This window comes from Apteryx mantelli, chromosome 6 (genome assembly GCF_036417845.1).
Source record: "Apteryx mantelli isolate bAptMan1 chromosome 6, bAptMan1.hap1, whole genome shotgun sequence".
Lineage (NCBI taxonomy): Eukaryota > Metazoa > Chordata > Aves > Apterygiformes > Apterygidae > Apteryx > Apteryx mantelli.
In genome coordinates, this window is record NC_089983.1 from 29,999,133 (window position 1) to 30,119,789 (window position 120,657).

Below are 120,657 nucleotides of genomic sequence, written 5' to 3' on the forward strand. Positions count from 1 at the left end.
GCTGGAATGCAAACACAGAAAAAGCAACCATTCAACAGGATGCGATGTAAGCTGATTGCCTGCTCTATAGAAAAAAAAATTACAGATTTGGTTTCATTTAAACCAAAGCAAGAGTTGTATAATAATTCCTTATTTTATCAAAATACTACAATACAAAATACTGGAAAATATTAGATTTTCATCCACATCTGGTATACCAACAGAAAGAAACAGCTCAGCTTTCTAACTGATTTAATGGTGCATCATAAAATTGATTTAACAAGGTAAACACCCTTCAATTCTGTATTCTACTCCACACCTATATTGCACAATATTATGCAAAACAAGCACTGCATCATACAGTATAATTTCATATATATAAATCTGCATTGAGAGAGCATCCAGGTTACATACCTAAATCAGGAAATCCCACTAATAGGGTGAGATATATATATATATATATGAGAACAAATTCAAAAAGCAGGACCTTGTAAACAGATCTTTACAACAGTGAAAAACATTGGAAGAGACTCCTGTGTTCTATTTACCACTTTTAATAACTTTCACCACAGGCAATCATGGGCATACCTATTTGAAATTATACAGTCTATTAGATTTCTACAGCATCTTTCATCCCAAAATATTTATATTCTGCATTTCTGGACTGCAGCAACCTCTTGAACAGGAGACAGCAACCACCAGCACCATCCTACTGGGTGGGTGAGGCACGGAGATTTTCCCAAAAATGTCTAGGACAACTACTGACTGTTGTAAAAAATGCCATGGGATATTTCTGCATTTTCAGAACAGGCAGGACTTTGTTTTTAGTAATTTAACTTGTATGAAAGACCTATGCTTAGTAAGCTGCCTGGAACTCTCTTTTTCCTACCTAAAATGGATGTTTTCTTTCAAATAGCAATTGGAAATAACAGTTCTCGCTACTTGAAGGTTATGCTAACAATAATCAGAACTGGGTATTAATCTGCAAACACTTATACTGAAATATTCAATGGTACCTAGTACGGTCACTGAGTACAGTAGGTGGAGACTTGTCACATGGGTTAATGCTTCTAGCTAAATGATTGTTTTACCTCTAACCATAAGGAAGGGATGACATTATTGCAACTGTGCAATTAATAACCTGCCACTTTGTTGACTAGTACAATGTCGTCTTCTGAGATCAGCTTGAAAAAGCAAGGGGACTTTTCTTTAAATGGTTTCCTTTACAGCATTCAATTTGAGAGACATGAATAGTGTAATAATAACCCACTTATTTGGTATTCCCTGTAGCAGCCTTCTGTTTATTGTGTATAAGAGTTACATTTGCTTTATATGAACAACATTTTGAGTTCAAGACAAGGCTGTGAACTTTACAAAACTAGGAAAAACAAAAAAGAGAGATTAACTCTGTCAGCATTTTTAAAACATGAACACAGAACTGATTTTCTGTTGTTAAAAAACAAAGTGTCATAGGCATCCAGATTTTTCTTGCAAAAACTGAGAACCCTAAGTAAAATGGTATCTCAAATATCTCAGAAAACCAACTATGTTAAAGTCTAGTCATCATAAAACTGTCACTGAAGAACATGGCCTGCAGGCACTCAAGTTTAGAGCCTGCAGTTTTTCTACTGATAAACATTTCAGAAGTGCTTAGCCGACAACCGAAGTTTAAGTAAGAGAAGTGGTAGTGCAACAAGACAAGCACAATCTCTTCCCTCTGAAGTGAGGCTGACATTATTCAGTGAACAGCTTTTTTTCACTGATTCCCCAGTCTCTATTGGAAATTGCCACCACGGACAATCTTTTTTAGGTTATTTCCCTTAATTGTTGTACTGAGGCCTTATGATGATAGTCCCTTTTCTCCTTGCCATTGCTGAGTCTCTATTATTAGCCCATGTGAGCTATTCAATAGATTACAATCTTAATTTAGTATTAGTACTTACCCAAAGCATTAAACTACAGCATACAGTAGTTTTCAAATGAGATTTTAAAGAGAAAGATACATCAGTTTTGTATCTCTTGGTGGCCTAGCAAATTTTATTAGACAGGATGACAACACCGCACTTCAACTTCTGTTATTCTACCTAACAGCTACATTAATGCAGTACATTTCACTGTGCTACAGTACAACCTGCTCTGATGTTCTTCACTTTCAATTCAGCTGAAACAGTGCTATTGGGTTGAATCATCTCGCACCTTCACAAAATGGGAGTTGCACTACTGTTTAAAAGTCAGGGTCACTTTTTTTGCCCAAGAAGTAGCTGGTTAGAAACACCAGCGTCTTTTTTACTTAAATTATGGCTACCCTCTGAGTGCAGAAAGTTACCCTGCAGGGACAGCCAACGTATAAAGGAATTATTTGGCAGCAAATCAGTGCGAGAAGCTTCTCGGCTGTCGCTGTAGCCCAGAAAGTGGCCAGGCAATTTGAGGAGCACCAGAAAAGCAGCAGCAGACTGTCAAAGACAAGAAGGGCCAGAGAGACTTGCAAAGATCTTCGTGGGGAGTTCTTGAGATTCCTCTTATTTATCGGTTCGTTGAATACCATTTCTTTGAAAACTGCACCGCAGAAAACCTATCTGACTCATCAGTGATTTTTTTGGTATAAGAAACCTTAGCAGATTAGTAGGGTGTGCCTGATAACGGCATGTGGTAATTCCGGGTGTGAACGGTCCCCGCAGTCTGTCAAAACAGGCAGCTTCAGGCCCTGTTTAATCTTTTCTGAAGAAGCAGAAAACAAAAGCAGAAAACTCTTTACCGAAGAAGCGCAGGGGAAAGGAAAAAGCCGGACGCCGCTGCGCTGCAGGACCAGGGCGCCGAGGGGCCTCGGCCGCCGCCGCCCCGGGCGGCCCCGGCGGGCAGCGCCCTCGCCGCCGCCGCCGCCCTCGCCACCTGCGGCGACGGCGGCCCGCGCCCTGGCGGCTGGAATGGGGAAGGGCCGAGCCGGGGGCGGCCGCCGGGAGGCGTCGCTGGCGGAGAGGAAAATTCCAGCCGGGAAAGGCGGCCCTGCCCCCGCGGGCGGCCGGGGCCGAGCGGAGTCCCCGCACCGGCCGGGGCCGGGCGGCAGGGAGGAGCCGGGACGGGAACAGGGAGCCTCTGTTTCTCTGCGGGTGCCGGAGCGAGGAAGGTTCCGCGTTTCAAGTTTCTCGCCCGAAGTTTCTGTGCGTGTGTGTGTGTTTTCTTTCCCTCCCCCAAGGTGTGGTCCAGCGAGCGGCCGCCCCGGCGCGCGGAGCCCAGCGGAGCCGTGTGCGTGGCCGCCGCCCGGGAGGGGAGGGCGCCCACGGCCGCGCTGTGAGCGGCGGGGAATGTCTCGGCTCGGTGGCACGGCGGCGCCGGGGGCGGCAGAGCGGCGGCCCCTTCCTCGGCCCTCCCCGCGCAGGTGAGGCGGAGAGCCCAGGCGCTGCGCCGGCGGCGCCCCAGCGGCCGCCCCCACCCCCGCTCTCTAGCCGGCGCCGAGCCAGCCGCGGGCATGGACGGCCAAGCTGGGCAGGCAGCGGCTGCCCCGCCGCACGCAGGGTAAGCACAACTCATCGCACGTGTGGGAGGCCTCGGCGCTGCCCCGCTGCGGAGCCGTTGCCTCGCCGGGCGCGCTGCGCGCGGGGCTGCGGGAGGCGAAGCCTGGGCGAGGGGCCGCGGCCCCAGCGGCGGGGCCCAGCCGAGCTTCTCCCAGCGGCGGGAGCGGGGCGGGTGGCGCGGCCGCGCGCAGCCCCCGCGACCGTTAACGGCCGCCGGCGCTGTGGGGGCGGGCGGGGGGGGGCAGGGCAGGGCGCCGTCTTGTGCTCTCCCATGGCCTCTCGGACGGTTTGCTTCGGTTTCCCTGACTGGAAGCGGGTTCCCCCGGGGGGGAAGGGCTCTGGGGTGAGTCAGGCTGGTGCTCGGGCAGCCAGATTTTCCCTCTGCAGCGCCTGGGCGAGCAGCAGCGTGCGTGTGCCGGGCAAGGGGCGGCCAGGGGTAGAGGCAGCCTCAGCCCTCGCGCCTCGCCGGGCGCAGTCCCGCAGGGACGAGCTGTAACCTGCGTGTGCGCCGTCCGTGCCCGCTTGGTGCCTTCGCCAGCCTGCGAGTTTCTCAGGACGTCGGGGGGAGGCTTCTGGTTAAACACTTGCCAAGTAGTATTTCCTTATAGCGATTGACTCCTTCATGAAATCTCTTAAACACGAAACTTACCGATTTTATCGACCTTAAATATATATATGGCCTTAAAATTCTCCCTGTAGAAACGGTCGTGGCGGTGTTGGAGAACAGGGCGCTTCTCAGTGCTTTGGTAACCGCCCAGATTGAAATGCAAAACATAGACAAGCAGCATCTGTTGGGAGAAGAAAAACGGTTGGTTGGTTGGTTGGTTGGTTTTTAAATGTGAGTCTTGTCTGATGAGTGATAAATTACTCATAGTTAGTCAGAAAAGAATACATTTATATGTAACTTTACAGAATGTGATTGTAAATCTAAGTAAAGCTATCCCTGTTACAGAGAACTAGGAGAGAGGTGGAATTGCCTATATCTGGAGGAGGAGGAGGAGGACCTTACCTTGACTTAAATAGTCAGATATGTCTGAAGAAAACTAATGCACCAAATCGCTTCAGTAGGAACTTTAGGGGTTAAAAATTCTGACAAGATTGACAGAGTTATCATCTTCAAATAGAAGGGACAAAGTAAATGGCGAGTGTGTACTTTAACACCAAAGCTTGCAAAAATGTAGTTCTTTGGATTTCTGACCAAATGAAGACAAGGTGAGCATCTGGAGTTGAGAGGGATTGGTTTTAACGTTTGCTGGAGATAATCAGATCAGTTTGAAACCATGGATGCAGCAAATATAGAAGATGCATTGAGAAGGGCTATTTATTCAGTTATGGCCTTGTGGCAGTTCCACACTTACGGTCATTAAGCAGTGAGGTTTGTATCATTAATCAGTTTAGAAGGTATAATTGCAGAATAGATGATTATTACATTTCTAAGACTTTTTAGATGTGTGAGTCAACTTGCTCAGTTGAAAGGATTGAGCATATGATAATAGAATATACATAAACTTGGAAATTACTAAAGCATTATATCTTGAAGGTCCTCGCTTTTACTTTGGGGGCAGGAACATAAAAACAAACAAAAAGGCATAATTAGAATTTCAGTTGTTCTGAAAGCTTCTCTAGGCCTGAAGCCTGCCGTAATGCAGTTGGTTATACTGAATTTTGGCTGCTGCTTTCCAAACAGCAGGAAACATAGTCTGTTTACTTAATGTGACTTCAAGCATCTGTCAGTATTCACGTATCATTTTTGAAAAACATGTATCTAACAGCAGTACTTATTTTCTTCAATCTTGCAGGTATGTTTTCAAACATTTTATCAGCAGTTCCCGTATAACTTGATACATAGAAAATTAACTTATCGTTCCTTTCTTGTTATAACAGAGTTCTTTATTGGAAAATTTTAATTGTTTCCTGAGGATGGTCCCTTGTTAGCTCATCCAAGCACTGAGTTTGAGACAAAAATCTGGGTATACCAGCAAAAAGGGCAACTCCCTCCTAGTTTATTAAAAAGGATCCACAGATAAGTGTTTTGAATAGTAAGCAGTAGTACTCCAGTTCTCTTCACTGAATGAGATTACAGGAAAAATTGTGCAATCTTGGGGCAAAAATGCTTCTGAAATAGTAATTTTCTTTAAATAAATCATCAAATGGTATTACACTGCATTATAGCTCTTCCTAACCCATCTAGCCAGGTGGAGCATGTTGTTAATCCACAGTTGAAAACTGCTTACCAGTAAATGTGTTCTTAAATCACTATTTGAAGTTATGGGGTGTAATTGCTGATAGCTCTTTCAGCTTTGAAAATGAATTCATGCTAAATGCCAGGAAGGGTAGATGTGTTAAAGGTGCTCTGTGAGTTTTCAAGTGTTAATGTTTGTTTAGCCTGGGAGCTTCTATATAATTTAATTGTTGGTAATATATTTGCATGATTTTTCTGTATGGAATTTTGTCAACTGTTATATTGGAACAACCTATGGGAAAGTACACTGTAATTTTTTCCCAAAGGACAACTTTGCATGCAGGATTGTGCTTTTCTACTGAAAAATTGTTTATTAAAAGCAGTTGTGGATAAAAATGTTCTTTTGTTTTTTTGGGGGGAAAAATGCTGTTATTCTCAAAGTGCGATTGAGGTAAATCAGTAAAGATTTAAAAAACAGCTGGTATTGGAAATTTTTGGAAGATGGTGAATAGGAGCTGTGCCCAGTCACTGGCTGGACATGCCACATAGTTTCTTCTGCTACCAGAAGAAACTTGGCTGGATCTGCTTTTAAAGCATTTTATAGCATATCTACCTTGCTTGAGTTGCAGCACTGATGAGAGTGAGCTGCTGCCAGGACAGTTGACACAGTCTGTTACTGTTCATCGCAGAGCTGAACTGGCTTTACAAATGTGATGGGCCTGCATGATAGGATGACAACAAAGTATATGTTTTAATTCCTTAAAAGAAAGAAAAAAAAATCATGTGACTGTGGCTGATATCCAGCCTCTTGACCACAGTTCTGCTGCCTTTGCTGGACAGCAATCCCATACTCCTGGAGTAAATGAACTTTTCCATGAACAAGTAAATTTCATTAGCTGACATAGGTTTTTACCATGAACAGCTGTATTGCAAGTAGAGTTGCTGCTAAATTGTTGGAGCAGATCTGGGTTTTGCTAAACTGAAGATTGTTTTAATTTGAAATATTAGAATGCTCATTGAGGTGTGCCTTTTAATTCAGTTCTAATCAGTTTCTGATAAACTTACATGATTTCATTTGTTTCCTTAAATTGTATTTAAAACTATATGTTGACTTTCAAAATAACAACTTCTGACCTGCCTTACCTTAGCAAAAAACTTTTTTTTTAATCATTTTCTTTTTGTATGTCTAATGAAAACATGCTTAGGAGATATGGCTACTGTTGAGGGGCTGAAGATGCCCAGGCAGTTGTTTCGGTGAGGTGAGGGGACAGAGGCTAAACTAAGCTTTGGTTAGGTTACTGCCAGAAACGCTCAAATGTGCATTCATGCTCCCATACCCTGTTTTTTTGGCCTAGTGAAAGTACTTAAACTGCTTTATAATAAGAGGAAGAGAGAAGTCTTTTCACATGGTTAGGGGTCTCTTTGAGGAAGCGAGAGATGTGAGTGCTTTCAAAAAGAACAAGGCATTTAGTTTTTCTCTGGTGTGGCTGAGCCCGCCTGTTCTAACCGTTGAGTTCTTTTATGGAATAATTTCAATCAGATTACGGATCTCTGGAGACATCGGCTGTGGTTCAGTGTTGCAAAGTGTCTGGCATCAGTGCTAGCTTAAAATACTACTTTAAGCTCTCTTTCGGGTTGTGAGTTGAGCCAGTTCACAACATAGCCAGAGGGTTGTTCAGGTATAAATGAAGGTCCCCCCTAGTGTGGGGTGGGGCAGAGAGTGTAGCAATAACTTTAAACCAAGCGTTCTCCTGCCAAGCCACAGTGATAGACAGAGGAGTTCCAAGTTTGCTCATTCTGGTGAAGTTTAGGTCGGACTGAAAGCACATTTTCGTCTTACAATGAATTAGCTGTATACTACATTAGAGAGATGCAGATATGAAATAGTGGTAGGTTAAGATTCTTTTACTGTGGAACCTTTCATGGAACTGGACTGGACAAAGGGAGATTCAATATTAGAGATTTATTACAATTAAAGTTCAGTGAGGTTTTTCAAAATTTTTTTTTTTGTAAGATTCCCTCCCCCAATTAAATTTTACATTCACCAGTGCCCCCAGATCTAAAGCAGTGAGGTCATTTGTGATGCACTGATAAAGTTCTGTGACTCTGACTTCTATATTGTGCAAGTCTGTTCATGTGGGAAGGTCCTGTTTCCCTGCTGTAGGGCGTGCTGCTAATGGGCTTACTAATTTTTGCAGTACTATTGAAAATTCTAGGAGTCACAGGTAGCAAAACAAAATGTTTCCTGAGATAGTATATAATGTCATTTGGTAACTTTTTCCTTAAATCTATTATTCATATTCAGATTCTCAAAAAAGCACAGATTTTAGTCTTTTTGCAAGTTTATGGATAAATGCAAGATGTTTGTGCTTGTGATACTAAATGATAGCGCTAGCTAGAATCAGAAATTAGGGTGGCATGGGTCTAACAAGCAGTCCAATCTTAACCATGCTTTATCTCCTAGACTGAGAAGTTCAAGATAAATGTTTCATTTATTTTTCTTGCCCTGGAGGCCCTAATGGAGAACAACTAATTGAGAAGTTAGAAAATGGAAAAAACTTGGAGAATTTGCTACAGTAGAGTTTGCTGCATTTTTGCAACAGAGTTAACTGTTTTGTGGGTGGATCCTATCAGAAGCCACTTGACTGTTCATCATTTCAGGGTGTACTTTATAAATTGAATTCTGAACATATACCTAATACTTTCTGAGTTGATTATGTGGTTCTTCGTAGTGGATCTGCCTTAACTAAGGCAACATCGAATAGTTGCATGACCTAGCAGTGCCATGAACTTAATGTTGTTGTGTTTAAAGGCTGGTTTGATCACTCAAAGTTTGTCAAGTCTGAAGTCATAGCTGGGTGCTTATCGAGTATTCAGTGGTAATGTTCACCGTTGAGAGTGTGTTGCTGTGGGAATGAGATCAAGGAGACATTAGGGGGTTAAGGAATGTGGATACTAGGGTGAAAAAATGTGTGGGAGGATAATACGTAAATAGGGAAACTAGCAGAGTTATTTCAAAACCTTGTCCAAGTCTGATGGTATCCTGTCAAAAGGAATAGTGAGAGCTAGTAGTTAGTGAGGTATCAAAATATGAATGGGAAAAAGTGCTTCAAATTGGAAGGTGGGTTTCAGTGTTGTCCTCCCCTGTTGTTGTTGTTGTTACTGTCTTGTATGAGGAATAACTGTGTTATCCCCCAAACCTGTTTTTTTTTTTTGACTTGTTTTTGTAAACCTGAAGATCACTGTTTATATTCAGCAATTGCATCTGCGTTGGGGGGAAGAAGAAAAAAGCTCCTTGTAGAGAACCAAAGCTTAGCTTCCAGAAGAAACTGAAGATCTTTACAGGATTCCTGTCATCTGACAGATAAATTAATTCACCAGGAATATTTTGAAGTTACAAAAAATGGTTTCAGTTGTAACCTAGCAATATCTAAAAAGACCTCCCTTCATAAAGTTCAGTATTGCTTCTGGCTTTCTTGACTGTAGTTTGGGAGAAAGTTTTCAAATATCCATTCTTGCTGTTGTTTCTAGCTGCAACTGTTATAATTTTATGTGTACTAGAGAGCAGCTGATCCCAAATTATCTAGACAGACACTGGAGTTGTAACAATTTTTTTTTTCTAAAAATCAACAAATAAATATGATGAGGTGTTATGTTAATGGAGGGGTTACAAGGAATGCTAGGGGTTCTCTTTTATGCCTGCTCGCAAGATAAAGCAGATCTGATTATGCACTTTCTTTCCCTTTTCACCTGGCTCTCACTGTCTTCCCCAATGAATGACCTGCTACTCTGACTTAAGTTCACATTGCTGCCTGCTGTTTAAGAAAGAGTTACTCTTTATTGTATGTATTTGCTGTCACTATATACACTGCTCTAAAACTCAGTGAGTTGATGTCAAAGCATTAGAGGATGACGAGAAGCCAAGATGTTGGCTCCGAGACTCCTGTAGAGTTCTGTGGCCATGCCCAGCATTAGTACAATGAAGAGGAAACTCCAGCTGTGCAGCATGCAACAATAGAGAGTTCAAGGGGAAAAAACCCTACTGTTTTGAGCTGTAATAACCAATTAAAAATTTGAGATTTCACCTGAATCCTCTCTTGTGGTGAGGTCCCACAAATGCAACTCTCTGTATGAAACCAAAGTTATGCATTTACCAACTGGAGTTCCAGAGATGCTTTGTGACTTAAAATCTGCAATGAACTAATGGATAGAAGTGCTTCTTTTTATAGTTAGAAAACAGTTTTTCTGCATGGGAAGTGGAATACCATGGGAATCATTACAGAATCGAGAGTTCCTGGATTTGTTTTTTATTTGGTAGGAAATTATCCAGTTCAAAATGGGCAGGTACATTTGTAAGTATCTTTTGGTGGTTGTAAACAGTCAAAGAGCTGTATGTGATTGAGGATGGTTCCCTAATCTATCTAAGAAATGTCTCCCTTGGGAGCCAGCGTGTATGTTGACTGTTCTGCAAGATTGGGATTGTCAGGATTGCTATTTCCAGTTAAAGAAAATAGAGCACATGAATATTTTTAGCTGGACATAAGTTTTCTACTGTGCAAAAGCATTCATATTACTGGGAACTTCAGTTTAACAAATGTTTTCATTGAAGAAATACCTTTGTCTTTCACAACTGTACTTAAAAAATCTTTTCTGCACGTTTCTTTGAATTTTTTTTTTGTCTTGTTCACTTCTGTTCTGGAAATACAACTATTTGGTTTCAAAAACATAACTCAAGCTTATTTAAAAAGAAAGAAAAACCTGAAAACTCCTCAGAACAGTGTAGACAATGATTACTCTGTGCTAAATAATACATGTTGTGATCTTGAATTTTCTCAAATACCAATGATCATACAGTTTCTATTCTCTGCTCTGCATTTCTCCTAAAAAGTGATATAATCTTAATCCCCCTCCCCCCAAAAAAGTGTCTCAAAATAACATCATTAGAAACTTGAGTATTTTTCTCTAAAATGAAGTCCCTTTTGAATTTTATGTTTCTGAGTGGGACTTCTTCATTTTGGTTTTAAAAATCTTGTTCTTTCATGGGCCTTGGTTTCATGTTGGGAATAAATTTTCCTCTTTTGCATTGTACCTGGCCTTAATATCAGGCCTTCAGATGTGTTTTTTTCCAAAGACTAAGGGTTTGTATATTGGTTTATAGCAACTAACTTCTAAATGTTTTGCTATGAGAAGGCGTAAGCATCTTTTTCAGTTTTGTCCCTTATAGTACAAACAGCGCTTAGACAAAGTTCTCAAAGATAGGATTTGTGTAGCAGTGGATGTTTTACTCCCCTGCCCTCCCACCCCTACACTTTGAACCAAAAATTGCATAGGCAGTTTGACAAATTCCTTAGAAGTTGAGATTCAGTACAAAACTCTTTATGTGGTGTGAACCACTTAACTGCAAATTGTTTTGTGTCCTGCTATGCAGTTAAATATCTGTGCTTTTAAGTATAACTGCATTGGATTCTTTCTAATTTTGTGGTATATTTTGTCTAAACCTCTTGAAGCATGGCAAAACGCTTTTCTTCACAAGCCTTAGATGATGTGCTCCTTCCAAAGTCGTTTGACCCGTTTTCGGATGTTATGCAGTCTCTTGGGATAATACAGGTTCTGTATCATTTAGCGTCAAAGTCCTTTTACCAAAAGAGTATGCTGTGTTGGACACTGAAAAAGAAATAAGATAAACTGCTGAGATAGTGCTTATCTGGAGGGACCAGAACTTGAAGCACGAGTGTTCTCTAGACCTGTTTATTTCACGGTGTATCTGCTCAGGCAGTTGGTGAAGGAGGGGGCTCTGAAACAACTGAACGGAAGGTTGTGAAAGGAAAACAGAGGGGCTGTGTGATTCTGTTCTAGAGTCACCAGTGGCCATTGCAAGGTTGTCTTGAATTAAAAAAGCAAAAAACCAATACACCTGGTAGGGTGGCTGTTTTGCTTCTTTGTGTAAAACAAACTGTCAATTTTGTTTTTAATGTTGCACCTGCACTTGCCTGGGAGCTTTGCTGAGTGAAGTGAGTTAAATGAGAATGATCCAGGACATGGGACCATCAGTAGGGTAGCAATGGAAAACTTGTGTTACTGCTGCCCAGACAATCTTAAAAAAGATTCAGGTAAGATTGGTGACTGCGAAAGGTGGTGAATTGATGTCATTCTGGAGGTCACGCTTTATGTACAAGTACCAAGATAATTAGAAGGTTAATAGGGAGGAAGACAGTGCAGCAATTTTGTTCTTTCTCGTTGGTATTGCTCTTGACCTTTTTAAGACCTAGTAAAGTCCTTGTTTACTGTCAGACTGGGCCGACAAAACAATTGGACGTAATAGTGCTGGTAGAAGGTCATCTACTGAGATGTCTATGTTTAACTCTTCTCGTGATGATAATGTTGAAAGCATTTTTTGCTTGGGAGGAGCAATGACTTTTGTCTCTGGATCTAGTAAAAAAAACAACAGAGGAGACAAAATGTCTGTTAGGAGCAAAGTTAAGAAAACAAGTGTTTAAAACTCATCATTCTGGGAGGTAACCCCTCTGGGCAAAAGTGAAGTAAATCTCTGGTCCTTCAGTTTGGAAGAAAAATAAGAAATTAGTAAATGACTACTATGTATCAGGCAGGTTTCCAGAAGTGGCATATTTTCTGATCTTTGTGTAAATTCAGAAGTTCAAGCTGTGACAGAAGTATGCGCTTTGACAACTCTCTTAATTCATAAACTTGATTCCTGATGAAAGGTCAAAAATCAAATACAGCTGTGTTGAATGTTGTCCCTAGGTTCCCGTTCTCTCATTATTTAATGCTTGCTGCTTTCTCGATCTACTCTGTGAAGTCTCCAGGCATAAACTTTCCTTCTGGTCTCTGACTCATGGTCTCTCACTTCCCTTCCTCTGCAATTTGGATCCTCTCCTTCCACCCACACTAAGTAGCCTCACTGATTCCATCCTTGGTGCCCTCTCTGAGCTATTTTTACCTCATTCAGTTTTTAAAGTGCTCGCTACTTGGAGAAAGTCCTGTTATGCTGAATCTTAAGCTTCAAATCTGCTACCTCTTTTCTAAAAGCCTTTTATTGTTGATCATGCTGAGGAACTTTGAAGATGAGTAACACCTCATTCCTAAGGCAACTTAACAATTGTGGTTTTAAACATTAGGAAGCTAAAGTGGCCTTGCCCATCTGCTTTTTCTTGGTGGCAGATGTCCCTGAAGACTGCTACATTTTTTTTTTTTTCCCCTCTTGGAGGGGGGGAAGAGGGAGGATATTCTTTCTCCTGATTACTTTATGCTGTTTTGCAATTTATGACCCTATCCTTAAACATTTTCATTGAGTCCTTCTGCATTTAACTTTCTGGATTCTGTTTGTGTGTATGTGTGCATATACATAGATACACACATACATACATATATATATATATATATAGTATGTATGTTCTCTCTCTCTCTCTCTCTCTCTAATATATAAAATATTCTGAGATTTAGAAAGAACCTGACCCATCAACCTGGTCCTTCCATCTCTCTCTCTCTCTCTCTCTTTTTTTTTTTCCCTGTGTCTCATCCTGCCTGTGTCTGATTTCTCATCCCTTGACTTCATCCTGAAACCATAGATTCTCCTCCTTTATTTTCCAAATATAGCTTAATGTTTAAACACTGTGTATCACATTTTACCTAGATTAATGCACCTTATTTGATTTTACTTACATGACCACAGAGACTATTTTCTCTACAGTGTTTTTAGGAGAGAAGGGCTTGCCAGGGTCTCCCATATGACGCTTCAAGATAGCCAATGAACCCTCTTTAGAGTTGCTGTTCTCGTCCACTCACTTACCTGTGGTTGAGTAATGCCTCAGACCTTGCAGAATTTGGAGCTGATATCTTAAGGTAGCAGTGACAGCTAGAGGCATGAAGCAGGATTTATTTTAGATTTTTTTCCCCACTCAAGCAGGTCAGAGTTTACTTAGGATTTTGCTGGACCAGTAGCAATATTTCTTTCAATATTATATGTTGTTCTTCCTCAGAATTAGATATACCCCATGTGATGTCTCCATGACAGGTTATCAGGACACTTGTTTTTGAAGGGGCCTGATGGAACTGCGTCTGATGTCTTTCTTCCTTCAGCTCCTTTATGCTTCTCTCTCTCTATTTTTTTTCTGCCCCCAAGTGATGTAAAGGGATTTTGAAATTTAAATAATTGAACAGATAATTGCAAAAAAACTTAATCCATTGTTTCCAGAGTTTGTTTTGGTTGTTTGGCTGCAGCGTAGGCTACCCTTTTTTTTTTCCCCCCTGTAGATATAGTTGAGAGAGTCTTGTATTTAAAAACTCACCCTGTAGTGCTCATTGACTTCTATAGAAGGGCAAAGTGAGAATCTAGAAGATATGGAAAACCACAGCATGTTATAAGCACCTCTTCAGAGCTGATTATCAATAATGAGTGGGATAGGAGAGAATCTGAAGCTGCTTATTTTGGAAAAGCAATAAGAATCTGACATCATTGTCTGAACTGTTGGAATCTCTGTCTTGTTTCTAAGCATCTTTCTGTGACTGTTCTCGTATTTCCACTCCCCAAACATTCCTACAAACTTTCCAGCCTTCCTCCCAAAGTACACTGCTGTGATGCCTCTATCCATAAATTGCAAATGAATACAGGGAAAGGAGGGAAATGTAATGACTTCTAAATGTTAAATGAAACCTTCAAAATATAAAATAATTTATTTTAGAAAAAGGATTTTGACTGTTTCTAAAACTATCATGGTACGGCATAAATCAATCAGGGCTTACTGATTTTTTTGTGATGTTGTTCTTTAAGGTATTGCTTATAGGTGTGTTCTTGTGGGGTTTTCTTTGATTTCTTTTTTTCCTGCTTTTACTCACCCAAAAAATATTTCCTGGATTCTGTAGCTCCAAAATGTAAAGCCTGCCAGCCATACGGGTTTACGGGAATTTTTTTTTTTTTTTTTTTAAGACTGCTTGCCAAGACTCAATCCAGGATAAATTTTTATGGTAGAATTGAGAATATTTGGAAATAATGACACATGATGTAAATGCTGAAACTTCATCCTATACCAACCAGTATTTTATACATACATTGGCTGTAGATGGAGATTGAAAAATTACTTGGCACCCTGACCGAATGGTCTGATGGAAAGATCCTTGTGTTGTCAGACTCAAAGCTCCTTCCCTCTTTGGAAGAAACAGATGCCCTACTGCTATTTTTTTGATTTTTTTTTTTTTTTTTTAATGATCTCCAAGAGGTAATCAAGCATCTCTTTATGTCTCAGTTTTATTTGAGAGAATTAAATTATGAGTATAATTCTGGCACCAGTGAAGTAACTATAAACCATTTCTACGATTTCTGAATAAATATAGGAAAACATTAGGGCAACCACCCCCCTATTTCCTTTAACCAGGAAAAATGCTACACTTGTTTATTTAGAGTTTGGATGTAAGTGATTAATTTAACATATTTAGGGCTAAATCTTGACATTCCAGTTGAGAGGTCCCTTTGAGGCAATGTACATTCTTTTTGTTCTTTGTATAAAGCAACTGTGTAATGCATTAGGCCATATGAAAAATACCACCATTTTTTGTCTTGTAAATCTATTATATTTAAGTAGTTATTATTTGAGAAATCTTATCAACTTAGCTTTGTGAAGACTTCTGTAATCAGGTGGGAAGTGGTTATTTGTAGTTAAAAACTAAATGCAGATCTCTAAAAATCTTGTTTAAGCAGAAGAAATCATAATCATTTTATAGTCTTATTTACTTGCATTAGGCATAATCAGGAGCTAAAGTTAGAAAATCTTCTAGAAGAAATAGAAAATTGTTCTATTTTATGTTTACAGATGCTTAATATAAAAGGTAATGATTAATGATTTTAATGTTATTTCATCTGAGTGGTGTGCTTTTTATTACTAGGTGTCTTTTCAGATTTTAATCATTATTGTTCTCTTTGTGTCACCTGCCCTCCTTGTGGGTAGGGGTGGATGATCATGTTGTTGCAATCTTAGAATTCCTTTAGTAGCACCTCCTTTGGGCATAAAATTCCTTCTACTGCTCTGATACTGCCTTTGGCAGAAGACTTACGTGCATTGTGAGGATTGGTAATAGGTTAACTTATCCTTCAAGTTGGATGTGCTTGATATTTTAAGCTTCAGGTGGGGGACATTAAAATGCTTTGCTGCAGCTCCAATTTCATGAGTTCAGACCTGGTTCTGGACTTAAACTGACAAGAACCTTCAGCCTGTCTCTAAGTGGCTCCTGATCATCTACAGTGAGAGGCTGGCAGCAATGTAAATTCAGTTCTACCGTTCCCTTGCACACTATTAACAACTAATGTGCTTTATCCGTGTACCCATGCTAGCCTAATGGACCTTTAAAGCTCAAGGGTACCATGGATGTTTCATGCTACTGCTGCTTTCAGTAAGGTTCTGCATGCTGTCTCCACTGGAAAGGAACTTCTGGATGTTCCTTCACATTTCCTTCCATTTGTTGTAGGAGGTCTGTAGATCTGTCCATTCTCTGACAAGCTGATGCTGCCTCTTCCTGTTTGTGGTGCAGGGATCTGTAGTAGAAAATGCAGTGCCCAGTAAACTTTTTACTTTATAAACAAATGTTTTTGTTGTAGCAACTTGGAAGAACTTTAACTTGAAATAGAGATACCCTTGAAAAAATTACCCTGATTAACTGAGAGGTGTACAGTTCAGCTGCCAACAACATACTCTGTCAGAATGGAGAAATGGTTGAGTGTGTAAAGAATTCTTCAGTTGCATGTAAACAAAGGCTCCAAGATTAGAAGTGATCATTTTTATGAATTTTTAGCATTTGTTTAAAATAATTTAAAAATTGGCAACTGGAGATCTCTACAGTTTTTGGCCTTTTCCACATCCTGTCACATCGAGTTTCACATCTCAGTTATACACTAGGAGAATAAGTATTTCCTTTAGTCATTTTGTGGTATCATGTAAGTAAGTGCTCAGTGTGGTAGGGAGATCTCCAGTCTATCTCTGAAAGAGTAGGTGATACTTTAATAAAGGTAGGAAGGGATAGCTGAAACATGCCATAGCGTTTGCTGAAATTGTAATGATTCAGTCCTTGAGCTCAGCCCTTTTAAAAACTCTTGGCTGCTGACTGTAAAGTGAGATCAGTCAGATGATGTGAATTGCATCCTTAATCAACATACCTGTCCCAGTAAGAGTCTTTATTGTGTTTAACTATGGCTTTGATTGGCTGCCAGGGAAGTACCTGGGACAACAGACCCTGTGCCCTGCCGGAACGCCCGGAAAAAGCGGCGGGTGATTGTTGTGGGGTACTCCCTGCTGCAGGGGATGGAGGCATCTATCTGCTGACCTGACCTCTTGTCTAGAGAGGTTTGTGGCCTGCCGGGGGCTCGTGTGAGAGATGCCATGCAAAGACTGCCTAGGCTCGTCCATTCTTCGGACTATTACCCACTGCTGCTCTTCCATGTGGGCGCCAATGACACCAAGGGCAAACTGGAGACCATCAAGCAGGATTTCAGAGCTCTGGGGATGGTGGTCAAGGGTCTGGGAGCCCAGGTCATCTTCTCCTCAATCCTGCCAGTGAGGGGGATGGATGAGAGGAGGAGGAGACGGACTTTCCAGGTTAACGACTGGCTGTGCCGCTGGTGTTGGCAACAGGGTTTTGGTTTCTACGACCATGGGACCCTGTTTGAAGATCAACAACTGATGGCAAGAGATGGGATCCACCTCACGAGGCGGGGCACGCGGGTCTTTGCCAACAGGTTGGCCAACCTGGTAAGGAGGGCTTTAAACTAGGAAAGATGGGGGGGAGGGGAGAGTTATAGTGACAGGGTAGTTGGCAAAAGACTGCTCAAGTCAGGATGCCTCCAGCAGGTGAATGCAGCCAGGGAAGTGCGCATGGGATGTGGCTATGGAGGATCCTCTTTTACCCCTCCTGGGAAACCTGCATGCTCGATCACCTCTCTGAAATGCCTGTACACCAATGCACGCAGCTTGGGGAACAAACAGGAAGAACTAGAGATATGTGTGCGGTCGCAGGGCCATGATCTCATTGCCATTACAGAGACATGGTGGGATAGCTCGCATGACTGGAGTGCTGTCATGGATGGCTACGTGCTTTTTAGGAAAGACAGGCCAGGAAAGCGAGGTGCTGGAGTTGCTCTTTATGTGAGAGAGCAACTGGAATGTATTGAGCTGTGCCTAGGGGTGGATGAAGAGCGAGTCGAGAGCTTATGGGTAAGGATGAAAGGGCAGGCTAGCATGGGTGACACTGTTGTGGGTGTTTACTACAGGCCACCTGATCAGGAAGAGGAAGTCGATGAGGCCTTCTACAGACAGCTGGAAGTAGCCTCATGATCCCAGGCCCTGGTTCTCATGGGGGACTTCAGCCACCCCGATATCTGCTGGAAAGACAACACAGCTAGGCACAAACAGTCCTGGAGGTTCCTGCAGAGCATTGGTGACAACTTCTTGACCCAGGTGGTGGAGGAGCCAACAAGGAGAGGTGTGCTGCTGGACCTCGTACTAACAAACAAGGAAGGACTGGTGGAAGATGTGAAGGTTGGGGGCTGCCTTGGCTGCAGTGACCATGAGATGGTGGAGTTCAGGATCCTGCGAGGAGGCAGCAGGGCGCCAAGTAGGATCGCAGCCCTGGACTTCAGGAGAGCAAACTTTGGCCTCTTCAAGGACCTACTTGGAGGAATCCCATGGGTGAGGGCCCTAGAAGGAAGGGGTGTTCAAGAGAGCTGGTTAACATTCAAACATCACTTCCTCCAGGCTCAAGAGCGGTGCATCCCTATGAGTAGGAAGTCAAGCAAAGGAGGCAGGAGACCTGCATGGATGAGCAAGGAGCTCCTGGCAAAACTCAACCAGAAGAAGGAAGTCTACAGAAAGTGGAAAGGGAGACAGGCCACTTGGGAGGAATATAGGAACGTTGTCAGAGTATGCAGGGATGCGACGAGGAAGGCTAAGGCCCGTTTGGAATTAAATCTGGCGAGAGATGTCAAGGACAGCAAGAAGGGCTTCTTCAAATACATCAGTAGCAAGAGGAAGACTAGGGAAAATGTGGGCCCTTTGCTGAACGGGGTGGGTGCCCTGGTGACGAAGGATGCAGAGAAGGCAGAGTTACTGAATGCCTTCTTTGCTTCAGTCTTTACTGCTCAGGCCAGCCCTCAGGAACCCCAGATCCTGGAGGCAAGAGAGAAAGTCTGGAGGAAGGAAGGCTTTCCCTTGGTGGAGGAGGAGTGGGTTAGAGATCATTTAAGCAAACTTGACACCCACAAATCCATGGGCCCTGATGGGATGCACCCATGAGTGCTGAGGGAGCTGGCGGACGTTATTGCTAAGCCACTCTCCATCATCTTTGAAAGGTCATGGAGGACAGGAGAGGTGCCTGAGGACTGGAAGAAAGCCAATGTCACTGCAGTCTTCAAAAAGGGCAAGAAGGAGGACCCAGGGAACTACAGGCCAGTCAGCCTCACCTGCATCCCTGGAAAGGTGATGGAGCAGCTCATCCTGAAGGCCATCTCCAAGCATGTGGAGGACAAGAAGGTGATCAGGAGTAGTCAGCATGGCTTCACCAAGGGGAAATCATGCCTAACCAATCTGATAGCCTTCTATGATGGAATGACTGGCTGGGTAGATGAGGGGAGAGCAGTGGATGTTGTCTACCTAGACTTCAGCAAGGCTTTCGACACTGTCTCCCATAGCATCCTCATAGACAAGCTCAGGAAGTGTGGTTTAGATGAGTGGACAGTGAGGTGGCTTGAGAACTGGCTGAATGGCAGAGCTCAGAGAGTTGTGATCAGTGGCACAGAGTCTAGTTGGAGGCCTGTAGCTAGCGGTGTCCCCCAGGGGTCAGTACTGGGTCCAGTCTTGTTCAACTTCTTCATCAATGACCTGGATGAAGGGACAGAGTGCACCCTCAGCAAGTTTGCTGATGATACAAAACTGGGAGGAGTGGCTGATACGCCAGAGGGCTGTGCTGCCATTCAGAGAGACTTGGACAGGCTGGAGAGGTGGGCAGAGAGGAACCTCATGAAATTCAACAAAGGCAAGTGCAGGGTCCTGCACCTAGGGAGGAATAACCCTATGCACCAGTACAGGCTGGGGGTTGACCTGCTGGAAAGCAGCTCTGCAGAGAAGGACGTGGGAGTGCTGGTGGACACCAAGTTAAGCATGAGGCAGCATTGTGCCCTTGTGGCCAAGAAGGCCAATGGTATCCTGGGGTGCATCAGGAAGAGTGTTGCCAGCAGGTCGAGGGAGGTGATTCTCCCCCTCTACTCAGCCCTGGTGAGGCCACATCTGGAGTACTGCGTCCAGTTCTGGGCTCCCCAGGACAAGAGGGATGTGGCACTACTGGAGCAAGTGCAGCGAAGGGCTACAAAGATGATTAGGGGACTGGAGCATCTCTCTTATGAGGAAAGACTGAGGGAGCTGGGCCTGTTTAGCTTGGAGAAGAGAAGGCTGAGAGGAGATCTTATCAACGTGTACAAGTATCTGAAGGGAGGGTGTTGAGAGGATGGAGCCAGACTCCTTTCAGTGGTGCCGAGCGACAGGACGCGAGGCAACGGGCACAAACTGAAACACAGACATTTCCATCTGAACATGAGGAGAAACTTCTTCACTGTGAGGGTGACAGAGCACTGGAACAGGTTGCCCAGAGAGGTTGTGGAGTCTCCTTCTCTGGAGATATTCAAAACGCGCCTGGATGCAATCCTGTGCAATGTGCTCTAGGTGACCCTGCTTGAGCAGGGGGGTTGGACTAGATGATCTCCAGAGGTCCCTTCCAACCTCAGTGATTCTGTGTGATTCTGTGTGAAATATTTTCAGTTAAATATTTAAATAACAGTGAGAAAGAAGTGGTTTTGTGACTCTCTATGAGGAAGACTGATTCAGGTCTGGCACTGAGTATGGAGGCTCACTCTTCTCCAGTTCTCCATGTTTTTTGATAACAGTTGAATGATCAATGACGATTTCATACCTGGCTGTGTCTCTTGTGTACGGTCGAGGTGGAAAGACGCTTCAGTGTCTGTTTCTGAACTGAGTAGGTTTGGTTCTGCTGTTGAGCTGTTGGAATAAGTTTGTTGCAGTTTCTTCTTGTCCTCTTCATCAGCTGGAAGTCAGTGTTAAGCTGTTTTTGATTATGGAAGTCTTTGATCTAACTCTTTTTCTCTCTTTAAGGTTAGGCAAAGTTTCTGTTGCTTTATGACCTCTTCACTTGCCTGTCCTCACTTTAGGACGTTCCTTTAATTTTGGAATGTATTTGAAACGTCAGCTTTGAATTTCTGGCCCCAAAGAGAGGCTTTCTTTACTAGCAGCAGTATGGTAGTGACATTATATCCATGTAATAAATATTCCAAAAATTCTGAGCATTGTTGTTTTAGGTGTGTCAAAAGAATAGTCAGATGGCCATTAGCCATAAGTAGAATCTTCTGTCTGATATGAAACGAGTTTTTGTTTCCACAGGCTCCTTAGGGCAATATTTTAAACCCAACCCTTCATTGTTGGGAGAGAGAGAGAGGAATAGCCTGGCAGTTATCAGCGGCTGCTGGTTTTTCGGGTACTGGCACTTAGAGTTTTACTGGGTACAGTAAAACTCTAACTTCTCAATTTCATGGAGTTTTCAGTTGAATTTTGGCTATAGCTCTTGTTTGTGTCTCTTTCTGATCCTGTCATCTGTGGAGATAGCTGTCCATGATCATCTTTTTCAGATTTATGTTTGCAGGTTTTTTACATGTTAACTGTAGTCTTATAACAACATCTATGCTGTTTTTGACCAGATTCTGTGAAGCACTGATCAACTCCAGTTGAGTTTGGGGGAATCTGGGGACAGATCTTGGAGATTTTAGCATATGAACCAATTGTAACTTGTCCCTGACCTAGCTCCTACCACTAAGTATGAGAGTAGAAGCTCTGGTGTATGTGATGTTCTGATCTACAACTGTCACTGAGGCTTCTACTGTTGCAGCTGGATTAGTGGTAGTTCTGCCTATCCATTCCTTCCACCCCCAGGCCTTTTTTGGCTAGTGTAGACAAATTCAGGGTTCTCTAGCACTCTTTGAATCAGGGTCATTAATTTCTAATAAAGAAGTTTGTCCTATATTGGTAATGTCTTTGTGTTTCCACTGACATTTTGCTGACATACTATTCGCCACTTGCTTGAAGGCAAATCAGTAAAAGATGTATACATCTTGTAGATTTAACTAGTAATACATTCCTCATTTTACTAGTTTTTTGTGAATTAGTGGGTTCAACAAGTAAAACTTTCTTCTGAAAAGATTCTGAACAAGTGCAGTGGTTAACAGTTTAAAAAAACAGCCTGTTTTGATACTTCTGTTTCTAAAATGTGACAGCGTGTGAATGGAATGTTCATAAATTACTGCACGGTTACAGAATATGAGTGTATAAATCATATATGAACTGCTATTTGGCTAGTTACTTTCATGGGTAAGAATGTGGAAAATTGTGGATTTTTGACAGAATTCCGATGGCTGTGATAACATAGGATACAGAATTATTACGTATTTAAAATAATCCAAGAGGTGTCTAATCACAAAATTGTTTTATATTCTTTTAGACATGCTACTGAGATTCTCTGTCATATTCAATTTAAACTTAGGGAAAACTTGCAGAGACTGTTCCAGATCTCAGGAATTTGTGTGTGTGTTTTAAGGGACTCATGAGATCATACTTACTGAGTGATCTAAGCTGTATCTCATGCCTTTCATCTGAAAGCTGTGAAGTTGAAAAATTCTTTTTCTCTGAATTTCTTCAGTGTTTTTAAGTGACTTCCTAGGGGGAAAAGTGGTTTGTTGTTTTTTTTAATAAACTTAACTCGCATTGTTTCAAAGCACTTAGTATACATCCAAATACTTGGATAAATACCACATTAGAATTTCAGGAGCAAAAAATCAGAAAGATAAAATGCTTGCTAAATTGGAGGGTGCTGTTTCTCATAATGAGAAGGGAGTTAGTTATAGGAACTCTGATAAATAAAGTCTGCAGACAAACTACACAGCTGTACTTAAGATGAAAACAGGATGTTGGTTGAATTGCTGCAGAACTACTGTATAAATCAAAGGATATGCTGTTATTGCTGTGTAAGGAAACTGTTACTACTCCCTTAGAGTAGATCTGTATATAAAAGAATGCTAATTGCCATGCTTATCAAGGACTGGCAGTTCTCCTTTTCCAGTTGTGACCCAGTGAATCCACCTCTAGTCTATGACTTAAAACAAAAAGTTGCAGGTTATTTTAATCCCCTATTCAATAGGACAAATACAAAGTTGCTATTTTTATCTCATTATGGTTCCTTAGACTATACAAGTAAAGAAAACCCCTTTCCTATATTTAATCGAAGGATGATTTACTAATTGGGAACGTGGATTGTTTTCCCAGTGCCTGTTAAACCGTGCCACCCTGAGTTGTGTACACTCAGTCATGTAATCTGGAAATGACTAGGTGGCTTTTCTCTCTTGCTGATGTTTGACCTTTCCATTCCTTAAGAGTCCAGTTTCAACAAGTTTATTCCCTTTAAGTTTTTGTTTGATAGGCTAAGCTGGTTTTTGTTTATTCTTGTCAGATTTTTTTTAAGTGTTCTTCTGCACCTATTCCACGGAATGCACTGTTCTCTATTCTGCAACACTAACTAGAATGGTGTAGCCCTTCATTTTATTTTTGAAATTAATAAATTTTATGCTTCTAAGCATTATATCCAAGTACACAGTCTCTCTTTAGGAAGGAGTTATGCCAAAGTTACTCTTCTGCTTTTGTTTTCTGTCAATTTATTTTTCTGTTCATGTACACTGTAGGATAGGTTAATTTGATATTAAAAAAAAGCGTAAGTGAATTTCTCTTAGGCAGAAGTAGCTGAATCTGGAACAACAATAGGTATATGGATAAGGTTAAATTGATATTCCTATAACATTACATGCATTCTTATAGAATGTTTTTTGATGCAAGTCATCAAAAACAGAACTCTTGGAAGAACGATTTTAGCATAGCAGTTTACAGTGGTTAGCAGAGAGTTGTTAACCTAGTAACTAAATTGTCTGAAGATGACCAGTATTTGGCCTGCTCAAATGCAGAGTTATTCTCCCTGCACTAAGTTTCCTGACCATGCATCAGGCTGAAAGCAAGTAGTGCTGCTGATGCCTACCTGGTAGAGGAACAGAGTCTGATAAGAAAGTGCTCAGAAGGGAATTGTGGAGTCAGTTACAAAGAACTGTAAGGGAAAGCACATAAGCTTCACTCTTGAAAGCATCTTCGCTCTTGAATGCTTTACTGCATAAACTTAATGTTCTTTTAATAGTGATTTTAATTTATAATGAATTATAAATTAATCATGTGAATTTATAATTTTCATGAAGTTTGGTGTTCAGAATAACCTTTCTATTACTTACCAAAGAATATCCGTATTTCCCAGAAGTTCTGTGGGAGAAGGATGATGCAGAAACTATTTAGGCTTATGTAACAAGCCTTCCTAATACCTAAGGAAAAATTTATGTATAATACAATGTTCTGAAAGACACTGTAGTCTTGTCATTCAGACGGTAGCGCATTTGAAATAATATCTTCTTTAAAGAGCTAAATAGTGCTTTATTATGGGCCATTATTCTTCTAAAACTTCACAGTTGAGAGAATTGGTTGCACTGAGCTTGTTAATGGTTTCTCTCAATGTATGAACTAAGAATTTTGATGGAAGTATTGCAGTGTTACAGTGGTGCCGAGCGACAGGACGCAAGGCAACGGGCACAAACTGAAACACAGACACTTCCATCTGAACATGAGGAAAAACTTCTTCACTGTGAGGGTGACAGAGCACTGGAACACGTTGCCCCGAGAGGTTGTGGAGTCTCCTTCTCTGGAGATATTCAAAACGCGCCTGGATGCAATCCTGTGCAATGTGCTCTAGGTGACCCTGCTTGAGCAGGGGGGTTGGACTAGATGATCTCCAGAGGTCCCTTCCAACCTCAGCGATTCTGTGATTCTGTAAAAAAGGGAAACATTGTTCTGTCGACTTAAAGCAGAATCTGAATGCGGTCAACCAAGCCGGTGTATTAGGTTAAATAAGCTAAGTTTCTGGTTCTTGAATTACTCTCTAAATCACACTTGCATTACCACAGTATTTGTGCGCACTATAAAACTGTTAAGTCAAAAGTACTAGAGGTGAGACATGCTCAGGGAATATCTCTTGAAGTGCTTTCCATTATTGTAAATATATGCTGATAAAATAATTTTGGATTTAAAACTGGGAAGTAATTATATGCCAGTATCAAGTAAAGTATGTATTTCTGAAAAAGTAAGGCCTCACCAATCTGTTTCTGCTTTTTCAGAGGGGTAGGTTAGGAAGAGGAATTCCTAAAATCTTGAATTTGTTTCATGTCTGCTCTAAACAGCTGTAGGAATTAATTAGGAGTCATTTTGTTGAATCACACTTTAAGGTTGTATAGTACAGATCAAGTTATATTGGATGTATTTGGGAGGATACCATGTTTTATGGAGAGATGAGTCTTTTTTGCAAAATTGTTTGTGCCTAGTTTATGGAGGAAGACTCTTTTCTGGGGTCCGAAACTAATTTATTTTAAAACATCTTTCTTTCTGTCTGAAACCAGATGTCTTAGTGTCTGTAGCATGAGTTCACCAAATAAAGGTAGGGAACAGGAAGACCAGTGATTTTGAAAAATGCATGTAACTAAAATAGTTGTGCCCTAGTGTCACTAAAGATGCAATTTAAATTCTAGCTGTTAAAATAAATATGCAGTATTTTAACAGGCTAGAGGCCTGGTTATGGAGAGTCGTGCTGTGGATTTCCCCTGATGTGACCTTTTAACTGATGGATTTGAAAACACTAAGCATTATTCGAATTGGTCCAATACTCAGAAGGCCTCTTAATTATACTGCCAGTATTATTTTTCTTAAACTTTCCAATAAATGGAAATGTGTTCTGGTACTTATCTTAGTTATGCACTCTCTCAGATCTCACTCTCTGTGTAGGTTGTATTGTACCTTAAATTGATCTTTTTTTTTTTCCCCAAGCAATACCACACCTTTTCATCCACAAAGCAAATACATGTTGCTTTTGATTAGTAATTTAAATCTTGGTAAATATACAAATTCCTCAGCAGGGAACTGCTTTTGAAGAGTTACTTGTGCTTCAGTGAAAAATCTTTTGAACGGATTGTTTTAGGGCATGTGATTTTCTGCTTCTGTACTACATTATCTGCACTGATTTACTACTTTCCTCCAGGAAACACATTTGCATTAAAGATCCGGTCTTCTGTTTGTTTAGTTCCTCCTGCTTATTGCTTACATGAGGTCCTCTTTGACCTCATAATTAACAGTATAATAACTGAGCTTCTGGGAATTATATCAAGCAGGAATTAAGTACTAGGAGCTGATGAATTCTTTCACTAATCAAGCTTCCGTTTTCACATGCAAAGATCCTCAGTAATAGTAGTAAAAATAAAAAGAAAACATAATAAGCCTGTTTTTCATAGGTTCTCTGGTGCTTCATGGAAGGCTTTAAACTGCCCTGGTGAGTGATACCACTGGCTCCTATTGTTGATTGCTGGCCTCGACATCAGAAAAAGTTTAAACTGATTTCATGGAAAGTACTGTAACCTGGGCTGAGCCATTTTTATTTATTTGATCGGTTTTGACTGCCTTTTAGGTGGAATGTTTACATTGTACCATGGTGGTTCATAGTGTGATATACACCAACTTCTGTTTTAAACTGGACTGTTGGTGTAAGGATTCTTGCTGCAATTAGTGCAGTACTGAAATAGTAGTAAGTGCAAAAGATAGTAAAAGCTTAAAAGCAAGATGAATTTCACAAAACAAGTGTATTTGACCATGCTTGCCTGAGTAGAGAATGGCACCAAGTATGATAAATTCTGGGTAGCTGTTTTAGGAATTTTGAAACTTGTTTGCTTTTGAGCAGAAAGCAGACTTCTGGTTCTTAGTTTGCACTTAGCTGTACAGTTGCAAGCATTTTAGGCAAAAGCTTTTAAGTATGAAAGGTAAGATTCTAAACTCTAAGGAACATGCACCTTAGGCAATAAACAAAGGACCAGAATTCATAAAACTTGCCCACCCCATCATAAGTTGGCAATGCTACCTTTTTGAAGAGGATGAAAATAAAAAGAGAGGTTTTATTATCAACTCATGCACTGTGCCATAAGAATATAATCATCAATTCCCCACCGCCACCGGCTTACGACCCTTGCATGTTTGCATTGTTTGTACAAAGCAGCTAGATGACAAGCCTATTCCGACTGGCTTATGTTTGCTATAAAGCAGGCATGTGCACTGCTAATTGAAAAACCTTTTCAGGAATCTGCAAATCAGAAAGTGTTGAAACCGCTGATCTAAATTAGGCTTGCTCAGGCTTCAAGAATTTAGCTGTTATTCTATAGCTATCTATCTTAACAGTGTCTCTGCTTTTCTTATTGGGATCCAAAAAAGAACCAGCACTTCCCGGTGCAAAATACCAGTTCTTTTCTCCTTTAAGTATCTCAAAAAAATTAATGAGAGGATAGCTCATTTGTGGATTGCAGAAGGCATGTGTTAGAGTCCATTTCTGTGGATGTCTGTGAAAGCAGGGTCATAGAGTAATAGGAGGATTTGGGTTGAAGGGTGCCTTGGGAGGTCACCTAGTGTTAACTGTGGTTCAAAGAGCTAATGTCACAGAATAATATGTTCATGGCCTTAGTCAAGTTTTGAAAGTCTACAAGAATAGGAATTCCACAGACACTATGGACAACGTCTTCGGCGCTGAAGATTGGACAGACTTGCAAAAGTCCCTTTTACTCTAGAGTTTGCTAAACTTAGTAAACTGTGCTTGAACATCTCATTGTGTCTCTGTGATTATGAATCACGCTTGATCTTGCACTCATATATTGATGCTAAAGTGCGTTTGTGGTGCCACAGCCTGTTTTGTTTTGTAAAAGATGTGGAAAAAAGCATATTGTGAAGTGTCCAGTGAGAGGTCTTGTTCACTGGTAGGTTAAAAGAGTGTTTGCATTATAGTTCCTCGACGCATAAGTCACTCTTCACTCTTCTAAATAAAACTGTAGTGGGAGTTCTCTTAATTTTGCCTGAATTTGTTTTTCACATTTCTGTCCTGACTGCATATTCATAACCTTATTTTATTTTGTTTATACTTGCTAGTTTTGACCATGGCAGCCAGTATCTTATTGTCACAACAACATATTTTCTGCAAAGAATGTTTTGATCAATGTCATTTAAATTCTAGCATTAAATGAGTCCAAATTTTTTGTGTTCTTTGATTGTTGGTTTTTGCAAACTGTCTAGTTTCAGGGAGTGCCCTGGCTTTAAATAATAGTCTACGATTTTTGCAGTGCAAATTCACACTGCAGAAACATGAAGTAGTAGAAATATAATGGATGCCAGAGAGAGATGTGAGAGGAGATGCGCCTTATATATGATTAATCTTAAACATTTTATTTTAATCTTACACTGTAGAAGAGGCACAGCCAATAAGTAATCTCTTGATCACATACAGCAAATCCAGTGAAATAACAGCAGTAATGCTGAAATCTGTTAGTCTCTTTATATTGTATTATTATTTGTTGGAAATAAAAAAGGCTGAAGAGAGCTAAAACTGGCACCTCAAAGAATTGAAAGGGCTAACTGTAATGTGGTCTGCTTAATGTCACTTTAAATATTTAGGCTTGGTAATGTAGTCTGATATGAACATAACATTGTCATGTTTGAAGGCAGAGGATGCCAAGAAGGAAAAAGGATGATTTACATCCCTTGAGCTTCCATAAGTAGAAGTTTGGGATTGGAATTTGGCTATAAAAATATTCAGATTTTTCGGGAAGAACTACCTGATGAGACAGGCTGGTTTACCAAGGCCTGTGACTTAAAGCTTCTACAACTGAGCTTGTACGTACTTTTTCCAGAATGTAGGGAAGGATCTGATTTGTCTTGGCAAACAGCCAGCCTGTTTCAGTTTCTACTATCCTGAGTTACAGGTTTGACTCGCATGTTAGAAGAACTTTAGGCTAGTATCATAAACAAGTTCCACCGTACATCCTGAGGCTGGGCTCTCCTGCTGTGGCCTCCGATGAATCTCAAATTCTTCTGGTTAGAGGACCGGATGTAACAATAGCAAGCCTTAGCACCGATGTATATATGGAATTGTGTTTCACTGTGCTGATAAAAATAATTCATCCTTATGTGTTTGTGGCATATAAGTAAGAATAAGTTTTGCAGATCAGGGGTTCTAATTCTAAATACTACAGAAATCAGTGTTTACTTATTTGACTCGTTCTGTTGATAATACACCTATGGGTACACATATGCATGTACTCACTGACAGTGTTTGAGTTCAGGCATTTTCCTGTGTTTTCTAGGGCTTAATCATGAAAATTCTATATATTTTCAGATAACAATATACTATATGTTGTCACTGTTGGCAGGTGCCAACAGTAGAAATAATCCACAAGACATTAAATCTAAGTACTTATTTTCCTTAACATGGCTTCTAAAGAAAGCGAAGCATGTTTAATTCCAAATACACAAACCAGGATGCTCAATATCCATGTTCTTCTTTAGGGATCTGTGGTGACAGCTGTCACTGACCGTAGTGTGAAGCTTCACATAAGTGCAAGAAGAGCAGAAAGATTTTTTTCTCCACAGTTCCAGTATGCATTCCTGTGCACTTCCTGCCCCTGCACATAAGGAGTGTGGAAGGGTGGGACTTCTAGTCAGTGTTATACAACAGGTTGTTGGAGTTTTGCCCGCTACAAGCATGTGGGGACAATTTCCTTTCTTCTTTCTGTTATTTAAAAAGTAAAAAGAGTATGGACTGGAGGGGACAGCCTGGAGAGGAAGAGGAGGTTTTCCCCTCCAATAAGAAGGTAAAGATGTTTTTTCCTTCAGCAGCCACTTAGCCACATCACTTAGCATTGAATGTGATGAAGATATGCAGCTGTGTAATTTATTGGACTTAAAGAAGAATGGTAAAAAGACTGAGAAATTATGGCTAGGCCTAGCTGTCAAATTTACAGTGTCTTACGATTTTGTCAGAAGCAGAGACCATCTCATGTTGTTATGATCCTTTGTTTTTGAAAGCCACCTGGTGTCCTCATTAACCACCTTTGACCCCAGAAAGCCAATGGTACAGACTCCTGTATCCTTCTTAAAACTTATGGTCTAAAACATGTTTGACAATGTGCATGATGTTACTGTGACATATATCCCCGTTTGACCCTGTTCTGCATCAGCAAACATGCAGATAACAGGATTAGGAGGTTAAAAACAATGGTGAGCTTGAGAAACTGTGACTACACACACGGAGACAGTTCACCTGTATAAAGTGTTTTATAAGTAGCCGTTATTTAGCCATGTTAGTTTGCATTTTGTGTTTAAAAAACAGATATGGCCAGGTTGGTGGTGCATAATGAGTAATTATGAGACACAATCTTGCAGTTCGTACCATGATTAGTAGTGGGACCAATGTGTTTGTACAGCCAATGCCTGGTCCTTAGATGTAGAAGACAGTGAAGTGTTGGTGGACTTTACACAGAAAAAGGAGGATGGAGACATCTAGAATCACACAGTTGATTTCTCCTGTTTTTACTGACCATAATCCGTAATTTGATGGATGAATTTTGGTATTTCTTGGCACTCTGACCCAGTTTGTTTGGTCCTTTGTACATATCTGAAGTGATAAATAAAGCTTTAACCTGGTTTTCTGATCTCTATCTGTATGTCTGAGTCAATACCAGACCAACTTTGCCTAACAAAATTAATCAGCAGCTGTCCCAGCACTTTCTATGCAAAACCACTTATGTATTGTGGTATTTGTCATTACATGATTGCATCTGTTTTTTTCATGCACCTTCACTATCCAATTCTACTGAAATTGTTAAAGAAGTCTTCATGTAGGCTAGATTTTAAAACTGACAAGAGTAGAAATCCAGAAATAGAAATATCTTCTTGATCCGTTAGATAATCTAGGTAGATGTTATGCATCTCTCGAGTAGATGATGGAATAAATTTTTCTCCTATAAAAATGCAGAAAGTTATCCTGAGTTTTGGCCATATGTCAGTAAGAGACAGGGACAAGATTGTTATAGTATGATGGGGTTTCTGCAGTACAATTTTTGAACTCATTCTTCTGAGAATGAGCTGATGATAGTAGTCATTTAACAAAATTTTTCAAAGTTTGTATTTTAGTACAATTTCTACTTTCAAGATACTCGGTGCTGTTCAGTGAAATAGTAGCTTTGCATATGCTTTCAACATACCATACTTAGCAATACAGATATTTTTGTCTTGTCTGGATTTTTTGATCTTGCACAAATTGGTTGTTCTTTTAAAGGAAATATTTCTGATCTAAAAACAAATGGGACAGTCGCACAGCTGTGTAGCCAAATGACCCAGAGAAAACAAGTTCCCATGATCTATGTGTATATGCAAGTGATGGGGACCATAACTTGTTCTTTGTCCAATATTTCGTTGTGTGTAGCCTCAAGGGAACATGCTGCTTTTACTGTTAACTCTCCATGGGAATGTAAGAATGTGTCTCACAGTGCCAGATAGGAATAATTGTATATGGGGGTTTTGTTTCTCTTTTATAAAATTTGTTTTCTTACATCTCTATTCCTGTGGGTTGTATAGACATTTGTGCTTAATGTTGATTGCACATTTGAGGAAGAGCCTACAATTCTGTGTGATACTGCATTTTTTTCTTAAGAGTTAAACATGAACATTTTGTGTGGCAGCAACCAAAGCTATGCAGCCATTTGATTTCTGTTCTTTACATTGTTCAACAAACACTTGTTTTACAATATTTGAAAAGGTAGGTTACTTCTTATTTATCTGTATAAATAAATACGTGTGAAGTTCCCTAATGCTAGGCATCTGAGACGTAAAAACATAGATCTTGGTCTGTTGTGGCTGAGACGGGGATAGGAATGGCAGTATCCTGTTTTTGGAATTTGATTTTTGTGACTTAAAATGTTGGTATTTTATTTTTATTTTTTTCTTACAGGGAGGGGAAGAGTTAGTTTTATTGTGACTTCTCACTTAGAATTGCAGTTTTGTAATGACGTATAGTGGATGAAGGGCTGTTCCGGGTTCTAGTGGCTGACATGGAAACTTCATGCATCGTCTGCTTCTGAAACGGATTAGCACTTTGGAGCACATAGGGCTCCTAGTAACATCCTGAGGCATTATTCCAAACCCATGCAAAATACATACAAATTAACTATGAATGCTTCCCTTTCTTAAATAAGAAAATATAAAAAGCAAAAGAAAACAGAACACAAACCATAGGTATGCTAGATACTCCCTCCCTATGTCTTGTTATACAGAGCTTTCTCAGAGGCCATACTTTAAAGGGTGAGCCTGTGCCTTGATAAGCAAAGTACCTATTTCCCAAATTCGTACAGTTTCCTTTTAGCTTACTATCAGTAATCATATAGGTGGCAATAGAAGTGGACAGAAAGCCTATTTAAAGGATTGTTAGATTGCATCTAATATATCTAGTATTTAATGGCTTATTTTATTTGAAACTAATGGAGCTCACTTTCATTAGTTGCACCAGCATATGACCTTGCTGTGTTATTTGTTAACCATATTGTAACTCACATAATTGAGATACTGGAAAGTTATTGTATGAATCACAGAATCGCTGAGGTTGGAAGGGACCTCTGGAGATCATCTAGTCCAACCCCCCTGCTCAAGCAGGGTCACCTAGAGCACATTGCACAGGATTGCATCCAGGCGCGTTTTGAATATCTCCAGAGAAGGAGACTCCACAACCTCTCTGGGCAACCTGTTCCAGTGCTCTGTCACCCTCACAGTGAAGAAGTTTCTCCTCATGTTCAGATGGAAGTGTCTGTGTTTCAGTTTGTGCCCGTTGCCTCGCATCCTGTCACTGGGCACCACTGAAAGGAGTCTGGCTCCATCCTCTCAACACCCTCCCTTCAGATACTTGTGCACATTGATAAGATCCCCTCTCAGCCTTCTCTTCTCCAAGCTAAACAGGCCCAGCTCCCTCAGTCTTTCCTCATAAGAGAGATGCTCCAGTCCCCTAATCATCTTTGTAGCCCTTCGCTGCACTTGCTCCAGTAGTGCCACATCCTTCTTGTCCTGGGGAGCCCAGAACTGGACGCAGTACTCCAGATGTGGCCTCACCAGGGCTGAGTAGAGGGGGAGAATCACCTCCCTCGACCTGCTGGCAACACTCTTCCTGATGCACCCCAGGATACCATTGGCCTTCTTGGCCACAAGGGCACATTGCTGCCTCATGCTTAACTTGGTGTCCACCAGCACTCCCACGTCCTTCTCTGCAGAGCTGCTTTCCAGCAGGTCAACCCCCAGCCTGTACTGGTGCATGGGGTTATTCCTCCCTAGGTGCAGGACCCTGCACTTGCCTTTGTTGAATTTCATGAGGTTCCTCTCTGCCCACCTCTCCAGCCTGTCCAAGTCTCTCTGAATGGCAGCACAGCCCTCTGGCGTATCAGCCACTCCTCCCAGTTTTGTATCGTCAGCAAACTTGCTGAGGGTGCACTCTGTGCCTTCATCCAGGTCATTGATGAAGAAGTTGAACAAGACTGGATCCAGTACTGACCCCTGGGGGACACCGCTAGCTACAGGCCTCCAACTAGACTCTGTGCCACTGATCACAACTCTCTGAGCTCTGCCATTCAGCCAGTTCTCAAGCCACCTCACTGTCCACTCATCTAACCCACACTTCCTGAGCTTGTCTATGAGGATGTTATGGGAGACAGTGTATGAAGTGTTATGAGTATAGTTACTCAGTGTCTACAGGCATACACTTCAGCAGAAGCACACGCAGAGAAAGCAGAGAAAATTACAGATAAATATTTTCAATGATAAGTGTTTTTCTTTGTGTTTTTATGTCTTACATACTTTTTATATTGCTAATCTTTTCAATTAACACACTGCAGTTGTGTTTGAAGTAATTGGAAGAAGGAGCCCAAATGATTAAAGTCTGAAAACTGTATAACAATCCACTCTTACTGGAGCAAAGAACTGTAACCTTCCTTCTTACAATTTTAAGGATTCAAATTCTTTTATTAAAATAATTCTAATGTATTTTCTGTTCTTGAGGAGGTCATCCAATCCAAGACCTTCTATTCGTGTTGTCTAGTCATCAGACGTGTCCCTATGGGAGGACAGTTGGTCAATAGAGAAGAAATTCTAACTACTTTTTTAAAAGCTACTTTTCATACTGAGTTTTCCCTATTCCCCAAAATCAATTTGGTGATAAAATGTCCTTAGGTATCCTCCTGTATTCTCATCAATGGCTGTCAGAAGGGATACTCTATGATGTAATTCAGAAGACAACCTAGTATAGATTATTAAAATATGAATAATACTATGACCCCCAAAAGCTAACCACTTATTTTTACATGAAATAGAAATGTTTTGATTTTAAGAAATACTGATTCCTGGTACTGAGCAACAAAATCGATGTATTCTATGCTGGTCACTAACCTGTTAATTTAATGTTTGTCAGGCACATGTCTTGAAACTGTTTATTAAAATATAGATTGCTTTAATATGAGAGTCAATAAGTAGATAATACTCTTAAATCAAACTTGTATAGCCCTGGAAATCAATGCTATTATATAATCACTGGCCTTATCCAAATGTATTATTTTGGTTTCGATTCAGGGTCTGCTGAAGTCCATAGGAGCCTTCCACTGGTTTCTGAGAGTTCTGAGTCAGATCTAATGTGCCAACACGTTTCTTTGCCAATATATGATATTAATGTCATGCTACCTAATAGCCAAGTAGTCTCTGTGCACAAACAGTTTAAGAAATATGAGCAGACATCTTAAAGCAGAAAGAATGTATTACGGTTACTTGGCAGTTGGAACAATTGCCAATTCACTCTTGAATTTCTGTCTGAGGGAATAAAATTTTCTATTTTTTAGAAATCTTGCCCTCTGGGATAAGAAAAATGTCAAATAGTAGATGAATTTGTGACCTAGTTCATAAAATGATGCAACAGAGCTAAAACACAACTTTTTATTTGTTGTTTATTTCTGGAAATAGTGGCAAGGAAAACTATGAGCTGAGCATATTTTCAAACCGAAAACTTAATGACCTCAGGTAACTAAAATATTCATGCGTGTTAATATGTTATCAGTTCATATAGAATCTACTGAAATATCAGGTTTATACCTTGAAGGAACCTTTTGTTTTATAAAGTGGAAAGTAACTGTTGCAATGCTGGATGAATTTCAGATCTCTTGAAAATGAGTTTCTTCACTAAATGCACAGGAATAGCTTTTCTTGCAACTGTTTTGGCTTTTCACTCATGCCAGAGATTTGAAAATGAGAGGGGGAAAAAGCTGCCTTGGCTGGAATCCCTTCTCCATACAATGCACTATAAATAGATTTGTAAGTCTAGCTTCAAAATACTGCTAGCCTAGGATGGCCTTTGATTGGATGAAATGCTATAGGCTTCTTTTCTATATGGAAAGAGTTCTGAGAGGATGTAGTAATGTTGAATGTAAGATTAAAACTGGTTTTCCATAGACTGAATGTTCACTTTCTTGGAAGCTAAAACTGTCCTGCCTAATGTTTCAGAGAGAGCTATTGAGAAATTTTGCCACTTCAGTATTGGTAAAAAGACATGGTATGAAGAAAACACTAACCTTTGTATGAAAATGCACTTGCTTCATGAAGATTTTTCCTAAATTAATTCAAACTGAACTGGCAAAAATAAAGTACGTATCAATTGTTAGAGTATCTGTGTAAGAGCATTATTTCTGCTTTATGCTCTAAGTACCATCTAATGAATTTATAAAATACCCTGACATTTTTGCGGTAGAGTACCTCTTTTAAGATGTGATTTGTATTTAGGACTGTTTGTTGCTGGCCAGAACAATGTGTGAAGAAAAACTAGTGAGCCAGTCTCCTGTTTTATCCGGACGGGATTAGATATGCTCTGTTTTGCTTGGAAAAGGATAAGAAACCAAGCAGTTTCAAAACATAGCCTGCCTGCAGTGCCACCCTATGGCTTCTTTTTTCATTGCTTCTCTTAAACTATCCGGTTTTTCCCTATCTTCTCTCTCCCTTCACTTCCCCCTTGCCTCCTATAGGGAAGCTTATATGTAAACACCTAAAATGCCTGTATTCCTGGCTGCAGACCTGATTTAAGCAGGATAATATTGCACATTTATTTGCCTAACTTCTGTAAAGCAGTATTTTTTGTACCTTCTAAAACCTACTTAAAGGAAGAACCAGAAAGAGGATTTTTGAGTAATACTGATTCATTAATCCACCTTGTCAGATCACCAAAATAATTACTGCTGGTTTAGTTATTGCAGAGGAAGGATCACATTGGAGCAGGAAAGCAAAAATGTGTCAATTCACAGAAATAAATTGAAAGATCATGATAATTGGTCTGATCTGTTCCAGCATGGTGTCAGTGCATGTGATGTGTTTCCAGGTAGTCAGCTCTTTAGGAAGATGTATTCTTTCTGAAGTTAGATTGCGTTGGTAGGTACTGGATTCCTTTTGTATGTAGTTGGTGTCATTTTGCATTAAAGTCAACAAAAACACAGATCTGTCTTGATTTGAAGGGTGTCAGAGGACTTGAGTTTGTTCTGAAAAGCAGTATTATGTTTTGAGGGGTATGTTGTGCTCTACCTTGCAGCATTTGAAAGGGTCACTCAAATCTGAGTAGGATAAGTACCTGCAGGTTTAAGAATATGGTTTTAACATATAGTAAGAAATACAAGATTGTGGATATTTCACAATGTGCAAGCATGTAAGAGGGAACTTTTCAGCACTTTATCTCTCTGAGATGTCTTGCCAAAATCTCTGATTGAAAGGCAGTGTTTTTCCCTATCTGTATTTTCATTCAGCCGTTCTGCTACGTGACAGACTATTTGGTCTCTTTTCTCTAGGTGGCAGTACTAGCAGCATCTTTGAATGAATTTGCTTTAGCAGAGATCTCTAGTCTTAATACCACTTCCCCCCCACCTCTTGCCTGTGTAATGAAAGCTGACACGCAACCTTAGTCAAAGGAGAGTTGTTTCTCTAAACTTTTGAGTTTTAAACTATTGCCGTTAATGTTATAGGAATTATTATTGTAATGCTTTGAACATGCTTTTAGTATTTTTCTGCTACAGAAGTAGTTATTTATTTTGATTCAATAAGCTGTCATAATGTATATTAGAATAGCTCTTGAAGCTTTTATTTTTCTTCCCTTTAATTCTTTGGAACTTTCTCTGCTTATATTGCCTAGTTGTTGGCCTGATCTCATTGCCTAGGTCTCCTCACTTGCTGCCTACTCTGGAACTTCTCCTGCTTTGTGAACAGCAGGATGTGACCTCAGGTGTGAGGCTGATGAGCCACTAAGGGTACAAATCGAGTCTGGGCTAGCAAAGCTTTCATATGTGTCATTCAAACACCTCTGGGCTTTCGTGTCTTCATTTAGGGCTTTATTTTTTTCTTTAACAGAAAAATGAAATACGAGAGCATGGTAAGTTTCAAGCTGTACTTTTAATGTATATGTGCTTTCTCTGATAAGCATGTACTTATGTTCAAATTTATGTCCTAATTACAGAAGTTATACTTAGCTTTTTCTAGAAAGATAACTTTACTTCTTCTGAATTCTTTTTTCTTGCTTCTAAACTGTAGGTAGAGGAGCTTGAATGTGGAGTCTGAGTTCTTGTACAATCTTAGTCAGCTGTAGAAATCTCTGATATTAGAATCCTTATGTGTATGTTGTATTGTTTGTTATGTGAAGTTGAAGAGTCTTAAATAATAATTAAAAATTCAGTTTTCTTCTGTTGTTGGCAGAAAGATTTCCTTTGTTGACAGAAAGCTGGTGTATTTCTGATTGTCTAATATAAATGCAGTGTGGTGCTAAGAAAAATGATGAATTTCTTGCTACTTTATGTTAATTCAGCAATATAAAAGGCTTAAAAAGAAACACTTAGAAGGCTATTATTTATTTTCCTAAATCTGTTTTGAGTAGTTTAATATTTGCATTTAAAAACTTCTCTTGGGAAGCCTGGATTTCCAGGTTTAATAACCAAAGTTACAAGAAATGAACGTGAAGGAAAGTAACTTAGAAGTTTTTTGACTAGTCATTTGTGTTTATTTAGGAAGTTTGTTTATTCTTTCTACCACACATCAGGCTTCTGCGGTAGCAGGGAGGTGTGAACTAGAGAATCTGTGATTTAAGTCACTATTATGGAATCTCTTCAAGCTGTTACAATATGAGAAGCAACTGCATTGTAATTTAGATCTTGCTTTTATTCAGTGGATGTTATTCACATGAATCAAATGTACATAATTCTGATTATTCTTAAAACATAAAATACAGTATTGGAACGTACACATGCTTGTACGTTCTTGTGTATCACAGGTGTTAGCTTGAATCCCCTGTATAAGAAGTTTTGGCTAGCAAAATATCTCACTTCATTCTCTAGATTAGAAAAAAATTGGAGTTTTATTTTAAGAAATAAGGCCCCTTTGAAACTTGTATAAAACGTGACTCAAGCTGTGGGAAGACTTGAGCATTGTGAATAAAAGTTTAATAGTGTCAGTGACAGCACTTTCTTTATTAGCAGAGAAAATCTGTGCTAACTGTTGTGAAAGTGGCATTCATGACTGCTGTATGTCGTTTGATATCTTTTTAACAGGTACTTTTATTTATATCTTTCTTTTAAAATAAAACTAAAAGTCATGTGAGCTCATCTGTAAAACTTTGTCTTTAGGAGCCTTTGGGATAGGATGCTTTTTGATATCAGAAACTGGTTGTGAGAGGAAAAATATTTTAAAAAGGTAAAATAAAATATTTTTAAATAATGATCCTTCGGTTCTGACCTATTCTGTGTCTAACTCAGACTGTTGGATGTTTGATAGAAAAAATTTCCAGAAATACAGTGCTCTAGCCACCTACCTTAACTGTTTGCTCTTCTGTGTAAGGCTTGCAAAGTTTACAAGGCTAAAGTAAAACACTGAATCATAAAATCTTGATGTCTTATGTGCCCAGGATTATAAGTAGATAATATCAGATAAACAGACTAAATATTCTGTGGCTGGTATATCAGTCAATTATAATGTAATGGTTTCTGATAGCATATCAAGACAGGACACCTAGGAACAAATTGTGAACTTACTGTAGCGTAAAAGGCCTCTTACTGGGTGAGGAAATATGTTCTTGCTTCTTGTTCTTTTTTCTGTTTTTCTTTTGATCCAGTACAACTCAGCTTCATCAAGCTGTCTTTTCTTCTCTCCTTTCACTTTAATTTATTTTGTTCTTTATAAGCTTTTTCATTGATAGTATTTCAGTATTTGTACTCCACACAAACAGAAGCGTTTGAATACATATCACCTATATATTTTTTTAATGTTGTCTGAGTAGGTAGAATATTGAGCTGACATTTTGCTCTGTGAAGAGCTTGTAAGAACTTCATGTATTTTCACATATAAAAATTTATGTTAAGCACCTGCTTCTTACTATTGCACAGACAAGACAGGCTGTGAAAGTGGTATAGCTGTTTGAGCTGTACACCCATGCACAGTGTGGTGTACCCAGTTTCTAGAATATCTGGTTTATCTAGTAGCAGTCTCAAGAAGCCTATGAGCTGCTGTTGAGGTAGTTCAAGGAAGGTTTCCACATTCAAGTGGGTGTTCCAACAAAATATTAGAACTGTGGAAGATATGTAACATGAGGTAACTTTGTTTTTGTCAGTGACTCTTCAGCTTGTAAAAATGTATTTTTTCACATGATCACTTTTGGAAGGTTTCTAGAACAATATTGTGTGTTTTGTAAAATTAAAAAAAACACCAAAAGTTCGTAATACTATGACACATGTAACAGAGCTTGAGCATGACTGGAGCACTTGCACTTCTTTTAAATATTTCTCTAGAACTTTTTTTTGTTTGAAACAAAACCAATTTTTTTTTTGTCAAACCATAATTGTACAAATAGCACTTTAAAATGCTGACCTCTTAAGTTTGATGTTCTTGGAGATATTTTAGACTGTTGAGTAGAATGAAGTTAGTATTTTGGAAACCTTATTTTCCTTTTTTGTTCAACTTTTCTTATGAGTTTGAGTTTTCTGCTTTTAAATGGCAGAAAGAATCCCCAGACTTGACTAACAGCCCCTGGCGGGAGTTGGCGTGTTAGTTGTCCACAATACTGATTCAAGGATAGCTGCTTATTTGAGTGAAGGAGCTTGTGTGTGCATACTAAGTAAGAACAACACTGTGTTTTACTTCCTCATTCCTGTCTTTGGGGTAGCAGTGAACCTGAAGCACGTTCCTCCCCAGATACTGCTTTTGGAGCCTCGGGCTTTTGCTCTCCAGTCGGCGCTTTATCCCTTTGGAATGAAAGCCCTTCTGAAAATCAGCCTGAGTTCCTCCAAAACAAATCCTTAGCTGAATGACTTGACATCATCGTTCAAAAGGGAAGGGCCTTCCATTGTATATTTTAGTATTGATCCCAGTTCAGTTAACTGGAATTTTTCCATCATCTAGTATTTACTTCACTTGGAGGAATCAGAGAAGTGCAGAAACTGAACAGATGAAGAGAACACAGGAGGCACAGTTCTGAAGACACTACTTTTTTTTTTAAGTAAGCTAGTGCTAGATGAAATAAATGCAAGCAGTTCTTGTTTCACAAAATGTTTAGTATTGAAACATTGCAGTTATTTTTAGCTTTTTTTTTTTTTTTTTTGAGGGTGTGTTATTCAACTTGACCCAAGGTTTTTAAAAAACACCATTCTACCACATGGGAACTTTCCGAACAAGAAACTTGTTAGATTTCTTATTAAAGCAACACCTAAATTCCTTATAGCAACAGTGCCATAAAAAGATTGGGCCAAGTACAGAGTGTTCTGTCAAGAACTGGATCTCATTTATAAAGGCTTGTATGCAGAACTGTATCTGAAAGTTTCTGAATTAAAGCATGGGATTTTCTAAAAGTAAAACCACTCTGGAAGCTTTAGTTTGCCTGTCATTTTTTGATTAATTTAGACGCTTGGGTCTCTGACAATGATTTAAGGAAACAAAGTTCCTCTGTTTGGAGTGGTACTGCTCAGATTTCCTAGCACATAATAGAAAACACTGTGTTTTTTCATTTATTTGTTTTTGGATACATTTGACTGTTGAATCACATCGTGACACTTAGTGCTCCCAAAAGTCTTTGCTGTGCGTGGCTCCAGCTTCTGCTAGTTGAGGAGAGTAATACTGTTTAAAGTCTTTTCAATGTTGTCTAAAGAAGTCGTGGAGAAATGGGAGGACTCCAGTACCTGACAGAATAGCTGGTCTTTTACTGAGCTTTAAATATTAAAGTGTTTTTTAGAAAATGCAAATTTGCTTTCCCAGCAGTTCTCTGTCATACATGAGTATGGAGGCTTAAAAAGATAGTTTTTGCATTACAACTTTTAAACAGTCTGATATTGGCTTTTTTCAACTATGTAATTTCAGAGACAAGTAATGTTTTTTTTTACATTACCTTCCTTTCTAGCACTACTACGGACACTGCTTGGTAGTAGCTGTGCTTTTTTGAATCTATGTATCTTTGTTATGGGTCTTAGTTTGTCTTGGAAATGTAAGGTGTTCCAGGGAAGAATAGATACAACTTAATGTGGCACACTTGTTTCCTTTGCTCTTTGTGTAGTAGCTCAGGATGTTACTGTTTGTACAAGAGCATGCTGCATTTTTTCAGCATAGATTTTTGGATGATTGTTTTTTGTTTTAACTTAACATTCAATAATATTTTGGGACCTAGTTCTGCCAAGCTACCAGTTTGCTTGTGCCATAGCACCAGACTAGGTGGTCTCAGTTATCTGTTGGTATGTCTGTACCACCCAGTGAAGGAATGATTGCAGTGTGCATATGGCTCTTCACCGTAGCTTTAATCTTGTGGCATAGGTAACATAGTACTGAAGGCACAGTGGCATGAGCTAGTAATAAGCATATGGAGTACTAAACCCCAGAGGGCTTCTAGCTGTTAATACCAACATCCTTCATTACTGTTTCTAACCATATTGTTTAAACTGCAGCTACCATTATGCCTGTTTGTGTTAAAATGACAGCTTCATTTATGGAAATATCTCAAATACAAGATTTGTGGCATGTTTTTTTCTTTTTCCCCCCTCTCTTTCTAGATCCTAGATCTAATGAAATATTGGTGTGCTACTAAGCATATGTCATATTCTGAGCTTTTGTGGACGATTATAAACTGGGAATAAAAAGAAAAGTGAGGAATTATTTAAGCATTAATTAGTGGTCTTAGGGTAACATTATAACAACAGACCAATAATCGTTGATCCTAGGTATTCTGTATAGAGTGTTTTTTGAATAATTCTTTAAGTGTAAATTGGTATCTCTAAAACAAGTCTTGCTAACGCTTCCCAGAGGCAGCTGAATTAGGCCTGTTCATGGCTTTCCTGCCTACACACTCTACTCAATAAAATAATACAGCTGTTTTGCAAACAGAGAGGGTTATAAAGGTGGCTCTACTGTGACATTAAATCTGTCTTGAGAGCTTTCCCAGAAATCTGAATATAGTAATTATATGATTAAACAATAAGGAAATTTTTGGGTTGTGCACTTCCTCCGGCTATTAACCTAACCACTAATTAACCAACAGGAAATTCCAGACCTGAAAGTTTCATTATTGCTGTACTAAACTGTGAAAATATAAGTGTTTTAATGAGGATTTCATTATAGCCATCTGTAGCTTGTTTTTAAATTGTGTCAAAGCAGGAAAAACATAATATACCATCTGTTACCTAACCATATTATACTGCATAAGTTTAGCTGAATTAAAAAATACTAGGAAAAACAATCCCCCAGTTTGCAACCCTAGTTATCTATTATTTCTTGTATTTTATTTGTGGCAACCAGTAGTGTCATGGCAGTACTACGATCTTAGCAATGTGTCGTTTACCCCATAAATGATGTATTTTTTACTTTACAATTTGTATTATATAACCTCAATATTTAGAGAGGAAGAGTAGTTGACATTTTGGAATGGGTGATTTCTGGGCAGTTAACAACTCCTCAGCTTCAGTGCCTTATACTCCTAAATGTCTCTCTGTCACCAAAGCTCAGATATTGAGGATTGTCTTGCAATTTACTCTTTTTTGTTTTTAAGTAAATACAAATTTCTGGATAGCATATATTAGTATTTTTTCTTTTTTTGAAAAATTAAGATGAATTGAAGCATTCCTGTAACTCTCATCAGACCCTACAGGTTTTTTAAATAACGGCTGTTCCTTTTACCCTAGTCCTTGTATGCTCTTTTATATGGGTTCTTCTCTCAGTATTTTTCTGTGTTCCTTTATAGAGCTTAATCCATACAAACTTTCCACAAGTCCCTTGATTTGTGGTCCTCTTTGACCTGAAAGAGGAAGGAAGTTGTAATGTATTACCATGCATCTACCAAGAAATACTACAGAATCTCAATTATTAGGTGTTCGTAGGTGTAAGGCAGGTGCAACTGGAGGTGAGAAGGTGGTGGTGGTCCTATGGAAAAAGTAACAAAAAATTACTCTTGGGAAGAGAGCTGGCAAGAAGACAATATCAAAACAACTGTGGGATAGTGGGGCTGATTCTTAGCAGCTGAGGTGAAATAAGACTCAGGTATAAAATGCTGCCAATGTTTGCATGCTACCTTTTGTGCTGGGTACAGAGGAGTGATCTGTGTTGTGAAAATGAGGATAAAAGGTTATGATAGAGAGGGAGAGATAGAAGAGTCATGCAGCAGTTTAAGGGAAGACACAGTGGACAGCATTATAAAATGCGAGTTTGTCCTTTAGTCCTTGAAAGAAGTTTTCTGAGCAGTCACTCCTTCTGTCCTGAATCTTCACAGTGCCTAACACAGCTTTGGTGAAGGTAGCTCTTAAGTGCTACCTTATTATTAAGGATAAACTATAAATATGGTGGCTAAATATAACAAAATCTTTCTCTGTAGACTGTGATGGAATGAGCACAGCTGGACTAAAATGAGGAACTCTTCAGTATAGTATATCTACAATGTAAATGCTTTATGTTATTTTTATATTTTTATAGCATTAAATAAGTGCTGTGCTGACTAAATGAATGAGAGAAAGCCAGCTGACACAGTCTGTTTTGGATTTTCAAAGGGCTTCTGCCAGTCCCTGACTTAAAGCCTTTTAAGAAAACTAAGTAACCGTGGGTAGGCCTTACGGGCTAAATAAATTTCTCAGATCTCTGTTCCTATTTTTGAGCAATGGTCAACTATCAAGGGGAAGGGAGGCCACCTTGGGGTTCCACAGGGATCTGTGCTGGGACTCTCTTAGTTCAACCTAATAATCGAGAAAAGAGGGTGAACAGTGAGGTGGCAGTTTGGTGACAATACTGAGTTATTTATGGTAATTAGAGGAGGCTTGACGGTGAAGACTTGCCGAAGGATTTTACAAAAGTAAGTGACTGGTTAATAAAATGAGATGAAATTCACTTCAGATAAATTTAATAGGAATCAGTTTTCTATTTCCTAGGAAAGGAATAGAGATGAAAAGAGAAAACATGATTATGCCACTGTGTAAATCTATAATGTCAGTACTGTGCGCAGTTCTGGTCCTTGTCATCTCCAAAAGGATATAGTAGAACTGGAGAAGGTTCAGGGAGGATCAGTAGAGGTGGTCAGAGTCTGATACATCTTTCATAAAAGGGACAACTATGTAAGCTAGCATTCTTCTAGCCTGCATGTATGATACAATGGTTTTAAGCAGTCTTGAGCAGTGTGAAGGAACGGAAACGTAGCAGTCTGTCAGTCCTTTCCAATAAAGAGCTAGAGAACGTCTAATAAACTGTAGCAAGCTCAGAACAAGAGGAAGTGTGTTTTCAACTAGTGCTGTGAAACTGAACGTTAGATGATGTGGATGCTAAAAGTTTGAGGGTTCAAGGGGAGACAGGCCGTACAATGGATTTCTTTTTTCAAAAAGTTTTATTAAAGACCCAAAAAACAGTCTGGCTCAGAAAGTCCCCACTCAGCAAATGCTGGATCCTGGAAAGTATTGGAGAAAGTACCAAATGTGTGTCCTGATTCCTTCCCTAGGCATCCATTTTTAGCTGTTCTTTGATAATACTGGGTTAGATTGACCTTTGGACTCTGCTCATGTGTTCTTAAATACGCCACAGTTCTGCAATTTGTTGCCTTCTAACTATTCCAAGTAACTGAAAGGAGAACATGCAACAGAATTGTCTAATAAATTGATGCTGTGTAAAATCCTTAAACCAAATGTTACGTAATGGAAAAATAATTAAGCACCCATTAATGTTGAGTGATTGTACAATTTATAATCAACTTTCCTTGTTGATGTGTGACTTGCCTAAGAAAAACAAGTTATTGGTCTGCTTCCAAGCCATTTGGAAGCCTCTGTCTATTCCCTCTTTTCCATTTTTTTTTGATGGAACAAAAGTGTTTGCCTTTCCCTGGAGACTTGACTATGTTGATCCATCACAGACAAGATGTCATTTCAATAGGTACAAAACAACTGAAGAAATAAATTATTTAATAAAGCAGGAATTTAATCTGGAAGAATGCCTATTCTTACCCTAAGTAATCCAGGTTTCCTGCTATTCTTGCTCTTTTCAGACTTCAGTTTCTCATGGATATTATTAAAAAAAAAAATCATAACTATTTCAGGGTTAGATGAAATATCATATATTTTAAACAAAGATTCTTCTGGTTGTAACAATAGAGACCATGGTTCAAAGAGCTTCCAACTGCACAGATACATCCCTATTGGGGTTTGGGTGGGGAGGGGAAAAAGGAAGATAAAATAATTCTGATGAACTTTTCCATATGCAGATAATTACAGCAGTTGAGTTCTGACAGCCTATTAGGCTTCTGGGGGAGTTTATTCATTTGTCTTTTCTCCCAATACAGAAATACTTAATAGTCAACTTTTGCTCATCATAGTGGAGTGAATCTGAAGGTATTAGAGATATAAAAATGAATATTGGGAAGCTTTTGTTTACTGTTCTCATTAGGATATGCAAGTCTTCATATCCTTTTGGTCTCAGAAACAGTTCTGCAGATTAAAAAGCATGAAATGTCTGTACTAGAAATGTGATGTGTACAAATGTGACCTCTTCAGAAAATGTTTTGTATTTAGTAATGTAGTGCAATTGTATTTAGCAAAACTAGATTATTTCATTTAAAGGAAACATACACGAGAAATAAAATAGACGACACATTTGTGAATCTTTCATGTGCATTCCCCCTTGCTGCTGCTGGTACTAGTCAGTTGATGTTCCCTTTTTAGGGAAAGATTGCTCATACAGAGGTGCCAAGATGAGTAGTTTGAGTAGAATGTTTTATGGAAAGGAGAAGCATTTCAAAGTTCTAATCCTAAAGAAACTCAAACAAAGCTATTGTAATCCTCCCCTTTAGATTTTATCTTAATGCCCTTTATAAGGTCTGTTCTTTTTTTCTCCAGGTCTTTTGAAAGTCTTAATATTTTGGCTTTCACAAGTGTTCTAGGAGCTTCTGAAAAAATATTAGTAGTATTTTAATATTGGTTTGTCATTTCAAAAGTTTTGTGTAAGCAACAACAACAACAACAACAAAAAAAACCTATGCTGGGTGATACTGGTGGGGGAAAAATAACCTCTTTAAGATGTACTGGAATAGCCAAGTGCATACTTAGAGAAATGGAAAGCCTTTTTCTTTCTTCCCTTTCAGATTATCTGAAGTGTCTGACACTTGCTCATCTTAAGCATGACTAGCACAGGCATTTAAAAAACCCAAAGCACAACTGTATGAAACATGCTTGATAGTTTAGTTATTAACAATATAAATGAGAATATATGTATGCAGGATTTTTATATTAGGTGTTCTGACTTAGCACTATAAATAAAACAGATGCTGATCTTCTAATGACCTAGTCAATAGTCTTAAATTATGTTGGCTACTCCCTGAGTGAAAACCATGTGGTTTTCAATAGTGATAATTTTACTGCTTTATATGCAAAAGCTTTAAGGAAGGAAATGCTAATTACTGCCACAAGATACCAGTAGGACTAAAAAGAAAATTAGACATTTTATTTGCATAGTAATTGAATATACCTAGCTACAGCCTTTAGACCAGGATGGTAATTATTGCTTCCAAGTGGAATTCATGAATCTTTTGACATACTGGCCATAGGGAATATTTTGGCATTCTAAAGACCACATCAATACCCTGTTTGCCTTGAAATTTGCATGACTGGTGGTCTCAGGCTGCAAGTCTGGCTGGGTCTGCCTACCACTGTCCCCAGCCTTTCAAGTAATTAAATTTTCGAGGAATTTTTGTTCAGTCTAAGCACTGTTAACTCTTGAGTTTGGGTGCAGACTGTTCTTGATTTGGAACACAACCAAACATTGATCTGAGGGAGACTGGGAAATTGTTTCAGTTAACCTTAAGTGTATTAGATGAAACTGACTTAATCTGTTTTTGCCTGGCGTATTGGTGGTGGATGCCTGTGATAGGATTTGTCAGGCAACAGGTTAGATAAGGAGCTGTCAGTAATGTTGTTCACTCTGTGTGCACACACTTGCCCACGATGTTATCCTCTGGCTGAAGTGGCACAGGAGCCACTTCAGAACATCACGTGGCCTGATAGAGATCAAGAAGCAGCATCTGCTAATGACAAGAACCTCCCAGAAGGTGCTGCAGCTGCTGTTAGTGCTTGCCCCAAAGAGTTTGCTGACTGCATTCCCGCCCAGTACCTGGGCAGACTTGCATGTAGCGCTCCTCACATTGCTGTATAAGTTAGGTTTAACTTTGAGAAAAGGTAACGGAGCTGAGAATTGATTTTCTTTTTGCAGACAGTCATTTGCAGCTCACATTTGAGTTACTTTTTCTTGACAACGGGCCTAAGTTTCTGTAAGTTAACCTACTTCAAACACTGTAAAGTTGTTCTTCTTTCCAGATAACATAAATGCTTTTGTTTCTGAAAATGATTAATCAAGATCTGAAGCATCAATAAATTTGTAGGTAGTACTGATGTCCAAATTGAATGGATGTAAATGTGTATTTGTCTTTGCTGCCTTGAATCAGTATTCAACTGATTGCTAAAATTTGTTTACTTGAACTGTTCAGTGGGATATCTTACAGACAAAGAAGTAGGGGAGGCTGAAAAGCATGGAGGAAGGAAGAGTCCTAATTCTAAAACGTCCCATTAAAGTCGTTTTGCAAAATTAAAGGGGGCATGGAAAACAGGACTGGGTTCTCTTTATGGTATAAAGCCACAGAAGACATAACAAAGCTCCTTAATAGTCTCTTTTGAATTGGCTGAAGTAGATATGTCAGGATTAATGACTATACAAATCTCTAGATGTACTGTGTAGGTTGTTTGGTCAGGTGGTGGGATTATAAATAGGCAGGCTTACTGATGTCACCAGTAAAGGAAAGGAGCAACAGTGAACTCGCCATGCATACACTTACTCCATCCCCTCTACCTACATATGCTATCAAAAGAAATTCACTTGATTTTAATGGAGAAGAGAAACCTTTTTTTATCTTGGAGGTAAGCTGAAAAGTAGTTTATTCAATTCTAGCTTTTTCTCTTCCCTCTCTCCTTGTTTGGATGATCAGCAGAATGGCTTCCAAGTAATGCTTATGTTATCTTGGGAATATTGTACTAGCAATAACTTCATTTAATATATACCGATAAAACATTGACCCACAAAACTGTTCTGATTGAGGTAAATGGGAATTCTGGAAACACTGGTTGAGATAAAATGGCAAATATTTTGCAAGACTGCAGATACATGTCTTGGTATTTACACAGTGTTTCCTTGCTTATTTGGGTTGAAATTGTCATAACTCCTGTTGTGAGGAAAAAGATTTAGCTGTAATTATATACCTTCAGCAGCACTTAAGTCTTTGCTCTTTTAGGGAAGGCAGAATTCAGGGGTGGGACAGTACATAAGTTGCTAGAACTTAAACATAGGCCCATAAAAGGAAAAAGAATTAGTCTCTAGTCTTATTTTCAGAGAAAACAAATAATTCAGTCAAGGTACAAAAGCTTTTTTAACTCCCTTTGAGCCACAAAAGATGAGTGTGAATACAGACCTGTAATTTTATCTGTGTAGATGGACTGCTGGAATTTCAGTGGCATACTTCCAAGTATAGAGGCTGCACCACTTTTTTACGTTACAGATTGTAGCCTAGACATTCAAGTGAGATTAGTTTAAAGGAAGAATATGTATTTCATGGAGACTGTAAAGCTTTTCTGACTGATTGTCATTCATCTGATTTTGATCTAAAATTATGTTTGGAAGAAAAGCACTTGTTTGATGTAATAATTTGTAAAATTCAATACCTTTAGTGTTTTAATATAGTAGAGTCCTTGCTGTGTATTCATTGCTTTATAATATAAAGCATTTTTATTTATCATGGAATACATTAAAACATTGATAATTTCTAAATAGATTTATTTATTTTTTATATATAAAAAGATGTACTTTGTTTACAGCAAAATTGAAAGAATGTAAGAAATCTTGTTCAGTTAAACTTTTTGTAAAAGTCTGTATACTTCTTTCATTGAATCATAATGTTTAAAAAAACAGCAGTGAAAAATACTGGGTGTAAACTTGTGATCGATCGTAAAGGGATCATCTATAGTCATGCCTTCTCATCCATTCCAGTAGTCTAGCATAACAGAGCGAGTTATTCACCAGCATGGTTGTATAGGAAAGTTTCTCTACATTTCACAGAGCTGACTGCTGCTGCTGATTATAATCCTTATAGAAGGTTAAAAGGAGATATGTTTCTCCCCTTCCTTTCCTAAAGAATTTTTTTCCTATTTTATAGTTAAGGCTGAAGTCCCATTCCCTTTTTTGGAAAGCAGAGAGGCTTTCTAGTGGAAGATATGGGAAATCCAAAATAGCTTTGCTGTCATCCCACCGTGATACAGGGAGCCCACTTCCTTTGAAGCGAAATCCTCTTCCTTGCCTGTTGCAAGAACCCAGTCGGAAAGGGTTGTGGGGGATTTCCAGTGCGCAGAAGAGAGCAGAGAGGTAGCTGGTGACAACTCCTGTGCGCAGCCGGGGCTGGGTTTGGGGAGGGAGCAGCAGCATCACTGGGGCCCTGCCCCGCAGCCAGTGAGCGAGTTCACGTTGAAGTAGGACAAAGGGGAGGGAGGCTTCCGCTGTCAGCGGTGCCAAAGGTGCATCCACAAGCTGCCAGGCGGCCTGCTGCTGCGGGAGAGCTGGGCTGCCACTTCTGCCTGTGCTTCGTACACGTGTCAACGGTGTGTTTCCCCCCCACCATTAATAAGAGATCAAAGACAGGCTTGGGCGCCAGTAGCAGCTGTGATGTCTGAGGGGATGGTAAATGTTACCGTGTTCCGTAAGGTAAGAGGGTTTCCTGCTTTGCTTTCCGAGGAAGATGCAGGGAGAGGCTTGAGTGCTAAGGAAAAAGCTGTGAAAGATGAACAGGGGAATCTGGTGGAAGGTTGGGGCTCAAAGTGTTTGTTCTTTGTTTTGCAAAGGATTTTAGCCCAAGATGCTCGGTGCTTCTGCTTGTAGAACTAAAGCCATGTGGTTAGACTCAGGGAGAAATATTCTAGCTTTGGGAATATTAACTAAGTTGAAAAGTGAAACTGCTAAGATGCTTCTGCAATTTGGCTTAAGGAAAAAAAGCTAGCTTTGGTACAATTCCTTGGCCTGCACTTAACTTCTTTTTCCTTCATTTTCTTTCCTGTAATGAATTAGGCTTCCTTGTTTGCTGGCATGGCTGTCTGTATAGTGCCTGTCTGTCTTCTCCTCTTCTGTCAGTTCCTCTTATGTCACTTATCAGATGTATAATTTTTATAATTTTTTTAAGTTTCTTGCTCGGAGTAGAAAACTTCCTCTGCTTCCCAGTCCCTTCCCATCCCCATGTCTCCTCTTCAGTTTATCAAACCCTCCTGTTTCTTGGTCATGCAAATGTACAAAAAGATTTTGAAGTTTTACCAAACTGTACATAGCTAAAAGATGTAACAACTAAAAACAGTACAGAATGGGGGAACGAGGGAAGGCTCACAGTGGTTGCAGAGTATTCTGCAAGGGCAAAAGCCCTTTCTTTTCCAAACACTTTCCTAAAAATTTGAAATTAGGCAATATCACTGTGCTTGGCTCAATTATCCTTCCTATATCTGAATCTTCAGCTGGGAAACTGGGGTGCTGGACCCAATCTTCTATAGGGAGTAAAATTTATCTTGCCTGTTGTTACTGCAGAGCTCCCTAATTACTGTCCTGCATTGTTTTGTGTGTATTACCCACCCACACCTCCGCCCCCATACGCACATGCCTCAAGTGTAGGTATGTGAGAAAAAGGGAGGGGCACACGTTCTCTCTTCTCTTCTGGTTGCTGTAATACTGAGAGGCTCTGCTTTTCTTTTCCTTGCCTTTCCCAACCTCCAAATCCATCCAGTGCCTGCCTCCAGTGTTACTTCTAAAACATGATTTTAAACAGAAGAGAAAAGCAGCAGAAGAAAAGCTAAGATAAGCTGACAATTCTTAGCTGTATTGATGTTCAGAGTACCAGCTGTAAAAGCCATGAGTAGAGCTAGGTGTTTCATCTGCTGGCTTTGAAAAGACAGTGGTATTACACCTGCTTTCATGACTGGGAGATAATAGCCAGAAGGGCAGATTTAGGTTTTGCTCTGTATGAGAGCCCTTAATTGAACTTTCCTCACTGGTCATGGGAGAAAAATATCTGTATGAGCATGCTTTTATAGAAGTTCTTGAAAAAAGATTTGAGGGTTTGTTTCTAGTGGAGGTAACATAGGTCTGCTTGAGTTTTAAGCATTTATTAGATTTATTAGTGTATCAAAGGTTAAGCTCCGCCTTTCAGTTCAAGCTGCTCTTTGTTTTCTTTTCCTGTTTATTCAGCCAGTTATATATTGCTCAATCACTGTTACAGATTTACTGTTTTCTCTTCCCTACTCCCCTCCTTTCTGTCAGGCTGTTGTCGTGACTGTAGATACAATAAAGGCTAAGTGAGTCATACAAAGTTTTAATAGTTTTGAATGTCATTCAAGTTCTTTGTAATTTCTCTTGTTAGTAAATTTAGGTTATTTTCCGCACTTGATACCTTGTGAAAGGATAACTAACAGATGCAAGTATTACAAAGGTATGTTGCACATGACATGCCAAGTTTGTAGTTTTGTGTTATACCTATTTACTTCAGAAGTCAGAGTTTTTAGCCTCCTAGAAGTAAGGTTGTTGAAACTAATTTTCCTCCACTCTTCTCTCTTTTTTCTTTAAAAAAGATGAGAAAGAAATAGTTATTTTGGCACAGCAGAATGTGGTAGAAAGGAATGTTTGTATCAGAACATGTTTCTGTAATCCCTTAACAATGGTAATAATAAACTTTATGCTAATTCATAGCATAAAGTCTTTTTTATTCTCTGTTGCATGCTAGGATTCTGAGCTCTTGGCTAACTTCCTAACAGCAAGGCAATTCTTATGCTTAGAGTGGAGCTAACTGTGTTTTGCTGAATGGTGTAAGGCAACGCTAAGTCAGTAGCTATTTGTGCTCAAGAGTTGAATAGTCATTCACGTGTTTTAAGTGAACTTGAAAAGGTCATTGTAACTTGCAAGTGTGATTTGGCTTTTAAGGGGAATGATTGACTTTCATTTTTCTAGAAGAAGTTTAAATTTGTCTTGAACTTATGCTATATAAACTTATACTGGACTTGCTGCCCTTTAATGCTAAGAGAGCCACAATTGAAAACATGACTGTACGTATAGATTTGCAGTTACTTTGTCTCTGTATCTCCTCTTTTTCCTTGTAATAGAAGAAAAACATAGCATTAATTATGGTTGGAGTACAGTCTCTTCTGTTTCCAAGACTGACACTGCCTTGGGGGCAGACAATCAGACAGGCAAGTGTCTGTTCCAAATGGTCTGGAGGAAACTAAGGGATTCATTTGTTGCTTTTTTGCTTTCAGTGTGAACCAGGCCTCCGAAGATTCCATTGAGCTTTCACCTTACTGTCATGGTTACGGTCCCAGTTCTGTGATTTATTTCTCTCTAGGATAAAACTTTTTTTTTTTCCTTCTTTTCTCAGGACTATGAGGCTAGCTGGGGAGGGATTCCACACATTCAGTTGATTAGAAAAAAAATTTCTGTAGCAAGAGCTTTGCAAACATGTCTTGATTCCAGGGATGCCTCCTTTTTTTTGATCTAATTTATTTATAGAAGGAGAGTGGTAAACAGATAATTTCAATTTTTTGCTTTCATTGTAGCAGTCATCTGCATATAGGCACAGATGGGAGAACATTTGCAGAGGGTCTGTTTTTGCTGGAACCTTGTTGAGTAAACCTATAGAGATAATCTTCAAAGATCAATTCATTAATCATATAACCTATAGCATTATTCCTGGAGTATCAGCTGCCCAACATGTTTTTGTTTCAGGAGAATCATTTACCACAGTCCCTCATTTCTAGTACCATCTTATTATTATATAGTATATTGTATTTAAAAAATAGCAGTGTTAATTTGCAGTATTGGTCTCCCTCCAGCTTGGGAATCTGTAGAGAAATACAAAATAAAATACCTTGCTGTTACAGGAGACTTAGAGATTGTTGTCATGTTTCTCCCTCCACTTGGAAATTGGAATTAGAAGTATGTTTCTATACTGTTTTTTGGTAACTGTTGAGCCACCTACTAGATACTGTATCTATACAATGTAACTTCAGAATTTTCCCCAAATAATTAAGCTGATAAGTTTTTAGTAATATGAGTGCTCATATTTATCTATGGAGGAGACATAGCAAATATGTTTCCTTCATATTGTCCTACACAGCTATCCTGAACCTGGCTTGAAGGGATAACCTCCTAAGGATGGACAGTACTTGACTCTCCTTGCTCCAGACCTTGGTCTTAACATTCAGTTGGTGCTTTTACAGTGGAAGTAATTAGATAGAGACTGTGTATCAAACAGTGATTTATTAATCTAGAGTTGAAAGCCTAGTATCAAGGCTGATAGGTGCTTAATACAGATGCTATCGGATTGGTAGAGCAAATACTGGAGGTGCTTATTTTTAAGCATAAATACTACAGTACTATTGAACATTAAAATGAATTTAAAAGTAGCCTTTTCCACAGCACTTCTGACAACCCAAATTTTGTGTAGAAACCTGTGTGACTAGTAATAATAGACTGAAGATGAATAAAACGTGCCATTTCAACTAGCCAAACTTCAGTTAAAAATGATTATTTTAAGTTCTACTGAAAAGAAGGCTTTTCATGAGCATCAGCAAATTGCTTTTTAAGAGTATTTTTTTTTTTCTTTAAGCATGACCTTGTCACTTTCTAAAATACTAAAAGAGCTCTAAAATAAGACCTAGCAATTTTCAGGAACTATATGGAAATAAATTTTTTCTAAATTCTGATCTATGGCGTAAGTATTGCAAATCAGTAGGCCTACTAACCCATAATAAACTAAGTAGAAGCAGAGATGATGACAAGTTAGAGACTTTGTGAAAGTCTTCAAATAAACATTAAATATTTTGTGTTTAATCTTGGTGTGAGAATGCCAGTCATGGTGGAAAAAAGCTCCGTGAGGAATGGAATGAGAATAGTTCTTATGTGAATCTTTTGTTTACAGTCCTGTGTGTGTGTCTACTCTTACAAAGCATCAGCCACAGACATAGATAGGAAGTTCAGACTTTGAGTTAGAGGGTGGGAGGAAGTGTTTCTACTTTTGAAACTGCTGATTATGGTCTGTTGATTATTTAAAAAACAAAACTGAAAGTCTTCTAATGCAAAGACCATAAGGTCTTCATACATACAGAATGAATTTTAGTGTTTTTAAGTATCTTTTTTATAATATACCAGAAATTGTCTGTCTTTAGGTTTGTGATTAAGAAAACTGTAGTGTTTTAAGATGAATATGAACAATGTTTTACAGTATTAGAGAAGAAAGCATCTTATTGCTGGGGAGTCTCTTTAGCTTCTGTGTTTAGACAGTTGTACAATATATTCTTTAACCATGTAGATTGTATAAACTACCCCTTCTTCTGTTTTACTTTGTCTTTTTCAGAAGCAAGTAACTTAATGGTTCCATATGGCTATATGGTATTCATATGGCAATGAATTATCAGGCTTGTATCAGCCATGAACTACATTAATACTTAATAACTAGTAATTCTGCGTCTAGTTCTCATAGGTTTTGAGCTTTGGAAATGGAAAGTTCATGCCTTCAAACCTCTTCCTTTGGAGAGGTACTGATTTGAGAGATATTCCCAGAAAGTCTGCCAACAAAAGACAGTGTTACAGCTATTAGGGCACTTCTCTTACTGAGATTCTTGACAAGCAGTGCTAGAACTGAAAGCAAATGTTGAACGAGCCATTGAAGACTACCTTCTGTGTTTAACTTTAATTCCATTGCATAATGCAAATTGGGAGATACTCTTGTCTGAGAAGGGATGAGCAAAGAAGTATGATTATATATACATACAGTTGTAGATCTTAAATGCAGGTAAGATTCATGCTGAGTCTAATGAGGGAAGTTTGCAGATATGTATTTTATGTCATATAAACAAGTATGTTAAAGCTGGGAGTGGGAGTGATGTTTTTAGTGTCTGCCATTCTGTGATACGAGGTGAAATGTCTGGGCTGTTCAGTTGGATCCTCTTTATGGCAGATGTACAATGACAAGGAAAAGGCTGTTTCTGTTTCTTCAGGTATGCTTTCAGTGTTCTGGGGCTTTTTGGTTTTGCTTTGTTTTTTAAGTCTATGGTTTATTTCAAGCTTTGTCCTTGATTGCCTTGCAGATTGTTGTGGTTTGCGTTCCCAGTTTATCTGATCCTGTTCCCGTGTTCAGCTGTTCATTTGTCTTCATCACTCAATTCCAGATAGACACACATTTGGCTCTGCCAGTGGGCAGTAACTTTACCTGAAGAAAGGACACGCGTGCCTTCTCAAATTGCAGCTGTTTACCTCGATCCAGTGCATGGGCTTCTGCTATAAACCCTAGGCTCCCCTACAGGTAGTTTTCAAGAGTTGTCTCACTCTATCTTCATGCCCACCTCAAGGTGGGAACTCTGGCTGTTCCTGAGGAACAAAGTCTATCTACTGACTTTTAGGTCTGGGAGTTAGCCCTCATAGCCTTGTATGTACAGCAAGGCATCAAGGTTCAAGGAAATGTCTTTGTTGTTCCTCTGTTACTTAGTGTGCATTTCCTGCTATGAGGATGGTCATTGTATGAATTGTGTTTTGGAGCAGCTTTAGGGCAAAACAGCACTGAACATCCAGAACTGACATACGTGTAGCTACTATAACAAGAAAAGCCATGAATTCCAGAGTTTTCAGTCTAAAAGAAAAATATTTCATATGGAATAGATGTGTTGGATGCTATTGTTAGTATTCAGATTAAGAACAATAAAAATGAAAATTGAGCTACACTTCACTAAAAGAAAACAAAAAAAAATCTGTACTTATACGGAAGGTGAAGCTGACATCTCATTTCCATATCCCATTCTTAAAAAAAAAAAAAAAAACAAAAAAAACTATACTTGCACCCTGAAATATATAGCTGTAATTTTTATAAAAGTTGTAAAGGTCTTGTTTTTTGAGTGACTTGCCCTTGTAACTTTAGTCATTTGCTAACCTATAGGAAGCACAATTAGGTAGTAATCTCGCACTGCTCCTAAACCTTTTTCTTAGTATTTCTTCTTGAATATGTGCTGCAGTGATGCTGTGAAACCATAATCTCTGAAGAGGGAACTGAAGAAACAGCAGGAAAGTTGGTGCTTTCATAGTCTTTGCTTAGTGTACGAGACAAATTTCCTCTGTAAATTTTAAAGATTAGGATTGGGCTGAGAATGGTTGTGGGGGAAATGAGTGGTTTAAATATTTTTTTATATCTGTTGCCCAGAATTGATACAACATTGTAAACAAAACAAATTGTACTTAAGTAGAGCTGAACTCTTGCTCAACTGTTCTTTGGTTGCAGATGATGTGTGTGAGGCTTTGGCCATCTGCTGCTAAGTAGTGAAGGAACATTATTGTAATAAAAAAGCATTATAATAATTGCTTGGGGTAAGAAGTCAAAAGGCCAGAAAAGCTCTGGAGGGAGCTGCATTGCAGTGACCTTTCTACTTAGGTGATCTAAGCATGAGCTAGGTGCTGTTTTGACTTGGAAAATAAGAAAGTGCTACTTTTACTTCTGACATACTAAATTTAGTCGAGGTTGATACGAAAAAAGAAAAAATCTGTAGTTGCCCTTCATATAAATCTGTGCTTAGTGATGCTAGAAGTCAAATTAACAAGCAACTCTATCTGTTATGCAGTAGAAAGCTTTTTGTTTAATAAACTTCTTCAAGATCTGGAGATGAGTGAATTGAAGGTAAGGTTCCTTATCACCTCTCCAGGTGATTCTTTCAGGAAATTTGAGCGATGGTTCTGATGTTGGAAGTTAGATCCAAAATAATTCCCGTGCAAGCTGTCTTTGTATAATATCTCATGTAATTGTGTTCTAGATTGGAAGTTAAGTGCTGTAAAGGTTGAGATTTTCTTTGATATCAAGATCTGAAGAGGTGGTTTGTTTATACTATAGCCTTTGGTTGTGTACACATCTAGCAGAGAAGGTTTTTATTTGCAAATAGATTTCCTCTTTTTCTCCAGTCTTTGGGGGAAAGTGATCCTTACCGAGAGGAAGTACTGGTGATAACTGGAATATCCAGGACATTATAAGTTCAAGTATTTCTCATTATTTTAAAGTTCTCTTCTGTGGTCACTGATAGCTAAAAATGTTCTACTTGAAGCTTTGTAACATGCATTTGCTGAAGCTTTTTTTTTTTTTTTTTTTAATTAACATGAAATTAATTATTTGCTGTGTCCAGACCTTTATCGTACAAAGGGCTTCCATGCATTCAGAACATTGACACTATTTATTTTTGTAAGGAGGAAATACGTTGAGATATTGCAATGATACTTTATTCTGTACAAGTGGAATCTGGAGCACATAAAATCTTGAATTTATGGGACTAGGAATTTCTCAGGGCTAGGATTTTTCTTCTCCCTTATGATAAGAATCAGAGAAGAGCAATATTATATTTTCCACTTTGTCTTAAGCAGTTGAGTAGACAGAAGATGACATTCAAGTTGTTGCAGCATGGTAGGTAGCTGGGGTTGAGATCTGGTCCCCTGATGATACACAGGGAGTGTATTGCTTCAGGTGAGTTGAGATTGGCTGTTTCAGTGTGGGGGTAGAGAGAAGTCAGTCGGTTGAGAGGGCTGGAACCTATGGAAACAAGGAAGGATTGAGGGCCTACATTGTACAGGGTACTTCACAATTTCCAGAGGATTTTTTTTACTACAAGTTGTGGCCTTATTTGGTTAAAATTTATGTTGTAACTCCCTTTCTGTATGCCCTAGCTAAATAAGCTGTACTTTGATTCTTCCCTCAACTTTTCCTTTAGTTCTGTAGTAGCCAAGGAGATAAAGAACATGTTTTTTAGTTGTTCTACCTCCTTCTGATGTTTACTTTGAAAATTAGAATAGATCTGCTCAATTCTTAGCACATCTGGAAGCTGTCTGAAAAAGAAGGACATTGTGAATGAGATCATTTACTGGACACCTTTTTCTGAACTCTAAGTAATATTTTTGTGTGATTGAAATTTATTCTGTTTTTTTAATTATGTTTTTTTTCTTACTTAAAATTAGGGGTTTTCTCCCTATTGAGAAAAGAAACTACCCTGACCACTCTCTCGATCTTTTAAACAAATTCATTAAAAAACTGGTAGCTCACCCAGTTTACTGAGCATCTGGTAGGGAGTGAGGAGGCGAGAGAGTACTGGGCTTTAGTATTGGTTTTGTTGTTGTTCTTTATGGTGGATAAGAGCTTGAAATGATGACAGGGACTTGGAGTTACTTGGATAATGCTGTTTTTATTTTGGGGGGATTGAATAAAGTGGAGTGTGCAGGATGCCTTTGTGAGAGAATCACCGCTGGCAGCTTCTCGGAGGCTCCGTAGTGCTAATGGGGAGGGACTGTAGATTAAAACTTCCAGTGTAAGTGCGTTTCCACCATCCCGTCACGTGCTGCTTTTCCTTAGCACCTACCTAGTAAGTCCTGTGTCTGTAAGTGCTGTTAGCTCCGCAGGGCCAGCCCTGTGGCTCCGGGCGTGCAGGGCTGCGTTCACCAGCCAGGCAGCCTTTCTGGGGAAAAGAGCGCTGTCTTTTCCAGCCTAGCACGTGAAAAGACAAAGTTGTGAGACCAAACAAACATGCTGTGGGGTATGAATGAGCAATGAGAGAATTGGTGGAAACTGAAGAAAACAGAGATACAGCATCTGAAACAGAAAATGAGAGTATGCAGAGCTCTATTGCTTAACAAGAGATTGCCAAAAAGTCAGCATGACTTGTGAGAAAGTCTATGTAGAGATTTTTCCCCCCCTTTGTTTAGGGCTGGGGGGGCCAGGGAGCGTAAGCATCGCTACCCATGGACAGCCTGAAGACTTACTAGAGACGGTTAGGGTAAACTGCGCTTCACTGGTGTAAGCGGGCAGTCAGCTGGCCTTCCGACTGCCTTAGCTCCATGCGTGCCTATGTGGTGCTTATACAGATAGGTAACTTCACCTTTCTGCCTGCTGCATGTGAGTTTTGACAAGTGTGTTTTATCAGTTCTAGCTCTCTGCAGTGTAGGTTGGACACTGTATAAATGAGGCTGCATTTTACTGATACGGACCATGCTTTTATTGATGTGTTAATTTTGGATTAATTACTATCTCTAGTAGAGTTCCAGCAACGAAATTGCATTTGTCCGCTTAGAGGAAACTACACTCCTCTAGTATTTGCGAACAAATCGTATTGTGGCGTGTGGTCTTCAAGGATTAAATTCTGAGTGCATTTCTGATAAACACTGTTTAACAGTCATCTGAAGTTACCTCATGGCATAAGAATGGGTGTAAAAGGGGAAAAGCAATTTTTTTTTTCTATTAGTAACATCTCATACTCCCCACTCTCCCTTTTTTAAAGTTGGGTTCTCTATGAGCTAATGCTTTCTGTTTGACAGTGTAAAATTCCTACTGAAAAAACAAGTGGGGGAGGAGCAAAAAATAGTTTGATTCATATATTTTGCAACATTCACAAAACCCTCAAATAACCCTGGCACACTGCTCTAGAGACCAAAGTTAAATTCGCAGCTAACACCATGCGTATTGAATCGTGCACGGAAGAGTTGTACACCAAAACTAGTTTAAAACATCAGCAGAGAGGACACAAATTTAATGATGAATCTTCATTCTGCATGTCTGAAAACCTGTGAGTGTTCCTGACGACTTCTGAGAGGCTGTGAACAGTTAATTATTCAGCCTGGAGTTCTGAAGTTCAAAACTCCTTAAGTACTTTCGGAAACAGATGGGTCATGTGAAATCTCATTACAGTCGTCTTTTGCAGTGGTGCTCTGGACCTTGTTTGTTCTTCACTGTAAGTGACTTTAAACTTTGTTTTCGAAAGGAAGATGTGTGTTTCTAATTCTCTGTATACTAGATCTTTTGTTTTAATTCTGTAGGATAATTGTAGAAGTTAATTTCTTTGATTGCACTGACAGTAAACAAACTTTGGTACAACCCCAGTATCTAAATTGCCAACATATTTTTGGAGCTTTTGTGTGTTGTGTTTTTTATATATATGTATCTTTTTAACTTTTAGTGAATGTAGTTCCATTCTAGCTTTTTAAAAGATTATTTATAAGAAATGAAAAATACATGCCCATTTTTTTTTTTTTAATGGTGAACTTAATGGTAGTCTTTTTTCCTCATGAATATATCAGATACCTCCATCTTGTTTGTTTTCGTATTTATGATCATGGGAGTTCTTTCACATTTTTTGTTTAATTACAAAATTCTAATATAAAAATCAGGTTCATTTCTATACTAAAAAGGAAGGCATGTATACTGCATATCTGCTGAATTGTTTTAAGATGCTTAGACATTTGCCACTGAATACAGAAATCTTTTTGGAATCTTTTTTTCCCCTCTTTGTATCAAGGTACTACTTCAAGTAACCAGAGCACTATTTTTGGTTCATTCACTTTGTTTTTGTGGCCTGTGTTTATGACTCTTTCCATGAAGCTTATATCTAATTAATGATAATAATAATTTCCTGATAAGTGATTTGAATAAAAGGGGATGCTGAATTATGTGTTGTAGGGAATGAAAGTTCTGTCCTCAGGATTTACTATAGCATGAAGTGATTTCCAAGAGAGTTTTCCTTTTATACAGCTTAGGTTTTGTTTGTTTGTTCTTAATTTCAGGTTGGCAAAGGAAAAAAAAAAGAGAGAAATAAATAAAACTGATTTAATGATCAGTCTTTGCATTCAAGAGTACACCAAATTGTCACTGAGAAGGGAAAGGATAGTGAGAAAATAAAAATAGCTAGGAAATCAGAGGTGAGGGGAAGATATGAAGACTTATGTTGTGATTGAAATGTCAAAAAATATTACAGCGCAGTAGTACTGGTTAAAGTGCTATTCTATGAATATATAGAAATAAATAGAGGTGGTAGGATTTTTTTTTTTTTTAAGAATTTTAATAATCAAAAGAAAACTTTGGGGAGGAAAATTGTGACTATACCCATGCCTATCTAAACTATAGATTAAACATTTGTTAGTGCAGTTTCACTTTGTACTGTGTTGTACAGTATTTCTGTTTATACTGATTCAGTAAACATGTTTGGGGAGCACTCAAATAAAGTCTTGATTTTGCAGTACCAAATGAAAAAATAAAATTTATTCACTTTTTAAATATATGTTAAAAATTTGTGTTGTTTGGTGTTTATTGAGCTTTTACATTTAAACATTTTACTCCACAAATCAAGCAATTTTTATTTTCTTTGATAAGATATTTTGATATGTTGTGCATGTCTTTTGTGTTGTCACCACTGATCATATGTTTAAAATATTCTTATGTCCATTAGTTGCCCACATCAGCTATACAGTATGAGTGAAAAAGAATAGTGTGGTTCGTTCCTCTTCTGAGTCTTGTTAATTTCTAAAGTCTGTGTTGAGAATTTTGACAATATCGAATCAAATACACACAAAAATACTCAACTTTTAATTTTTGTTAATTTATTTCAGAAGGAAAGCTAAAGCACCTCTTCCTCCATCTGAAACAAAAAACGTTGATGTTTCTCCTTTTGATGACACAGAATCAGCCATCTTCACCATGGAGCAGAAAGAGAATGTAATTGATAAAGACATTGAACTGTCAGTGGTCCTGCCAGGAGATGTGATCAAATATACTACAGTTAATGGCAGGTATGTTATACAGAATGACATTTTTGTTGAGTCTTGCTTCCTCACTCTAGCGTGCTTCAGCTTTCATTCACATTTAAACCAATTGGTAAAATACATGAGTTATGTAAGCCTGAACGTTTTTGGATAGGTGTGGAAACATGCACTTATAGATGTACCTGTCTTTTGGAAAGACCACTTCTTGACATTCAGAAGTTCTGTATGGTGCCTACCAAGATGGGAAGCCATGCCTGATGTTTTTTTCTAGTCACCCCAAATCTCTAGAAAAACACTGATATCAGTTGCTGAATCTTCTTGCACATATTTTCCTTATTAGACCTAAAGATGAGTTCCTGCTTCCCACTTGGGTTCAAAGTGATATATATTCAGCACTTGCTCAGCACTACTACCTGTAGACTACTGAGTCCTAAAAATGCTGTCATCACTTCAGACAAAAACTGTAATGCTTCAAAGAAACAGTTTCTAGCCACAGCTTTGGATAGCTTTGTTCTGAATCGATCATATTTTGCTTAAGCTGGTTTTAATTTGAAATGCATATTTCGGTCTTATAATTGATGGTATGGATTGTGCATGTGAGTCCAAAATCACCTTTAGTTTAGAAAGACTGGGAAATGGACTTGTGAGTTGAAATCTGAAATCCTGGGACTTAGTGGTATGTTAATCAGCGTAGCAGGTCTCCTATGAAGGCTTCTATGCAAGCCCTTTTATGGATCAGAGCAGTTAGGATGCCAGTTTGTTGCTTTCCTAAGCTGAAATAAAGCAACCATACTTTTATTTCACTTGTATTTGTGTATTGCCAGTGTCTCTGTTACTGAAAGCAAGCAGTCTGATTTTTTGCTCTGAGTAATGTAAATATGTAGTTATACCAATCTCACTTCTTAATGAGAGAAAGACGGTTTTGTAGCTCAGGTCTGTATCCATGCGTTGTCATTCACTAGAATTGATGAGGTCTTTGCTTAGATATCAATAGCAGCTTGTTCACCAGAGCTGCAGCGAATAAACTTTTGTGGCTGTTGTTTTTTTTCAGCCTCCATCTGATTTTCAGGATAACTGAAATCTGAGGATGTACTTTTTACTTGCAACATATTTTCTGAAATAATTTGTGACTGCTAAGATGCATTACAGTGTTCTTGCTAGCATATTTTCAGCAAAGAATGTTGCTGTCTGTAAATATGGTGCCTTGCTCTAGTTTTACAATTTCTCAGATGGTGAAACCCCATATGTATTCTGTCAGGCACTTCTCCCCATCTCCTTTTCGCTCCCTTACCCGACCCTTACGAGTGCCATGAGCCCTGTGCCTTTCTGTGCTGCTCAGCAGCAGTAAGGAATTTTGCATATACCTTCACTCAGTCGAATTACGCTGTATATAATTATTCAGTGTTCAAGAAGGGGTTCACAGGCTTATCAGGAAGCACACACATTTCCCAAGCAGTTTTATTATCCCACAGGTAAGAGTCTCTCGATTGAAGAAATAGTGTGATTGAAATAGTGTGATTGATTTCTTAAAGGGCTCTCTTACAAATAAGAACCTGTATTAGCATTGCTAGGCTCATTCAGAATGCCTCAGACCATCTTTTCTAGTTGTAGTCTGCCTTGGTGGTTGTTTTTTGTGGACCAATAGGCAACATCCCTCTCAAAATGACATGAACGGATAAGCTACTAATTAGTCTTTCTCGTTCACAATCAAAGATGAGCAGTTTTAAAGCTTCCAAGGTGAAAATATTATTTTACTTCTCATTATTTTACTAGGAACAGGAAAGCTAAAGTTTTGTAAAACCATGTGCTCAGATGTCGTACTGCACTAGAAGAAGCTGCTGTGCTGTTGGCAGGTGGAGTTGGCTGGGTTTACTCTCTGGTTTGGAACTGCGGGTAGCACTAACTATGTCGAGCAAAGCAATGCAGGGTAGCAGTTTTAGGACTTTTGCGGTTTCAGATGCCTTTCAGAGAGTACTTAGCTTTGCTGAATCTGTTTTCTTAGAGCCCTTTGTGAATTTCCATTTGATCCGTTCTTGAGTACTTTTGGTCATTAGGATATTCTTAATAAACTGTTGGTTTACTCTGTATAGCTAGCTAGTGAATAACAAGCTTTGTGGTATCGCCCTACTTTTCAAAATCTATTGTACTTACATTTGTTATTAACAAATTCTGGGGGGGTTGATTTTTTTTGTTTTTGTTCTCTATCATAACAATATGCCTTTTTTGAGAAGAGCATTAATGAATACTTTTGTAAGGAAGGCCATGCAGCTATAGCCTTAAGTAATCAGAGATTTATAGGAAGCTAAACTGTGTGAAGGTTTTGGCTTGTTTTCTTCCACCTCCCATTAGGAATACTTTTTGTGGCTACTAACAGAATTTTGTCTGTTCAGTGGTGCTTGCCATGAGTTTCATGACAGTAAGACCTTGTTCCTGATGTTTGATCATGTAAAAATCTCTGCTTTTTTTAAGTAGTAGGTTTCTAGTTCTCATGATTGGAGAGGAATTTGGAAACATGATGTATTCTTCCCTTAAACACTGGATCCAGAAAGCAAGTAAAATGAAACAAATATTTGTTACGGCTATTACCACCCTAATAATTTTGGGGTACAAGGGAAGACAATTTGACTTGTAATTTTGAAGGCAGTGTGGTTGCTAACAAAGTTCCCTCTGCCCCCAAAATACAAGTCTGTTAGACTTCAAAAATCTGCGAATCACTGGGTGATAAAAGCAATGCTGGTGTGAATACAAAATACTGTGCATTGTTTCTTTCAAACAAAATCTGTCTGCAGATAATTTTTACAGTTTTCTAATGTTAATCGCTGTCACATGGAGCAAAAGTTCTGCAACAGTAGGTATTTGGAGATTGAGTGTCTCTATGACAAATGGAAAGTTAATAGTTTGGAATAATCCTGAGATTGTAATAAGTGATTCAGGTCTTTTCAGTTGAGTTGGTGGGATTTTTCTTCAACATTTCACTCAAGATAAAAGATAAGGAGACCTGGAATAGCAGAGTAGTTGTTTTGATGGATATACTAAGCTGTTAAGAAAGAAGAACAAAAGGATATGTGACTTGCCTTGCAGAAATTTTATCTGATATCATTTTATAAATCTTGCATATTATACTGCTATTTATTGACAAACAAATTGAGGAAAAATTTTTTAATATGTATCTTCTTGTGATAAGTAAGAAATCATAAATATTGTTCAAAGAAGAAAAATTAAAGGATTTAACAACATTGGAGACAGAGTAGAGTAATTTCTTCAGTGTTTGTCATTTTGAAGGATTTTGATTAGAAGTGATTAATTGTAAAATACATTTAGGAGTTTGCTCAAATTAGTCAGATTATTGTAAGGTACTACTATATAGCTGTATCCAGTTTTATTTCTTACCAGATGGCTATAGTAAAACATTTTGTGTTCAAGTTTTGTTTCATCAAAATGATATTGTAAAAATGATACTAAAATGGCACTTTAAATACTTGCAAATATAGAAGTATTTTCTATGCTCCCTGCTCCTGGCCCTTCACTGTTGGTTTCAAATTTAACTTGGTTACAGACCCAGCATGGTTTGATATGTTCTAGATGGAGTTCATCGTTTAACTATCAGTTATGCTGTGTAACGAGAGGCATCTGCTAGCTACTTTTTATTGTTATTTGGCCAGGTAGGAATAATCAGAGGAAACCAGATGAGGGGTGCAGGAGTGCTTAAACAAATTTACAATCAGGGATTTCCAGAAAACTGGAAAATGTAAAGAAGCTAAAGTTGTAGCAAATAAACATTTTTTTGAAATTAGATGAAGGAAGATATGCAGATATTATTCTGTGAGACCACTGATGGAGACTTTTTGGAGTTTTACTAAATGTTAATGATGGAAGCTGTTGAATTTACTGTGATCTATGCATTCCTCTACCTGCAATCTTTGAAGGCCTCAGAAAAAAATACTTTACAGTTTTGGAGAATGTGATTATTAAAAAAAGGATCTAGGGTGTTTTTTGTATCTTTGTAAGAATATTTTAAAATGTTTCTGTTTAAAGTAGTTGTCAAAGGCCTCTAGGCCCTAGAGGGAGACTTAAACTCTGGCATCATCCAGTCAGGCAGGTCATTTTTGGAAGTACCTATGGAAAGCAAATTTGTACTAAATCAGTACCTGCTTTCATGCACTAATTTGCATGTACTGGTCTGTTGTTCGTGAGCAGCTATGCTTCTTGCTTATCATTCTGGCACTTCTTGTGACTCCTGCAGTGGGGTGTTTAGAGGGGCAAGCCCCCACGCTAACATTTCTATAGAACAGCTTTCTAAGGCCTTTCCTTGTGGACTCTCATCCTGGTAATCTTCTGTTTTCTTACCCTCCACCTGTAGCTGAAGGCCAGAGGGATGGCAGCCTTTAAAGCTAGTCTGTGTATAAAAATGCACCAGAAAAAGCTAATGGGTAACTTATTGGATAAGCTGATAACCAGCAAGGTCACCGAAAGTGTTGTCTGCCTTCTTCTCTGGCTCCCTCCTCTCCCCCCCTGCCTTGGCCCCAAAGAAACATGGGAATGCAATGAGCTGCCTTCACAGCTCCCTTTATTTTCTTACTGGGGTGAGAGGTATGCAAATCCTCCATTGTGGTTTAGAAGTACAAGAAAAAGAGCAGTTCCTTCTTCTAATCAGAGCAGGTTGTGATAATGTGTGAGAGAAGAATTGAAGTAAGTGCTCTGATATAGCTATGTGTAAAGGGAGCAACAGTTACTTTTTTGCAGCGCTCAATGCATTACTCATGGTATTCCTCAGGCCAGTAGCTATCGCCTCAGTGAAAGCGTGGGAGTTTTTTCCATTTTCGTATCTATACCTCTTCAGACCATTCGGTAGCTGCCTTTTGATACTTTCTGGAGCATCCTTCCTGTAGATTTTTGCCTTTATTGTTCCTCCTGCTGCCTTCTCCTGAGAGTATTCTCTTCTGCTATTCAAGCAGGTGGAAACATTCCTCTGGAAAATACCTAATAGTCCATCTGCCACAACTAGAACTGCCAGTTTTCAGAATGTTTCCACCTTCTGGAAATGCAGCACGTGTTAGAGAGATTCCAGCCCAGATTCTAAAAAATAGAAGAAGGTTTGCTCAAGGAATCAGCAACCTGTCTTTAAGAACAAGTGAAAAGGGAATTTTACTTCAGGGTTAGTTCAAACAAACAAAAAACCCCAAACAGTATTCACAGCAATTTCTAAACATTTAGTCGTTATTAACTTTTACACAACCATATCATAAAAGTCTGTTTTAACTTCCTACATAATAAATATATTCATAGTCTTTATGATATTATCTAGAATTCTGTTTAGCCTGATAGCTCTTTGTGGAAGCTATCTATCTCCCCATTTTGGTATGCTACCAGAATAGTAGCATCTGTGAAGAGATTACATCTAGAATTTAAGATTTCTGATAAAGCCATTCTGTCCAAACCCAGTATTAATTTCCTTTTAGACATGTTAGTGTTCTTCTCAACATAGCATTCATTGCTTCACAAACTTTTAATTTATTTTCATAATATCCTTGTGAGACTGAGTAGGTGATAGCTTTTCCTATTTTTAGCTGTAACTGAGAGATGCAGAGGACGTTACAATGCAATGTTTCTTACCCAACTCTAAAAAATTATTGAGAAATGATGAGTCCAATGATTTGATAGTATGATAACCTTGTTCATAATTCTGTTGCACTAAAATGCAAAGTTCATGTATTTTCCTTCCCTTCAGTCTATTTAACGTTTCTGTGGTGCTCCTACTGTTTATAGTACAGCTTTAATTTCATTCCATTACCAATAGGGAATGTTCAGCTGATCTTGAAATCTTGTTTCTCCTTGAGCACTGAGGAAAAAAAAAGGGTTGCCTTCTTTTTTGTGAAAAGCACGTCTATCCCATCACACCGAGCTTCTCAAGGAATCACATTCAACTACTATATTGTGATTTAGCTGCTGCTTTTAATCTCTTAAACGTGGCTTTCATTTTGGGATCCCTAATGCAAGACCACCTTAAACAGTAACTTCCTTGAGCTTCTTTTCTCTTTCCTCCAAAAGGCTCATGCTTAGAATTTCTGCAAATGGAGTCCCTTATAACCTCATGATGATACCAAAATTTCAAGCTTTGGAAGGAAACTGTTCTTAATGAATAGCAGAGCATTTATGATAATAACCGCTACAGTTCCCATTAAATGTTAAGTTAGGCGGTGTGACCGCAAGGCGGGCAAGAGAGGGTTGGATGCCGGCAGAGAGACACACTCAAGGTTCATAAGGGGTTAAACGGGATAGATTTAATAAAGGACTTACACTACAGACTGCACGGGGAGCCCTGGGAACTGCGAGGAGGGGTCGCCGATGGGAGGCTGCTGGAGGCGCGAGTCGGACACACGGGTCGGACGCCCAGGCGGGACTCAACTCGTTGTTCGTAAGGGCCCCTTAAATGTACTAGAACCATTTCCTTATCTCAGCTGTGCCGACCTTGAGTAGCTACTGCCTGGGAAGCAGCTAGACATTGTTGACAGAACGGAATATGCATGCCTGGCCCTGATGGGAATTTGGTCAGGGTGTAGTTTCACATGCTGGGCCTGCTACCATGTACTCTGCAAGTCACTGACTCCTTGCCAGATCTTCCGCAGGTGTTCTCACTACAGGTGGCTAATCCAAATTTCCCTGCTGGCTTCAGGAAAAGCATCACTTCATGCAAGCAAAAATTTCCCACGTTGCTCGAGCACTAAGCATACTTCGGTGCAAGCTGGATTCATTTTCTTTGTAGTGATTTTTGATGTTGAAGATATTTAAAATTTGTGCCTGACAGTAATTATTCAGTCATGGAAGGGAAAGAATGACTTGGGTAAACATTTAACAACAAATTTTGTTTTATAGCCTGCTTAATTATCTTCTGTTGTGACCATTTTGTTTGTCTTTTACAGGAAACCCATGATGGACTTGCTGATCTTTCTCTGTGCGCAGTATCGTTTAAATCCATCAAGTTATACTATAGAGTTAATGTCAGCAGAAAATAGCCAGATTAAATTCAAACCCAACACACCAATTGGAATGCTTGAAGTGGAAAAGGTGATTATAAAGCCAAAACAAATGGATAAGAAGAAACCTGCTCCGGTGATACCAGAGGTGAGAACTAAAATTATAGCCTATTGAGTAATTAGAAACAGTATCATAGTCAACAAGGTGAGCTGGTAGCTCGGTGTCTTGTTTCAATTTATGCCTGTTGTATCTCTTCCTCTCACCATGCACCACTGTGAAAAGGTGGGCTCCATCTTCTTGGTAACCTCCTCTTAGGTAAAATATATCCCAATTCATTGCATCCAACATCTTTGCTGCTGCAAGAAAGAAATGTTAAAATGTTATTTAAGATCCCATGCCTTAGTATCCTTTTTGCAAATTTTGAAGATGAATTGAATACAGCAAATCTTCCACTAACTGAAAATCAAGAACCTGTAGCGTCTCTCGTGCTGTGATATATGTGTCCTTCTGATTGTATGTTCATTTTTCTTTAATGCGTATTGTACTTTTTGGATGTTACTCTGCTTTTCTTTGTATACCCTCCTTAAGAAGACAGGAGCTTTTAGAATTACTAAAGCAACTCCCTCCGGGAGTTGTATAAATCTTTCCTCCCTTGTTTGTCATTCTGCCATATAGAAGAATAACATTTTTTTTATTTATCTAAAGCACTAGCATATAATCATGGGAGCTCTTATGCTGCCATTTTACCTTCCTTCTACACACATGCACATGGCTTATTGGCTGACTGATACTGCTACCTAATTTAACGCAGTAGGGTATCCTGTGGCATTGGATCCTGGCATATACCCTTCTGGAAAGAGAAGTGACAGTTTTTAAAGAAGCGGACAGTTTGAGCATTTTTCTTGAGCAGAAGGGAGTCACAAACAAATTCTTAGTTTCCCTTCTAATGATACTAATACATTGGTTACTAAAACATTGATGAAGTTGACTCTAAGGGGAATTCCTGTGATTACTGTAAATCTGTTATAAAAACGCCAGTTGTTTCAGAATACATGTGCTGGGGGTTTACTGGAGTTCTTTTCTCTTTAGCAAACAGTAAGAGTAGTCATAAACTACAAGAAGACACAGAAGACAGTAGTAAGAGTTAGTCCGCACGCACCCCTTCAGGAACTCATACCGGTTATCTGTAGTAAATGTGAGTTTGATCCTTCGCACACTATACTGTTGAAGAATTACCGGTCTCAAGAACCCCTGGATGTGACAAAATCTCTTAATGATCTTGGGCTGAGAGAATTATATGCCATGGATATCAGTCGAGGTAAGACAACTTTTGTAAATTTTTTATAGCAAGATGATTACTTAGAAAGTATACATTATGAAAATACTGAATTTTTACTTCAGAAGAAATTAGTTTCTAGAAATTTGAGAAATGTGTTTCACTAATCTTCCACAAAATTGAAAATGGGACAAGTTTATGTGTACTTATGGTTGAAAAGTGTGATATAAAAGTTTTCTTTTTTACCAAAGTGTTAGACACCAGCAAAGGTGGCTAATACATAGCATCATTTAAAAACAACCCCTTCCTTCTCCCTTCCCCCTGCCCCAAACAACACTGTATTTCGCTTAGCTCATAGAGAAGACATGGGAACATGATGAGAAGAAAAGAACAGAAACATCAGAGAAATTATTTCGTTTTATGTTTTAAAATTCCAGAATGTTAGAACATTCTGATAGTGCTTATTGATGCAGTACCTAGGTGCTTTTTATGAGTGTTGTTTGACAATTTCATAAATGGATTGTGAAGGAATAATAATTCTCACTTTGGTGGTGGTCTAGCAGGGGCACTGAGACTAGCTTGGCTGTATTTGCACAGACCTTCCTATTCCCAACTTTAGCTTTAGCTGTAAGCCTACCTTTTTAAAGATAGGCTTATTGTACTCTGATTTAAAATCCTATTAAAGTGCGTTTTGTTCTGTTTGAGGCATTTCTCACAGAAATTTTACTTCAATATAGAATGTTTTAATATTGACTCGCTTCTTTTCAGGATCACTGTTCTACGTTTTTGTTGTTTTCCTTTCTTGCTTTAAAACTGTTCCCCTTCCCTCCTTCCTGAATACAGTAACTTTGTAATTAGGTATCTACAGTTTCGAAAGAATTCTCTCAATTACTTTCTAAAGACCAGTTATCTCAAACAGTATGAAATGTCAGATTTGGAAAAAAAGCGTCCTTTCTGCCATGGTGAAAACAAAAACAAAGTTTCTTTCTTTCCATCACTGGAAAAAAAAAAATACTTGCTTGAATATGTTGTTTGGACTAAATATGCCAATAGTGCATTGTCTGGTTAGTTGTCTGGCCACCACTTCATCCTGCAGACTGGCAGAACTGTCTTCTGCCCAACCTGAAGCCTGCATCATTTGAATCAAACAGCCAGAAATCCTTAAGAGACAATATAAGGGATTATACAGTTTGTATGAAGCAGTGTCCCACTAGGAAATTTAGTAGATAACTTCACTTCTCTCAATTTGAAGTAGTTCTGCATTTCCATTTCGCAGAAAACTTTAAAACTTTGAATTTTCAGCTTTCTTTTTGAAAATAAATGGTGAGATGCACCTTTTTCATAGAATTTAAATTCAAATCTTTATTCAGATTATATTTTAATTATAGAGTCCTCTGTGTTCCAAATTTGGACTGCCTGACAATCCAAAACTTGTACAGCAAACTATTTTTACATGCTGTTTTTCCTCTTTCCTTCAAAAAATATAAATGAAGCCTCTCTCCACATTTAAGAGATTCCAACTTGTGTTACACATCTTCAGTCAGAATCCCCCAAATACCTGTTAGGTTAAGTAGTTCAGGGGCCGTCAGATGTTCCACTGTTTTCTTGCGTGTGCTCGCTCTCGCGTGCACTCTGTGTGTGTGTGTGTGTGTGTGTGTGTGTGTGTGTGTGTGTAGTTCTCATTTTATGAACTCAAGTTCTTAAGTGGCATACAGCATTAGGTAGAGTTTAAAGATAAGCATCCTTTTATTTGAGGAAGGTACCCAGTTATTTTTCCTAATGTTGAAGATTCAGCTTGGGGTTCTGTGTTTGTGTAACTTACAGCTGCATCCTTGATTCACACTGAAATTCTCTTCTTGTCTTTCTGTAGCCACATCACCAGCTGATTTAAATTTACCATCTTTACAAGGTACGCTTCAGTGAAATAGGTTGTGAAACTGTGCCACTTATGTGGCATTACCATCCAATCCCATTATAACATCACTTACCTGTATATTAAACAATATCTCTGTCCTGTCAAAGATGCATAAGAAAAAACTTTATACATATCTGGTATATCCACTTCTGTACTAAGTATTTCTGTATCTTTTTATGTAAGTCAATTTATTAAGTTTACAGTTAGGCTTATACTAATGCTTGTATTAAGAGTCCCGCAGTGGTCTTGCTGATGTCTCCTGTCGGTTGTTGCATTTGCATTCATTTCTTTAACAAATTCAAATCCAGTAAAAATTGGAGAAGGACAACCTTTAAATTTACAAATCCTCTGCATGAATAGGACTATGTAAGGAGGATAAATTCTGCAAGATACCAGTATAGATTTGATTATCTTTACCATGACTGCCATGCAGTTACATGAAGGTCAGCACGTGTCAGGGTTTCAGTGATGTTTCTCCATAGTCATACCATTGGCAGGCTTGTACCTGACCTGTCCCACTTCACCCTTTGCCATGAGTTTAAACTGTTAGGGATTATGAACTGGAGAGGCTGATGCTCCTTTTCCCTTCTCTAGACTTTGTGATATGAACCATAATTTATGACAAGTGGGGTGGGTTAGGTCGAGAGCTGAGGGTATTAAGCATAACTGAAACTCATCTGCTCTGAGTTCTGAGAAAGAGGGGAAGAACACTGATGTCAGGAAACCTGGTCATTGTGTAGCTTTTGGAAAAGCTATTAATATAGATGATTTATGGAGTGCTTGGTATATCCTTCCAGAAGGCTGATGACAGACAGTGAAATAGTAAGAATGCAGGAGAAGTAATCTATGCAATAAATAACATCTAGAACTATGTTTTCCATTTTAGACTCCTACCAAATGTCTGAAAACTTAGATGTTTTGAAGGAGAAAGAAAACAGAGGATTTTTCAGCTTTTTTCAACGAAGTAAGAAGAAACGAGAACAAGTAAGATATAACTTTGTGTGAGCAAAACTTCTATAAACATATTCTTAGACCAGTCAACACTGCTGATTGTTTTACAGAAAGTATAAAGGATTTGGATTTTTTTTCCCTCCCTTCCAAGGCTGCCAGTGCCCCAGCAACTCCACTGATGAGCAAGCCAAGGCCAACTTTTATCACAAGATGTAACACTGTTAGCAAGCAGTATGATTCAAGCACTTTGCCATCTGAAATGCCAAAGAAACGCAGAGCTCCTTTACCACCTATGCCAACTTCTCAGAGCGCCCCCCAGGAACTTGCCCATGCCCAGGTCAAAACGGCATCTGAAATTGTGAAATCTAACAGTCTTGATGGGAATGAAGAGGTTAGTTACGTTTGCTTCATATATCTCTAAACTTCTTGATTTAAGGGAATATGTTATATATCTGCTGAGGGGAATAAAATGCAGTGTTTACTTCTAAAAAATTTAGTCTGACAATAGCTATAGATATTGGCGGATGCATTTTTTTAATCTTCATGTCCTGTATTCAGAGTAGCTGCTGTACTTTTACATAAGGAGCTGTTTTTTCCTTTTAAATTGCTCTTGCGAGCACCTTTTTGTTCTTTTGGATGAATAGTTTACATATTTAAATGTGAGAATGTAGTCTTACTTTAGCGTGTCTACTAATTATATGTTTTGGTATTTCCTGTCCTTTTTAATGTTTTAATTATAAAAGATTAACAATATTTAGTTCTTTAGTATTACTAGAAAAAGGTAGAAATCTTAGGAAATAGTCTTAACTTGTTGGAAGCACAAGAATGTTAAACTAAGGTTTTATTTTAATCAAACAATTGTATAGTGACATATTTAATTGAAGCTATGAGATGTGGGCTACATATCAGTTACCTATATATCCAATGCAATGTAGAAATTTTGCCAGCAAAATTTGGGAGAAATTGATGCATCAGGTAATATTTTGATAAAGCCCATATGGTCAATTGTGAATTCCAATTAAAGTTCAAGGCTAAAGCTCACATTATAAATCAAAACATTTTACTTTGTACTTAATACTTTGCTTTGAATCCAGAATCTAAAGGTGGTCTTTAATAAATGAGGCTATTGGCATGCTAGAAAGATGAAAAGTAGAACAAAATGAAATACAAATCTGCGAGAGAAATTTTGTTAGACCCAGAGACAAGAAAATTCAAACTGTGACTTGCTTTATCTTTATACAATGATTTACTCTTTCATTAATGCAGAGAACCACAAGAGAGCACTGTTTAACAGAAGTTCTGAATTTGTGTATTGTGTCCTGCTGAAAAGCTTTATCATTAAAGACAAAGGATTTTTTCCTTTATTTTAATAAAAGGAACGTTGAAAAAAACATCATAATCTTTTTTTACCTCATCATGTTTGCCTTTTAATTGAATTTCAATTTTTAAAAAATAATTTATAATGTCAACATGCTTTAAATGATTAATATCCCATTATGTCTAACAGTAATGTATGACTGCTGGGCTAGGCTCTGTCACTCAACAAAATTGCTTAGATTTATTATTTTGTACTGTCATTTCTTATTCATCTAAAGTGATTAGACTGAAGTTGACTAACTCATGAAGAAAGGACAGAAGTCCAGATTAAGTTATCTTTTTTTTGTGTGTGTGTTTTCTAGTTTGTACTACATTGTCCAGCTCCCTCAGAACTTAGAAGCCTTTGGCATGTGTTTTTTTTTTGTTTTGTTTTGTTTTAAGAAGAGTCCTGTTTCATTCTGGTTTAATTGCACAGTGATTTATAGGATACTGCAGAGCTTGGCATTTAAACATGGGTGAATATTTGCTCTTCAGATTTTATTAATTTATGTAAAATAATTTGTCTCTTTAGTATCTGTTTTCCAACAAATATCATCTGATGAATGAATTTAGACTGGAATAGTACAAATGGCTCAACTTGGTCAGGGAACTGGTAGAGGGGATCCTGCTGGAGTTTCCACTGGAGAGCTAAGGAGCTCAGGAGTGCTGGGAGATTTTCAGAGACAGCGTTCTTGAAGCATAAAAGCAGCCCATCCCCTGAAGTGGGAGAAGGGGCAGGCATAAAAGGAAACCAGCCTGGTTAAATGCTGAGCTGCTGAGAAAGCTCAAGGGCATAAAAGAAGTATATGAGAAACGGAAAAGAGGACAGTGTAATTCCCCAAAAGAAATACAGAAACACTTCTCAGACATGCAGAGATGCTGCTAGGAAGGAAAAAGCAAGGCTGGAGCTCAAACTGGTAAGAGATATCAAGAATAGTAAGAAAGGCTTCTATAGGTTAGTAGCAAGCAGAAGTACGGGGAAGATACAGATTTGCTGGTGAATGGGACTGGCAAGTTAGTTACAAGTGACACAAAATCTGAGGTGCCTTCTCAGTTTCTCAGTACCTTCTTCGTCTCAGTCTTCATGGATAAAGTTAGCCCCTGACTCTCTATGCTAAGAAGCAACGATGAAGCAAATAGCAAAGCTCCAATAGCAGCGGAGGGCTGAGTTAGGGACCATGTGTACAAATTGGACATAAGCAAGTCTGTGGGACCTGAGGGGATACATCCGAGTGTGCTGAGCAAGTTGGCTGACATCACTGTAGAGCCACTGTCTATCATCTTTGAAAGATCATGGAGATTAGGGGAAGTCCCGGATGACTGCAGAAGGGCAAATATTATGCCCATCTACCAAATAAAAGGGCAAAAAGAAAGATCGGGGAAACTACAGAACAGTCGGCCTTACTTCAGTCCCTGGGAAAATTATGGACCAGGTCCTCAGGGAAGCTATTTCCAGGCAAATGAAGGACAAGGAGGTGTCTGAGAAAAGCCAATGTGAATTTAGGTAGAGTAAGTCATGCTTGACCAACCTGATTGCATTCTATGATGAAACAACTTGCGCAGTCATCTGCCTTGATTTTAGCGAGGTGTTTGACAGAGTCTTCCACAACATTTTTTTTGACAAGCTAATAAGATATGGACTCGATAGATGTACCACGAGATAGGAAGAAAACTGGCTAAACTGCCAAGCTCAGATGGTGGTAGCTAATGGCTTCAGTCAGACTGGCTGTTGAGTGGAGTTCCTGAGGAGCTGGTAATAGGTTTGATACTATTCAATATCTTTATAAACAGCATAGCTTATGGAATTGAATGCACCTTCAGCAAGTTTGCAGATGACACCAAACTGGGAGGAGAAGTAGGTATGCCAGAAGAGTAACCATTCAGAGAGACCCTGACAGGCTAGAATTGCGTGAGGTTTAACAAAGGTAAATGTAAAGATCTGCAGCTGGGATGGAGTAATCCCAAGTAGCAGTGCAGGATGGGTCTGACTGACTGGGGTGCAACTCTGCTGAGAAGTGCTTGGGGGATCCTGGTGGGCAGCAAGCTGAATGTGAGCCAGCAGCATGCCCTGGCAGCAGAAAGCGAATAGTGTCCTAGGCTGCGTCAGCAAGAGCAGATCAATTTGATCCACCTTGATTTCACTGTACTCAATACATTTTTAGGCCTCCTTTGGATTACTGTGTCCGGTTTTGGTCACTGCAGTTGAAGGACATTGAAAAACTGGCAGGGTTCTGGTGGAGGGCTGCTATGATGTTTACAAGGTTGGAGGACTTGACGTATGAAGAAAGGTTGAAGGAATCGGCTTTTTTTTGGCCTACTGACCAGAAGGCTCAAATGGGATCTAATCAGTCTTCTAATAGCTAAAAGTATTATAGGGAAGGTGGTGGTACTCTCTTCACAAGGATGCATGGTGACAGGACAAGGGCCAACAGGCACTAGTTGTTTCAGGGGAAATTCCATTTAGATATAAGAAGAAAAACCATCACTGTGAGAACAGCAGAACATTGGAATAGGTTGCCCAGAGAAGTGTGGAAGCGTCCTCGCTGGAAATACTTAAGATGTGCCTTGACAGGCTCCTGGAATAACCCAGTCTAAGGCCTTACTTTCAACAGAAGGTTGGACCAAATTATCTCCAGAGATCCCATCCAACCTAGACTTTTTTATTTCACATGGGTGAACCAAACTCTTGGTGTTCAAAACTATGTGCATAATTAGGAGAACACAAAAAATATAACAAGACTTCATCATCAACAGATAGTTGTTTTTGTTGTGAGATTGAGCACTACTTTGAGTAATGCTGGCAAGGGGAAGACTGGAAGCTTGTTTCTTGCAGCTTCCACTCTAAAATAAACAAAAAGGTACCTCTAACTAGTGAGAGTTCTGGTTTCACTTAACTCTAAAATAAAGAACAGTTCCTTTAAAAACATAAGGTGTTAGGTGAGAGACAATGTAAAATAATTTTATTCAAATAAAAATAGCATGTAGAGGATTTTCAACTTTATATTGGGGCGCTATTTAATATAGACTGTAAGAATCAGTCTTTATCCTAAGAACTAAAATCCTAAGTGCAGAATTTGAAATGAGACATACAAGCATCTAAGAATAAAGTCAGTTGTGATGATTGCATAGCATTTCTGATGGCTGCACAGCATTTCTTCATCTGTATCGTATGCATCAGTGTTTCATCAACTCTAAGTGACCAAATTATGCTCTTCTATTCTGAGTCAGTTCTCAGTAATACAGCAAGTCCCATGATCATTCTACACTATAATTATTTCACTGCAGTTGAGACAAGAATTTGGCCTCTTATATTCCCCACTGTTGAAAATGTGCCTCCTGTTTCTACGATTTAAAGTCTGATTTAGATTACTCACTGGGCTGATCAGTGTGTTTGCTAGGCTGTTTAGCATGTCTGGTAGTTTCATTCTTATTGTCAGGTCCCATCATGTTAACTTACAAAACTAGGATATAATTATTTTATTAAGAGTTACTTTTTATCTGCTTCTGTTTTACTGAAGACATTTCCTTGCAAATCATACTGCTTTTAAGAACGCTGAAGTTCAGAAGCTGCTTGCCCTTCAGTTTATTGGCAAACTGGCTGCATGCTGAATTTCTTTTATGGACCAGGGTGACCTTCTGCGTGTGCCTTATTACGGACAAATCTTTTTCGTAGCATCCACAAGGAAGACAAAGTGAAATGTCAGTTTTGCCTAGATAAACTGTTTTCCTGGTTTAGATAGCAACAGGCATTTGGCCATGCCAAAGTAGTAACAACAGACAACAGTGAAGTGAGCCAACTTTAAGGGAACAGTGTTCTGTGTTGCTTTTCTTTACATTCACAGTGTATTGTAGTTCCAGTTTCTCACAGTATAAAAAGGGTTTTAATGTTTACCTCCTACAGCTTCCCCTCTTCTTTTCCCTTGAAAAAGAAACATTTTTTTCTGTATCTGAACAATTACATTCTGGTATGAAGGCTGAATTTTTTTTCCCCTGAATTTCAGAGCAATTATAGAATTAGTTTTTGAAGATGATATGTTATTTTTAGGTAAGAAATTAGTGTGAGGGATGAAAGGTTATCTCTTACAAGTTATTATGTAGCATGATTTGTCCATCCTTTATAAGACAGGATGACTAGTACTTCTTAAATATTTAATTTAAGCACAGCAAATTTCTGTGTTACATTAGGCTGGAAACAAGCATGTTAGTCTAATACTGAAATCCCTCACTGCTTGTGTCAGTTCTAATTTTGAGTGAGATGGCTCTTGCCAGAAGTATGTTTAGACCTAGCAAGTTTAAATACACTTGCAAATAAAGAGGGCTCTCAAGGGTTTATGGAAAGTGCCGTTGTATAATGTAGTGTGTGTATCTTCAGTTTTCATAAAAGTGGATGCAGTTTTCTAGTAATAACATTTCTTTAAATGAAAAGCCTTTGATTATGCCCCAAATGCAGTTGCTAGTTTTCTTCCTAATGCTTTATTTATAAAAACTAGACTGTGATATCTTTATTTCTTTTTAATGAATGTCTGTTTCCTTGCACTGTTTTCAGTTACTGTGAAGGAGCATACATAAACTATGCTTGGGTAGGAACAATTAAATGGAGATTTTCAGCCAAAACATTTACTGTTCAAAATGATGGATAGGACTTCTCAACTGTAGAAATATAGTTCACTTTTATTTACTCAAGCCTATCTCTTAAAGAAATTGAAATCTCCAGTCTGTTCCTCAGAAAAGAAAGGGAAGGAGCAGATGAGAAATGGGGGAGGGGTAGGAAGCAACTGGGCCATTAAGTGGTTCTGAAAAGATTTATTAGCCACAGTCATGGAATAGCTTCATTAAGATTTCTGGGAGGGATGAATTCCATACTTCAGAGGTTACACCAGAAGCTCAGTTGCCTGAAATGTGATGGTTAGGCCTTTAAAGGAGAAGTTGAGCAATGTCGCAGCAGGCCCTGTGATGAATCTCAGGGAGATCTTGAATAGAACCAGGGTCATTTGTGAGAAAACAATGCTCAGGACTATTTGTTTTCTCTTGCTGAAGCTTTCATGAAGATACTCTGATATGTTTCTGATATGATTCAAAATTGGCTTGTGGACATAGCATGTATCCACTTTTCATATATACCAAATGCATAGCCTTGCCCCCTTTTTTTGTATTTACTTCTGTACCATGGTTTATGTACAGAAATCATTGAAGATTATACTAGTATCAGGTGTTTGGACAGAAGACTACCTGTTGAGGTTCTCCAAATGTATTCTGTATGTCCTTTCTTTCCGATAGGTCAAAGCTATATTGCTTTCTTCCTAGTAGTTTAGGTAAGAAGCTTAAGTCATGTAATAAAAATTTAGTTCATTAAGCACTGTATTTTTTTTCCTGTTATTCCTTGGGTATACATTTGTCTGCATGCTTCTTTCCCTGTATGGTGTAAAGGGAAGAAAAAAAATACTAGCAGTATGGTTAGCAATATGCTTTGTTATCCTGTTCCCCTGTGTAGCTTTTGTTAAGCCAGGATATCTGTGGAGGAAAAGAGGTACTCTTGATATGAAAATGTGTATATAATGACACTTGGTGTGAGGCATGCTTTCCAGCACAGTGAAATGCTCTACTATGCTCCTTCCCAAACACTCATGGTTTTCTCTTCCGTTCCAGCTGCAAAATTACAGTGTCTTAATTACCTTTCTCTGCTTTTTGAGATGAGAAGGGGGTCAGGCACCATGTCTGCCATTGCTCAGAGAGGCTGGAAGTTGGGAAGCGCTGGCCTCTGTTGGTGTCTGCTTGGAATGGTGTGGGATTCGGTGCCAAATTTGTCTGTACATGTTTGAGGCTAAAAAGCCTCATAATCCACTCTTGTTTGTTCCAGGATGAGGAAGGTGTGCAGTGTTAAAAATGGAGCTCCTGTATACATTAGGGAAGTTTGGACAAGTGTTCACTGGTGTTTCTGCACAAGCACAGTTAATTACTTCAGCGATTCTAACATGAACTTTAATTTAAGTGCAACTGATAAAGCACTGGTATCATTGGCAGTTGGTGTGACACATGAACACCCAGAGGTATATTCCAAAACTTTGTCAGATACGTGTTAATAATATTATTTTTTTCCATCTGTTTAAAGTACTATTTTCATATTACAACCTTTGTTAAGATTTGAAAGCTCTTAATATTCATATGCTGAATAATTCCTGAGAAAATCTGTTCAACACTTGAACCTTAACTGGAACATTTAGTACTTGCTTGAAATCTCTTTTTGCAAATCGTTTGTTTCTTTGGATGCAAAGGGCAGTAGAAAGGCTTATTAAAATCTTGTAGTAGCATTTGTGCTCTTATGCTGAGAACATTATTTCCCCCCCACACATACTTTTTTTCTGTGCATGAAGGGAACTCTGGTGTCATCTGTTTAGCCGAGCGAGTATGTGCAGAACTCTGTGCCAGGCAAGTCAGCTTGGGGAATCTGTGCAAAGCAGATGAGGGTGCAGACCTCTGAACGGCGCAGCAGTGTCTCTGTGAAGAGTGGAGGGGCTACAGCCTGTACAGCAGCTACCCAAAAGGAGAGAAATACAACTGCCCAATATCAAGAAGGAAAATGATTTAACAGTCAAAAAAATGCCTGATTTGGGGAAATAATATCATCTTTGACACCCCTTCCCCTGCAAACTCGGATGCTGAATATTGTTAAATTTTTTTTTTTTTTGTAGAACTTCTTAGGAACTGTGAATGAGAAACTATAAAAAAGTGTAAAGTGATTTTCTTGTGTGAAGTTTTAATCTAGAATCTGACTTGTTAAGAACTATTAGAACTTGCAAGTATTTTTAATTAGGAGTGGAGTGCTAGGTTTATATCGTCTACTTTTCTTGAAAGAATATTTCACCTAGACTTAGTCTTTCGTCCTGTTATTCAGAGCCTTGCTTTGCTTTAAAGGGTTTGAGTTGCTTGCTTTGGCATTAAAGTCATTGGTAGAGGAATTCTGTGAACATGTTTGGACAGTGCTGCTCCTTACAGTGCAGGAAAGTACCGAAGGGATCTGTCAGCCCTGACTGACGCCCAGGTGGGATATAACAAAGCAGATGACTGACTATCCCCAGGGTAGCTCAGAGGGTAGTTTTCACTGCTGCAGTTCATTCATTCAGATACTCTGTTGAGACGTAACAGGAGCTGTCAGACTGCTTCACAGACAACTTGTGCCAATATCGTTTTCTCTTGTAATTTTCTTTATAATTTTGATTATGTAGAACCAAATACTCTAGCCTTTTTTTAAAATGTCCCCTTACTGTAAGATGTATATTTGTTGTTGAGTGGTAGCTTGATAAATAAAAAGTGTCTCTTCCATGGATATTGCCAAGGTCAGGAAATCTGTCCTCAGGGCGGTTTTTGAAAGAAAGAAAGATTTTTAAGTGTATTTATGCCATCTTTGCTCCTCCATATTCCGCTTTGTGAAGCGGGCTTGTTAATTAAAGCATGAAGAGAAGTTCTTTGAGGATGTTCCCCACATGCAGTTGCTGTGTGGGTTCTTCCTGCAAGAAACGAATGTCACTCCTGGATTTTATTATACTGTTGAGTAGACAAGTGATAGGGATCAAAATTACTACAGAAATAGGCAGCTGTGACCAGTGCTGAAACATATTTCTCTATTGCTGGATCCTGAAAGTAATCATTTAATAGATGTGAAAATAAGAGGTTTCTTCAGCATGAGGCAAACTGCTGTAAGAATGGCAGGCAAATTTACAGCCACTGTCTTTTTGAGACACAGAACATATTCTTTAAATTCAAACAATTTAAAATGCAATTGGACTGCTGTATCATATGAACTAAGAAGTCCTTATCAGAGGTCCTATAAGGAAGACTATGTCCCTTTTTTAATGCTTTTGATTATCTGTGCATTACGAAAAAAACATTTCTCTCTTTTGATACAATAATGAGGTCATTATTACAGTTTTAAGATCAGAAACTTTAGTAAATTATAAGACAGTTGTACTTTCCAAAAGAAGTTTTGAAAGATGGCATTAGAAAAATTGCTATAAAAGGCCTAGTATTTCAGGTAGAGAAATAAATTCCTAATAATTACATGTACAGCCTGGTTAGGACTGCTTTTGGGGGAATGGAAAAGGAAGTGTGTGTCATGTCATATCAGTCAGGTGCAGCTGGAGCTTCTTTCCACAGCGATTTTAGCTAGTTTTTGGACTAGCTGGTATTTGGGTTTTTTGAAATGGCCTTAAGGCACAAAAGAATTCAAATTCTCTTTTTATACTATATAGTGACAATTAATTCTCTTTTCCTGCTGTATCCTGTACTTCTGTGAATATAGTCTATTACTCTAAAAAATCTTTTTTGAGAAAACTTAGAATTTAAGATCAGTAACATAGTAATTTTGGTAATAGGCATAGATTTTCATTTTCCCAAATGTATATTACAAATACTTTTGGAGAGTAATTACTGGAGTTATTTTGCTGTTTTTCTTTGATTGCTAATAATCTTCTCCCTCCCCATCTGCCTTCTTAGGCCCCTCCAGGACTAGGAGTAGTAAGAAAGGGCTCTCTGCCGCTCAGTGACACAGCTTCTGTGAACTCCTCTTTACGAAGGATGAAGCGCAAAGCACCCTCACCACCCTCGAAAATGCCAGAAGATCAAAGTGAAAGCATTAATGAGACTGGTAATCTTTTTATACTGCTTAATTACAAGGCAAACGAAAAGTATGGTAATTTGGCTAAACATTAAAGAAATACCACCTTATGAGATAAAAACTTAAAAAATATGAGTGCCAAACATCTTCATATTGTAAGGAGCAATAATATTATTTTATTAGATTGGCTGATGTAGTGTGAAGGCAAGCTTTAGGGCACACTGAGCAGAAAACTTCAAATTAATTATAGTTAGATTACCTATAGCAATTGTGTCTGTATTAATCAAATGGACAAGTTGGGGGTGGACAGAGGAGAAGATTAGCTTCTCTGGAACAGGGAGGAATTAATAGAAAATGGATTGAGAAGAAGAATTTTAGGGAAAGAGGTTTGTATTGTTGTTTTATAATTCTTCTGTTTGTTCTAAAAATTCAATTTTCTTAGGTTCAAAAGTACCTAAGAGTTGAGATTAAAAATATTTGGGAATTGTGACAATTGATTGCTTAAGAGAAGGTGCATTTCTTGAAGAACTCACCAGTCTTTAAGATCACAATTTAACATTTTGTCTAGAGCTTTTGTTGGTGCAAAAATTGAGAGGCAATACTTTTAATAAAAAGGTTTATTTGACTTGTTGCAGTAACAGCGTCAACAGAATTAACCCCTGCTAAGGGTACTGTGGAAGAAAAAGCCACTGAAATACAGTCTGAAACAGGTTAGTTTTTTCCAAATGCATTGGTCAAATCTATTTTACAGTAAGCTATTATAATTCATAGCAATAAATTTCTATACTACACATGTGTCTTAAGTACAGGATTATTACAAGGCCTCAGATCTATTAATTTTCCCATTCAAGTACAGAATATGGCTCTTTAAAATAAAGATATTTTACCATTACCATATTCAGGAAGATGTACATATATTTTGTATTGGTTTCTCTGCTTTACATTTTAGGAAACTAAACATTATTCCTGTTTTCCCTCTTCCCCCACAAACTAGTCATGAACAGGCTAGAATTCTACTTCAGTGATTTTTGTATACCCCCTAACAAGCCATTCAAAAGCTGAAGTCCAGGCTTGTTTTCAGAACCCCCCCTTGTCAGCCCCTGACCTGCATTTCCATCTTGAACAGCCTTTGAAAACATGAGTTGTAAATATAAACTGTACCCATAAATAGTTGTACTTTTGTTGGGTGCTAAAGAAATAAATTGTGATATATAAAAGTATAGCTGTTTAAAATAAAATACAGTTACTTAGCTGCTGAATAACTTTTTTTTTTTTTTTTTTAAGTTCTATATGGCTGTTTGTAAGCATCTTACGGTACGGTTCAGATACAAGAATCAAGTCAAAGCTTCTAAGAGCCTTCTAAAATTTGCAAATGCTTTTAGAATAATCAGTGTCAGCGCAGTCTGGAAAAACCACTCCTCTAAGTATTTTGGCAAGGATGAAGTATATAAACACTAAGCATGTGGAGTGCCACAAGCAGTATGTGAGGCTAAGCACTCAAGTTTCTCACTAGTTGACAGGAACTCTTGAGTAGTTTTCCAGCTAGTTTCTTGGGGGTGCCAGTCAAACTGGTTGGAGTGGTAAAACACAAAACACAACAAGAGTAGCAAGAGTCATCTGCCATCTTAGGTCTCTGGTAAAGGGGGGAAAAAAAAGATCAGTAATCACTGCATTTGGGTGCAGTTTGTGTTTAGGGCTGTTTATATAAATTGTCAGAGAAGATCTTTGATAGAAATTTTAGCAGGAAAAGTCTCTGGAAGAATAAAAATATCTAACTTAATAAATACAAAGTACAAATACTATGTAGTTGAGGTTGAAAATGTAAGGAAGTATGGTTGCAGACCTGTTACATATATGTATGTTCCTTTAACTTATGTTGGAACCAGTAATATACACAATGAAAATATATTTAGAACCTTGTAAAACATATGCTAGACTGTGCAAACAAATAACCACAGATGCAGTATCTAACATATTAACATGGACTCAGTTTCATTGGAGGTTTGAATTACCTTGCTAGAGAGTAGTGGCTGATGTTCAAATGTGCATTCTCTTCCTCTGTCTCCTGTTTGGGTTCAGAGCCTCTGGCAAGAGATGCGGTAAACAGGCGAGGGCCATGTTCAAAATCTGTGTACAAAAATCTGAGTTATGAGTTAGTCTTGAAGGCACACTTAAAGTATCCTATGAGAGAGATTGTAAAGAAATTGTAAGCTGTAGTTAAAAACATGAATGTCATGTAGTGATAATGGAGACTCAGTTTACCAAACTCTTTGAATTCCCTTTGGAAATAACTGATCTGTTTTGAAAATCTTGGCTATTCCTTTGTTGTCATTCTAATGTTTATATTCTTTAATCTGCAAATCATGGCAACTAACAAACCTTATTCCTGAAGTACTACTTTGATATTATCAAAGCCACAGTTCCAGCATGTGCCTATCATAGCTTTGAGTTTGCCAGCCATGACCAAAATTCTCTCCAGCAACGGAATGATGAAACTATCTTTACTTGTAACGCTAACATCTTGATGCACCTGAAATATGATCTAAATATTGGTTGTAGTATATTTCTTTATAATGTTTTGGCTTGATAGTTAAAAGTAAACACATAACCTTTTCTTTTCCTAGTTGTTGTAGCAGATGAAGGAGGGTAGTCACTTCTAATACTGTTCTAAGTGAATCATTCTTAAGAATGTTTATTAGTATTTAATTTTCTGCATTAAAAATGTTTTTATCTACAGGTGATGGGTCTAAGATGAGCAAATTTATCATGCTGTGATTTAATATCAAGCTTTTTTTGTTTTCTTGAACTTTGTTTTCATGTTAAGATTGTAGATCTGTGTTACAATTTCTGCATTTCCCATTGCTGTAGTGTGTGAATGCTATCACTGTTGTGTCCGAGTGCTGCACAGATAAACAGCCATGAACTTCATAGAATGGCTTGTTTGTTCTTTACATAGGTTTAGGAAGCTCTGCTTGAGGTACTTGATTTTTGTAGTTAAATATTTTAATTTAAGCTGTAATGGAAAGAAATGGAATCATCTTTACTGAAATTAGAACAGCCTGTGTTGAGCCCTGGGATTTACTTTCTCAGTCAGTGGCAGTATTTATTCTCTAGTCCTGCTTGTGATGTCTTCATGCCATATCCTTTGCTGAAGATTCATTGCAATGCATTTTTCTAAATGTAAAGACAAAGTCACAGCACAGCTTCATTGCCATTTTTTTTTCTCATGGGCTGCTACTGCTCTCTGGTGGCTGTTCTGTGGCCTTTTTATAAAAGGTCTTTTTAGGAAAGCCCATCGTGCTGTGAGACACACTATTCACCTGCAGCAAAATCAGTTGTACTACTCTTGTCCTATCCCTATTCTGAAAATTATGCATCAAATTTGGGCATTTTTTTAAATATATAACATGGAATAGTTTGCACTCTCTTTAATTGCTAAATTGGACATAATTTTATCTTTACATAAACTCAGTATTTCCTTCTATTTGGTTTAATACTGCTTTGAGTATCACTCTTGTGGAAGTCTTGTGAATTTTTGTTCCGTTGTGACTGGCATTCACAAAGTAGTTCTTCTAGGCATTGCTACTTTATTAAATAAGTAAATAATATCAAGTTGCAAAATATAGTATTTTCTTCTGCCCTATAATGAACCATTACAGATGTTCAAGAAATTTTATTTAGTATCTGAGTAGTGCATTGCTAATAGACGCATCCACATTTAGTAGAATTATGCTATATAATTTGCGATAGGCAACGCTTCTGTTGTAAAATGGCGTTTTCAACTGTTTTTCCATGCTGTAAGACAGACTGTGACAGAAGTGGTTTGAAGGCATACATTTACTAGAATAAACTCTTAAAAGAGAACTAATTTGAACATTTTGGATTGTAAACAACATTTTTTTCTCAATTATGATTTGTGTTCCCCTTCCCTAAGCTGAATTAATGCTTAGTCTTTTTTCTGTGGGAGAGGGTGAAATGGTTAAAAAAAAAAAAAAAAAAACCTACAGATTTTTAAATAGTTTTCTGTTAAATAAATCTCTTGCTATAATCTTAGTTACAGTATCTCTTAAGAACTTTTTGAAGGAGTCAAGAGCAAAGGCACTGAGAGATTTACATGATGTAGTCAGTCTTTCTGGTTTCAGTATTTACAAGCATAATGGCTCACAAAGCAGGATGAGCCTATTATCTGTTGGGTAAAGAGTATTCTTATTGATTCAAGTGAGACTTTTAGTTGGTATATCAGGTAATAGATTTTAACACTACTCTTTTAGGGCTATTTAAACCTTATTCCCTGAGAAGATCAGGCATTAAATTAAATGCAGACAAAAATGCAAAATATATGCTTTGTTGGTTATCTGAGACTGATCACCTGACTAGAAAAAAAAATAGTTTCATATGTATGGTGCATGTATGTATATATGTACTTAAACACAAAGTAAGGAAGCAGTATGGGTACAGTACATAGCCAGTGTTGCCATAAATACTTCCTAGTGGTATGTTGTGTATAAAACTTCTAAAGTGAGGGTCCGGAAACAAGTCATAAAATTTGAACCATTCCTCTGGCAAGTTAACTGCATGGTGTAAATGAAGAATGGTTGTTTTTTTTGTAGCTGTTGTTGTTTTGCTTTGTTTTGGATCAAATTCAGGCTTTATGCTGCTGCAGCCATGGCAGTCCAGTAACAGATAAAAAACCACCAGCTGAAACTAACCTCAGGCAAGTCCAATACGCTAACAGATAGCGCTTTGTAGACAGTGTGAGTTTCTTTTTGGTTGGAATCATATATTTGCAGTTCAGATTAGTCCAGTCCGAAGCTTGGAACTGTTCCTAGCACAGTGAAGGAGAGACTAATTCAGGTTTCCATAGCATATTAAGTTAAACTGAAGGTCTCGGTCTTTGTTCCCATGGCTGTCAGTGGCTCGGGCCCATAGCATCTAGGAGCTAACCTCAAGCTCTGGGATGAAGATTCTGCGAGTCGGCTTTTTCAAGCATAGTGTTTCTCACCTGTGCAGGAGACAGTGTGCTTGTGAGCTGGTTATAGGTTGTGGAACAGTCTCAGCAGATCTGATATTTGCCCATGTTCTGTCACACTTTGTTTTTCGTCTTGTGACATATATATTTATGTACACATATGTACACATATGTACACATAAAAGCATACTGCTACCACTAAAATTGTCTCCCAAAATAGTAGGCTGCATACATGAATTTAGCATAGATGGAAATGAAAGAGTTAAGAAAAGAAAGAAAGAAAAAAGTTACTGTCAGTAAAGGCCTAGGGAGTCCCTTTAATACCAGCATGGCATGTGTGTGCACACATGTGCTTAGGTCACGTGGCAGAAGCTAATCTGCACCACAGGGGATCCAAATCACCTCTGCATTCAGACCTATGACAGGTGTTGACCACATTGCTTAATGCACAGCTGCAAAGCATTATTACAAGAGGCAAGACAAAAAATTACATAGAACTATTGACTCTGGCTTTCATAATTGCTCTGTTACTGTGAATGAGTAACTTTGATATTACTGAAGTCTTAGCTAATGACCTTATTAGAAAGAGCAAAGTTTCTGTTCTGAATATAGATTTCCTCCAGGTCTTATACAGTTCCATCTTATGTTTCTATAACACTGTGTGCTTCCCTAAAAGTACTGGATGCACTGTAGGATACCAGTTTGTAGAAGAAGTCTATTTAAGGCTTTTCTTGAAAGAAACACATACTCTGCAGTCTGCTACTTTCTAGCATTGTTTACTTCAAGCCAGTATTTTGTTATCATCCTTAGCTTTTATTTAGGGTAGGTTTACACCTAGAAGTTTACTGATGCAACTTTTCCACAAGAGTCTGAAACCTAACTGCCTCGTGCAGGGCTGGTGCATGCAAAGCTGCACAGGAATACCTTGTTCAAGTCAGGCAGAGTACACTGCTTATAAGGCTACGTTGCTTCCAGTAGCTTTACATGGTACCATATTGCACTGTAGAGATGTATAGTGTTATTTTCCTTGTGTTATAGAACACAAGTTGCAAAGCCAAGAGGTTAATTGTGCGGCCTACTTATTAATATTTGAAAAATGTGAATCAACATCTTGTTGTAGGAAGATGCCTGGCAGGAAAGTAAAGCCAGGGACAGTTAGTCCCTCTGGAAATCAAAATAAGTAGATTGATTAGTCTAACTTTAGGTATGCTGACTTATGTATATCCTAAACTAGTAACTAAATCTTTTAGTTTAACTATGCTTTAGCTGCAAAGTTTGTTATTGTCATGGATTAATGCTGTTCCATGCTTTTTTGTGGAATTCTACTGTAACACAGAGCAGTGGACAAGACACTTCTAACCATCTTTTAATACAGTCAAGATAATTAAGGCAAAATTTTGGTAGTGGTGAGCATACTTATTCAAAACACTGGCAAAGCTGAGATTTAATTTATTCTTTAGTTCTTTAACATATTAATTCTGATCTAAATGAACCATATATTTTAAACCTGATTGGAGATTTAATGAAAGTAGCAAGAAATCTGGGTAAAATAAATTCTGCCTACTGCTGTGAAATTTGGGATTCTGATATTATTAAATATATTTTAATCTATATTAATCCAGTACTTGGATAAGCAAAGGAAAAATGTTTCCAGTAGTTACAGATACAGAAACAGATGGACAGTAGCATGGGGATGAGCATATTCTCTTGTGTAAAGAGAAAGAAATGGAAAGGACTAGAAAATAAAGAACTCTGAACGAGTCCTTTTTTTGCCTGAATTATGAAGAGAACTCTATTTATTTTTCCTTCTTTAAACTATTTAGGCCGATTTTGCAGTCTCTTTGTATCTACACCCTGAACTGGTATTTGTGGTTTTTTTGTTTTTTGTTTTTTTTCTTTCTTGCATTCTGTGAGTGTAGCTGGAAGGAGCTCTGAATACAGTCTGGAAGAAATTGATGAAAACGAAGAGATGAGTGTGCAGCAGAGAGCAGAAACTGGAAGTAGAGAAACCTCTCTCAGGACAGGAGAGGTTACTGCAGCCCTAAGCTCTACTGAGGTACCTTTGGAAACTGAGAAAAATGATCCTGCTTCATCAGCTCCAGTTCCTGGCAGTGTTTCTGTAGACAACTCACAAAACCTCAAGGAAGAAAAACAAGAAAATATTAGCACAGATGGCAAGTAAGTACGCTTTGTGACAAAGAAAGGAGCATTGGGGAGGGAATGGGGGAGGCAAATAAAACGTAGAGTGCTGTTTCATTGTGGAGCACAGAACAGAGAATTGTGAGAGAGGAATGAGCTTAATAAGCTAAGGTTTCAATTGTAGCACTCTTCTGTACACAGTAATTCATGCAGCTTTTCAACAAAAATGACAGTGTGTTCTGCAGGCTATTTGGTTTGAGTCTCCCTTTCCTTATTACCAAAATAGCCTGACCCCAGGAAAGCTGAACCTGGCTCTAGAATATCCAGCATATTTACTAGAGCAATGTGCTGTGAAAAACTGTGGACTGACTAGTTAAATGAGAATTTAAAATTTCATTCTTAGACTGGGGGGGTGGGCAGGGAACAGGTAGATGGGCCATCTCAGTTCTTCTGGGCACAGTTATCTATTGCTTGCATATCTAGTTTTTTAATTTTTGTTTTGTGTTTTTTTTTCCTGTATCTTAGCCAGTTATCTTGACCTGCTTTGTCCATCTGCTCTCAGGAAATCAAGTTAATTCTTCCTTTTAAAGGATAAACACATAGGTTTCCTTAACCACTCTTTTTCCTTTCTGGTGATGCTGTACCTTTGCCCTTCAGCATGTTTGTTAAACTACCTGACTCAGCAGGCCTCCAACATGAGTTAGTGCCTGCTTGAAATGGATGTTGATTGTCCAGAGAAGTTCCATTGTGTTAATCTAATTCACTATTTCTGTGTTCCCTGGGGCAAGTAAACTGGCAACTGTTCCCAATTTAAACTGAAAGAACTACTTCAATTATTGTACTGAAGCCAAAAATCTGTGAATGCTGTATTAGCCAGGAACTTTCAAGGTAGTATAGAGAGTTTTGACTTGTATTTCAAGGGTCTTTTTAGTTAGTCTGGGATCACCTGGCACTTTGCAGAAATCTTTGGTGTTCTGTCCTGACAAATACTGTGCCAGTTGTTTGGGTCTGTCTGCTCTATGAGTGAGGAGGAGGATCAGGCAAATATTATTTTTGTCTTGAACTTTCAAATTATCAGACCTGTTGTATTACTGGGCCAGTTTGGCCAATTGCCCAGAAGCTCTTTCTTTTTTCTCCACTAACTTGTAATAGCCTCTCGTGGCTTATAATACTACCAAGCATCATGTAGTATGCACTGCACTGTAACTGTATAGTTGGGAAATCCTTTCTTTCCTGGAATATCAGAGTGATTCTAGAAAGAGGACTCGCAGTTCTCTGACGTATTATTTCTGGAAACCTTTTGCTAAGTCGACTGTTCTATACAAGATCTAGTGACTTTGTAGAAATTTTTCTTTTAATCAAGCTCATGGGATATGTGTAGTATTCAAATAAAAATGATGATTTCTATAATATGCTATGTTTTGTGACTTTTGGGTTTTAGTTTGGTTTGGACTTTATTTCTTTATTTTAAAAACATTTTGGCTTGTGAATACTTACAGTTCAGTCTCTCAACTGTATGGAGTGTATGGAGCTTTAACTTTTTTTCAACAAGAGCTGTGAGAGCTTATGGTCCTGTTTAATGGTTTACTGGACACTTTAGACTCTGCAAGAAGATGAAGAGGAATGTTGTTGAAGGATTTATCATTTTAAGCTGATTCAAGCAGATGTTTCAACTCAAGGCACTGGTTCCTGATAACTAATACATTCAGAGTGGAAAATAAATTAGAATCTTCATAATGCTGGTATTTGTAACTAGAGAAAATAAAAGTATCTTAAATGGAGATCTAAGTTTGAAGTTCTAATATTCTTTTTTAAAAAGCATTTGAAGTATTTTGGCCTTTTTCATTTACTTTTTTAAGTCAAGTACTTAATCTTTCCCCAAAAGCTACATACATACATACATACATACATACATACATATATAAAAACAGTACCGTTCCTTTGTCGCTTATGATTTGAGGACAGGAATTATATGCATTTGCAAAATATTTAGCATGCAAGTAACATTTTATGCATATTTCTTTGTTGTTCTCGAGATTTCTCTTGAAATGGACAGAAAACTTTTCATTCCACTACTTGGAAAAGTCTGCATTGCACTTTTTCATATGCAGTCAGTGCCTCAGATAACTTCCTGTGTTCTGTATAAGGGACAAAATCAAGGACGCATTTTTAATGTTAGAGCTGTCAGAAGACTTCACACTAAGAACACTTATATGAATGATAAACCATCACTTTAGTGGCTTTACTGAAACTGAGCTGTTACTGGCAAGGGGGTTGTTCAAAGTGCATGAGTAAACAAAAGGAGGGAAAGAAGGGAAAGGAAAACTGAACATGTTCTTATACAGAAGAGAGTGAAGCTGCATGTCATTTTGGTATATAAAATATCATAGCAGCATTTCCTGTCACTAAATAAATAAATAAATAACCCCCCTATTCTACTGAGTATTCCAGTGTTTGGCAGAATGATTCTATTTTGTCCATCTGTGTTTGGAGAATATTGCCAGTTCTCTTGCATCTTTTCTTGTGTTTATTGAAATGAGTGATACCAGCATATTTAATGTACTGTTGTGCTTTGTAGAGGACTACAGACGAAGATAAGCAGTGAGCAAGCTGCATTTGAAAAAGACAGGAAGCTCAGAATTTTGGATCAAAATAAAAATGATGGTGAGTAGTTCCCACTCATTTTTAATACTTCAAAACACGTTTGAAGAGAACTATTCCTTTGAAAACAATGACAGTTTAATACAGTCAGCTTGAATCGTTACAAGCAAATTACTTTCTTTTTATTTTCTCTAGCTCTGATGTATCCTGTGGGATAGGGTAACAAGAACTGACTTTTTCTTCTCCCCCCGCCCCCTTATCTCCTATAGCAGTAGTCAAAGCTGCATTGCAGTGTTTTAAGGCAGTATGGGGACAGGTCTGGGTGGAGCTGTGATGAGGACAGGGAAGGTGGTTGGATGCGGAGGTTCTCCTGCCATGGGGTGTGACATGGGCACCGTGCCACAGCGGAGAGGGAGAGGCCTTCTGATGTTCTTATGAAATTGCTACGAGTTTTCTGTGTGAAAAACATGATTTTTAAACACAAATAGTGACATGTTTATTTGGAAGAAAACAGCAGCATCCTATTGATACAATGGTTCGTAAATTTTCCATGAATTTAGTGACCTTACTGATTTATTTTCTCCTTTTTTGACATTGATTTTTCAGATTCATATTCAGTTTTCCATAGTCTATCTTCTGTATTCAGTATATCTCTGTTTGTAAATCATAAGAACATACTGCATGAGTCCAACTTACGTTTAAAATAGGTTTTAACTGCCATTTTTATAACATAATTAAAATGGGGAGAGACATTTTTTGCAAAATGCCGCTCCACATGATTATTCCTGAAGAGTTCATTTTTTAAAAATACTGTATTTCAAACAATTTGAGACCCAAATATTCCTGTGTTTTGGAGAAGATCGCATGTGTTTAGTCCACGAGGTAGGACACATTGCTTGTGTCCGTATGTTCTCCAGTTGTTCTGTTATGCATATAAGCTAGGTATAGCTGACAAATAACATATTTTATGTTAAAACTATAAACAAAAGCCACAATGGCGTGAAACTAGATAAAAATTACAGCTTACTTAGCATTGAATAGTCCTTGAGCTTGAGTCATTGATGCCAATATAATAAACTGAAATTCATCAGTACTTTTTAAATGATTCTAGAACAGGTTTTTCTGTTAAGTAGATGCATGACACCAGGAGCCTGTTAATTAATGCAGAATACCTGAGTAAGAATACTATTATTTGGCAATATTATTCAAAGTATATCTTTAAATAGATTTTAAAAGTAAGTGTTAAGAAAAATTTAATACTAGTGAGAAACCAGTCCTTGTGGTTAAATATGTTGGATTTTGGGCTTTGTGATATAAGTGGGAAGGTTAAATCTTTTCAGTATTCATACTAATTTCAGAATCTCTCTTTAACTTGAAGATCACAATGATACAAAACTCCTTGCAACAACAGAAGAAGGAAAAGAACTTCAGACAACAGAAATTACTACAGTAGATTTTAGAGAAAATAACAAGCTTGAAGTTGACAGACTATCAAACTGCCAGGCATGTAAAAATGACATCTATGTAAGTCATAGGAATTATCCTCAAGTGATTCCAGGAATGCAGGATCAGAAGTCAAATCAAAACAGCCTGGACACAGTAAAAACTCAGGATGTTGCAATTCAGACAGCTCCATCAGAGAGCAATTTGGGAAGAACTACACTAAAGGAAATGATTGTTCCTCAAGACTGTGAGTCATTCAGGGGACTGGCCCATCAACACAATACAGATAAAAACAACACCTGTCTCCAACTGAAGCATGGAGTACGAGAGGATGAAGAAATTTCAACAGAATTAAACCTTCAGAGGAGAGAAGTTATCCATGAAAAAGTAAATCCCATAAAAGATCAAAGTCACAGCTCTACAAATGGCGATGATGTTGCTTCACCAGAAACAACTGCAAAAATTCCAGATGGCTCTCCTTTAAAAGGTTACCCTCTTTATAGACAGGACACAAAACCTAAACCTAAGCCCTCTAATGAAATTACAAGAGATTACATACCAAAAATTGGAATGACTACTTATAAAATAGTGCCTCCAAAATCCTTAGACATAATGAAAAGCTTGGAATCAGAAATTCCATCAGATTATAAGGATCAACAGGTATCTGCTCTGGAAAACTCTCTGAAGCACGAAGACTCCAAAGAATTCATAATGCAAACTGAAATGCCTCATCTTCCAAAAAGTGTGGATCATTTTCAGTTTGGTTCACAAAATGAACCTGTAGCAGCAAATGATCCACTGCACAGAGTGAACAGCATTTCTGAGCACGCTGTGACTTCTCAAGTTGCGATTACTCCTGAGAGCAATCAAACAGAAACAGAGTTTTCCAAACAGCATATCCCACTGATGCTAAGCTTGGATAATACAAACACTTCTTCTGAGACTCAAGACAAATCAACTGCATTAAGTCCTGCAACAAAACCTAGTTCTTTTTTTCTGCAAATGCAGCGAAGAGCTTCAGCTCATTATGTGACATCTGCAATTGCCAGAAGTACCATTTCTGTTCCCAATTCTACTCAAAATGAAGCTAAGAATACAGACGTAGAAAAAAAAATTTTGTCACCAGATCAAACTACTTTTCCTTTACATAAAGCAAGTAGTTTCTCTCCTCCAGCAGATGAACAAAAAGATGATCATGAAAAAAAAACTGAATCCGCCACCTCTCCTGTTAAAAGCAAACCTTTGAGTTTTCCCTCCTGTCAACCAGCACCGTTGAACTTAAAAACTCTAAGAACTTTTGCAGTTCCAAAACCATATTCCAGTTCGAGACCATCCCCTTTTGCTCTTGCTGTCTCGTCGGCAGTCAAAAGGTCACAATCATTCAATAAAACGCGTGCAGTCACTAGCCAGGCAGCGAGAGAGGAATTTCCTGTTGAACTGTCCTCTGCAACTTCTGTGGCTGAATTCTCCTCAGCTACCTCTGTGCCTCAAGTGAAAAACCCTTCCTTACAGAGCATAACAGGAGGGTCACAAACTAGTCTAACAGATAAGGTAAACCTTATTTCTAATATTTGTTGATCACTGATCCCCTGTGATCTCATTTACAACAGAGGAGAGATTTACTCTGACGAGTCTTTGAACTGCTTGTTTATCAGAAGGTGCTGTGTGATACCATAAAAATCTTGTGGTACTGAGCAGTAGTAAAACGTCTTAATGAAATAAAATAAAAAAGGAAATATTACAGTGAAAACAATCTCATTCAGAACATTAGAAATAATTATTTCTTGCCATAATTAAAACCTTATAATTTGAAGAGCAGCAAATTAAATGGAATCATTTAACATTGTTTATACCTATTTTTATGTTCAGAGTGCTCAAGATTTGTTCTTTATGGTTCTGTGTATTGGTTGTATCTCAAATTTAATTCTGTGAGTAATGTGAACAGTTTGGCTTCAAAGTGATCATGGCATAAGGAAGTTTAAACCGGGTGTATTAAGATTTTGCTGGCATAATTATCTAAGTGAGAAGCTTTAAAAAAAATCGTAATAATCAGCTAGTGTATCAGTGTTGCAAATGTGCAGATGCAGATATACCAACAAAAGATATTTAGTGTTCTCATTCAGAGAACTGTTCTAAGGTATTCTGGCAGAGTTGCTTTCTAACTGGTATAAACAGTATGTTCACAATGAAAAATTGGCATATCCACAAATTCTGTGAAGTATAGATGAGCCTAAGTCTGCTGGCTGCCTTTTATGTTCTGTACAAATCAGCAGTATTATGGGATTCTGAGCTTAGAAGGCAAGAGGCAGTACTGTCCCAAATTGCATAATTTTTATAATGTCCGCTTTCTTTAGGCAAGGAAGTTAGATGCTAATCTCAGTTCAGTAGATTCAGAATACTATAATGCTTGGTGCTCCCTCTGCTTGTGGCTCAGATGCACTGCTGAACTTCTCAGGGTGGCTTTTCCTGCATAAGGTTTGGATGTCAAATTTAGATTCTAAGAGGAAAGCATAGTGAAAGAAATGGTAGAAAAAAATTCTAGCTCATGTTGGGGCTATGAGTAGTTCTGTCTGGGAATATGTTATAATTAATTGTTTGGCTACTTCAGTGCTCAAAGAATATTTAAATATGCTATAGCATGGTGTCTAATGTGCTTATATTTGACCTATTTGTTTATCTGTTTATCTTAAGTGTTGTAGGGAATATACAGTTTCCAGAGCTATAGTAGAAATGTGGCTGATCTCTGAAATCTTGAATGAAGCAAACACTAGAATGGTAACACAGTTTGATATGCAACTTCTTGCCAGGTTGATTTAGTTTTCCATTTGTGGCTAATTCAAATTAAAGGGTTTTTCTTCTTTTTTTTTCTTTTTTCTTCCCTCCCTCTCTTAATAGAAAAGCAGCTGTGTGAATAGTGAGCAGTTGAGCCAGGTGCAGTCAGGTGCTTCAACTGACCACCCACCCTCTGTCACCAAGAGACAAACTGCGATGATGTTCCAGCGCTCTGACCCCGAACAGATCCACCAGAGCTTGCTGGCTGCAATTCGCTCTGGAGAAGCTGCTGCCAAATTGAAAAGGGTGAGTTTTCATCATTGCACCATAACAATGAACTCTCAGTCCTTCCTTCAAACTTACCAGATTAATGCCTGACATTAAAAGCAGTCAGCCTTTGCATAAAGCACTATAAGGAGGCATCTTAACAATGGGAAGGGACGTGGGGGAGAGAGTTTAATTTTGCAAAGTAACCCAGTAAATGCACATGAAAAGATTCACATGTCTGTATTTTCAAACACAAATCAAATAGGAAATCTTCCTGAAATGTGTTTGATACCTGTAAGTCATCAATTAAATATCTCTTCCATCCTTATACGATTTGAAGTGGTGTGGTTTTAGCCTCATGCTGAACAGCTTCATCATAGTAAGCCCTGAATCAGCTGCAGCCTTTTGCTGGCAGATAATGTAAGTTTTGAAGGTAGAATTTTTTATAGTTACTAGACTGTATCAAGTCCTTAATTCTTCTTAAACATATTTGAAGCCTCCTGCTGCTGTGTGGTATCTTTAGTAGGAGATTTCTCAATGTTTTGTCAACAGGTTTGGTTAGGTGGTTTTGTATACTTTCTTCCCCCACCCCCTTAGGTAAAAAAGTATTGCTTGAATTCTTTTTCCTTTCTCCTAAAATTCACCTGTACTACTTTCATTGGGTAGAATATTGCACACTTTAAAAAATTTGTATTACTTTAAATTTATAACCAGGCAGTTGAATGATAGTCTCTCACACAGCTTTCTCAACCCCAGCATTAGTATTTTACATTCTGTAGCGAAGAAAAAATTCTTATTGTAGAAAGTTAAAGAAATCCAGTATTTTTTGTTTCTCTTCCCTTTCCCACCTGCAGCTTGAAAAAACAAATGCTGTGTGATCTTGTGTGTGTGTGTGTGTGTGTGTGTGTGTGTGTGTGTGTGTGTTTTGTTTTGTTGGGGGTTTTGGTTTTTTTTACAGAAGCCTTTGATTCTTTTGGGTCAAAATCTCTCTCAGTGGACTTTCAGATCTTAGTATGTTTTGGTATTAGTCAGTCTGTTTCACATGTGTAAGGTTTTGTTTCAGTGCAGCAGTGCAACAGCCTCTCTGAGATCTAGCCCTGCCATCCTTCCTGTACTGAACCGGAAGATACCACCCCCCAGAGAGGTTATAAGCATGCTCAAGGAGTTGTTGACCTGTAGTCAGCAAGAGTGACACATAATACACTGCAGTATTGCTTCTAACTATCTGTCACTAGCCAAAAGTAACTTTAAAACAGGATAAGATTAAGCAAATGCTGTATTGTTCAGAGTCACTGAGAGGTCAAATCTGTCTGTTGCATCAGAAATACTGGCTGGGCTTTTGTTTGCATGTATTTTTATTAAAGTTTTTTCCCAATGCATAACTGCACTGCAAAAAATATTGAACTTTATTTTGCATAATGTGTGAACTTTGGTTATTTTATGATTCTATGGGAAATATGCATGAGCATGGCTATTGTCATAGTAGCCTATAATTTTATTTTAAAAAATAAAGTTTACAAAGTGCTCTTCAGAATTCAAGAAGTCTATTAGACAAAGGAAGGAAAAACTTCAGTCTGTGGTTATTTGTTACTTTCTAATAGAAATGATCTCAGAGCAGGTTTATTTGACCTATATAGTCTTTTATCAGTCTAGGTACAAGAATGTACTGGGAAGAAGAGAATTACTGAAATCCCTTTCCCCTCCCTTCTCCCTCCCTTCTTTGTGGGTAGGTCTTCTTTCTCAGTATAATATTTGCAGAGGCTGTGGTGGAGGGGGACTGTAATTTTAGTGAGAACTGATTAGAATGAAGATGCCATAAGCATAAACAAAAGCATTGTGCAGCACTGAAACTTGAAACAGGCTTAAAAAAACCAACCAACCAACCAAATGCAATGAAGATACCATTGCAGTTTTGCCCAACGTAAAATTCTTCACACTGCTGTTTTCACTCTTACCCTAAGCACATATGCTATAGTACATGTGTTTGTGATTGGGGAAAAAGTGGTTTGGCCTGTGGCAGATTTAATAAAAACATTGTCTGATTTTGTGTTTAACACTGAGAACTAACAGTACTAGAACAAACAGAAAAATGAAGCATTTTGTGTTAACAGGATGTGAGCACCCAAAAGTGATTTCCAGTATTGGAAGGGATTTCTAAATGTGTTCACCTCATAGCTTTCACTATCATACTGCTATCAGCGAAAGGAGTAATAAACTGATCCATTTGAATTGTGCAAGAGGTCTGTCAGGTGCTTGCTTGTCTCTTCTCTTTTTACCTCTCACTGTATTCTCCATTCTTTCACCTCTGTGAGGGAAGCATTCAAAACAAAAGACAAAAATGCTAGCATCACTAGCCAAATCCCTTATTTTCTCCCCTTGTTTTACTTAATAAGTTGTCAGTATGCAGTGCCAAGATCTGTGGTCTTTTGTGTTGGGAATCTTTTTTGTTGAATAGGGCCTTCAATAATTACTAACCTAAAACGGGTCAAGTGAGGTTTCTTTTTGACCATTTTTCTCTTCAGAATATTTTCATTGTACTTAGCAAACTGTGCTGTTCTATGTGGTTCTCATGGCCATAGAACATCCACAGCTCCCACTGACTCTGTTTGGATTTGTTGGTTTATGCAGCCCTCTTGAAAATCAGGTTCTTATATCTGTCGTAAAAGTTACAGTTATCTCTTGGTAAAAGAGACATTTCCATGTCATAAAGGAATGTTAGAAGATTTTATGTTAGAAATCAGTTCTAGTCAGTGCTTAATAAAAAGAGTTTGTTTAGAGTGATAGCTTTTCAAGTATTTCTTTTAGTTGAGTCCATCTCCAGACCTGCTTGAAAAATTATGCATTTATTGAATAGTTATGCGTTGAATTTTTAGATAGGATAAATGTGTTTAAATAATTCTGTATGTTTCTACTTCCTAACATATGTACTTTGTTCAGAAATTATCTCAGAGCTCTTTGGGATGAGAAGAACATGCTAACTGAAGTAATAGTATTTATATTTTCATGAACTAATATTGTATAACATACTACAGAGAGAAGAATCTTAAAAGTTATGTTAATATTATTTCCTGTAATTTTTTTTTCTTCTTTTTCCCCTGCCTCCAGGTTGGTCCTCCATCAAACACTATATCTGTCAATGGAAGAGCCAGGCTTATTCATTTGTATTCTACGGAAGCAAAAGCTAATCACTAGACATTATACCAAATGTTTTGCACTTTACTACTGCTTCATAGGCCAACTCAATACTAACTACAAATTATTGAAATTGTAAATGCAAGTAGATGTTAATATATTTTTGTCAATTGGTATAGGAATTTCACGCTGGGTCTTTTGCCCAGGAAAGATTATTAGACTATATAAATAATGGTAATATTTTGCCTTTTTCTCTTTATAAAGCTGACAATGCTGCTAAAAAGGTTTAAGAGAAGGTGCAGATGAGCTTCACTTGTGTTGGAATGAGAATCAAAAATTGTTGATTTCAGCCTTCAAGACTGAACAATATGTAGCAGTATGCTGAAAATACAGATTTCTCTAAATGTAAGAATTTTAGACCAGTAATTTTGTAATTGTGTAATACCTTAACAGATTGTATGAATTTAAATCTACCAAATGTTGCCTCCATATTATTTTGTTAAATCTGTAATTAGTAGAAAATCTTAATTATATTCAATACTTTTGTTTCTCTTAGAAAATGGATATTTGTTTTTGTTCCTTCAGCTGAAGTAGTTGGGATAAGTATTTTGATTTTTAATCTTATTTTTTTCCTGATAGCACAAAAAAAATCAGGACATAAATTATTGGAAATTTTTGTACTACTTAAAAACTTTTCTTAACAGTAGCACTACATGACTTTTCTCATCTGCTCTTTGAGTACCTGTATATAGTATTAACCTAGTATTCAGATAAGCAATATCTTTCATGAACTAGATATATTTTAAAATAGTCATCAGCATATAGTCAGTTACTGATAAAATGCAAATTCCAGTTTTGATAACTTAATGAAATAGTTTTCACTGGAAGTATGACTAAAGAATGAACTGCTTTGGACTTTTCGTGTAAAGTATTTTAATCTTTAAACAGCACAATAAGAGAATTACAATGCATACTTGTGTCTGAGAGCCTCTATTTATAAATTAATCGTTAGATACAAAAATGGGAGCATACATAAAAAGAAAATGCTTTGCATTACATTTTATCTGTTTTGCATTTCTTGTCAAGATAATACATTTTGGGGAGAGGGGTGGAAATGTGATCACAGTCATGATGAAATAGCTAGATTGTGGATACAGGCAGCAAGTGCGGGGGGTTTTGCCAAATTAAAATATTTTCTTGCTGGACTTGATTTAAATAAAAGTAATTGTATTAGTTTTTATTCCTTAACACTATATTTATTTTGTACTATAGAGACATTCTGTAACTCAGTTTCAGAAACTGATTTATAATTGTGCATTTCAAAGGGTTATTAATGGTTTGCTGCCTGTTTTTTGTGCAATAATCTGAAAAAGCCTATATTACTTTTCTAATACAGAGTGGATTATTGATTACAAGTAAAACAGTGTTAACGTAATGATGAAACCCTTCCAAGAATGTCCTAGAAAATAAAAATTCATAAATACAGCTGATGAACATTTGTTCACACATTGCTGTTCTCTCACATTTTGTCTTCTATAGCTTAGTCCCCTATAAATGTATATTACTGCTTCCTTCTCCTCCCAGTTCTTTCCTCCAATCAAGGGCTAATTCCAAAAAAGAATAAAAAAACCCGCGTGGTATTTCAAAAGGTCTGTTTCAGGGTCTGATTGCAAAAGAATGCTTCATCCATCACTTGAAAATGGTGAGGTAGAAGAGGTAGATACTCCCCCCCCCCCCCCACTGGGGCTTAGTTTTTCTAGATTTCACTGTGTCTTGAGGAACACACTTGAAAATTATAACTCTCTCCCAGGAATTTAATGAATAAAAATGTCAGTGATCATTGTGATATTGGAATTCCACATTTCAAACATTACTGTACAATACACTGATCTATGACTGTCACAGAGAGGTTGCACTGCTGAAGGAATCTCCTCGTTTGTACTTTGGGTGGGAGGGGGTTACGTGCTTATTTTCAGACCTCTATTTTCTGCCAGAGATGACTAAAGTTATTTCACACGACTGTAATTTAATCTCCATTCATGGTGATACAAGATTACATGACATTTTCTATTTCAATTGGACCTGTGGAATCAGATTATTCTGGGTTGGGGGAAAGATCAAATAACCTTGCTTAGTGGTTGTTTTCTTTGGCTTTGACTACAAAAGTAAACTACTGTATATTCCTTAGTCCCATATGTTAAAAGTACATTGCCCTTTTATGTGAACTCTTGAAGGCAAAATAGCATGTTATATAAGAGAGATTCAAACTACAAACATTTTGCTTTAATTTTAGGGTCTCTTGTCTTTGTAATCGAACTTGCTGATACTTAACTGAAATGTCTACACACAATTGTACTGTGAAATTGTTAACTGGGATTTTTTGTTACTAGCTGGCAATATTGTTTAGTGAAACTTTCCCCCCTCTTCCAATGTGTGTGTGTAAGACATTTTAAAATATCTTCCTATTATATATCTAATGACTCGTTTCTCCTTATATTCTTGTATTAAATTCTACCAGCAAAACTCTTGGTGATGAACTTGGCATGTTTATTCATTAAGCAAGAAAACATTTTTGCTCAAGTAAAATATATCAGTTGTTCTAGTACCTGCAAGCCCCAGCTAGACAGCAGTAAATTTTTGTTGTGGATGCCTTATGTGCAGGGGAAATAGACTTTTCTTGCCCAAGAATACTTGCAGTTTGGGCAACCTGTGCTACAGATGCCAACAGAAAGCCACTAGTTATGCTGCACCACATATAATCTTCTTGCTGCTTCGGAGCAACAGTCAAAACGTTTGGGGAAGGAAAGTCAGGACGTTGAGCAGACACTAATATAGGTGCACTATGACTCAGACCATTATGAGTTCTTTGAAGAAGCAGCAGATACTTGTGTAGTGCAGTGGGATCTTGGTCCACTTCTGACTCCTGTAAGTAAGGGATGGTTGGGAAAACATCTGGGATGCTAAAAATGTAAAAATGAACTCTTTAGTAATTACAGATGATATCCCTTTAATTCATATTCTGTAGAAGAATAAAATAAGGATTACAGATATATCTGGAGAAGGGAAGCAGTTTTGCTGGGAGAACTTTGTTCATCACCAGAGAATATCAGAAAAATCAGTTATGATCATAGGTTTTGAGGCCAAGGCAAGAACTCTCATACCTGAAGCTAAAAGATATTAAACCACTGGATGTCTCAATTTTAAGAAATATATATAGTAATCTGTGCCCTAGTTTAATTTCCCAATTGCTCCCAATCAATGTGGGATACAATGGAGTTATAGAACTTGGGCATTTTCTCCAGGAGCTGCTTTTTTTAGCTTTGAAGTCCTCCCTCTCTGGCCTCAGTAGTCCTCTTCACAGGCCTGTAGTAACAGGGCCAGTTTTCTCCTTTTCTTCATATTTCTGCACTTTGGATTGCAGGTGTCTGTAGTCTTGCAGAGTTTGCTCATGTCTCTTCACTGTCATGTTCAGTTTAATTTCTCAGCTACTTGTGATTTGTGCCCTATAGTTCAAGCTCTGTTAGAGCAAAGAAGATCACCAGACATGAAAAGGAGGGATATGGACCAAGAGGTATGGGATCACAAGTAATAGGTAAAGAATGAGAATGTAACGAGACCAGCTAGTGCTCTTGCTTTTAAGTTCGTTGTTACCAGCCAAGGCAAACGTTTTCAGTGGGAGCTGCTTAGACTCATATTTAACACACAGTGCTGCCAAAGCACAGTTGCAGAGAAGGTTAAAGGAGTTCTGTTATGTAGAAATAAAGGAAGGATGCTTTTGAGCAGTAGGGTGGACATCCTTGAACATGTTGCTTGGTCAGAGTGCATCTATCAGATGTTGGACAACTACAGCTAGATTGAAGAGTGGTTGTAAATGACTAAGTTGATGGGATGGTAGCAAAGCAAAAAAAAAAATTTTTTTTTTCCAGAAGGGAAAATGTGTCTTAATCGTCTATGCCAGTGTTAATGTAATGTGAAGCTGAACTCAAAATTGTGTTTGGACTGGAGCTGCCATCTTCACAGCACATGGTAACTGTTTGAGTGCTGTGAGTGGTCTGAAGTTCTGAAGCTACAATGTTCTTCTGTTCAGGGTCATCCATACTGTCAGCAGCTGAGTTGAAAGATTGCTTGTTATAGATGGAATCTCTTTTATGAAATCTATTTTGAGGACAAAACAAAGCTGTTACAATAACAGTGGAAATTTTCTGAGCATTTAATAGAAAATAATGCATTTTATGTAATTATTTTATATGATCTGATTGCAAATGGCAGGTAAGTTTTTTTTTCTTTAAAATTCTGTGATAAGGTAGTTTTGCGAGAGGGAAGGTATCCCTGTTAAATGACATGAGACTTGCAAGTAATGGGAGATGCTACACTTTTTTTTTTTAATACTATTTTTTGTTTTGTCTTCCCTGCAAGAGCTATGTGCCATGGTATGTAATGTGTGAACTGTGTGTCACGAATCTACCACAATGTGTTGTACATAAATTTGCTTTATTTTTGCTCCCTTGTATTTTATATCCAGTCTTTTTGGAAGTATCTTTTTTCTGTCTGTTTCTAGTATCACCATGTTCTTACTTTCTCAAGGCTGAACATCCTTGCTATTTAGTTTTGATCTGCTTTTTTGTTGTGTTCTGATTTGTTCTAATCCCTGAGATTTTTCTTTTTGTCGAGCCATCCCAAGAGTGGCCCTTTCAGTTTTAACAGCTAAGGTAGATTTCCATACTCTTTTTTTTTTTTTTTTTTTTTTAATATATATATATACTTTCAGAAATGTCACTCTGATTCTAGTAATACTATCACATAACATCTAAATTTGGAATTTAAAAGCAGCTTTTGAACCTCTGTAATACACCATACAAAGTTACTGAAAATAATCAGGCTTTGATGATCCATTGATCAGTTGTCCAATTTTAATCTCTAATTTTGGATATGCTAGATTGAATTCGGTGTTCAACACTCAGGAGAACTGTGATATTGCACTGAATTGGGAAAAGTAGATTGAGAACCAGGCTGAACTAACTGATGTAGAGTTGAGCCAAGAGAGTGTTCAAGCGCAACTGGAGCAGATGAACGCTTCCTTCCCACCACCCAGGAAACACCATTAGAACTGTTAATGGAGTTATTCATAAGTTATTCAGGCTATTTAAGAGAATGAAATTAAGGGGGAGGGGGAAGGGTGGAGGGTGAGGTAGAGGAGAAAAAAAGAGGAAGTCTGTCTTTTTGATCTTCTGGGGAATCGCAGCTTCTGTGGGGATAAGCAGGGATAGTTCTTCTCCTCCCCATTTTAATGCATTAAGGAAGAATCTTCTACAGTAAAAGCCTCAGTTGAGGAATATTTCCTTCCCCGTGGAAGATTCATAATGAGTTCGGCATTCTTTATCAGCTGCTTATGACAGGCAGTGCTGCTCCCCTCTCCTTCCCCCTTTTGTATCTTATGTTTTCTGTTCTGACTCCAGAGTTACACAAATACTGTCCTGTTTGTGAAGGTGCGGGTATGAGCCAGAAGCTAACAGCCTAACTCTGAAAGCCTGGTATCTTGTGATCCCCATTCATGTTAACAGTGCAATGATGAAAATACAGTCATGTGCAGGACAGGCATTTTTCTGTTTGCTAATGTTAGAGCAATGAAAGAGAATCTGTTGGGAAAGGGTGAAGAAAATATACCTGAAAAGAAGGAGGTCACTGGAACTCTGAGGAAATTTTAACTGCATCTATTTGGTAACTTATTTCAGAGTGACTGTGTATGTGTAACTTGGGGCCAGGAAATAACAAGGACTGTGTCATCTCTAACAGAAGTAGATACAACTCCAATGACAAAGGAATCGCCCTTCCTTGTATCAAAGTTGGATTTGGATGCAAGTTGCTAGTTCCTTTGTCAGCTTCCCAGATTCCGTGAACTGTCTTGTGCCAGTAACACAAGACAACAGCCAGTGTGATTATACATGTACACCCGTGACATTTACTAGTTACCAGTTAGTGATTGTATAATGAATGTATTTTTAGGACCCCTTTTGTTGATACCACCTGCTGCATGAGAAGAACAACCGTCTTCCCTTTCAACAAATGATGTTTGGTGATTTCCTATGCATTAGTCTCCTGCTCAGTGCAGGGGCATTCCCAAACAGTGCTTAAAACAGGAGGTTAGGGCTGCAGTGGTAAAATAATTTTTGATTTCCTCCTTAGTTTTTAGAACACTCCCCAGCGCTACTGATAAAATACACTTTCTAGGAAGCGGAAATAAATTTAGTCAGAGTGAAGACTAGGTGTTTCTGAAGAATATGGTCTAGTCTTATGGAATGTAAGCAGGGGTTGTTTTGTTACTAATAGTGACCCAACTGACTTTCTCAGTAAAAGGTAGATGTGTATCAAGAGCAGCAGGCCAGAGTGGGGGGGAAGCTTTTAAGATCAATATAGTTAAACTCCTCCAGGAAAAACAACAGCTTGCTGATGGACCATTTCCTCGTTCCTTCCCTTTGAGAGAATAATCTTAAATGTCTAAAATTGAGAGCCTTAATCTTTATTTTGATTGACTGGAATGGCAGGATTCTTCATATTGTACCTAATAAGGTGCTACGTATGAATTAAGGATCATACTCCCTTAGTTATTTGGTGACAAAAGATGGAGATAGTCACCATGTGGAATATTCAGAAGTATTTACATAGGTATTAAACTCTCCCTCATTTAGTCTTATAATTTTTCTGCATTTTTATGCAGCTGTGGTAACTAGTTGCATCAGGTTATGCAAACTATAAGTCTGTAAGTCTCCTAAATCTCAATTTACTGTGGAAAAGAAAATCTGTAGCATACCCAGAAATGCTGATTAAATATTCCCTCAGTCTTCAAAAAAAGAAAAGTTTTGAATTAAACTTGAAAAACAGAGAGCAGTTGTCAGTGTAGGGTTCTGCTGCTGCTTTTGCCATGATCAGAGAATGTCAAACCAATGGGGCACTGTCCCTTTTTATAATTTAAGTCTCTATCTGGATTTTTTTTCATATCTGAATTTCATATTGAACTTAAATATTGAACAAATGTGTAATTGTTAAGGTGTTTTAACATGTTTAAGTGTGAAAGATCCCCAGATGTTTAACAGCACATAATTAGGTGAACCTAATCACTTTTATTCATTAATAAAATACTGTCATTTAAGGTATACAGTGGCTTTGATTAGACACATTCCCTTGCCAAATGGACTAGAACCAGCACCTGAGGACGTCTAATGTGTCAGTGATTCTTGAAATATTAAGCTGTTTCTGATCAGTAGTGTCATGGCTCCTTCACAACTGTCTCTGGTCATTTCTAAGATGTAAATTTAAGCCAGCTCCGATTTATGAATGAGAACATTGTGTGCTGTGGACACTAATGGGAGAGTTGGTGCTACTCTGTAACTTGCATGTGGAAGTCAACACTACTAATATGAAACAGGATAATTTAACCACTGAAGCAACTCCGCATAAAGACATAGCATTAGTCATTATTTAAATTCTGTATGTGAAATGAGATTTAACTTGATTACAAATTACAGGTTTGACACAGAGCTAACTGTATGTATTTATATTATTACCATTGCATAGTGCAGGATCGTCACAATGTTACTTTATTTTCATGTGGGAACCAGATACCTAAATTTTTACAAGAAAGAATAGAAAAAAATAGTGTACTCCCTACATCAGAAAACTTGTTAATTCTGAAGTAAGCTGATACAGAAGCAGCAGGGGGGAGGGGGGGACAGAACTTAGTGATATATCATAAATAGTGAACTTAACTTGATGTTTCATCTTTTTAGTTTATGTGAATACTTTGAAGAAGTCTACTGGCTGACAAATTTTTGTTCAAGTAGGGTTCAAATCATCTGAAGTACTGAAACTGAAGTGTGTTCGTGCATAATTGCTTTGCACATTTCACTCAGATGCATAAAAGTGTTGTAGAATAGTCTTTTACAAATGCCAAAGGAAAGTTGGGAATGGAGAATATAATCACTTAGAATACAGTATGACTGGAGAGCTGATACTTTCTCCTCTACAGGAATAATTTGTCATGTCTAGTGACTGAACAGAGCTCTTAGTCCTCCTTTTTTGTCTGAGGCTGGGGGGAGAGAGAGGGAAGGGGAAAAAAAAAAGAAAAAAGTCAGCCTTTAATGCAGCTGGATTATCTAGTACTGTTACCAATCTGTATACAATAAGTCAGAAAGCAAAATGCCAGCTACAAATAACCCAGCACCCTCTCCTGTACCACTGGGAAGGTAGTGATACTTGTTTAGTTTCAAGTCTTCCCTTGGAGTACTAAGCAGGACTGACCTTGTTTAGCCTATTATATTTGATAGGATCATAGCCAGAACAACTCTAGCTAGGGGGAACTCAATGAATGCAACCAATCGCTTAACAGACTTAAAGCTATTGTCAAGAGTGAGAATTTCATAAACATTTTTGATAGCTCAGCATCTGTGCTTATTGTCCCAGGTCACTCAGTAAAGTACCTGAGGTACGTGCAATAGGCGAGCAGTACACATCAGTAATTCAGAAAGTAGACAACCTAACATAAACATAGAAAACAAACACAAGTTTTAAGCCAAAGTAATGGGAGAAGCAAATAGCCAAAGCAATGATAGGGAGAAATTCTAGCAGACAGATAGTATTAGGGAAGAGAAAAAGAAATTTATAAGTTTTTATGTATATGTATGTGTGTGTGTGTATGTGTATATATATAAGTTTATATATATATACATACACACACACACAAAAAGAAAGATCGGCATAGTATGGATATGTACCTTATTTTATGGGTTCTTTCAGTGTTCCTCATCTTGCTATTTGTAGATATATTTGAAAATAAGTCAATTTTTAGTCAGGCAATAGCCTCCTTTTATTTTGTATTTATAATCAAAGCATCTATAATGATCTCACATTGATGAATCTTTTCAGAATTGTATACTATTTCTAGGCCATTTTATTAGTCCTTGCTTATAAAAGTGCTTAGGGAGTGATTCTGTGTACAGCTCTACAAGTGCATATGCCTCTCCAGTTTTTCAGTATGTGACTTTTGATGCCACTGTCTTTGTGTTTATATAAACTACTGGAAATGGGATAAAAGTAAACAGTAAGTACACTAAAGTATGGTAGATACAAGTAAATAGTTTTCACAAGTGACAAAATAGTTACAAAACGGGAATCTTGATAGGGAACATCCCTAGGCATAAAAATGTGCCAAGATGAATACAATCAGCTCAGGGAGAGGGAGAGCTAAGTCCACAGTGCAACAGAACCTGCAGATGCAGCAGTTGTTGAGGAATAAAGCTGGCCAATCAGTGGCTATTTGCAAGTACTAGCATACTGAGTATATTCGTACTAGTGTACTTTAACCACTAATGTACTTACTAGTGGTTAATGTATTTCTATTTGCAAAATCTATTATAGTAAATAAACTACTGTAGGACTTAGAATTTCATAATACCCCCAGTTATATGTGTGTCTCTCCCTGTGTGTGTTTACTCTCATTTTTTTTCTCTGTGATCCTGAGCGAGAACTAGGATGAGATGGTTGGTTATAGTCACACTTATATGAACTGGTAAAGCATGGACAAGATGAGCACAAACAAATTTATTTCGCAGTTGCTTAAGTGTTTAAATATTTCTGATTTAACATAAACACAATGAATGATCTTCCTTAAAATAGTTAAGCTGATTGCAGTTTTCTAAATGAAGCTAACAGGGAAATGGGGATGGAAACAGAGGGGGCTGCAATTGGTCACCTTGGTTAAAGAGCATGATGGATCCCATCAACAGAATTATTGCATTCTTCAAATGCTAAACGTCAATTAAACACTTGTGTTCTGCAAGATGAAGTGTATTTGGCCACACAAGCGTGCATCACATCAGTGGACGCCTGCAGTTACAAAGTGCATGTACCAAGCAAGGCCCTATGGTATGCCGAGCTGCTGCAGTTCTGAACTCAAGCACCTCAGTAACATGAAGAGGTGAGGCAAAGACTAAAGAAGTGGATCGCATATGATTTCTTTTTTAAATTGCAGAGGACTGGGAGAAACACAAGAATACAGGCAGCTGCATAATTAGGTGCCTTACTTCCAAGGACTAATGTACTGTTAATCCTCATTAAAAACCGCAGTATAATGGCACTTGAATTGTCAGGCGTTCTGGAGGAAGACAGCCAACAGTCTGTCAAGTCCCTGGTGGCCCCAGCTCTTGCAGTTGGCACATTTCAACCATCTCTGGAGCGCTGAGGACGGAAAGATCTGACAGAGAAAGCGTTTGCCTGAGACTCTCCATACCAAGACTAGCGAGAGGGTGGGAAGAGGAGAGCATTACAGTTCCTGCAACTGCTGGTAACTGTATGGCTAATTCAGGCTGTCTAAGAGAGCTCTACCTGAAGCTAGCATGAGACGAGCACAAGCTGCATTCACAGAGTTCACCTGGTGCCGTCCCATCAGAATTTGTGAGAGACCCTGAGAAAGGAAAGTTTGGGGAAAGTTGGCTTCAGGGCTATCCCTGAGAATGGTGGGTTTAATTTTTTTTTTTTTTAACTTTGTCTGCTACTCATTTCTTTGAAAAATGAAAATTTCAAAAAGGGTGGAAAGAATTAAATGTCTGCAAGACCATCTTCTCAGGGAAAGGAAGTAGGAGAAGCTTTTCTCATGTAACTACTACATTCATTCAAAAACATAATCTGGTGGTAATGGGAAATATAAGTTGCCTGATTATCACTGGGCAAAAATAATATAGCAGAAACCAGGCTGGAACCTAGCAGGAAAAACTTAATCTCAGAAAGTGAAGAAAGCTGTTAAAAGCAGCAGCTATTTCTTAGATTGTGTTATGACTCTTTAGATTGATAATCTAAACGTGGAAGGCAATTTGGGTGAGAGAGAGAATAAAACAAGAATTAAAAGACCTTTAAAGACATGTCAGGAAAGACCTAAAGGAATGGGATTTGGTTAGTATAAAAAAACAGAAGACTGATTGGGACAACATAACCATCTTTCAACACATAAAAGTTGCTACACCAAGGAAAGTGATTAATTGTTCTATCTTGAAGCAATAGTCCATATGTTTGTTCTAGCTTTAGAGCATAATGGAATAATGGCTGTACTGGGTCAAACTAAAGGTCCATTTAGCCTATTATCTGACTTCTGTCAATGATCAAAAGTTGATACCTGGGGAAACACAGGCATGATCAATTTTCAACAAATTTTAGCTCAGAAAATTTCTGAGCCAAGATGATGTCTATGCATTTAATACTCCTAAATGCTTCTGTCTTTCAAGAACTTGTCTACTGATTCTTTCAACTTCTGTAAACTTTGAGCAGTGATAGTACTGCGTGGCAAGGAGTTCCTTGGCTTAATGACACACAGTGTGAAGAACTGCCTCTTTTTTGTTTGTTGTGAGCTTCTACTTGCTAGCTTAATTTTATCCTCTCCAGTTCTCTTACAGAAAGAGACATTAACTTATCAATCCTCATTCATGCTCTTTGTGCCACTCATGTCTTTGTGTAAAGTGAGTGGCTGTACCATAGGCATTTGAGATGTGTATGCTTTTGCCATTATATCTGTTAGATGTCATCAGGGTTCATCAATACAAAGATGTAGGTCTGACCATGTCCCATGCTTTGTTTCTCTCAGCATCTTGGGAAGAGGGTATTTTCTCTTAGCCAGATTTTTTTTTCAAATTTGCCTCATTTGTTTGCTTCTCTCCAGATTGTTTCTCCTTTTGGGATGTTCTGTAAGTTTTCTACTTTGGCATGGGTGTCAGCCCATGCAGCGCAGCCTTCACATGAGGCTCTTCTTTGTTTGATGAGGGCTGATAACCCATTTTCCAGGGCAAATAATGAAAGAAGGCTTTTTGTCATGGTCAGCCACCTGCAGGATACACCTATCTTCTGTACAAGATCAACAGTTTATGAGAGGAGTTTGTGTGTCATGGTTCTAAAGTGCCATATATCCAGCTAAACAGAACCTTGCTAAGTTGTATTTATTCACAGATGATCATGTGACGATTTATTCATCAGATGATCACATCTGATTCACAGCTGATCTTTTGAACTGGTCAGGCAACAGAGTCTAAAAACTTGAGGCTGTGCTACATAGGCTGCTCAATTTACTGTGATAGTTGTTCATTAGTTTCAATTTATAATAATACTTTGGCAGCTAAAATGCACAAGCTTTACTCTACATGTGAAATTTCAATCCACTTTTCTGATGGAAATTTCTATGGACCTTATTTCATTCAGTGACAGCAATTACCTTTTGAAATCCACTACCAACATACAATGTTTGATTAGAATAGCTCATCTAATCTTATTCATCCATTAGCAATTTTCCCAGGAAATCATCAAGGCATAAATATATAAGTTTTCTAACAGTGCAAGATGAGAAATGAAGCAGCTTAACAATAACGAAAAACAGTGTGCCAAGCAAACATTCATGCTACCTCCCACCTGAGCAGCAAGGGCCGGCTGCTGCCTAGGGGATGGTGAGCCAGGACCCAGTGTGCTAATGTGGCCAGCAAGGCAGGGCCCTGTCCCACAGTACTGGAGCGAGAGGAGCAGGGCAGGCCTGGAGACAGCAGCCACATTCAGCCAGGAATCTGGATCACCATAGGGATGAGGCAGGTCCGAGGTCAAGCTGGGAAGTCTGTCTGCGGCTCTGGGTCTGGACCAGTGGGGTCCCTGGCCAGGCACAGGTATGGCTGCGACTCAGCGTGAGCTGTACCTCAGGCGAGGGCCAAGCACTGGAGCCTCAGCTCCTCAGCAGCTGCCCGGGAAGCAGGGGCTCAGCCCGGGCTGTGGCATCCCTGCAGAGCTGTCTGGAAGTGCTTGTCCCAAGGCCACCAACTGTAATAACCTGGCCCTGAGTCCAGGCAGCCAAATCCACAGAGGAGGGGGGAAGTGCTCAGGGCCCTGACACTAGGCTCTGATGGAAAGCATGCCTGTAAGTGGAAGATGACTAGCCAGAGCAATGTGGTTATTGAGATACACAAGTCAGAGTTCATCGATGGACAACTCTGTTGCTAGCCATTGCACATGAGGCCTAGCAGAGAAAAAGTGAAAAATAGGGAGCTGTGGGCAAGTTATTAATACTGCTATGGTTCTCTCAACCCTCTTCAATGAAAAGAGTGCATTAGGCAATCTGACTGTAATAATATTTTCACTGCACTGAATCACTATACTGAAGATTACTGTAAAGCATCGCTTAAATTAAAACTATATATTTGCATGACAAACACTTTTACCTATAAATACAACTATCCAGAAATCTAGAACAGGCAGAATCCATTTGCCTTTTGTTCAAATATTCTTTGTAGTCTGACTTGCAATTAAATGGTGTTTTCTCCTGAATTATTTCTGCTGATTATTAACTTACTTTGTATTTCAATGTTAAAGTGAAACATGTTTAACTGTCTTTAAATGAACTACCTTTGTGGTGGTATTTTTAGATGGATCTTTTGATGCCTTTTTAATGGTACATTAAAACTTAATGAACGCTGAGTAAGAGTAGAATCCCTATGGAAGCACATATGGTATCTACATTAATACTGAATGAATGCATAATGATCAGTAAAATTTCTGTGATTTCCACATGAATCAACAGTGATGAGCCACTTAGTGTTACACTCAATTACATCATGTTTAATTTATGTAGCATTGTTTGGACATTATGTTTAAAATGTCTTTAGTAAATCATTGAGACTCTAATTGAGCCTCCATTTCTGTGACAAATTGCACTGTAAACATTAAATTCATTTTTTTTACACAACAATTAATTTATGTTGAAACCCGTTTGCAAAGGGTCAACAATTTGATATATTTTCACTATTACTCCCTGAATAATGGAATCCTAGTATGAAAACAAATTACAGGACCTGTTAAATTATTTCTGTTCCCTTAGTTATGCAGCAGCCGGACATTGGAAAAGCATTAATTCCCTGAACTCTGGAAACAATGGCAATACCTCAACTGCTCTGTATGATTGCTGCCAAGCAGTCTTCCAGTGAGAGCACCTCAGGTCAGAACACCTTGCCCATATACACACAGCAGGCTCGGAAGAGCTCTCCAGAGCACCTGCCTCACCGTGGTGCCACACCACCTCTCGTATATTTGGGGGACTGTTTTAGCCCATCTGTGACTCACCTGCAGCACATATATAGCACAGTAAAGTGGACCAAGGGCTCCAGAAGTGTGACCATGCCACTGGTTTACCACGCCACTGGTCTGACAGGGGTAGCTGAAAGGGTGGGGAGGGAATACACCCCAAATGCAAAACTATCTTTTCATTCGGTCTTCAAACCGTTCTCCCGATACCTGTCTGAGCTTATATCTGATGTCCCATTTTGGACAAGGAAGCCAACAACTATCCCCTTGGGGTGATCATCCGGCACTTGTTTCCAAAGCACTACGAAAGTGTGAGGGCCCGCTATCTCTCTTCATTTCCTGGTCTGCCTTGGAATACTCTGAAAATGGCCAGTTGTCTGCCTACGCCCTGAGATGAAGGCTCTGTGAAAGGCTAACAGTGGCAAGAGGAGTATCTCTAGCTGAAGCCTGCCACTGAAGTCTTCCACAGTAATTGCTGCAGCAACAGAATTTGGACTGAAACAGGGCATAGACTTATCAAAGGAAGTTAGGGGAGACTGCATCTTTCCAGACTGGCTCTACATCACGACTGGAGACATGCAAGTATCTGATCACAGTAAAAATAATACAAATAAATCCACTTTGTATAGGAAAATTAGAAATAAAACAAATATAATTCAAATCCCCTAGCAACAGCACATGTCTGGCTGGCTTTCACATTTGTCAGGTACTTCCAGCAGATAAGCTCCTGACACATTGGTTCAGTGGGTCTATGCTTGAGCTGGCTTGGAGATGTTCCAAGGTGTCTGCAAAGACTCATTCACAGAAAAAGGCTAGGGTTGCCTGTTTTATTCAATCAGCTCAGTTACCTGAACAACTATCTGAACTGGACTGATTTTTGGCAGAGAAGATACCCTCTCCTACTACTCTAGAAGAGGTCTTGCACTCTCTCGACTCGCTCAGGCTGGTACTTGTCACTGGTACTTCAGGCCAGTAAGGTCTTATCAAGAGTCTTTCTGTCTTTTTCTCCTCCAAATAGCTGCTCAGATTAATGAGCTTGAGAGGTCTTGATTTAGGCAAGTTTTTCATTCTGAGAAGTTGTCTAGTCCAGCTGTCTCAACAAGGTGGTTTTGGGGGAGAAAACAAGGTTTGGAGACAAAGTCATATCAGTTATTTAAAAAAAACCTGTTGCTGTATTTTTAGCTTCTGCAAATTTTCTGCACTAACTACTCATAAAGAATGAACCAGGCACTGCATCCAGTTAATTTTAGAGGAAATATTTATCCTCTATGAGTATACAAAGTTAACATCCTAATTTGCTGCTTTTTGATCTACTGTAAGATTATCTGATAACTTTAAAGGCATCTAGTAAACAGCTGACCAACAACTTTGCTACATCTGTAGACAAAGAACTTTCTAACAATGATGATCATAACAATAGCAGCTCTCATTTCTCTGGATTGCTGAAAAATGCAAATTCAGACCTTTAACAATTGCAGCTCAGGCTTTCATTTCTGACAGCAAAGTGAGAGAGAAAAAAAATCTTTCCATCCTAAGAAGCTGTAAAAGAGGCTATCAGGTTCTGTTTTTTTAAATTATGATTCACTTCATTCTTATTAGCAGAATTTAATAAATGAAGTAGAAGAGAGAAAAGATACTGATGGAGAACCCTTTCATTTTGTTTTAAAAAGTCCTTTTCTTGGTTTGTGTTGATCATTTTAATGATTCTGTTCTCCTAATTCAGGAATTTTATGCTGTGTTAATTTAATTCAGCTTTAATTTGAATTGAGTAAAATATTGGCTAACTTGCTGGCTATGATGAAAACATGCATGTACTACCAGAAAAGAATGTGTTTGATATATATACATATAAATATATATATAAATAAATATATATATTTATATATATATATTTACATAAATCTGAAATACACTTCCATATATGCTTAACACATTTTAGTGGTGTAATTACTTCTAATTTGTTATGTAGCTATATATATTTTTTAAGCTTGTTATGTAATAATATTTTTTTTTAATTAGATGTAATGAGGTTATAATACCAGTGTAGTCTTTGGAATAACACTAATATAAGAAATAGTACAAGAAAATAATCAAAAGTATGCCTTGAGCTACATGATGACTGTACAGACAGACTTCACAGTAAACTAGATTTCTTTGACTGGTGTTGTGGTTATAGTGATATAATACATGTTTCATAACTCTGAAGAAATAATGAAGACATTATAACCAGAAATGTGTCAATTTGAATAAATTTATTATGAATTGCTTTGGTTTTAAAAGCTCCCAATATGTTATAATAGAAGCCTACGTTCTTGCTTGAGAGCCAGCCAAACTATCTTGTAGAAAATCACTTAATGCTAGGTTTTCCCTTCAAATAAACAAAAGGAAAAATGTTCTGAGGAGACTGGGCTAGTAAAAGAGATTGGGATATACCTTTCTTTTAAAGACACTTGGAAAGTTGAATGTTTGGGTGCCTCGTATTTAAATGGAGGCCTCTTATTCCATACAGAAACTCATGACATTGTGGAAATCAACATCCATTTTTGCCTAAATTTAAGTTGCAATAAAACAGTCTATACAAAAATTCATCTTGTTTCACCTACTGCTGAACTGCAATTACATTTGGACTGAATGCAACAAACAATGGGCTACTTCCAGCTACAGTACAAAGTAACTTCTCCAACTAAAACCACATAGGCTGGCAGAATCTAAATTGGAATTTAGTTAAGGCATGTTCTGACACTTGGACAAAGTATCATAGATATTTTAGCAATTAGGAAGTTTCATGTATCACCTTTAATGACACAACCCAGCGTTAGTCAGATTTCTTACTTAGCAGCTTGGTATTGGCTCTGAGGCCCTGGCTTGACAACATGCTAAAGTTGGCTTGGGGACGTAACCAGAGTTGCCACAGCCACAGGATGCAGAACTCTGAAACCTACTTTGTTGGTTCAAATTTGTTAAGAGATTTTTTTGGTGGGTTGAATTTTTACCAGCAGGCTTTCTGCCAGATCAGATAGTCTGTCCTCCCACATGTCTTTATCATGTTCTGTGGCTAATTTGACAGAAGTGTGACTGTGTGCCTCTTCTTTATGTGGAACGGGTATGTAATCTTGAGTGATCTAGTAGTCCAGAAATCCAGTAATGAGAAAGAATGCCAACTTTTGAGTCTAACATGGCTTTATAAATACCTGGACTTTCTTTATGAAGAGAGAATGTATCAGTTCAATGGTTCTTCTTGGATAACAGAATGAAAGTTCAAGTAGGTTAGAAGTCTGAAAAATACATTGTTATTGTTTTAAAAAGTAAGGTCAAAGAATGTAAAAAAATGCATGAGTTGATTTCTCATCTCTGAATTCTCAAACAAGTACAACGGATTGAGCTAAATTCACAAAAATGAAGGAAGACATTGAAGACTGAATTTAAAAGTGTTGAGTGGCTGTAATAATCTCCCTAATTTTAGAGGTGATCTTTGTACTCCTGCTTCCCATATGCTTCAGATATATTGGATGTTAAATTTCTTGGAAGTCAGGTGCAAATTATTTATGACGTTGTTCAGTAGCCAGCATTTTTCTCAATTTTTCATCCCAAGGGAAAATTTTTGTAAGACTTTTTAGTAAAGTTTAGAGTGCCATGGTGAGAAAGACAATTGTCTGGAACTATGTTGTATGTTATTATTCACGTCTTGTTTAATGTCTCCTTCATAAATATATAAAAGTGGACTAGAATGGTTCAGTCTTAGATTTGAATGTTCAGTCTTACGAAATCATTCTATTTCTCGTGGTAAAATCAGGAGTATTAGAAAAAAATCACTTTTAAAATGGAGTGGCTACTAAACAACTCCACAGCACAGCTTTAATAAACATGAAATCAAAGGAAAAGGTACATTTTTTTCTCCAGGTCATAGGAGAATAAATCACATTTTGGGCCAGATTTAAAGCCGACTCATTGTCAGGAGTACTTCAGTATTAATACCTTTTATCTGCTTTATTTTTAGAAGCAAGGAACCTTCATTATAGTTGCAAAGAAGGATGGCCTGATTCTTAAAATACTAATTTTGGACTCAGAGTTTACATTCCTTGCTCAGCCATGAATTCCATTAGATCTTGAGAAAATCACTTAGCAAATTAATTACATATTGTCTAATTTTCGACATCTAACCGAGATACTTAAGTCAGAAGGCAGTTCTCCCTAGATTTCCAGTGTAGTCAGAGGAAACAAAGATGACTTCTGCTGGGGACAGGTCTCAGTGCTAAAAGCCTTAGGTGTTTTTAGCTGACCTCTAGAGTCTTCCATCTCTCTCCATGGAAATGCAGGGCCTTTATGTTAAATCACTAATCCAGCTTGGTCTAATGTCTAGAGCCAAGTATTTTGAATACCCATGTAGGGTTAATTTTTAAAGACATTCAGGCACATAAACATGCAAACATTTACTCATCCATATGAAGGGAATAAATACATTAAAATATTAGGTGCACTGATGTTGTGGTAATTAGGTTCATAATAAGTGCTGAGATTGTCATTGTTAGTTAGAAAGGGTTCCTGAATTACAGACATTTGCATTAATAACCTTTTAATATGATAACTTCCAAGTAGTCAGCACTATGCTTTTAAAATATGAACAATAGGTTGCTTTTTCAAAGGTTTATTGAATACTGCATTCCCTGGATATAGATTTCTTGGAAAAACTCTTGAGAAAGAGCAAATGCCCTTTCTCTGTGTAAACTCTGCAGGATTAATTCATTCCAAAGAGTACTAAATGTCCTAAAAGGTGATGTATTAAAATGGTGGCAGATATGTTATCTCAAGGTGGTAGTACCTTAGGAATTCCATCTGGCCAGATAAGCATTTGTTTGTTTTACTTTCTGTCATTTGGGAGGAACGTAATGACTCCATTATTAAGGTTCACTGGTGCTTTCCATTTCAGAGCCCATTTTTCAAGGCATTCTACATTTCATATGCACAGGTAGACTGATTTGGAAATTGCTTTGTTGCATCAGGGCCAGTCCAAATTTGGGGGTGAAAATATGGGCTGTTATTCTAGTGATTTCAGAAGAGAAAAATTCATCTTCCCCTCACGTGCATGCAGACATGTATACAATCAGATTTTAATTTTATTATATTTTTTCCCAGAATTAGAGAAAAAATATATGGAGGGATTACTTCCTGTCTTCTTAGATCTGAAATAATGAAAGCTACAAAACCCCAATTTTGCAATGCAATGTGTCTGAAGTTATTAGACTTTAATACTTTAATACTTAGACACCTAAGTACAGTGCCATTTCAATGTCCAAGGATATCTGAAACATCCACTCTGGGCTGTCAGATTCGATGCTGGACCAACAGAAAACCTATGCCCTTCTTTAGGGTGTCTAAACTGGTACTAGATGCCTATGTTTAGGCAACTGAATTGCTCTATATCAATTTTTCAAAATACAGAATTCATTTTGTCTTTAAATTTCATTTGTCAACTTTACACTCCGTCTCAGGCAGATAGCTGTTGGTAACAGAAGTGGAATCCTATCTTACTTGGGTCTGACCAGAGATGTTACTTACTTTTTGCCAAAATAACTTCCCATCTGCCTTCCTCTTTGCTCCTATCAGGAGACTCTTACTGTGCTCTGTTATGAGACTACTGCTTCGGCATCCTTGGCAGCAGCTCAGAAATGACTGAGACTTAAGAGTGGCATGGCTGTGTTTGTGAAGTCTCATTTTCACTCTACATTCCTTGTTTTCTTAATGTTTGTATTTTGTTTTCCCCTGCACAAAATGACTGGTGTTAAAGGTTCTTGAATCTGTCTTCCCAACAGCTCACATATTATGGAAACTGAACTTCCATGCTCTGGATGAACACAGGGAGCACTGGATAGCATAGTCACCTACACTCTTCCCTCCACAATAATGGTATGTCTGTGTGCAATATTCTGAATGATAATCTTTGTATGATGTTCTTTGGTGGTGTTCCAGAAAAATGGTGGCAAAAGGTATCAGCAGCTCTGTGCTGTTGTGAAACATCACGCTTTAATTTAACGAGATATTTTATCAGTTACGTGATGTTTAAAGTTATCCACTCTCCATATTAGTTATTTCAGAGTAACTGATAAGCATTAATTATCACAGTATTTACAAGGGACTAAGTTGGATTCATGGAAACTTGCTGCATTTGAACTACCTAAAAATGCTGGGACTAGATAAGAATGACACATTGTTGGATCTAATGGTGCTTGTGCACAAATTTAAGTGTTCTGGAGATGTACATACTTAGTATTACCTTCA

The 120,657-nt window shown here is 38.2% G+C and overlaps 1 protein-coding gene across 7 annotated transcripts; it reads left to right on the forward strand.

The window, feature by feature from the left end:
- Positions 1 to 3,068: 3,068 nt before the first annotated feature.
- Positions 3,069 to 101,678, forward strand: COBLL1 (cordon-bleu WH2 repeat protein like 1). 7 transcript variants are annotated; one of them, XR_010884590.1, is made up of 15 exons: positions 3,069 to 3,355; positions 61,731 to 61,907; positions 68,801 to 69,002; positions 69,945 to 70,173; positions 72,002 to 72,040; positions 72,933 to 73,030; positions 73,149 to 73,388; positions 82,844 to 82,994; positions 83,600 to 83,674; positions 89,853 to 90,111; positions 92,651 to 92,736; positions 94,052 to 95,667; positions 97,012 to 97,194; positions 100,261 to 100,428; positions 100,552 to 101,678. XR_010884590.1 is itself a non-coding variant. In XM_067299114.1 (14 exons), exons 1-14 carry the CDS (start codon positions 3,282 to 3,284, stop codon positions 100,345 to 100,347), a joined length of 3,516 nt encoding a protein of 1,171 aa, XP_067155215.1. In that variant the 5' UTR covers positions 3,069 to 3,281; the 3' UTR covers positions 100,348 to 101,678. The 7 variants fall into 7 exon arrangements, 5 of the variants coding, with proteins under 5 accessions (XP_067155215.1, XP_067155216.1, XP_013816180.1 ...); XR_010884589.1 differs by having other exon boundaries at positions 100,261 to 100,422; XM_067299114.1 differs by having other exon boundaries at positions 100,261 to 101,678.
- The last annotated feature ends 18,979 nt before the right edge of the window (positions 101,679 to 120,657 follow it).

Bases quoted from the DNA above. Each gene is read 5' to 3' on its own strand.
- COBLL1 (XM_067299114.1), top strand. From the start codon at position 3,282: ATGTCTCGGCTCGGTGGCACGGCGGCGCCGGGGGCGGCAGAGCGGCGG. The intron at 3,356-61,730 runs GTGAGGCGGAGA...TTATTTCAGAAG, and splicing joins CCTCGGCCCTCCCCGCGCAG to GAAAGCTAAAGCACCTCTTC. The intron at 83,675-89,852 runs GTTAGTTTTTTC...CTGTGAGTGTAG, and splicing joins TGAAATACAGTCTGAAACAG to CTGGAAGGAGCTCTGAATAC.